Below are 144,179 nucleotides of genomic sequence, written 5' to 3'. Positions count from 1 at the left end.
TCCCCTACATGTTTTGCAGGAGCAGAGAATGTTATTTCATTGGATTGTACTTGTACAATCGGATAATAAAAAACTTGAACTTGGTATTTGCCCCTATCTCTTCAGTGTACATCATGAAGCTTGATCAGGGGCATCTAAGCTGTTAGCAAAATATTTATGATTGACTTTATAATACGTCTGAGATAATTCTGGACATTTGAACTCAAAATAATATCTGAACTTGAGCTTCTTTGTATTCTTTTGAATATTTTAAATTGGAATCACAAATTAATTGATGTCTAGATTATACAAATTACCAAATCTGTAAAGATTTAGTGCACAAGCTCACTGCTGTTTTTCTTTAGAGCAGCAATGTGAAAAAGTTTTTTGGGCTTTATACTTTGGTCTGTTGCCCTACATTATCACAACTATTGAGCGAAGATTGAGACCATTAATAAAACAAAAATTAAGTACATTTATAGAGACCCTGGTGTGGAATTTTAAATTGAAAGAATTGATTTAGTTACTAATGGTTCTCCATGGTATTTCCATGGGGCCTCTCGCATCAAAACCCTGCTGAGGTTGGTAGAGACAGTCAGGATTAATGAAGAGATAAATAAAAGGAATTGAGGAATGGCCATTGAGTTTCCAGATTTCCTGAATGCAACAAAGATGATTTTGTAAGTTTGAGCCATGTTGTCTTGTGAAACACACTATAAAGAATGCAAGCTGAGCTCCACTTCTGCTGATGTGACTTCACTGAACTCTATTGGAATTAAAAATACAAAATACAGGAAACACTCAAAAGCTGAAGCAGCATCTGTGTGCATCACACTTTTAGCATCGAAAACAGAGAATCCATTTCTATCATTAAGGCACTTCATGGGTGTGTAGTCACTAAAATGTAACATATATATGTCAGTGTGTAAAAACAAGTTAAATTAGACAGCACGTTTGGCGTAGCAGTTAGCACAATGCCTTTACAGCGCCAGCAATCTCTCTGTCTCTAAGGAGTTTGTATGTTCTCCCTGTCAGTGTGGGGTTTCCCCCAGGGGCTCCAGTTTCCTCCCACTATTCAAAATGCACAGAGGAATTATAGGTTAATTGGGTGTAAATTAGGTGGCATGGACTCATGGGCCAAAATGGACTATAACCGTGCTGTATGTCTAAATTAATTAATTAAAAAATTGACATAAAAATTTTGTTTTTCTCTTCTAGTGTAAATTAATGATTTGAATACTAAACGTCTATTTCAGCTCACTATATTTAAGATATTTGTTTACATAAAATGCTGGAGAAGCTCAGCATATCACTCAGCGGTCTTTATGTAGTAAAGATACAGAACCAATGTTTTGGGCCTGAGCTCTTTGTTGAGATAAGAGCAAAAAGCAGGGAGGTGTCTGAATAAAATGGCATGAGGGCAGGGGGAGGATCAGAGGATTACAGGCAAGTAGTCAGAGGTGGATATGGGTGGGAGGGCAAAATTGATTTCAGTTGAGCACACACTGTTCAACATCTTGGTGTGCAGAAGTGAGAGAGACATAAATTGAAAGATAAATGAGGAACACGGATGGTAATAGGTGTTGGTGGTCAGTGCAGTGACTATGCCTCACACAAGGGCTATGAGAGAGTTAAAGTCAGCAGGCATGCCTGAGGGAAAAATGCAGAGGAAAATACTGACCGATGAGGGTCAGCTGTTCTTTGCAATTACTGTACTTAATTATCACTTTTCCATGATCCAAAAGCATCTCAACCCCTACTCCTCCAGACAGCTGTTAATACCCTTTATTAAAAATGTAATGAAGTGATTGTGAAGGTAATAAAATCTAATTTAATGCAGTAAGTGCACCATGGCCATTTAACATTTGCTTAACACACAGCCATGTTTAAGTTTTATGAATGCTTTAATCTTCAGTTTTCATTGCTTGCAATACCATCATATTAATGATTATAGTATTTCATGTATCCAGATAAACCAATTAATTTTATTTTCCTTCTGCAAAGAAACAGATTAAATAAATTGTGAAATTTCTACATCCAACCTGATATCATTTGGCCTTTCTCACTGTGTGTTTATTTTGTTTCTGTGATGGGCATGAGCCCTTCTTCAAGGTCTGAGTAAAAAGCAAGCAGGTGCCTGAATTAAAAGGCTGGGGGGAAGGAAAGAAAGGGCAGGGGGAGGAGCATAGGCCAAAAGACATGGATAGTAGAGCAGGAGAGGAAATGTGAGAAATGATCGTGTGGGGGGTGGCTCTATGAATGCAGGTCTGTAGGAGAGACAAAGGGAAATGGAAAGGCAGAGAGACAGAGCAAGTGGAAAGGGGAAGAGGGGATGCTAATGGGAACTGGAAATGTCAGTATGAATGGCTTCTTGAAGAAGAGCTCAGGTCGAAATGTTGGTTATATATATTTACCTCCTATGGATGCTGAGACCTGCTGGGTTCCTCCAGCATTTCTGTGTTTTTACTATAATCATAGCGTCTGCAGACTTTTTTTGTTCCACTGGTCAACATCTAACATAGGAAGTGTTTCATGCTGCCACACAATCACTCAAAGGGGGCTGTCTTTTACTTGCCTGAAATGAGCATGAAGTAAAAAAATTGCAAGGTCTGTCGGGTATCCAAAATGTCTTGGAGAGATATGAGAAAATCAATAGCTTCAGGTCAGATTGTGCACAGCATTTACATAGTAACAGAAATATAACCAGGGCATCACACTGTTGAGAAAAATAATTGAGAAAATTTAACAATTTTTGATAAATTGGCTCAGATGGGAATACCAAGGTGTCAAATTAGTATTGGTGAAAGTAGCCATAAAATTGTTCAGCCAATAATTTTACCTGACAATCTGGTGCAAGGCTGAGTGGGTAACTTCCAATTGAAGAAACTGTCTTTTAAAAATGGTGAAAATCAGGGGTGTCAAACTCAAATTCACGGAAAGCCAAAATTAAAAACTTGGACTAAGTCGAGGGCCGAACTAAATATTTATTAAAAATTTTCAACAACATCTGAATGTTTTCTCTTCTTTCAACATATGTAATGTTAAACTTTTTCTTATTAAAATAAATGTTTAATAATAGTTTTGGATAAACTCTTTCCAGAAGCATTAACAAATGAGAAATAAAATATTCAATAAATAATATTTCTCTATAGAGGATTTGTCAAATGTTGCTAGTGAGCTGTCGAATAGTAAAATCTGAGGGCTATTGAGAATGTGGGAGATTAACATGATTCCTGAAACAATCAAATGGGTGACTGATTGTGGGGATGAACTCTAGCAGGGTTATTTGCCATGCCCTTTTTCCATTGGTACAGATATCCTTTGATTTACACACTTTTCAAGTTTTATGCCTAATGAGCTTGTATCCAGGTGCAGGACCATTTTTAACCAGGAATATATTTATCACTGTGACATAAAACTATTGGAAGATCGTTTTATCCTGAGATTAAAGTTCATAATCCTTACTCAGGCCTGTGTGCGGGAGGGCGGGGTTTGCGGGCGATCGGGTTGGACAACGACAGTGCGGGGGCATCGGCTCTCGCTGCAGGGCGGCATCTTGGCGGATCAGCGGCCTCGTCACCGTGAGTCGCGGGTCGGCCTGCGGCAGGGAGGGGGAGTGGGCAACGGTCCTGGCGAGGTCAGGCCCCCCCGAGTTTCTGCCAGACCCCCCTTGACCTGCTGAGTTTCTCCCGGACCCCCCTTGACCTCCTGAGTTTCTGCCGGACCCCCCTTGACCTGCTGAGTTTCTCCCGGACCTCCCTTGACCTGCTGAGTTTCTCCCAGACCTTCCTTGACCTGCTGAGTTTCTCCCGGACCCCCTCTCCTTGACCTGCTGAGTTTCTCTCGAACCCCCCTTTGACCTGCTGAGTTTCTCCCTTCTGGTGTTTTTAAGAGAACCACAGACTTTCGCTCATACATTGATGAGGGGGATCAAGGGCCAAACATTGTCAGGTACCTCTCGCTGGATAAAGGATACGGTTTAACCCGCTGAGTTTCTGCAGTGTTGGGTTTTCACGAGGTAGAGTCAAAGGGCCGAAGGGCCTTTTTCTGATCTGTAATGTTCTACGGACCCTGCTCTTCTTTCCGTGCCGGTGTTCCAGGACCTTTCCAGGGCAGTCTCCGCGCTCAGGACTGCGCTGGGATCCTGGTCAGCGGTGGAGGAGCAGGTGAGCGCGGCTAATCCCGATCCAGCCCACGCCACTCCCGAGATTGGCGGGGGGTTCCACCCTACATGCCTGACCAGCCTCGCTCTCCATGTGTACTCCAGGCACCCGCCGCTGGTCCAGTGGGAAGGCGCAGGGCGGCCGGCGGCCGGCGCCCCCATCGCCCGGCGGGGAGCCCCAATCTTCCCTCCGGCATCCCGACTCCTTCTGCAGCTCCAAGAAACGCTGTGCCACTGGGGTTCCGGGCGCTGGGAAGCGGCCTTGTCTTCCCCTGACCCCGGCCAGGCCGCTCTACGGTGGGGGGGGGGGTAGGCTGGGCGACACGACAGCGTGTTTATAAAACCACCCACCTCTACTTTTCAAGGACCAGGATTTTTCTCTCTCTCTCTCACCCTGGGACACAGCGGTTACTGTGCATACGCTATACTGACGCGGCGGGCAGCGGGCCACCTCTAATACATTTTTGATATGATCTTGCGGGCCAAATATAATTATATTGCGGGCCAAATTTGGCCCGCGGGCCAGAGTTTGACATGTGTGGTGTAAATGAACTCCCACCTGCCCTCTCGGATGGAAAAGTGTAATGATTGCAGTGTTCATGGAAGAGCTTGACCATTTTCTCAGTAAACCCCGATAAACACTTAGTCTGTCAGATATTATTATTAAATTTGCTTATCTGCTCTGTGCATTATTGCCTTGAGAACCTGCAGCAGCATCACTGGCTGTTGATTTTGCTACAATAACTACATTTCAAGATTCATTATAGAACACTTTGGGGCATTCTGTGTTCCTCAAATACAAATGCTGTTCTTTCTTGCAAACAACCCTGGAGATTCTGGAAATCTGAAACACAAGAGAATGCTAAAATTGCTCAGCAGGTCAGGCAGCATCTGTGGAGGGAGAAAAATGAAATTGGTGTCACTGGTGGATATAAGATCATCCACCAGATCTAGGAGCAGACTCAGGCCATTTGGCTCTACCATTCAAATAATGGCTGATGTACTTTTTTCTCTCAAGCCCATTCTCCTGCCGTCTCCCCATAGCCTTGGATACCCTTACTAATCAAGAAGCTATCAACCTCTGCTTTACATTTACCTAATCAGGGCATCCACAGCCTTCTGTGGCAATGAATTCCACATATTAACCACTTTCTAGATGAAGACTTCTCATCTCAGTTCTAAATTGACATCCTTTTATTCTGAGTCTGTGTCCTCTGGTCTGAGACACTCCCACCACTGAAACATCTTCTTCATCTCCACTCCATCTAGCCCTTTCAATATTTTGAAAGGTTAGTTATCTAAATTTGGTGTTGAGACCCTAGAGTTGCAACTTGTCCAGATCAGGTGCTCTCCTTGAGCTTACAGAATGAGAATGAGAGTTTATAATAATGAATAATATCCAGATAAACTGAAATTTCTGCTTCCTGCAGTTACATAGGTACATACAATGCAATCAAACACTATTTATGATTTGAGAAAAATAAATAAATATAAAAGGTTGATCGAGTGGAGTTAGTGTAAACATATGATATTGCAATAGTGCAGATAGATCTTTGGTGGTTCTGGAATGGTATTTTGTTTAGGGTAGTTTGGGGAGGTTCAAGAGCCTGATTGTTGTTGGGGAATGAAACTGTGCTTCAACCTAGATATGCTGGACCTCAGACTTCTGTCTCTTCTGCATGAAGGTAGCACTGTGAGGAGCTAGGGTGATAGGATGCTTTATGATGTTTGCTACCATCTTGAGGCAGTGCCTCATCTTGAAGTCTTCACTGAACAGGAGGTCTGTGGTTGTGAAGGGCTTGGTCAGGTTTGCCACTTTCAGCAGTTGAGTTTCCAAACTAAGATATGATGCAAGCAGTCAGAATACCTTCAACAGTAAACCTGTAGAAGTTTGACAGATTGTACAAAGACATGCTGAATCTCCTTGGGTTCCTTAGAAAGTAGAGGCATTGGTGTGCTTTCTTCATGGTTACCTTGAAGTGCTCCCTCCAGGAGAGGTCCTCTGATATGTGGATGGCCTCACCACTGCCATCCCGTCAATGAAGAAAGGTGAATGATCACTCGGCATCCCCATTCTTCAAGTCCGCAATGAGCTCCTAGGACCTCCAATGTTGAGATCAAGATTGTTATTCTGACACCTCAAAACTCCATCGTACACTCTGGACATTATCAATTACTTAACTATTAGTGTGTAATTAGTGAAATTATAGATTGAGTTGGAGCCGAACTAGGCTGCATAGTTGTAGGCGTAAAGGGAATAGAGTAGAGGAATAAGTACACAACCTGAAGGTTCCCCTGTGTTTCTGTGAGGAGGAAATGACATTGACAATCTGCACTGATTGGGGTCTGCCAATGAGGAAGTTGAGTATCCAGTGGCAAAGGGAGGCATTCTTTGGCAATAGTATGAGTTGAAGCAGGACCTGAGACTGTAGCAGCGAGAGGTTGAAAATGACTGCAAACTCACCAACTAGCTAGTCCATTCAGGTCTTAAGGACCTAGCAGGTACATTGTCCAGGCCAGATGCTTTGCGAGGGTTCACCCTCTTGAATGTTTTTTCCATGTCAGCCTCAGTGACTTGAAGAACTATTATGGTCTTCGTTAAAACAACATGGAAGTCCAAAGACTGAATAGGGAGAATAGGAGTGAAATGGAGAATTAATGTGACAGAGAATTGTGATGAACTAAATGGAGAATTAACTCTCTTTTTATTTGTCCACAGATGCTTCCTAACCTCTGGATTACTACAACAGTCTCTTTTACTCCATATTTCCATGAATTGCTGGGACTGCATCATCTAGCACCTTTTCTTCTCATTCATCTCTCTCTATTCACATTCCACCTGGCAGATCAATTGTGATGTACAAACATTCATCATCTTTGCTAAGACAGCATAGATTGGACGATTTTGTTCTCCTCTTTATCACAGATATTCTTTTTATTTTCTCCATCCTGAGGGCTTTCTCAAACTTAAAAACACAATTTTTTTCTCATTGGCAGGTGCTGATGAAAAACTGTTGGCCTGAAACATTAACTGTATTTCTCTCACCATAGATGTCTTCTGACCTGTTGAGTAGTACAATTGTAGTTTTTTTTGTTTAAGACAGGAATTCATCGATGCTCAAACATGGAAAATTACCATACGTGAGGCATTCCCATACCTTTCTGCTCTTGCCTTTCAGTGGGTGAGGTAATAGTTGGGGGAGCTGACAAATTACTGGTGTATTTTGCAGATGGTAGACTGGTGGTGGGAAGTATAATTGCTGTAAATACATAAAAAATATTTTAATATTAATGTTCCTGTAATAGCAAGCACTACACTTGTCAGGCTCTATTATCACAAATGTAATATTTTTCAGATCGCCTTGTCTTGGATGAGGTGGATGTTTTGAGTATTATTGGAGATGTATTCATCCAGGAAACAAGGAAAACACCATCACACTTTTGGCTTGCTCCTTGCAGTTGACTTTGCAACATGAGCCATTTGCTACAGAAACCTCCACATCAAACCTCATAGCTACAGTATGCATATGCCATTACAGTGTATGGTCAATTATGACCCTCAGGATGTCTTTCTTTCTTTGGCTTGGCTTCGCGGATGAAGATTTATGGAGGGGTATGTCCACGTCTGCTGCAGGCTCGTTGGTGACTGACAAGTCCGATGCGGGACAGGCAGGCACGGTTGCTGCAGTTGCAAGGGAAAATTGGTGGGTTGGGGTTGGTTGTTGGGTTTTTCCTCCTTTGTCTTTTGTCAGTGAGGTGGGCTCTGCGGTCTTCTTCAAAGGAAGTTGCTGCCCGCCAAACTGTGAGGCACCAAGATGCACGGTTGGAGGCGATATCAGCCCACTGGCGGTGGTCAATGTGGCAGGCACCAAGAGATTTCTTTAAGCAGTCCTTGTACCTCTTCTTTGGTGCACTTCTGTCTCGGTGGCCAGTGGAGAGCTCGCCATACAACACGATCTTGGGAAGGCGATGGTCCTCCATTCTGGAGACGTAACCCACCCAGCGCAGTTGGGTCTTCAGCAGCTTGCGGCCTCTGCCAGCTCGAGTACTTCGATGTTGGTGATGAAGTCACTCGAATGAATGTTGAGGATGGAGCAGAGACAGCGCTGATGGAAGTGTTCTAGGAGCCATAGGTGTAGCTGTAGGAGCCCTCAGGATGTAATTTGATGTTAAAACCATCAACTGCTAAAGATAGGTGGTTTAATGTGGGGAAGGTCTTCACCTTGCATTTGTGCGCCTCAGATATTATTATGCATCAGCCTGGATACAAATCAATGAATATTTAATGTCTGAGCAATTGTGAAAGGAATGAAATACTTAGTAATCGTTAGCAAACTTCACATTGCTGACCTTAAGATGAAATTCACCAGTGAGGAGATGTAGAGAAGGATATAATGCTGAAAAAGTTACCAGTCTCATAATTTTAGATGAGTTGAGGCTTTTGAGGGTGGAATTGGGAAGATGGCAAACAACATTCTCTGTTCAGCCTCTTGCGATTTTTAATATTTTAATTTAATTTAATTTTTAAAAATTTAGACATGCAGCTCAGTAACAAATCCTTCCTGCTTATAACTTTGTGCTGCCCAAATACCCCAATCAACCTACAAAGGCTGGGAAGATACCAGAGCACCCCAAGGAAACCCGCGCAGACACAGGGAGAATGCACAAACTCCTTGCAGGCAGTGCCGGATTCTAGTAGCATTGTGCTAACCATGTCACCTGTTTACAAAATGTAAAACCTATCTGCAAGGTCGTTAGAATGAAGTGCTTTCTGCTTCTCATTTCTTGTGAGGTTTGGAGCATTATTAACCACATTAAGTTATCAAAATCAGAAGGAGATATATAAATCCAAGGCTCAGAGGATAACATATGGCTTTGCAGAGGTCAATGAATATGTCTGAAAGGAAAGGTGAATGTATATCCCAAGATTTATTTCCAATGTTCATTTAATTAATAATATTTATGTGTAAATGAATCAATTGCTTTTCCAACACAAAATAGAAAATGGAACCAAAAAAAGGGTTTTATTAGTTATTTATAGCCAGACTGGAAAAATAATGGATTTGTGATACAGGGCCTGACAAATGTGCTTGATGTCACAGGAACATTAATATTAAAATACATTTTTTTGAAAGTTACAGCAAATTATAGGAAATATTTTTCTGATTTCACATTATTTTTTGATATTAAAATATAGCTGGGACCAAGCCAAAAATGTTAGATACACCCCACTGCTTTTTTTGCACACACAAGGAGAGAAATGTCCAGTTGCAATGATATTTTCTGTTTGATTGCACAGTTTTCTATCCTTTATTAAGTGGTTCAACCATACTTAGAGGATAGTGCACAGCTAAGATATTAAAACTTTGTAGAAAGCTCAACAGAGAACTCACTAAAGCGATACCAGAATTGAGATATTCTACCAACCAAGAGGGGTCAAACAGACCAGTGATCTTTGTTCTTCAAAATAAATAGCTGAACTCACAAACAAATATCTATCCTAAGAATCAGGAAAGAGTTTAGAAGGTAGATAAAGAAAAATGTTCTCTCTTTGAACAGTATAAAACTAGAGAATGTAAATACAAGATAATCAGGTCAAGTGAAGTCAAGTCACCTTGATTTATCATTCATACCATGCACACATGGTAAAGACGAGATAGAATTTCTCCAGGACCATGGAGCATATTTACAAAAATATACGTTAGAATAGAAGTTAAACACATTAAGATATTAAAATATTAAGTTGTGTACAGTAAAAGTCCATGGTACATTATCCAAATATGTTCTGGGATTTCAGGAGCCTGATGGCTTGGCCAATCTGGATGTAAGCATCCTAGCACTACAGTACCTCCTACCAGATGGCAGAAGGGAGAACTGTTTACATGAGGGGTGTGTGGAGCCTTTCACAATGTTTATTGCCTTTCACCTGTATTGAATGTTGTAGACGTTCTTCATGGTAGGAAGAGAGCCCCCAGTGATCTTTTCCACTGACTTCACTCTGCAGTATCTTGCCGGCTGAGGTGGTGCAGCTTCCAAACCAGGCGGTGATGCAGTTGGACAGGATGATCTCAATACCTCCTCTGTAGGATGGAGGGTGGGAGATGAACTTTCCTCAACCTTCGCAGGAAGTAGAGGCACTGCTGGGCTTTCTTGGCTATGGAGCTGGTGTTAAGGGGTGTTAAGGGATTTATCAATGATAAATCCACAAGTGAATTTAGGTGAATCATCTTTTTTTCTCCCTTGAGGCTAATTCACTGTCACAAGGAGTGCACATAAATATTTTAAATGAAAGTATTATTTTATGAGGGGAAGCAAACTGAAAGACCAATGGGACCAATGGGACTAGATAAAGTGAGGAAGGAGGAGACCCAGCATAGACTAGTTGGACTGAATTTCATCTTTCAGAGAGTAATTTGTGGATAGTTCCATTTAACCAGGTTTTAAATGTTTCAATCCATTCATGTCTTCCTTCTGTTTGGACCCTGAGGATGATATTAATGATATCACCTGGTAGGTAACTGATGGACATACCCTTCGCCAAAGGAAGGGCAGACTGGTAGATGGTGTATTTACATCTGAATCTATCTTGTTGGTTTTCTGCCCAGAATGTTTTATTAAAGTTATTCCTTATGGGTTTTTATTTAACCCCTCCACCACATTGACCCTCTTATTTCTTTAAATGTCTGTTTATCTATCAAATTGCAACTCTTTCCTCCAACATCAGCTCTCCCCACAGAAATTAACTGAGCCTAGGCATCTTCCTCACACTTTTTTATTTCATAATTCCAGCAGTTATACTTTGGCTCAGGGATCTGAGGCTGGGGTCAAATTAATTACAAAGCACTTGCAATATGTTTTGACTTGATGCTTAACGAATTTAATTTGAAATTACAATGATTTATTGTGTGAATGTGGTGGATCTGAGTGTCAAGATAAAATTTAAACCAGTTTTACTGCATGGATTCTGTAGCATTCCAATGGCAAGTTAGGCTTAAGGGAGTGGATGAAGAATGATCTTCACATTTACCAAAACTTAGGTAGATAAATATAACTGATGTTTTAGGCCTGAGCCCTTCTTCAAGGTATGAATAAAAGGCAGGCAGATGCCTGAATTAAAAGGCTGAGAAGAAAAGAAAGGGCAGGGGAAAAGGCACAGACCAACAGACAAAAGGTTATACAATGTAATTGGTCTTGTGAGGGGTAAACTGGGAGGCCTGGAACCAGAGCTGAAAACATGTGGCACAAGATGGTGGTGGAGACAAGTAGCCAGAAAGGATACATGGCTGTGAAAGCGAGTCTGGGTGAGTATATTGTCGTTGATCATGAGAACAGCAGTAAGAGAGTCTCTCATTGAACTGCCTTGAAGAGACTTTGCAGTGGAGCAACTGAATGGAGTCTGCAGACTCTGTGATTGTAGTAAAAACACAGAAACTCAGCAGGCCTGAGATGTCAGCTCTGTACCTTTACCTCCTGTGGACGCTGCAAGACCTGCTCGGCGCCTCCAGCACGTCTGTGTTTTTACTACAATCACAGGCTCTGCAGAGTTTTGTGTTTCACTCAGGAAAAGTTCAAGGAAAAGTTATTCATCATGAGGGGAAAAGAACAAGGAGTGCTGATGGACTGAAACAAGGATGGATTAGAGGAGACTTGTGTGGAAATCTTTAGATTGACTTGTGTTGGATAAAGGGCCTGATTCTGTGCTGCAACAATTTTGCAGTAAAACAGTTCTAAACCTATGACAGATTTAGGGATGTAAGATGCTTGCCAGTGAGATAAAATTATGAGAGAGATAGGGTGGAAATGTCAAACACTTGAAGGCTTTGGTTTAATATGAGGGGGTGGGGGGGGGGGTGGGAAAGCTTAAGGAAGATTCATGAGGCAATTTTTTTTAATTGAGAGTGGTAGTTACCTGGAACACGCTGCCAGTGGAAAAGATAGCATCAGATATGAGAGCAACATTTAAGAGACATTTAGACAGAAACATGAACAGGCAGGAAATGGAGGGATTGCAGGCACGCACGCAGTTTAATTTGGCATCATAATTAGCACAGACCTTATGGGACGAAGAACCTCCTCCGATGCTGGACTCTTTCATATTTTTAATGATATGGAATTTTTGCTATTGATCAAAATTGGTTGTCACCAATGGGTAGTGGAACATGGACTTGGGCATTGCCAAACTGAGAACACCAGCAAATATGAGGAATAACACCTCATATTCCATATTGGCACCCTCCAACTGGATGGCATTAACTCTGGTTTCCATTAGCCCCCACACCCCAATCTACCCCATCTCATTTCCTCTGACTCCGTCTGTCTGTTGGTCTCTCTCTCTCTTCGCTTTTCCCCACCTCTGCTTCTACAGAGCCAAAAACAACCCCCTCTCCCCCAGTCCTCTCTCCTGTGTCCCATCCATGACCAATGAACATCTTTTGCCTATTGGTCTTTACTCCTCCCCGACCCATTCATCCCTGCCCAGCCTTTTAATTCAGGCACCTGCTTGCTTTTCACTGATACTTTGAAGAAGGTGCCAGGCCCAAAATGTATATCTTTACCCTATATCGACACTGTGAGACTTGATGAGTTCCTCCAACATTTCTATGTTTTTACTATTATTAACAAGAGACAGTTACTTGGTGTATCTCTGAATGTAGCATTATACCTGGATTTCATAGTTCTGAACTGGTTGCAAAAGAAATAAAAGCTTAGTTTGATGTACAGCAGAGCTTCCAATTAGCTATCGCTGTTTCACTCTGCTTCATAGTCACAATGGCTTCTACTCTTATAAATAAGTAAATAAGTTAAATGCAGAACTTGCAGAGACCATCATGTTTCCTTCATTTTCTGCAACAATGAAACGATGTTAAAGGAAAGAGACTAACTAAAAATGATGTGGACAGAGCTTGTGTCGAAGTGACTCGCACCATCAAATCCACTTGGTAATCCCAGTCGGTGCAGTGTCAGACACAATTTTTCACAAAATGGAGCATTCAAAGAAAAATTATTTATTTGTGGTAACAGGAGTTGGTAGCCAGAAGCTGTGCCAAGTGTCTCACAAGCTTTAGTTCTGTCATTTTTCTTGTACATAAGGTCAACACTGTCCAGGAAGAAACGATGTAATCCACCTCCCTGATCAGCCACCCATCAATGGTGCCCAGTGGTTGCCAATGGATACCATCTACAAAGTACAGTCAGAGGCTTGACAACACCATCCCCAAACATACAGCTTCTTTTGCTTCAGTGGAAAATATGACACATGAGAACATCAGCATCTGATTTAATAGGTTGATTTAACAGATTGACCATCTTGGTTATTTGTAAGTGATCTTGTCTCACAATTCTTTATACGAGTCACAATATTTACAGTGATATCACGTTACCTTTCGCTGAATATTTCCAATGTTCACATAAATAGGAGGGGACTTCATTTGCAGAAAACAGGTCAGGTACAATCTCAGATGCTTGCCTGCCCATGACCACTGTAACTTGTCTCTGAAGCTGGCATGCCTCTGTGTAGGGTGCAGAGTTGAGGAGGGAGATAGGGGTAAATGATTTCCAGGGTACCCCCTCCCCCTTGACCCCACAATACCCCTGTCTGCATCCTGATCAATGAATCTAATCTGAATTTATATCAAAAAGCGTACAAAGCACTTGCCTTGTCTGTACTCTATCCCTTCTATTGAATCTCTTGTAACCTCCACTAAGTTTAATTCTTTCCCTCAAAATTAAGCCTGGAATTCCCACCAGAAAGCAGCACTTTTTTTTTGCAAAATAAAGGAATCAAAAATTGAATTAATTGCAGAATTTGTTTCAATGCTCCTTCATCTGTTTTAGAAACACTGGCCAGCAAATCATAAAAGCTCACATGCAGAATGTTCCACTCGCACTCCAAGGCAATCAAACAACACATGCTCTTAATGTGGCTTTTGTTTAATTAAACTCTGCAGGAGTGTGATTGTAATTGAGCAGGCTGGATGCAGAGAGGCTAAGATTCTACCCAAACTTGTCCTTTTTCCTGTGTCTAGGAATAGATAGAGAAGGAGTTTAATAGAGATTAAGGAAAAGAAAAATCAACCGGGTATAATTATAAAGAGCCATATTAAAGTCTAAGATTGTCATGTTTGAGACTGTTAGCTCGATGGTTTTATTTTCTCAGACTAGCAATTTAGAAACCTGATTTAGAATCCAGACACATGTTCAAATCCTACCATGGAAAATAATTATTTAATGTAATTATGAAATAAATCAGGAACCCCACCCTTAATATGGTTTCTTAAATCTGGGATTAGAGTAAGGTGGAAAAATATTGACCATGGAGAAAACCAATTTATGTTTTAGTAGAAGAAACCTATATGTAGTCTGACCCTTATATGACCCCCCAGCTCCCCCCAAAAATTAGTTCACCCTGAACTGTCATCTAAAATGGCCGAGAAAGGTAATGATGTTGAAAGGTGATATATGGTGGCATTTCGCATGCTGCTTTTACTTTGTAAATTAATGAAGAAATAATAGGCTCCACATATGCACCCGCACAGATGAAGTCTATAGACACATATGTGCACACACGCACACGCAGAGTGCACATACATGCACACACGCACACGCAGAGTGCACATACATGCACACAAACACACACAGAGTACACATACATGCACACACGCACACAAATATACACACAAGCACACATCTATACATTAACATTTTTGCATGTGTCTGAAATTAATTAATTTAAAAAATTTATTTAATTTTTTTAACATTTAATTAAATTTAGACGTACAGTGTGGGAGCAAGCCCTTCCAGCCCAAAACCCCAATTAACCTACAAACCTGGAACATTTTGAAGGGTGGGAGGAAGCTGGAACACATAGAGGAAACAAAGCCACATAGACATGAGGAGAATGTATAAACTTCTTACAGAGGGCCGGATTCAAATTTGGGTAGCTGGTGCTGTAATAATGTTCTGCTAATTGCTATGCTTGGCTGCCCATGACCACTGTAACTTGTCTCTGAAGCTGGCATGCCTCTGTGTAGGGTGCAGAGTAGAGGAGGGAGACAGGGGTAAATGATTTCCAGGGTACCCCCTCCCCCTTGACCCCACAATACCCCACTATGCCTCCCTAGGAAGCCCAATCTGGCCTTTAAAACCCACCCCGCTCAATTGACCTTCTATCACTGTAAGTTTTGGAGAGGTAAGAAAAGAACCTTGGAGCACCTGGGGAAAATTCACACAGGTCATGGGAAGGACAGACAGCTCCAGTTCAGAGTTGTAAAGATCGGACTTCCTCAGTCCATACTGACCAAGCTCGTCTCATTTGCCTGCATTCATCCCATACCCCTTTAACTGTAAATGTTTCCTATCTCCAACAGCTGAAGAAAAGAATTGCAATGGCCAAGGAACATTCTTATGGAGAATTGGAAGGTAGATTGTTTCCAGGTTCCTTAGATGTTCTCAACATTCATTGGAGCGACTTCATCTCCAACATCGAAATACTCGAGATGGCAGAGGCCGACAGCATCGAATCCACGCTGCTGAAGATCAAACTGCGCTGGGTAGGTCACGTCTCCAGAATGGAGGACCATCGCCTTCCCAAGATCGTGTTCTATGGTGAGCTCTCCACTGGCCACCGAGACAGAGGTGCACCAAAGAAGAGGTACAAGGACTGCCTAAAGAAATCTCTTGTTGCCTGCCACACTGACCACCGCCAGTGGGCTAATATCGCCTCAAACCGTGCATCTTGGCGCCTCACAGTTCGGCGGGCAGCAACCTCCTTTGAAGAAGACCGCAGAGCCCACCTCACTGACAAAAGACAAAGGAGGAAAAACCCAACACCCAACCCCAACCAACCAATTTTCCCTTGCAACCGCTGCAACCGTGTCTGCCTGTCCCGCATCAGACTTGTCAGCCACAAACGAGCCTGCAGCTGACGTGGACATTACCCCTCCATAAATCTTCGTCCGCGAAGCCAAGCCAAAGAAAAGAAAAAAAAGAAAAAGATGTTCTCAAGGCAAATTAAATGAGTACTGATTTGTGTAAAAACTGCTTTTTAGCTAGGCATACTGTAATTACATTTGTCTTTTTGAAAATGAGTCCTGATCCACCAATACCTCATCATTATGTAAAGTAAGAACAATTCAAAATAAAACAACTTTAACAGAACGTCTATCCCAACATGTCAATTATTCTGGATTTGTTATGCTTTCAGCTCCCTTCTCAGCTGTGCAATCATGGCACTATATAATGTTACCCTATGCTTGTAACTAATTCTGGATTATATAAAGAACACAGCGTCTAAGACCATGGTCACTTTGATGTGCATTGGTACCAACATTTAAAGATGTCACCTTATTCAAGATCTTTTTCTCTCCTCCCCAACAAAATGCTTGCATATAAAACAGTTGATGATGTAAATGGTTCGAACAAAAAGGACAAATAACATGATTAAAGGGATTTAAGTGCTTTTGATTAAGTAGCAATGCTACCAGCCCATTCATAACGGAAGAGACTGAAGCAGAATGCCTTCCACCTCCTATTCATTTTGTAGCCAAAGAAATCACATTCATTAGGCTCCTTTGTGCATTTCTAATTTAAATGTTAGTTAAAAATTCATTTGCATTTACATAGAGACTTAGAAACTAGAATTTCATTAATTCCAGGTCTCACCTTTCATCTTGTCATGTATTTCTCTTCAGCAAAAAATTGCAACAATTCAACATGCAATCAAAGTATTTGAGCTGGTAATATATCCTTTTCCCAGTGTAGATTTAATTCTTTTGCATAAGTGAGATTAGTAGACATGTCTGAACTACCTCTCAATGTTTTAAAGTAGGTTAACCTGTTCAGGAAAGGATTTAAATGTGATGGAACCTGCACTGATCCACGTTCCTGGGCAATTAAAAAAAAAATCAGATGTACAGTGCAGTAACAGACCCTTCTGACCCATGAGCCCATGCCGCCCAATTACATCCAATTGACCTGCAGCCCCAGTATGTCTTGAAGGGTGGGAAGAAACCAGAGCACCTGAAAGAAACCCTCGCAGACATGTGGAGAAGGTATAAACTCCTTACAGATAGAGCCAGACTGGAATCCCATTTGCTGGCACCGTAACAGCATTGTGCTTACTGCTACACCAACTGTGCTACCCCTACACTAACCGTGCTGCCCCTACACTAACAGTGCCGGTAACTGGGTATGTTCATTCATATTCCACCTTTAATTTCAGAATGACACAAAGTGATTCATGGATGATACACACTTTCATGGTCAAAAGCATCCATGGAGAGAGAACCAGAATTAAAGTTTAAGGGACTGATTCTAATCCACTTGAAATAATATGTTTCTTTCTTCACAGATGCTACCTGTCCTGCTGAGTATTTCCAGCATTTTAGTTTTATTTTGACTTTGGATTTCTTCAGCACAGAATTTAAATGATGGGATCCATACCTAGTATTTGACATCTCCTATCTGGGGCTGAGTATTGAAATCCCAGCATGGCTGCTGGAGAACTTGTTCAATCAATTAAAACATTTTTTTAGAAAAAATCTGCTGTCCTCACCAGCCCTAAATGTAACCCCATCCTCTCTATTGTGGTTGCCTCTCAGTTGAAGTCCATTAGGAAAGATAATACCAACTTCTCACCCACCAATACATTTTTAAAACTATATTAATGTGGAGTTGCTGATGTAATTTAGATTATATGATAGTTCAAAAAAGCAATAACACTTAATATTTTGCTCTATCTTTGATATATTTACCCTGGATAAATATTGTTCCTTCTTTGAAGAGTGCCTCGTGATCTTTAAAGCAAAAAAAGATTAGAACGGAACAGTACGGCATGGGAACACATCATATTCCTCCTGGTCAGATTTATACCCAATGGCTGAGCATCGATTTTTCTAATTTTAGGTTACCTCCACTATGTGATTCCTTTGTTTTCGTCTCTTCTTGTTTACTCCTGTTCTTATTTTCTCATTCTCTGAATGACTGAACCAAAACATAGGTCACAATCTATTCAGCGACAGGTGAAATGAAAGGGAGAGCACATAGTCATTAATTCAGAGACAAAAATAGCTGAATGAAAATCAGAGAAATATAAGGATTTATGAAAGCTTTCCTGTGGACATGTACATGGCTATTAAATAATGGGGATTAGTACCTGTGAACAAGAAGACTCAAATTACTTTTGATGAGCATTTTTCCTTCCAGTCAATTACTGAGGCCCTCAGCCTTCTTCACACAATGGGTTAGGTACACAAGTATTAAAACAGAAACAAACCCTGTTCAACTTGTAATGATCAAACACCATTAAAAGAGAAAATCCACATCCGTTATAGACAATGAAGATTTAAGCTCATGACCATAGATTTTATTGAGGAAATGTGGTTTGAGGAGCAAATTCAAGATTTGGAAATCTTGAGGAAAATATTTTCCTCAAAGCTTGAGGAAAGGGTTCTGCACAGTGGCTCTGAAGGCACTGGTGCAGAATAACCATTCATTGGATGGTTTCTTAGACCTGAAGGTCAAAGATGGGTTGGAGGGTGGGTTTGGGAGCAGAACTGCAGAGGAGGAAATGGGAAAAGGCAACAGAGGAAAATGTGGACTTGGACCATTTCCCATCAAGGTCTTGCCATCATGGGATTTTGAATTGGCAAGTTCTGTTAACTCTTTCCAGAACTGAACTTTGAACTGAAATGTTAATTCTGTTTTTCTTTCCACAGACCTGCTGAGAGTTTATGTTCCTCAAACTCTTATTCATTTCCCAAACATTATTAACCGTTGATCTTTGATTTAATTCCTACTGATTATATTATGTAATGTACTCACTGAACTATAATCAAGTCCTGCATTTTGCTGTCTGTTTAAGTATTACTTTGAGGGGAGTGAAACACGAAAGTCTGCAGATGCTGTGATTGAACTGTCATAGAAACACAATGCTGGAGAAACTCAGTTGGTTAAAATATGCTGTTTTGACCTGCTGAGTTTCTCCAGAATTGTGTTTTTAAGTATTACTGTGGTCCCATAACCCTTTATGTCAGTTAAATGTAGCAATGGTGAAGGTGGATGTTGTTCCTTAACAAAGGAGTATGCAATCTCATGCTTGTGTTACCGTGGAGACAAGAGGAGTGCTCTATATCAATGAATAATCTTCACTGTTAGACTGAGGAGAAGCCTGAGCAACATAAATCAGGCCGCAATACTTACTGCATGGGCAACGTTAAATCACCGCATCAATCACCTTATTTGGGGCCATGTTCATCTCCTATTTTCAAACTGTTATTAATTGCTAATTGAAAAAGGGCAGGGTGGGAAATTGGCCCAGAATTACCAGTGAAGTAATGAGTTTAATTCACTCATTATTATGTGGAAATCTTTCAGCAATTTGTACTAAGGAATTGATGTGCCATAAGTTGTAAACCATCACATGTCACCAGGTGGTTAGTGCTGCTGTGACCTTTGCTCTCCTACAGGACTGAATAATAAATGTTGCCTTGTCCTTTATGGCCTACCCTTGTCTGACTTTAATTCTGCATTTTGCATAGAAGGGGTAGCTTCGATGACCTGTTTGAGAATTGATTCACTGCTGTCTACATTCAAAGAACAAATGGATAGAAGAGATACCTGGTTTATGCAGGAGCTGAAATATCATGTATGAGATATTTCATATTCAAGGATAATTCACCCAAACTATATGTCTCTGACATTTTCTGCAGAAATCTGTGTACAATGCTTGAAGCGTGATAGATAATTTACATATAAAATGTTGAATGATATCTATTACATATTTGTTTTAGTTCACTTGCCCATGACTGATTTGGTACTGCAATCATATTGTGTTGAATTCATTTGTTTGTGTTTTCTGAGGGGAATTCAACACAAAAGTCTGCACACTATGATTGTAATAAAAACACACGGCAATGCTGGAGGAACTCAACCGGTATCTCAGTGTCCATAGGAGGTAAAGATATATTACTGATGTTTTGGGCCTGAGTCCTTCTTCAAGGTATAAGCAAAAAGCAGACAGGTGTCTGAATAAAGAATGGGAAGAGATAGGGGGAAGAATGGGAGGGCGTCGAGTCCAGACCAACAGACAAAAGGTGTTAATTGGATATGATAAAAGGAAAGGTGAGAATTGATTTTGGCTCTGTGAAAGAAGACAGAGGGAAGAGAGAGAGAGAGAGAGAAAGCGAGAGAAAAACTAGAGGGATTGAAATGGGGAAGAAGAAGTGAGAGAGGGTTCTTAATGGAAATCAGAGAAGTTAATGTTAATGCCATCCAGATGGAAGATGAAGTATTTTTCCTCCAATTTGCGGGTAGTCTCAGTCTGGCATTGCATGATATGTCAGCTAGGTAGTTGGATGGGAAATTGAAATGGGTGGCTTCTGGGAGATCCACACTATTGTGGCAGTCAGAGGTGCAATTGTTTTCTGAACAATGCTGGTGATAGATATCATGGAATATATTCTGACATGTCTCACTTTTCCAAAATCCTAGAACCATCTATTTCACAGAACCTTGGGATTATTTTCACCACCTTATTTAACCACTTGATTTTCACAACATTCTTACTCCCTCCCAACAGTCTTCTCACATGGCTGGAGATAACCACAACTCAATCATCATTAAAATAAAATACAAATCATCTTTTGAAAATGTACTTAGTAAAACATCAAGAACCCAAAGGTTTCAATGATGCAATGAACTATTGCGGACTCAATGGGTTTTTGACTATCTGGATTATTATTTTACTTTAAAGACCGCACAATGTTGACTGTAATGGATGCACAATTGGGTTGCAAAGTTATAAAGCCCTGGTCCAGGGGTGGAGAAACTTTCAATTTTTTATTTAGACATACAGCATGGTAACAGGCCATTTTGGCTCATGAGTATGTACCGGGGGTGTAGGTTAATTGGGTGCATGGACTCGTGGGCCAAAATGGCCTGTTACCGTGCTGTATGTCTAAATTAAAAATTAAAAATTGAAAGGTTGCCCACTCCTGCCTGGTCCCTGCAGTTGTCAGGACCTTCATCCTGTTCTGTTTCAGGCCCTTTAAATCCTGCTTCCTGTTTCAGGTACATATTCTCAGCAGTTACAATTCACAAGTTGAATAATCCCATGTGTGTCAGGGAAATAGATTTCTGCAACAAGTGGTGATTGGAATGAAGTGTTGAGATTGCTGATTAACTCATCAAATCAGATGCTATTTATTGTCATGTAATAAAACAGAAATATAATATTACATAAAATCACCTTTAGTCTGACATAAGGAACATACAGATTTGCCATGAGCATTTGCATTGCCGATACCCCTTGCAGTTAGAGAAAGAGAAGCAAAAGAGCATCCCCTAAAATCACTGAGTGTCCATGGATTTGCCTCCAGAGCACCTGCAACCTCGGCAGCCACACATGACTCCAGTTCAACCCAGTGGCAACCCGAGCCCAGATCCAATGAGGAAGCCTTCACTGCCCAGGACCTTTCGGGGGCCCTCCTTGTCCTCAGTATCCTCTTGAATCCTGGTCCCGATTCCATGAGCCAGTCTCCAACAGCCTGCAGCCTGGTGTGAGTTCTTTGACCACAAAACACTAGCAGTCCACAGCCTGTGAGGGTTCTTCACCTGCATGTCACCAACAGCTCACAGTCTTTCAGCCACAAAGCCCCTCGCTGGTCCACCAATGTGGTCACTGACCTTGGAATTGTTGCCTCTGCTTCTCCTTCTCAACAAGGGGTGGGGGAGGGGTGTGGTGTTCTCCCCGTTACTGATGCCCTGCACCAGTATGCTAGTCCCTCGGAGTGTGCAACTCCTCGAGGCCGCTGCTGAACCTAGGCGCTGCCATCTTGGGTGCATGGAATGCGGATTTAAATCACAGGATTTAAAATAAAACACTGCCAGATCCTTTAACAGCTTTGGTATTTTTGAACCATTTTTACTGTTATAATGTTCAAAATGCAACAGCAAGCCTTGCAAACATAATAATTAACAAAATGACTAGCTAATCTCTTTTAGATTTTGTGTGGCGATAAATATTTGCCAGAACATGGGGAGAACATTCATGTTCTTTTTCAAAATAATGTTGCAATATCTTTTGCAGCCACCTGAAAGGACAGATAAAAGATTCTAGTTTTGTTCCAATTAAATTAACTATTGTTTCTGCTAAGCCATGATCCAGTTCAATTTTGTAAATATTTCAATGCATTGCAATTCCTTCCTTTAAAGAATAATTAACCATTATATTCAATGGGAGCCTAATCATTACAGACGAGTGCAATTACTAGCCATTACTAAATTAACTGAATGCATCAGATTCAGATTCAGATTATTGGTAGTGCCAAAATCTGTATACAGCATACACATGAAAACAAATAAAGAACTGTAAACAGATTACAATTGTAAACAAACTGACTGTGCAATACAGAGAGAATAAAAAAATCAATAAAGTGCACAGAGTCCTTAAATGAGTCCCAGATTGAGTTTTCCGCTGAGGAGTCTGATGGCGGAGGGGTAGCAGCTGTTCCTGAACCAGATGGTGTGAGTCACGGTGGCACCTATACCTCTTTCCAGATGGAGGCAGTAAGAACAGAGTGTGTGCTGGGTGGTGTGGATCCTTGATGACTGCTGCTGCTTTCTGACCCTGTAAGTGTTCTCAATAGTGGGGAGGGTTTTGATTGTGATGTTCTGGGCTGTGTTCACTACCTTTTGGAGGGCTTTATGCTCAGGGGCATTGGTGTTCCATGTTGATGATGGGGCTGCTAACAATTTGCTTCATTGTACCTTAATTTGAAAGGTAATGGGGTAAGGCTGGTTTGAGGATTTCTTGATAAAAAGACCATTTGATGGCCACACTATAGAGGGAGCCTATTTATTACCCAACACAAATGCAGGATAGCTTGGGTATTGCATTTCATCCTGTGCCCTTGAACTAAACTGAACTATAGATCCTACTCAATGATTTACCCTCAAAATTCTTGTTGAAACAGGTTACATGTACACAATCCTTTATCTGGACATCTAAAATCCGGAAAGCTCCAAAAACCGGCATTTTTTTCCTGGTGCTGGTACAGCAGAGAGAGAGAAAGAGAGAAAAAGAGATGGCAGCATGACTCGGGTGGGCAGGGGGGAGAGAGACGGCAGTGCGAATCGGGCGGGTGGGGAGGAGAGAGAGAGACGGCAGCACGACTTGGGCGGGTGGGGGGGGGAAGAGAGACGGCAGTGCGACTCAGGTGAGTGGAGGGTGAGAGGGATGGCAGCATGACTCAGGCAGGCGGGAGGAGGAGAGAACGATGACAGCGTGACTTGGGGGGAGAGAGATGGTAGCGCATCTCAGGCGGGCGGGGGAGAGAGACAGCAGTGCAACTCAGGTGAGCGGGGGAGAGATGGCAAAGCGACTCAGGTGGGCGAGGGGGAGAGAGACAACAACGTGACTGGATGGGGCTGGATACAGCAACATAAATCTGGGGCAGCTGGCTTTTGTTCTGAATACCGGAAAAATCCAAAATTCGGAAAATACTGTCCCGCAAGGGTTCCGGATAAAGGATTGTGTACCTGTGTTCTGTTGTTACTTACTGCATGCTCCCAATGGCCAGATCATAGATCTTCACCCCGGCCACCTGCCACTCTGAGCTCCTTAGGGTCTGGCCATAGACTCCCTCCTTGGTCCTAGCTGCCTGCCCATCCAAGCTCTCGATGCCCTAACCACTTCCCCACTGGAGCTGCCAATGTCTGACCCGCCCACCCACCCTTGGAGCTCCTGATGCCCCAACCATGGATCATCAACCCAGTCACCTGCCACAAGCGTGGATCCTCCCCATGGCTGCCTGCGTATCTGAGCTCCCGATGCCCTGGCTATAGACTATCCCCTAGGCCCTGGCTTCTGATGCCCTGAACGTGGATTTACTACCCAGTCGCAGCCATCTGAGCTCCCAACACTTTGAACAATGTGTGTACTTACCGCGGACAAAAGTATGACCTGTGTAAAAATTTGATGACCCCCAAAATTCGACTATTACAGGTGCTTATACGGTATGTAACTCATTTCATATTCCAATGTGCTTTCAAATCAGACTGGATACCTTGTTGGATCATTATTAAAAAGCAGATATTAGAGAAGGAAACGTGATTCTTCGAGTTCATGCATAAATCCTCAATCTTGGGACTGTTTCATATGGGCCAAGATAATTCTGCAAATCAGGGTTCAATAAATGGAAATTATAGAATCATTATATAGGACATCACAAAGATGATTGAATATTACAAAATATGATTTCAAAAAGTCCTATTTTCACATTCTGTTCAGGTAATTATTTACAGAGTTTGGTTAACAAACTCTCAGAATAAAATCAGTCTTTAAAAAGTCCTTATGATCATGGGAAATGACCATTTTTATTGTGAATTAAATGCAAGTGCTATGAATTTCTAGTCAGTTCATTTCATGATGAGGTTAGGCCCATCAATCTGATTGGATGGAGCTTCATGAGATGATTGGCTTTATTTTCATCCCATGCTTTCTTGATTCATTTATTTTTTCAGTTGCCAAATCTGAACCTTTTGACCCTTCGAGTATGCTCTGGCAGTTGCAGAGATGCCCCAAGGGACGCAAGTAAAATGTCATCACGCCCTTCCGAGAAAAGATTTAATCGGAACAAAGACTTGAAGAAACAAGAAGGCCAACTGGTAAGCAGTATTTATTAATAACACAATTTCTCTGTGAATTGCATTCCATATTTGTAAGTAACCCCACAGCCAAACATCATTGCATTTTCTAAGAAAATTAAAATTATGTTTTGATTTAATAATGAGATGAGGCTACCTCAGACATTTTTTTTCTTAAAATGGAACAATCTTTCATCAATAGTTAGTTAACATATGTTATCCAATATTGTTCACACCACTAAATATAAACTATTTTGCCATATCGTGATTAACACTAAATTTGCTAGTTCTCCTCCACTTTTGGGCTAGTTCATGTGATCATACTGTAACATTCTTCATTAATTTCACTTTTGAAGTACGCAAATGCTTGTCTTCGATATATTTGGGCATTTGCCTCAAATTCAACTCTTTTTCTAGCTCTATCATTTAAAATGTGACCCTGGCTATTGAAGCTTTAAATGTAGAGATCAATTAAACAAAGTACTTGAATCAAGTTTGTTCCTCACTTTCATTTGACATTTTTACTTAATGAAATTAGGCAGCAAATAGATAATAGGTCAAAAAAAAACTTAGTTGTATGTGCCATTATCCTTTGTCTCACAGGTTCAATTAATGGTGAACAGCCACAAACACCATTAAGCAAATAGCCAGAAGACTGAACACTACTGCATGAGTGACCATGTGGGAGCCCAGAATCTACACAATCCATGAAATAAACAAAGCACAGGCTCTTGGTGCTCCTATATTTGTCATGCTATTAAATGGCCCAATCCCAGTAGTAAAACCTCAAAGGATAGCTGGTAGAAGAGTAAGAAATAAAAGATAGGTTCTTGCTTTAATAAAAATACCATGATTAAGCAGAATTCAGAGACAGTGAAAGTAGGATTTTTTAAAAATATATTTGAATGCTGGAAGATTTCTGGAAAACCAATACCACTGTTCTTTAATCCCTCGAGGGTAAAGGAGAGATGGCAACTTTGCTAATCCAACCATCGATAAAGCTACTTTTTGTTTGAAGGGAGAGCTCCTTCTGCGTGCTATTTTTGGATCCTGTTTGTGTATTTGCATTATCCTCTCTTTTTTTTATTATTGAGTGTGTTGGGGTCTGGTTGAACATAGCAAGGAGTTATAAAGTACTTGAAGACCATGTTTCTTTTAACTTCAGATCCAGATTTTCACAATTGTTTCCAGTTTCAGCATTGCAAATTTTCACTTTTAAAAATGTGAAATAAGCTGCATTATAGGTCACTGTAGAAATAGCATGGACTTTTGACTCAAAATAGTTTAAAATGAGAGCTAAATTGAGCTGTCACTCCCAAATAAGCATTATAATCAACAAAGAAATAAAACAAGTTATCATTAATTTTTGCTGTGGTCCACTCACATTGTTAACTTCCCCTTTAGTAACAAAAATAGCTTGCAATTTTGCATTAATTATCTTGAGTTACTGGTGTTATCAAATAATTATTTGTCAGATATTTTCCAGTAACAATATTTGCAAGTCATTCATTTGCTCATTTTAATTGCGAGTTATTTAAAACAGTTCAAATGCTTTTGTTCTCACGTACAAATGTTCTGTAAACTGCAAGGATGGAGAGAAAGTTTTGTGTTTCCACTATCAGTCATATTGTGAAATAATGGCTAGTTTCTTATTAAACAATTTGAGTACTTTCAAACGGAAACTATTTTTTGTCCAATATTTCAAAATGAAGATTAAAATCCTTTAATGTCATCTCCATGTCTAATTTTGGTGTTTTTAAAGCCCAACTCTTGACATTTTCTAAACAAAGAATTAATCACAATTGTTACCACATCCGAGTTTTATGTTGGCTAAATCCAACTGATTGTAAATAACTCTTACATTTGAAGGAATGAATTAATCACGTAAAACTGCATAGTATTCCTTTCTTTCTCGCACTTCTGCCTAAAAGAAGAAACGGGGCCCTAAAACGGCATTGACTTCATTAATGACTTATTTTTTCTTCCTTGCTTCTAGGTCACTAAGTTTGCACTCAGCAGCTCCTTCAATCACAGGGTTAATCAGGAGTAGGCTTTGAAGGACTATCTGACATCCCTCTCCAATGTGTATTGACGGGCTGCTCTTGCCTTCACGATACAACAATGGCTCCAACCTAGAGTTAGCAGAGCTCTACCATCATTAAAGTGACAGAGTCAAGAACACAGAACGGGAGAAGGAAGGCCCACCAGGCCTTTCAAGTCTCATCTGCCATTCAATATGATCATGGCTGATTGACACTAACCTCAACATCTGTGCTGGTTCTCATTTCCTCAATTGCTCAAATGTTAATCCAACTCATTAAATATTTCTAATGATCTGATCTCCACCAACCTCTGGGGCAGAGATAAATGCACAGCTGGTCTGTTGGTTCTAGCAGTGTCAAAGCACCAATATGCTGGTTGGAGAATGTGTCACAACATTACTGGACTTGGCATAAGCTAAGCATTCACAAGGCTAGTGATTCCTATTTGTTTGACCAAAAGGCAGATTTAATGTGATAGTGGTGGTAAATCAAACTCAATCAACTGATGGTGGATTGATCGGAACATGCATGGCTCTTTTTGCCTTCATGCCAGCTCTGCAGAAATAGCAATTAAATCTGATAGTTGATTTGGCGTGTAATTATAGAGTTTATAATAATGAGAGGGTAGCAACCAAGTTTCCAACCTAAATAATCACTCTTTCCACCATTGGAACTGCAAAATGTACTTTTTAAATATCACAACTGTCCTTGTCTACCATTTCTTGTGGCAGTTTCTTCCATATATCCACCACACTCTATATGAGGAAGGTGTCCCACAGGTCCCTTTTAACTCTTCCCCTCTCGCCTTAAATAGATGCCCTCTAGTTTTAGACTCCCCTACCTCTGGGGAAAAAAGATCGTGACCATTCAACTTATCTATGTCCCACACTTTATTTTTCTCAATTAGGTGTCCACATAACTTCCCGTCAGAGGAAAAAACCCTAGCCTATCAAGTCGCTTTTTACATCAAGCCTTCCATTCTTTGTTAGATCATCGTGAACTTTTTCTGCATGCTTTCCATCTTAAAGACAACCTTTCTGATAGCCATGTGACCAAAACTGCACTCAATAGTGTAGTCTTACCAATGTCTTGTGAAGTTGTAACATGAAGTCCTAACTTCTGTACTCAGTACCCTAATGAAGACATGTGTGCTGAATACCTTCTTCGAGTCAAGATTTCTTCAACAGCATCTGCCAGACCTACAGCAACTACATCAAACATCAAACAAGACAGACAGCAACCAGTTGCAAATGCCATTACTTACAGTTTCCTCTCCAATCATCCTGACTTGGAAACATGCCGCAAAAGTATGTAAATATGGGAATTAATTCTGAGAGCACCTGCACTGGCTTTTCAAATGCCACCAAGGATACCACAGCAACCACATCTTGCAAATGAATAAAACCAAAATTGTGCTCATCTAAATCATTAAATTTATGTATCATGAAGCCTAGAGGGAAGCTTATGTCATTCTCAAAACAGCAGTGCGCCATGTTTCACTCCACTTAGTTTTACCCGCAGTTGTTCATTCAATTCCTTTTGCTGATGACTGAATACATCTTCATCACCTTTTCAATGCTCTTCCATAGTCTTGCTACCAGAATATGCCACCTCATCATTTTTGGTGTTGAATTTCATCTCATACATTTCTCCCATTTCACAAAACAACTTGACCATCTTCCTCAATCCAAATTTTGTGATCACTAAGTTATTAACATGTATCAGAAGTACCGGTTGAAGTGTAAGAAATTTCAATCCCCTCTCTCTCTGTTAAAATAGCTGCAGTCTGCTTTCTATTAATCAATTTGTAACATTGTTCATACTATCATAGGCTTTAATTCTGTCACAAGCCTAAGACAGCTCATCTCAGATCATATTTATTGTCATGTAATAAAACAGAAAAGTAATGATAAATTGGATAGGTGAAGAGTCATCTTTCCATTTCAATGAAATTGCTCATCTGGCTATCAGCGTGGTAAAAGCTAAAAATTTTCCTGAGTTGCGGACAGAAGTATATCTGGCTCACGTGCAAAAACAAAGTTCCATATTGATCTTAAAAATCATTGATAAAGTTTGAACAGTGTCTTTCCAAAATCTCTCTAAATTTGGGCATTCCCAAAATCTATGGATCAGTGAAGCTTCAAAAATGTTACACTTTTCACATAGTGGATCAATATCTGCATTAAAAACAAGATCATTTACGTTTGGACATACGTATTCTATGTACCTCCTTAAATTGTAATAAGCAATGCCTTGCACAAAATGAAGAATCATTAATTAAGCTGAGAATCGAGTACCAATCTTCATCTGAAAATGTAAGTTCAAATCTCATTCCCAATCGTTCTTAATCTCAACCATTGAGGATGATCTTAAATTCAATAAATCATTATAAATACATGATATTAATCCACTGTGAAAAAAATGAATCAAGAATATTAGTATTTGAGATTCAAGGAAAATTAGAAAGCTTGGACTGAACAAAATGTCTAATTTATAAATATCTAAAAAAATGTCTGTAGAAAAATTAAATTTGGCTGATAATTGTTCAAAAGAGGCAAAGATCTCAAATAAAAAGATCCTTATAACTTTGGATACCCAATCTATACCATTCCTTGAAATCTACATCCAGCAGTGACAGCTGAAAAATATGATTATCTATAATGGGACGAGCCAGAGAAAAACTATTATAACCAAAAAATGTTCTAAATTAAGCCTATACTCTTAACCTATTTCTCTTTAATGGATTATAAGTCAACTAACTCTTCACCTACCCATACACAGATGTTATATGATGTAATGTCCTATTTAAGCTTGGACAAAATTAGATACAAAACTAAAGATAGAAAGTTTCAATTTGACCATAAACAATAGACAATAGGTGCTGGAGTAGGCCAATTGCCCCTTCGAGCCAGCACCACCATTTATGGATCATGGCTGATCTTTCCCTTTCAATAACCAATCCCAGCCTTATCCCCATAACCCTTAACTCCCCTGCCCACAAGAGCCATATCCAATTCTCTCTTAAATCTATCCAACGAATACGCCCCCACTACCCTCTGAGGCAATGCATTCCACAGACCCACAACTCTCTGGGTAAAAAAAAATCTCCTAATTTCTGTGTTAAATAGCCTTCCCTGTATTCTTAAACTATGCCCTCTAGTCCTAGTCTCACCCATCATTGGGAACATGTGCTCTGATTTCACCCTGTCAAGCCCTTTGATAATCCTAAATACCTCAATCATGTTTCCCCTCATCCTTCTAAACTCCATCGCATATAATCCAAGTCTTTCTAACCTATCTACGTATGACAGTCGTGCCATCCCAAGAACTAACCTTGTAAACCTGCTCTGCACTCCCTCTATACCAAGTATGTCCTTTCTTAAACATAGGGACCAGAACTGGATGCAAAACTCCAGGTGAGGTCTCACCAGGGCTTCCCAGCTCCTATACTCCAGTCACCACTTTATGAAAGCCAACATACCGTTCGCTTTCTTCACCGCTTGCTGAACCTGCATGCTAGTTTTAAATGACTGGTGAACACCCAGATCCCTTTGCATTACCCCACTCCCTAGCTTAACTCCATTTAAATAATATTCTGCTCTCTTGTTTCTGGATCCAAAATGGACATTTACTCACATTAAACTTCATCTGCCATCTTTCCGCCCACTGCCCTAAACTGTCCAAGTCCCCCTGCAATTTCCTGGCATCCTCCTCACACTTCACACTACCACCCAGTTTAGTGTCATCTGCGAATTTGCATATGTAGTTATTAATCCCCTCATCCAATGATAAACAAATGAGGGCCCAACACCGTCCCCTGTGGGACCCCACTCGTCACATCTTGCCATCCAGAAAATGACCTGTTTATCCCAACCCTTTGTTTCCTATTTCTCAACCAATTATCTATCCATAACAACACTCTTCCCCGATACCATGCTCTTTGGAAAATGTCGACTAGTGGTTCCACAATTTCCAGAACAACCTCTCTAAGCACCCTGGGATGCAGCCCATCAGGCCCAGGGAACTTATCAGGCCTCAGTTCTAACAATTTGCTCAAAACCTCCTGCTTCTGGATCTGAATATCTATCAAATTCTCTGTTTCCTTTGGTAATTTCACCAAGTCCTTAGATACCGCTTGACCCCTACCCCTATTCTGATCATAAACTATATCCTCCTTGGTGAAAACAAATGCAAAGTAATTGTTAATTGTTAAATTCCTCAGCCATCTCCATGTCCCCATTGATAATTTGTAAAGATGTGGGGCCTTTTCATTGAATACTATTCATGATTGAAAGAATTCAGAAATTTGAATGTTCCAGAGATTCTCTGTCTGATGTATGGAGGTCGCTATCCAATCCACAATTTCCCTTTTCTTTTACCAAGGTGACCTTGATTAGAGGGAGATTAGATTTGGTTTTTAGTTTTTTAAAAAAATGTTTGTTTTTTTTAGCAATTTTTAATTGGATTAACTAGACAAATATGGGGTTTAACATGGTTTTCATAGATTAATTCAATAACGATTCTCATGTGGATAAAAAAAACATCTAATGTAATTCCATCCTTTTTTTTTGTACTTGTATGTATGAGATGACTTGTTATGTGTTTTCCTTAAAATTTTGTATGTAAGTTTATATGTTGAACTCAATATAAATATTTTTTAAAAGAAAGAAAATAAATAATAAATTAAAATACCTTCAGTCTGCCATTAGGGCAAACAAAGATTCATGGTACCCCTTACAGATAGAGAAAGATAAGCAAAATAGAATCCCCTCAGAGTCACTGAGGGTCCTTGGACTCGCCTCCAGCACTCTGCAGCTTCAGAAGATATGGCAATTAATCAAATGCCTTTTGAAATTCATTACAGAATGTCAACTGCACTGATCCGATGACAGCCATTGAGTTGTCCTTACCAAATGTATGTTGAATCTCCTTTACTGGTCCTTTTAGTTTATTAATTTTTTTTCTGGACTCTTGCTGGATTTACATCTGAATAACTGGCTAGGCCACACTAGGTTGGAGTTCTTTACATTTTTGAACAAGAATTTGCCATCCAGCATTTCCAGTGAGACCATGGAATGATTTGAGGAAACATCGAGACTTTGATCAGCATCTCCTTGACTTTGATCAGTATTTAACAGTTAACTTTTTAGTGTCTCCTCATTATCATTTTAATCTCATCAATTGTCCTCGAAGGCCAAATTTATCTTTGGCAAAGTTTATAAAAAATATTGGTCAATGATAATTTTAGCATGAGGACATTCAGAGGTGATGTCCAAATGATCTTCCTCTTGTGAAGTGTCAGGAGAATATTGAAACCTTTCAGCTAAAATGCTGTTTCGAGAACTCCAAAATTGAGATTGATAGGTTGCTTGCTCGGCATGGTATTAAAAGATAAGTTTGGTGAAGCTCTTCAGAAGAGAGACATTGATTTCCTTCAAGATGATGAATAAATTATCATCATTATTATTAGCTGAGAAACAGCTTCATCCCGAGGGCAGAGAGATTTCTGAATGACTGAATGAACTGCTCATACCAACCCTCCGAGATTCTATCATTTATTAAACAACTTTTAATTATTTTAATGTATGTCTATATGTGCTGCATATGTGCTAGTCATCTTATGTGAGTCATGTCTGATGAGAGTTTGCATATTTTTGCATCGAGGACCCGAGAATGCTGTTTTGTCAGGTTGTTCTTGTACAATCGGATGACAATATACTTGAACTTGAATTGCATGTTGTTGCAATCATTGCCTAAGGGGAACTGTTTGCAAACTTCCAAGGGTATTCTAACTGGATAGTCTTGCAAGAAAAGAATATCATCACAAATAGAGCAGGCATGGGCTGTATGCTGAATATTTATATAGACTGTGGCCAGATTCATGAGAAATCAGGGACAAACGTATCAACTAACAATTAAGCTTAGATACCAATTAAATCAGGGTGCTCTTGTGTAAGAGAGTTTTGCTTTTAGATGTTTAATTTTTAAATTTTTCTTCTTGAACTTTTTCTTACAATCAGACTGGCACTTTCAAAGGCTCATATATTTTATTTGAACTGGTCTCCCTCTGTGCACCTTTATGTGAATGCCCCTGAGAGAAATAGTTCCAAGTTCTGAACATATATTCATGATTGCTACATTATAATTATAGAAAATTCAATTTCCATGTCACCATCTGCAGAGACAGCCACATGAAGAGGAAACCATGGAATCATACAAATTAAAGAGCATTTGAACTTATGAAGTGAAAAGTCACCTTAGCAAAGTCTAATTCTTCCCCAATTTGAAAAGAATGATCAGTGAAAGACTTAAATTAGTAACATTCAATTTCTCATTGTATTCTATGCAAATCTCTGGTCTCATACCATTCCTTCTATTAGTAAATAAGTTATAATGAAAAAAAAACATGCTGGAAATTTGAAATTACTAGAAGCCTTCAGGCAGAATCTAAGGTGAGAGCTTCGCAAATTGTCTTCAACCTGAAATATTAAAACTTTTCTCTTTCTACAGAAGTGTCCCGGTTACTGAAATTTTTCACCACTTTCAGTTTTTCATTCAGTGTTGCCATCTAGCTCTGAAAGAACCTCAATAATAAATCCTGTGATCTAAACAGTGGAACTGCATCCTTTTGCAAACATCTAATCGAAAGTGGTGACTGGGAATCAGGATTCCTACTTTAAAGTAGGTACGGAAAGTGAAATGGTCTTCCACACCCTTTCAGGAGAAAAACTGAAGCTCTTCAACAGGGCTAATGAGTTAGTTTCAGGATATAAGGTTAATGTGGATAAACGTGAAATGATGCCGATGGTTAATGCAGATTATACACCATGTAAAAAGTTAGTAAAATTTAAATGGGAAAGTGAAGGGGTTAAATATTTGGGGATATTAGTAAGTAAGAATTGAATAATTTGTATAAATTGAATTATTTAACAATTTTAAAAAGATTGGAGGAAGATTTTAAAAGATGGAAGGAATTACCTGTAATGTTATAGGGCATATGAATTGTGTTAAAATGAATATTTTTCCTAGAATTCAATACTAATTTCAAACATTACCAATTCAGGTGTCTGAAATGTTTTTTTTTAGATGCTTAAATAAGAATATTAGGGAGTTTTATGGAGAGAAAAATTGGCAAGGATAAGTATGGAAAAGTTGACATGGAAAAAAGATCAAGGAGGTTTGAGATTACCAAATTTTAAAAGTTATTATAAAGCTGCTCAATTGAGATTTTTGTCTTCTTGGTATCAAAGGGAAGAAAAGAATCTTGGGTAGATATTGAGATGAATAATATAGGTGAAGAAAGTCCAGACCAAATATTGTATAAATGGATCTATGAAATTTTTAAAGGTAGAAAAGAAATACCATTTTTAAGACATTTGTATTGAATATGGAATGGGATACATGCAGAAAGAGGTACAAACAATTATCAGCTGGCTCAATTGAATTTAATACAAAATCAACTTCTTCTGTTTACAATAAATAATTCTTTATTTGACAATTGGTATGAAAAAGGTATACAGAAAATATTAGATTGTTTTAGATGTTCAATTTTTATGACATTTGATCAATTAAATGAGAAATATGGGATATTACAAAATACAATATTTGTATATTATCAATTACGATCATATTTGAAGAAGAAAATTGGAATGGACTGAGACTTCCGGAGCAGTCAATTTGAATATATTATAACAGGTACCTTTATTATTTGACGATTTGTAACTACTATGCATAACAAATGACAAGAAATAAAGGAAAAGATTTATATAAAACTAAATTGAAGTAGGAACAGGATTTAAATATACAAATTCAAGAAGAAATATGGATGAAATTGTGTAGATATCAATGTTAGATATCAAATGATTCAATGTAATTTTTTACATCAAATGTATTATACACCCTATAAGTTGAAAAAAGTTAACCTTTCTGCTCAATGTTTTAGATGTAAAAAAGAGGTTGGTAATTTTTTGTATTCAGTATAGTTGTGTGAAGAGATAAAAAATTTCTGGAAAGAATTATGTGTTATATTAGAGAAGATATTAAAAGTGAAGGTTAAATTAGATCCAAGAATTTTTTTGTTGGGTAATATATATGAAGACATTAAATTGGAACTAGATAAATATAGAAAGAGATGTTTAAATCCAGTAACAGCAATAGTAGCTAAAATGTGGAAACTGGGAAAAAAAGAATGGTTCAATGAAATTAAATATAGTCTCCCATTAGAAAAAAATTACTTATAATATGAAAGATGATTATGATTAAATTTGGGAGCCATATATGATATTTATGAATATAGACTAATCCAGACCTTCTAATCCAATTCCCCCCCCCCCCGAAAATTTGGTACTTTCATCAATAAAAGTTTTATGATATTATTAATGTGATTATAATTACTTCGATGAATGTGTTATTTCTTTTTCTTTTTTTCTATCTTTTTCTTCTATCTGCAGGGGTTAGTGATGGTGGGAGTTGGGGGGGTGAAAATTGGCAATTATTTAGTATCTATTATGTAATGATATTGCAAGTTAATCTGAAATGTATAAAAGATACTAATAAATAAAATTTTCAAAAAACAGGGCTAATGAGCCCCTTCCAACATTGTCCCATCCCCTTTTGGACCAACTCACTTGCTGGTAGACTTGTATTCATCTTCTCCTCAAGATATCCTCAGGGCAAGTGGATCACCTCCCTTTCAAGACATTCCAAAGCATTTTATGGCCAATCAAGCACTTTTGAAATCTGTTTTCTTTTGTAATGGAGGAAATGGGAAGTTGAGCCATTGAATGATAGAATGAGGTTCTTTTGGTCGGTCCACTATTGTTTTTGCTATTTTGTGATGAAATATGCAAGCACTCACATAGAACTGTATGATAGTGAGCAGGTAATCACTCTAATGCTTAAGGCTTGATGAAAGCATTTGGCATAAGTTGCCAGTTCCAATCCAAAAATCACTCCTGAAAACCTGTGCAGTGAACTGGAATTCACTGTCTATGTATTGTTCAGACTGATGGTTCCTCCCCGGCTCTGTCCTCATCTACCTCAGTATAAACCCTGGTTTTCCTGCCTTATCTCATATTCATCTGAGGACTATTGTACCTTCCGGCCATTGATTGTAAGCTATTAAAAGTGTGTTTGTCCTCCTCCCTTGTCTCTGAGTGATTTAGTCGCGTTACAACCTGTTAGTTCAACTTGTAACATGTCTTTGTTATGTCAATAATCTACGATTTTTTTTCATGTTTAAGGATTCTTAGAAACCCCATTTCCCAAGGTTTTATTATATTCTGAGAGCATGTTCTGCACAGTGCAATATGTGCAACAAATCTGTCAGTCATCAATCTATCAATACATTTTGTTGAATGCTTTGATACAGCAAACTAATTTACATGGCGAAAGTCGATTTCAGTTCCTTCTGGTAAATGTCTGCATTACATTAGTGGTGCTTGAAGTTGCAGGGTAAAGAGCAGCAAAACAGGGCAAAGCATTTTGGAAACAAGCAAGCAGCACTCTAAAGGTTTTGAATGTACACATGAAATTGGTTTTCTATAAATCGGAACAAGGCAATGATTTAAAATGGAAGAATAAATCTAATTTGGATTGAATTGTTACATGAACTTTGCCTATTTTCACACTAACTGTCAGAGGAATTGTCTTCCAAGCACATGTAATACCCAGCAATTTGTCATGCTAATCTAGCTTCATTCAGTACATAATTTGCTGTTATTTGTTCTTTTAAATAAAAACATATTGTTTGGTTTTCCTTGGCATTGCACAATGTATTCGCTGTCAAACTTTGGGAGAATATTCCATTCCATAGGTCCTCCAAGGAATAGTTCTCTGGATTAGATCACCTCAGGACATCAGACAATGCAGAAATCAAGTCCTCCAGTGGAATACATCCTGCAGCCCAATGCAGATTTTACATCACAGAAGATGATAAATTGACTGAAGAATCTATCTGCTATAGGACTAACAATGGTACATTTTTCCAATATGTTGATTGCTTAAAACTGTACCAGTCTGAGGAATAACCAGTGACCAATTAAACACCTTCATGCTTTTTCCGAAATATTCTGCATTCCGGTATTATGTGATGGATTTGGTGACTAACATTGTTTCTCCTCGATGAGAGTCTACACCATCTCTGTGTGACGTACAATGGTTTTATTGTTTGGCAACCGCTCAGTGTTGCATTCAGTAAATTGACGCAAGGATTTGCATCTGCAGAGAAGGAGACTGATGTAGATGGCAGTCAGCTACAGGGTTTATGGTTAATATAGAGCGGAGCATTTTCATGAGCCTTCATGGCTTTGGAAATGTGTTAATCATTGGATTTTAACCAGACAGGTATTCAATTGATAAACTTCTATTCAAAGAGGGGGGATTTGTGGCAATTGTTTTCCTTGTATGTAAAAGTGAAATGTTTGATAATCAAGCAGCTCAACTTTGTTTTATTTTTTTTGCTACCTCATGATGTTATTTGTTTTGATTAATGTATTCAAACCTGTCATATGAGCAGCCCTCACAAAGTCCAGCATTTACGGTCTAATGCACCATCAATTATTCAAAGACTGGGGTTGAGAAACCAATAGGCTTTTATTCTCTAAAGAACAAAGGCACATCTTTACTGCTCACTGTACTGGACCGAGAAGGGGGCTGTGAAATGGTCACCTTTATACAGGAGCCTGTGGGAGGGGCCACAGGTACAGCAGGCCAATGCGTGTGTTCGACCAGACAAATACATACAACAGTGGTTTATCACATTCACCCCTTGTTTTTAAGAAGAGTCCAGCAGACTGAAGTGGTGCTTACAAATTCACAAATTAAGACCCTTAGGTGGTCTGATCATTCATTGGGACCATCGTAGAACTGATTGTGACTGTGGTCCTGGATGGTCTCGAGCCCCTGCATGTGCTCATCAGTGCTGAACTGGTGGGCAAGCGAAGATGAGTCTGGTGTATACTCTATTGGGGAAGAGGCCGGATACCATGGTTCAGGTGCATCATGTGTGGTCAGGGGTGAAAGGGGTGTGGGGAGGTCAGTGGAGGTCTCCAGGGCCCTGAAGTACTTATATCCCTAATGGAGACAGTGTCCATGTCTATCAGGATATGTAACATAGACATATTGGAGTTGGCATGGAGGAGATGGACCTTTTCGACTAGAGGGTCAGACATGTCTTCTCACATGCTTGCAGAGTCGGACTGGCCCTGGGCATGTCAGCTATGCCGGCGGCATGGTCATGTAGTGTGGCATTCATGGCAGTGCATAGAAGGGACCTGATGGAGTGGAGCCCCTCTGGGAGGACCTCTTGCCAGCAGGAGACTGGAAGGCCCCTAGCTACCGGTCCTGCTTGCGGGAATGTCCCCAGCCAACAAGTACAGGTGCAGCTCAATACTTATAAAAGAGGACCCCCAGTTACTATGGGTATTGCTGAGGAAGTCAAACAGAGTGAAGAGACTGCGTAGGGCCTTGATGATTTTGGCAGCTGTCATGTCAGAGGAGGGGATGGCAAACAGGAAATGAGAATATTTGTCAATGACATTGAGGAAATACACGTTGCAGTCTGTGGAGGGCAGGGGTCCTTTAAAGTTAACATTGAGCTGCTCAAAGGGGTGGGTGGGTTTTATTAACTGTACCCTGTCTGGCTCGTAGAAATGTGGTTTGTACTCAGTGCAGACCTGGCAGTTCTTGGTTGTGGATCTAATCTCTTAGATGGAGTACGGCAGGTTGTGGGCTTTGATGAAGTGGAAGAACCTGTGAACATCGGGGTGGCAGAGATCATTACGGAAGGTTTGTAAACAGCCAATCCGTACACAAGCCTAAGTTCTGTGGACAAGGCATCCAGTGGCTCATTAAGTTTCTCCAGCTGGTATAAGATATTGCAATTGTTGGTGGACAGTTCAATTCTCCATCTCAGTACCGTCTTTTTAAATTTTGCTGGTTGTTAAACATGAATGCAACTACACATTGGTCAGTTAGCAGGGTAAATCATTTACTATCCAGGTAATGGTGCCAGTGCTGCTCTGCCTCGACAATTGCTTAGGCCTCTTTCTCAATCAAGGAATGTCGAATTTTGGGGCCCTGTCAGGTTCGGGAAAAGAAAGGAACTGGTGTGCCAGCCTGGGTTAAGTCTGACGCATGGCTTTCCACCTGGAATGGGATGGATTTATCCACTGCATGCATTGTGGCCTTGGCAATGTCTGCACTGATGCGGTTGAAAGCTGCACAGGCCTTTGCCATCAGAGGAAAGGATGTGGATTTGATGAGGGGGCCAGGCTTTGTCTGCAGAAGAACCTAAGACACTCTTTCAGGGCTTTAAGGCTATGGGGAAGTGGAAGTTCCAGGAGTGGCCGCATGCAGTCAGGGTCTGGGCCAATGACTTCATTCCTCAACAACATTGCCAAGGATGGCAAAGTGGGTTGTGCATAATACGGACTTGGCCTTATTATACATAAGGTTGACGAGCTTGGCAGTTTGGAGGAATTTCTGGAGGAGGCTGGCATCATGGTCCTGCAGGTCATGGCCGCAGATGGTGACGTTGTCAAGGTTCAGGAAAGTGGCCCATAGCTTGTACTGGTCCACCATATAGTCCATCTCCCATTGGAAGACCGACATGCCATTCGTAACGCCGAAGGGGACCCGTAGGAAATGGTAGAAGTAGCCATCCACCTCGGCCCCAGTGTAATGGCAGTCCTCTGGGTGGATAGGGAGCTGGTGATATGCTGACTTCAGGTCGATGGTTGAAAAGACCCAATACTGTGTAATTTGGTTCACTATGTCAACTATGCAGGGGACAGGGTATGCATTTAATTGTGTGTACCTGTTGATAGTCTGACTGTAGTCAATGACCATCCTGTTCTTCTCCCCATTCCTCACTACCATCACCTGCATTCTCCAAGGGCTAGTGCTGGTTTCGATGATCCCCTCCTTACGTAAATTCTGTACCTCTGCCTGAATGAAGGCCCTGTCCCCAGCATGGTACCATCTACTTTTAGTGGCATCGGGTTTATAGTTGGGGGTGAGGTTGGTGATTTTAAGTGTGGAGCGAGCCCGCAAGCTGTGCGCAGTGGGTGACTGAGTCGGTGACTGTGTACGATGAGTGGGGGAGGGGGGGAGTTGGGGGATGCAGCAGTTGGTTTGAAAATTGCTTGTTGGAGTCAGTGAGAGGTGGATGGGTCCAGTCGAAATCCATAGCTGCAGCATTACCAAAAGATTAAAGTCTTTATAATCTGTACCCTGCACAGTCAGAGTCACTACACAGTAGGCCCTGGATATCTGCCATATGTGATGTGGAGGCCAAGGAGACCTTCTGTTTCACCGGCATTACTGCAAGGGAGAAGCATTGCACCATGCTGGAGTGTATGAGGCTCTCTAGCCTCCTACTGTCAAATAGGCAACTCATCACGTGGCCATTTAATTTATTGTCCATCATTGACCTGGTGAGCTGATGCGGGCTATCTTGGTTGAGTGTGATGGAGACCAGGGTCGGGTCGCTACTTGTTGCTGTTACGGAGGATGTCAATTTCCAAGATGGCACCCCCAGGGGCCGTATGCGGCATTGCTGGATCCCAAAGATGGCTCCCAAGATGGTGGCCTCCACGGCTTACACTCAGCATTCTTGGATCCCAAAGATGGTTCACACATGATGCTGGTGATGGTGGTATCCAGGATGGTGCCCGCCCCCCCCCCCCATGATCCGCATGCAGCACTGCTAGGAAGGGGTTCAGACCTAGACACTTTGGTGTAATGTCCCTCCTTCCCGCAGTTGAAGCAGATAGGATCTTTCATTGGGCAACATTTCCTCTGGTGCTTTCCCCAACCACAGAAGCAGCACTTCAGGTGCTCCCACAGTACCATGGCTGTGGTTGGGTCACCATGGAACTGGGTGAAAGCAGTGGGAGGCGTTCGTGGAGCACTAGTGGTCAACTTGCTAGTGGAGTCAAGGTGTGGCGGCACGTGCCAAGATGGCAGCACCTGGGGTAACCACAAGGTGGCTGCGTTATCTGTCGAGTAGGTCTCCATGTTCTGGGGGCTCAACAGCTCTCTGCAGACTGAGCTCCCCTCGTTCCAAAAGTCTCTGGCAGTTGTAGTTCAACCTGATCCTGGTGACGTAGGCATCCCTGGTCAGTGTACTCAGCAGCAGTCATAGCCTTACATTCACTGACCCTTCCAAAGGTTCGCAGCTCCTGAAGGTACTCAGTGTTCAACTCAGTGGGTCGCTGTTTGCAGTCACTAGAAGGTTCCTGGCATAGACAATGTTGATCTTCAGCAGGTACTGGCCTTTAAGAATGTCCATGCCTCCTGGTATGATGCAGCATCCCTGATCATAGAGTGCTGTCTCGGGAATGCTTCAAAACAGTGTAGCCAGAGTTAAAAGTTGCTAGATGCCTCAGGTGATTGAGGTGATTTCCAGCTTTTATGGCTTCAGGATCTCCTCCACTGCAAAAGCTATGAGTAATTGATGCTGCATCAATTTTATTCACTAAAGACTAAGGTTAAGAAACCAATAGACTTTTATTCACTAAAGAACAAAGGCACATTCATACTGCTCGACTGTCCTGCACTGAGGAGGGGGCTTTGGAACAGTCACCTTTATACAGGAGTCTGGAAGGGGCCACAGGTACAGCCGGCCAATGGGTGTGACCGACCAGACAAATACTTTCAACAGTGATTTACAACACTGTCCATCCCTAATTTTCTTTGCAAAAGTGTGATGAGTTGCCTTCTTGAAGAACACACCGGACCCTGGACACATTCTCTTCTCCCTCCTCCTAACATGAAGAAGGATCAAGTGTGAAATTTCACACTCACAGGCTTAAATACAGTTTCTTCTCTGCAGGCGTCAGGTTCCCGAATAGCCTGCTCAGCAATGCTCTTGCTATGTTTGAATGGATCTTTCTCTTTGTAGCCCTATGCCCTGCAACTAGGCTCTGGATCTGCTACTTTGCATGGATATACTAATGTTAGAGTTGATTTGCTAGACTGCTCATGGGAGGACCCTTCTCACTGCACAAGATATAAATGTGTTAAACTTGAAACTTGAACTTAAGTCGAACTGCTTTAATCTATAAAATGGTTATTGACCAATTCTATTAATTGAGTGATGGGAAATTATCCATGAAAGATAAAGAAATGGTACTAAATATTTGTGAGAGGATGATGTGTGGTTTGGAGGAATTGGTGCACCCTTTGTCCTTCAAAGTGTTTAAATCCATATGTTAGGGAGATGTCAAGCAAGGCTTGGCAAGATGACACGGTGCACTTTTAAATAGAGAACACATTTCATCATGATGGAAGGAATAAGAGCCAAAATGATGGAATGAACATGTTTGACGTGATGGTGATGAGATTATGGAGTGCTGTAAGGCAAGTGGAGAGCATTCCATCATATTCTGGGTGAGGCTTGAAGATGGTGGGAAGGTACTGGGGTATTGAGAAGAGCTCACAACATAACACATACCATTGATATATTCATAGCAATACATGCATAGATTGGATTTGATGAATTATCATTTTCTAATGCTTGTCCCGTCAGTGGGAACATAAACATGTAATTTACGTGGCACTCATATTTTGGGAATCTGTACCTGTTAGTTCTCCGATACAACTGGAGGCCCAAGAAATTCAAACAAGTTAAACAAGAAAAAAAACTAAAAGCACAAATAAAACTCTTTCTGGTTTGCAAACTGGTTCCAGTTCTATGGTTGACACTCCTCTGAACTAATGTCTTATAATTTAAAGGTTTGAAAATGAACTCCTTAACTCCTATTGTAAAGCTGATCTTGGAGATTGAACCCTTAATTTTAAAGTCATAACTTGAACACTGAAAAATAATGAATGCTTTGAGAAAATGCTTTGGATTGTGGATGGTGCCCTTGATAATCTTCCATGTTGGAACTATTAACAGGAAGTGATGACAAATGTTCTTGCAGCCAATGAGGATTTCAATAATGCCCTTTTACTGAAACCTGGAAACAACATGGCCCTTTGCTGGCACAGCCTCAAGCATTGAGAAAGTGCTACAAAAAAGTCAAAAAATGCCTGAAGTACAATACAACACAATTTCCTTCAACCCAATGAAATGATAGGCAGAATATGATTTCTGGGAATTAAGTCAGAATATATCTTAGTACTAGTGTTGTTTTAACACAGCTCGATATTTAGTATTGGTATTTTCAGACCTCTAAATAGTCTTTCATTCCACTGCAGTGAATCTTCTCCGTGTATGATTTTTGGACACAAATACAGTAAAATACACTGGTATCCGGTATCTATGGGGATTGGTAGATGCCAAATAAGTGTATTTGCTGGTTGCTTGCGATTGCATGTTGCATGGATTGGTGAACTGATTGCTAGGGATGTCAATTTTAAACCTTCAGACTTTTACCTATTTATTTTCTGTGATTTTGAATTCTGGATGATGGGATTTTGCTGTACGATAATATATCTTCCCAAGATTTTTAAAAAATTCAATTGTCAGATTTGAGCTTCATTGGAAAAGCCAGCATTTGTTGCCTATCCCTAGCTGACCTTGAGAGGTGAAGGGGCAATGAAGCACTGAATCTCCGCAAGCTTTCTGATCCCAGACAGCATTGTAGGCTTCTCCAAATTTCCCAGGAGGAAGCCTTGGATCAGGAGCCAGAATTGTACCTTCCTTTGCAAACAGGGAGATGTTAAGAAAATGGCAGATCAATCTCTGATATCAAACTATTGCTTTGTATAACATACCAGCCTTTATTTATCCCATGTGTGTGAAAAGGGATGTGTTGAGATTAGATATTTCACTGAATAGCTGGAGTTTGATTTAAGTTTAGTTTGACCTTGCACAATGTGCTCATGAGCTGTGTATCTTTAATCTGTCAATTTTCTATTAGATATAAACAAATACTGATTAGTCTTACAACTTTTGAAATTGATCTAGCACAGCTGATTTTTAATGGATCATATTACAAAGGTTCCTTATTTCCATCCTGGTGCACTGCAGTGATATTCCACCATATACTGTTGCCATGTTATTGAGCAGAGCTTCTTGTTGCACACTCTTGTATTCTGAAGAAGACATGTGGAGGGTGAGACGAGATTTCTTTTTGGTCTTTACAGCCATAAAATTCCACTGGCTCAGCTATAAACAAAATTCAAGGACCCACTGATCAACTTTACATTGTCATGGAGTAATAATTACATGGGAATTTTGGCCATGCAAGTGGACATTTTCACTTTACAATGTTGACAATCAGTGTTGAAATTTCGGATGGATCACATATAAAGGGGCACAAATCCCCATCAGGTCCTTGATGAATGAATTCCTTTCTTCTTTCTTCCATTCCTCAATTTATCCATAATGACACAAGATGGATTCAGTTCATGTTTAAAGTGTGTCATTCTCAAGCAAAGTTATCTTTGTACACTTTCAAGGTAAAGGGCAAATGGCACATTATTTCCTCTGGGTAAATTCTTTAGCAGTGGAGGATTTTGATGAAAGCTTTTCTGAACTCTATATTGAAGGTGGTGTAAATTATTGGATTCACAGCACTATTGACATAACCCAGCCATGTGAAGGCACTGTACAAGGCTTGAGGGATGTTGCATTTTTTACAGTGCTTGTTAAGGATATGGGTAATGAAGAATGGCAACCAGCAGATAATGAAGACCCCTAGAAACAAGATAAGCAAAGATTAATATCCAGCATTCAAAGGTCACTTGAAGTCTGAGGAAGTTGGTTAGATTTGGATCTTCTGCCCATTTCCCCCTCTGCCTAGGCTGAAATGTCTTCAAATCTCTGCTGCTTCTATTATAATATTCACCACACCCCTTTCACCCATTCACCCTAAGCATTGCCCTACCTCTCTTGTGTCCTTTGACTCTAAGTTGAGGTGATGTGGTCATAAATGATCAATATTGTCAAGACTGAAAATTGTATCATAGAGATACAACCCTCAATCCTTGCAACAGCGGTGGGTTTGTGGGGTGGGAGGTGGGCATTAAAGTGGGGTTTGGTGTTGATGCTCCATGAAAGTAAATTGGTTTCTTTCTATGCTATTGTATCTATTAATTTCTAGATAAACACAAATTCTTTATTTACTTGACCTGATATAAAATTTTAGGATGGCAGCCTTTTGTTTTGGATTCCTCGTGTCGCTTCCTGATCTCCCTGTTAATTTTTTGGATTCTTTTGCCACCAATTTTTTGGATTCTTAGCAATCACCAGACAAACAACTTCCACCCATACCAAGAGAATCATTAAAAGTTAGAGTTGAAACCCAGTGCTTGATTGGTTTTCGTAGACCCATGTTATAATTTGTAGGAAAATTCTTCAGCAAGAGAAAAAACAGGATCCCTGATTCCTTCAATTCCTGGATCCAGCTGTTAATTTAAGATCTTTTTCCGTGCCATTGCAACATTGGTTAATAAACGAGATACAAGCAAATGCATGGCCCCATGACCCAATGGCACAGTTTAATTTTATATACTTCTTGCAATGGTTGAGATTGTGAAGGTTCTGTTTGAGATCTGCAAAAACACATTGGGATAATTCTACAGCAATCAGCTGGAACTTTCCAACCTCATTTCATTTTGGACACTTGGAGTAAGGAGGAAGAGACTATCTCTGTGGCACTGATGTCGGAAGAACATATATATATAGATATATATATCTATATATATAGATATATATATATCTATATATATAGATAGATATCTATCTATATATCTATATATATATATATATATAGATATATATATATATATATATCTATATATATATATATATATATATGATATATATAGATATATCTATATATATATATATATATATAGATATATATAGATATATCTATATATATATCTATATATATATATATAGATATATATATATATGTAAAACCAAATAACAATTACAGCACAGAAACAGGCCAAATTGGCCCTTCTGCACTGATCCAAGTACCCTCCTCTAATCCCACTTACCAGCACTCTGCCCATATCCCTCCATCCCCTTCCCATCCATATACTTATTCAACTCTTTCCTAAATGACAAAATTGACCCTGCCTCCACCACCTATCCTAGAAGCCCATTCCACACAGTAACCACTCTCTGAGTAAAGAAGTTCCCCCTCATGTTACTCCTAAACCTTTGCCCGTCAACTCTCAACCCATGATCTCTTGTATCCATCTCTCCTACTCTCAATGGGAAAAGCCTTTCCACATCAATTCTATCTATCCCTCTCATTATCTTAAACACTTCTATCAAATCCCCTCTCAGCCTCTACGTTCCAAGGAATAAAGACCTAATTCGCTCAATCTTTCCTTGTATTCCAGATGCTGAAACCCAGGCAACATTTTTGTAAATCTTCTCTGCACTCTCTCTATCTTGTTAATATCCTTTCTATAAGTTGGTGACCAGAACTGCATACAGTACTCTAAATTTGGCCTCACCAGTGCCTTGTATAGTTTCATCATTATGTTCCATCTCCTATATTCTATGCACTGATTTATATAGCCAAGCACCACCCTATCCACACGCACTCCTACCTTCAGGGAACAATGCACCATTATTCCTAGATCTTTCTGTTCCACTGCATTCTTCAGTGCCCTCATTTACCACATATGTCTTGCTTTGATTATTCTTTCCAAAATGAAGCACCTCACACTTATCAACATTAAACTCCATCTGCCATCTTCCTGCCCACTCCTCTAAGCAATTTAAATCCCTCTGCAATCTTTGAAAACCCTCTCATCATCCACAATTCCCCCTATTTTAGTATCATCTGCATATTTACTAATCCAATTTACTGCCCCATCCTCCAGATCATTAATATATATGACAAACAACAACGGTCTCAATACCGAACCCTGAGGTACACCGCTTGTCACCAGCCTCCATCCTGACAACCAATTATCTACTATTACTCTCTGGCACCTTTCTTCCAGCCACTGTTGAATCCATTTGACTATCTCCAAATTAATTCCCAAGAACTTAGCCTTCCTAACTAACCTCCCATGTGGAACCTTATCGAAGGCCTTACTGAAGTCCATATAGACAACATCCACTGCTCTACTCTCATCAACATTCCTAGTCACCTCTTCAAAAAATTCAGCAAGATTGGTCAAACATGACCTTCTACGCAGAAATCCATGTTGAGTGTCCCTGATCAGACCCTGTCCCTCCATATACTTATATATACTATCTCTAAGAAAGCTTTCCATCAATTTACCTACCACAGATGTCAAACTTACAGGCCGATAATTGTTAGGCTTGTTCCTCAAACCTTTTTTAAACAAAGGAACCACATGCGCAACACGCCAATCCTCTAGCACTATACCCGTCTCTAATAACATTTGAAAAATCACTGCCAGAGCCTCTGCTATTTCCTTACTAACTTCTCTCAAGGTCCTGGGGAAAATCCTGTCTGGACCTGGAGACTTATCCACCTTTGTATGTTTCAAAAGCTCCAGTACTACCTCTTTCTTAATCACTATAGTCTCTATATATACCCCCTTTGCTTCCTTTACCCTGCACAGTTCAATATCCTTCTCCTCAGTAAATACTGAGGAAAAGAAATTGTTCAAGACCTCCCCCATCTCTTTTGGCTCCACACACATTTGTCCTTTCTGATTCTCTATTGGACCAATTTTATCTCTCACTTTCCTTTTGCTATTTACATATTTGTAGAAACCCTTTTGGTTTATTTTCACCCTGCTTGCTATAGCCACTTTATACCTTCTTTTAGCTTTTCTAATTTCTTTCTTAAGATTCTTTTTACATTCAATATAGTACCCAAGCATCTTTTTTCCATGTTACTTATATTTATTGCAGTACTCCCTCTTTTTTCGAACCAAATTTCCAATATCCCTTCAGAACCATGGCTCTCTCAAACTTTTGACCTTACCTTTCAACCTAACAGGTATATAAAGATTTATACTCTTAAAATCTCTCCTTTAAAAGAGATTTCTCTATTACATCCTTCCCAGAAAACAACTTGTCCCAATCCACCCCTTGTAAATCCTTTCACATCTCCTCAAACCTAGCTTTTCCCCACTTAAAAACCTCAACTCTGAGCCCAGACCTATCCTTTTTCATAATTACCTTGAAGCTAATGGCACCATGATCACTGGACCCGAAATGCTCCCCCACACATACCTCTGTCACTTGACCCATTTCATTCCCCAACAGAAAATCCAACACAGCTCCCTCTCTAGTTGGTACCTCCATGTATTGATGTCAAAAGCTATCCTGCGCAAATTTTACAAACTCCAACCCATCCAGCCCTTTCACGGAATGGGTTTCCCAAACAATATTCGGAAAATTAAAATCCACCACTATCACTGTGCTTATTACAAGTATCTGCTATCTCCCTACTAATTTGTTCCTCTAATTCGCATTCCCCATTCGGTGGTCTATAATACACCCCTATAATTGTAACTTTCCCATTCCTCAATTCCACCCAAATAGCTTCCCTAGACGAGCCTTCTATTATATCGCACATAAGCACCGCTGTAATATTTTCTCTAACGAGTAGTGCAACCCCACCCCCTCTTGCCCCACCCCCACCCCCCCGGTTCTAAGCAACCAAAGCAACTAAATCTAGGAATATTTAGCTATCAGTCACATCCCTCCTGTAACCATGTTTCACTAATCACTACCACATCATACTTCCAAGTGTCAATCCATACCTTCAGCTCATCCACCTTCCTTACAATGCTCTTAGCTTTAAAATATATGCATTTTAGAGATTTCCCACTTTTTACTTCCTGTATGCCCCTATCTTTGTGAAGTGCTATGGATTCATCCCTCTCCTGGGTCAGCCATCCCAATTTAGACCATCTATATTACAGAGTTTGAAACAAGTATGAATGAATGAATGAAGTTAAATGAACTAACCCAGGACAATGGCCAACATCTGAGTGGCCTTCTTTTCCTTTTGCTGGGAGAGTTTCCTCCTGCTTATGGTCTTGAGAGATGTTCTTGTCTTACCATTTGGCATCGATTGGATTTCAAAAGCTTTGGCGGCTTTGATGTTTTTGGGGTGCCCGTTCTTCTCACCTTTCACCGGGCTGCCTGCAGGTGATAGTATACTGGAGCTAGCACCCTGGTTGGAAAGAGTAGGTGCAGTAAGCTGGTGGCTGGTGGCTGTCATTTTGAGCTTGGTCTTCTCTTGTGGTGGACTGGCAGATGACATCATCTCCATCTCTAACTCATCTTGGTGGTTGGCTGCCTCCTGCACCAAGATCAGATATTCCAAAACAAAACCAAGTAAGTATCTAATGTGTATGCCAGGCTAATGAAAAGTAATGACAATTAAAATAGACCCTATAAGCTATAATTTTACCACTTGTTTCAGCAACATTAAACAGGAAAGGCTATTCATCACTTGGAGCCTCTTGACATTAGACCAGTTATCTCAGTTTCATTGCTTATTATGGCTAAATGTTCATATATTTCTTTGACTATCAAATGGCCTCTATCTGAGAACCAATTTTCCTAGCAAGGACAGCCAACAGAAAGAATATTCAAGATATATTTTATTAAAAAGGTGATCCTCAATATCCTTCCAACATGCTCAAGTTCCAATTTTAAGTTTATGTTCCCCTTTTCTTAATTTCTCCATCAAGGGCTATTGTTTCACAATGTCTACTCTATCAAACATTTTTATCATTTAAAATTCCACAATTTTATCACTTCTAGGACATCTATACAAGGTCAGGTTAAGTGACCTATTCTGAGAATATAAACATGGTTCCAATTTAATCATCCCCCAGAGTGTTTCCAAGGCTGATGTCAGAAATAAAACTTACATGGTTATTTGGATGGACTCGAACTAAGTCCGGCTGTCTTAAAGGGACAGGCACTTTCGAGTGTGGAGTGGAACTTTTCATTGGAACAGTACGCTGGTGTATGCAAAACCAGAGTCCATCAGGGCATGGTGGGCTTGAGTCACCTTTCCAACCGTTAAGAGGGAAAGGAGTGGTATTAGGAATCTGTATATAATGACCCATATTATTTCCTTCTTTTTCCACACAAGGGGTATATGGATGTTGGGTGGTATTTTCTGCCCAGCATTTCTCAGGAACTGAGGTATGGGAAATGAAATTACCTTCCTTTCTTCCCCAAATGTGGTCCTGAAACAGGACCACTGTGTCTCTGCATTTCTTACATTTCACACCTGATAAAGACATAGGCAAACTAAGAAAAATCAAAGAACATAACAATAACATTGTGAATTAAGTCTTTTTGCGAAATCGTAAGGTAAGAGGTTTTTCTCCAGGAATACAAGTCCAATCTGAGTTCGTATCAGGGACCTGTAGAGGCGCCACAGGACCCTGATACGAACTCAGATTGGACTTGTATTCCTGGAGAAAAACCTCTTACCTTACGATTTCGCAAAAAGACTTAATTCACAATGTTATTGTTATGTTCTTTGATTTTTCTTAGTTTGCCTATGTCTTTATCAGGTGTGAAATGTAAGAAATGCAGAGACACAGTGGTCCTGTTTCAGGACCACATTTGGGGAAGAAAGGAAGGTAATTTCATTTCCCATACCTCAGTTCCTGAGAAATGCTGGGCAGAAAATACCACCCAACATCCATATACCCCTTGTGTGGAAAAAGAAGGAAATAATATGGGTCATTATATACAGATTCCTAATACCACTCCTTTCCCTCTTAACGGTTGGAAAGGTGACTCAAGCCCACCATGCCCTGATGGACTCTGGTTTTGCATACACCAGCGTACTGTTCCAATGAAAAGTTCCACTCCACACTCGAAAGTGCCTGTCCCTTTAAGACAGCCGGACTTAGTTCGAGTCCATCCAAATAACCATGTAAGTTTTATTTCTGACAAATGGGGGCTCGTCCAGGATCTACACTCCGGCCGTGAGGGGAGGCGAGAAGAGGGACATCGGAGGTGGTGCACCCCGCTGAGTTCAGCGGCTCCTAGTCCCTTGCTCGTCGCTTCGGGCGGCTTGAGCGAGTGGTATCCGGACAGGGTGACACGACAAGACGGAGAGGGAAAGGGTGACGGTTCAATCCCCGGGAAGACACCGGTAAGTGACGACTTACGATTGTGGTGTGGGGATTGGGTAACAGGTGTAACGGGATACACCTGTTTGGATAAAAACCTAACGGAATAGATTAAGTATAGATCTTTTGTCGTTGTGTGAGGACCCTGTCGCGGGACTCTAGGATAGACCCCAGGGAAACCTCGGCGGTAACCGAAGGAGGGACAGCACCTCCGACGAAGTGCCGAGAAGAGAGGGGTCAACCCCAGGGAAACCTCAGCGGTAACCGAAGGAGGGACAGTACCTCCGACGAGGCGTCTGAGAAGAAGGGAGTAGGGTCCAGAACGAGAGGGTCCTCAGCAACGATAAACAGATCTAGGTGGGAAAATGGGAGGATCAAAATCTAAGGGTTCGTCTGAAAATTCAGGACAATTCCTGGGAGTACCCCTTGACAGCCCTTTGGGGAGAATGTTTGAAAATTGGGATAGTAATAGATATCGGGACAAAAACAAGAAAAAGATGGTCCAATATTGTCTCCTTTGGTCAAAACAACCTATTAAAGGTTCCTCGGTCTGGTGGCCGAAATTTGGATCTGATGAGGATTGGGTTAGACAAGCATTAAACATATATGTAAATTCGAGACCAAAGGTGAATCAAGAAGAGTCAGCATATGCATTTTGTTGGGTTCCCTGGCCAGGATCCTTAACAGAATGTTTTAAATTGAGAGTGGCAGGAGAAAAGAAATGGGAACCTCTGGACAACCTTCCCCCTCCTTATATTCCCCCGGTGCCTACTGCGCCCGAGGAAAGCTTATTACCGGAGGGGAAAGGTGATGAATCTGATTGCCCCGAAGGGGGCCGGGATAAAAAGGATGAATTAAGGGAGTCGGACCCTAAACTTCCACCGGTAAACCGACCCTGGACAAGATCCCAGACTGGTCCAGGACCATCAAAGTTTTCAATAAACCTAAATCCCCTGAGAGAAGTTCCTATGGGAGGACCGGGAGGGGGAACGGGATATGTGAATGTTCCCCTAACTAGTACAGAGGTGCGGGGATTTAAGAAAGAAATGAAAAAGTTATTGGAAGATCCTATAGGACTGGCTGAACAGCTCGACCAATTCCTGGGACCAAACACATATACGTGGGAAGAGATGCAGGCAATAATGGGAACATTATTCTCACCCCAGGAGAGGCAGATGATTCAACGGGCTGCCCTCCTCATGTGGGAATATGAACAACCTGGGGACCCTAGACCCCATGAACAAAAATATCCCTTAAATGAACCCAGGTGGGACAAACGAACACCCGAGGGATTGGCAAGTATGAGACAATATAGAGAGTGGACAATTAAAGGGATACGGGAGGCTGTGCCAAAGGGTCACAATTTTACCAAGGCATTTGGGAACCACCAGGGGAAAGACGAGTCCCCTACTGATTTTTTGGAGAGGGTGAGAAAGAATGTCCAACAGTATGCTGGTGTGGACCCTAGTACACCAATGGGTGAACAGCTTATTCGAATTGAATTTGTTTCCAAATCATGGCAGGACATTAGAAAGAAACTAGAAAAGGAGGAGGACTGGAGTGAAAAACCCCTAAGTGAACTGTTAAAAAAGGCACAAAAAGTATATGTGCAGAGAGAAGAAGAAGATCAAAAGAAGGCGACAAAGGTTATGGTACAGACTATCCGACAGATGAATGCTGAATCCAGAGGGGAAAGAAAACAAAACCTTCCTCTAAACAATCCAAAATATCCAAGAGAGGGAAGACCCCGGAGATTCGTTAAGTGCTATTACTCCAATGAGGAAGGACACTTTAAGAGGGAATGCCCCCGATACAAGAGGGAATTGCGTGCCCTCGAACTTATGGAAGAAGATTAGGGGTGTCAGGGGTTCCAAATGTTAGGGACCAAATATAAGAGGGAACCCCTGGTAAAACTAAAAATTGGTCCCAAGGGAGAAGAGGTGGTGTTTATGGTGGACACAGGAGCGGAACGAAGTAGTGTAATAACTGTGCCAATCGGAACTGAGCCTATAAAAAGTAATTTGACAATTTCTGGGATAGAAGGGGCTCCCAGAATGGTATCAATAATTCCCCAAGTAACAGTGAAACTGGAAGAAAGAGAAGGGGTACAAGACCTCTTGTTGTTACCGTCGGCTGGATTTAACCTCCTAGGAAGGGACTTACAGGCTCTCCTAGGTTTGGGTGCTCTCCCTATGGACGGAGAAGTGCGAGTCCACCTCTGTGCTCTAAAGGAAGAGGATGAACGGCAGATTGACGAGAGAGTCTGGTATAAGGAGGGAAATCGAGGAGGTCTGGACATCCCACCTTTACATGTCACATTAATACCAGGTCATCAGCCGGTAAGGAAACGTCAGTATCCTATTTCTTTGGAAGGGAGAAAAGGAGACTCTAATACGAGACGGACTATTAGAAGAATGCATGTCACCTTATAACACCCCTATACTCCCAGTGAAAAAGTCAGATGGATCCTATCGCCTAGTTCAGGATCTAAGAAGTTTGAATGCTATTGTTCAGACCCGCCACCCAGTGTTGCCTAATCCCTATACTATTATGAGTCGGATTCCCCCAGACCATGAGTGGTTTAGTGTTATCGACTTGAAGGATGCCTTCTGGACTTGTCCGTTAGAAGAGGAAAGTAGAGATATGTTTGCGTTTGAATGGGAAAATCCATGGACAGGTAGACGGAGACAGCTTCGGTGGACTGTATTGCCCCAAGGGTTCACTGAATCTCCGAACCTGTTTGGACAAATGCTAGAACAAATCCTGGTGGACTATCCACAATCTGATGATTCCCAACTAATGCAGTATGTGGACGATTTACTATTATCAGGACCCAAGGATTGATAAGAAGGGTGAGAAACAGAATTTAGTGTATGTAGAGTTCACAGCGTACGTAACGAACGTGATAATTAAAAATGCAGTTATACTTAGAATGCTTTTGTAATACTAACCAATTAAAACAGTATTAATAAGAAGGGGAAGGGCAAACAATAAGGGTATAAAAATCAATGCACTGTATGTATCGGGGCTTAACTGGTGAGAAACCAGTTGAGTCCAACTCTGCAGACTTGTAAATAAAGCTTGTCGTGTCATCAGTTTTAAAGAGACTCATGTGTGAGAAGTTTTATTTCTGACAGCTGACATCATTTTTGCAGAGTTACTCCAGGGTTGTCCAGGATAGTTTTACTGATCTCCTGCTAGAAACCCAGGAGATCTGCCAAAGCACGTCTTTCATTTTTTAGTTCCATCCGGTATCAGGAACTCGTGTTTCTAAACTATTCTGGTAAAGGGTCATCAATGTGAAATATTACATTGATTGGTCTCCCTACAGGTAGTGTCTGTCTGCTGAGTGTTTCCAACATTTTCTGTTTTTAATCCATATTTTCACCATTAGTTTTATTTAGTTTCTCAATTAAAATATAAGTTGGAGTAATTCACATATAAATAAACCCACTTAACTTCCAATTTCACTACTATTTTTAGAATTGGTGTCTCTTTGGGGGAAATAAAATTATTTTACTTTGTAACGTCATCAGCAGAATCGCAGACGGCACTAAGGAAGTGTACAGGAGGGAGATAGATCAGCTAGTTGAGTGATGCCATAAGAACAACCTTGCACTCAACATTGGCAAAACCAAGCAGCTGATTGTAGACTTCAGGAATGGGAAATCTGGAGAACATGAACCAATCTTCATTGAGGAGTCAGTGTAGAACGAGTTAAGTGCTTCAAGTTCCTGAGTGCCAATATCTCTGAGGCCCATATCCTGGGCCTTCCATGTCAATGCAATCATGAAGAAGGCTCAGCAGTGGTTATATTTTGAGAGGAATTTGAGGAGATTTGGCACGTCACCAAAAATTCTCACAAATTTCTACAGGTATAGCACGGAGATCATTCTGACTGGTTGCATCACTTCCTGGTATGGAAATGTTGATGCACAGCGCTATCACTCCATTGAGGCAGTGTCTTAAGACACCATCACCATGCCCTCAAGTACCCTCACCATGCCCTCTTCACACTGCTACAATTGGGAAGGAGGTACAGGAGCCTGAAGATGAACACCCAGTGGCATAAAGACTTCCTGTCTGCCTCACTTTCACTTACTTTTCCACTCATTTTTTAATGTAATTTTATAGCAATATGTGCACTGCAATCTTGCCACAAAACAATGAATTTCGTGACCTGTTCATGATAGTAAATTCTGATCCAATGAGTTGAGCACTAAATTAATGTTCCAGACATGGAAGCAAAGCAGTTTTTTTCAGGCAGACAAGAACAAGATGAACCTGTTTCTAATTAGAGAAGAGAGGATAGAGGAATGATCATGTGTTCAACAGAATGAGGATTTTGACTCAGATAAAACAATTTCCCTTTGGTGGTAAATTAAAATTAAAATAGTTTTCCGAAAAGCTAACAGTGAGATAAGATTTTATTTTTAAACCAGCATGCTATTGTGATCTGATTTAATGGCTGAATACAGTGGAATTAGGTTCAGTGTAATAGTGCAAAGGGAATTCAATAATCTCTTACAAAAGTAGGATTTTCCAGGCCACAAGGAAGGAGGAGAGTCATAGACTAAATCAATGGCTTGTTCAGAGAGACTCCACAAAACAACAAGGCAAGGAGGCTCTTACGCTACCGATTAGAACTTTTATAGAATTATGTTTAACAAAGGAATTGTATACAGGAAGAGGATATTGGTTCAGCTCATGCTTACCCTATTGTGGATCATAAAATCCAAGATGAGCAGACTTTTAATTTAGACACACAGCATGGTAACAGGCCCTTTTGGCCCACAAGACTGTGCTGCCCAATTACTCCAATTAACCTACAACGCCTGTACCTTTTGAAGGGTGGGAGGAAACCAGAGCACGCAGAGGAAACCCACACAGACACAGGGAAAACATACAAACTCTTTACAGACAGTGCCAGATTTAAACCTGGGTCACTGGTGCTCTACTAGCATTGCACTAACCGTTACATTAATCAGTCTCAGAAGTTAGTCTCTAGGTGATTCATATTGATGTCCAATTACCAATATAATTACCAGCAGTTTACTACTCTGGTCACTCAGTTTGACCACAATGAGTCAAGAGGATGATCCTATTATAGACACTCACCACTTTCTTTTTATTGGTGGGGAAGCTCCCATTTGACTTCACAATTACTGTGCACAGTTTCACATCTTCAGGGTGAGTGCATTTATCCTAAATGCAAAAAATAAATGATTATTCCACCATTGGGTAATCTCCCCATTTGAAGTTATTTTCTAAATAGCCCACCATTTAAATTGTAAGTTAGGTAGAGGCTTAACGTGTTAAAATACAAAATACTTTCCAAAAATGTAGGAAGTTAGATAAATTTTCTTGAGTGGAAAATATGCCCTCAAAATGAATTGCTTTATAGTATAGATGAGACACAGAGGCAAACGAAAAGCTAATTTTGTGAAAATAAATATCTTAGAAGTAGAAAAAAATAAATAAATGGCCAGATAATAATGTTTTTTGGTTGTGGGAAGAATGCTGCCGTGGACTTATAGAGTTCTCTCCTCTTACAATTTGCAAATGTACCATTGGAAAATGGAAGTAGCTTTCACCTTAAATATGTTACCTCCAGCAACACAGCACTTCCTCAATATACTGTTATGTGGAAGAGTAGTGCAACTCATGGGGCTGCTTGCTCCCACTCCATCAACAGGGGTTTATCCTAATCTGCAGTGCTGTCTGTGTGGAGTTTGCATGTTTACCCCCAGCCTAAGCGGATTTCCTCTGAGTGCTCCAGTTTCCTGCCACATTTCAAAAATTTGGGGATTGGTAGGTTAATTGGCTGCTGTAAAGTTCCTCGGGTGTGCTAATGAGTGGATAATGGGGCAGGGGGCGGGGAGCGAGGGAAAGGATGGCGAGGAATTGATGAAAAGGTGGGGAGAATAAAATTAAATCCTTGTAAAAATGTGTGCATGATATTCAGCATGATCAAAAGGCCTGTTTCCAGCCTGGATCTCTATGTAATTCTAAAAGTCTCATTTCAGGACTTGAAATTAAAACAGACACTCCTATACCTAATGTACAACAAATAACTGGACAGATGTGTAGAAAATGTCTTGCCTCCAACAATTTACCTTTAATGGTGCCTGCATTTCTGACTCAAACCTGCTGCTTCTCTTGGTATTCACTCGCTTTCTCCTTTTCCGTAGCACGACGTAAATCTGCACGTACACCAACAGTGTGACAATGAAGGGAATAAAGAACGAGAAAATGGACGAGTAGACAACAAATTCAGGATGGTGAATAAGGCAGGTGGCATCATTCCTGGTGTCTGCAATTTAGACAGGGTTCAAAGATTACTCCCACGTTCACTGAATGAATTTTGACCTACATGAATCAGATAATATTAGCATACTATTTGGATCCTTAATTTGGGAAGAATATTCTTTCTAAGCTAGGAATGCCATTGCCTTGAAAGTTATGATTGTTTTCCTTGTTGTAAATTTTAGAGTAAAAACACATTTTTCATTTAAATAATCCATCATTTTTAAAATTACATCCATTTGTCCTCAGCCATTATATCTAATGCTCTTTACAAATAATTAAGTCACTGTTGTTATGCAGCAAAGCCAGCATTGCATTTCTGCAGAGCAAGATCTCAGAAAGAGAAATGCGATAATTATTTTGGTTTTTTTTTTGAGAATTAAACATTGGCCAGGACACCAGACCTGCTCTTCCTTGAAATAGTAACCATGCATCTTCAACATTCACCTGTGAGAGCACACTGGACATTCGCCAGCTATTCAATTTAGGTTTCACATGTTGACCTAGAAGTGGCACTTTTGATGGTGTATTTTCTCAGATACTAATGCCTGCTAAGATTATACATTCATGATTGTCGGGTTGGGCTTGATTGCGTGACTGACTCATGAGGCAAGGATGCCATCATTGAGCCACAATTATTGCATTGAATGGAAAGATTGTCACACTGCCTTGCAGTGTGCTTAACTAGTGCATCAGCACCTTGCATTTCTGGATTGGATCTCAGGGTCTCTTCATTAGTGATGGAAGAAAAGGGCATAGAGAAAAGCCATCAGGTCTGTACCATTCAAGGAAGAGCAACTTAAGCTTATCCTTCTTGGGTCTGAATCCAAGTCTCACCTGCAGCCTTGCAGTTTAAACACCAAGTATATCTCAAAAACAGCCCAAGTGAAAACATCTGAATGAAAACAATGAATTGTTGGGACTATAACTCTTTACTGTTTTTTAAGAAGACCTCATCCATTATTTACCAAATGAGCAGTGCAATGATGTTGCAAGTTATTTTTAATTTATTATTGGGATATGGATACCATTCCAGCATTGATTCCCACTGGCCTTCACTACTTGCCCTTGGCAAAGCAGATGTAGGCAAGAATAGAAAACATTTTTGTCTGCTAGCCAATATTAAAACATGGATACAGTGCTAATGCTATTACTTGAAGATGAATATCTTATTTTTACTATTGCAGGATAGACTAATATCTCAAATAAAGACATTTTCTTGTCAACCGAAAGCCCCTCTGATCTTTTCCAAGACATGTGGTTGTCATTGTCACACCAAGACCAGCTAATTTACATACAAGTTGCTGCCATCACCATATGGAGAGAGGAAATAAAGCATATTATTGCTACCTGTCTCATTCAGTCCAAATAATAGTGGACAGGATATGGCAAAGGACAAGACCCAGACAACGGAGATCATAATGGTGACCCTACGCTTTGAGCTGTACCGGGTATTATAAAGCATCGGCATGGCCACAGCTGTGTACCTGCAAAATAAAATAGCAAATGGGAAAGAAAAGGACAAAAAATTTTCAATTATAATTTTTTATCCAACACTGTTCTGTTTTACTTTGCACTTTTATTGTAATTTTTAAAAAAATGTTTAAATGTTTGAAGGCATCTTATTTAAACATTTCCTTGCTTTCCAATTGTATACTATTTATTGAAGGCAAGTAATTGAAAGGAATAGTAATTTGAAATATTGGAATTGAAAATAAAAGTAGAAAATTATCAAGAGATTCAGCAGGGACTGCAAGGTTCTGATACAAGGACACAGATCTGAAATAGTGACCCTTTCTTTCTCTCCAGTTACTGCCTGACCTGCCTCAGCATTTTCTGCTTTGTTTCAATTGCAAGTAAAATTGGAAGAAAATTTCACCCTCACTCATTCAACCATCAGAACAGGTCACCCATCATTTTTGGAAATGGTCAAATATCATCACAACAAAGAATGAACCTGTTTTAGATCACAGCCAACGTGTTTTTTTAAGTCAATTTACCCAGACTGGTTTGATAACTTTAGTGGCCTTGACTGCTTTGAAATTCCCTGCTCACAAAAGCTTTCTGAGGAAGAATCTTCCAGCTGTGTATCTGCTTTGTGTGAATAGATTCTTCCTGATATTACTCTGAATACCTAACTTCTGGTTTAATGTGCAATTTCTTGCTTTGAACTCCCATCTCTCTCTCTGAGAAAAATCATTTTCTTTAGCTCGACCTTATCAATATTTCTAATTAACTTAAACACTTTAATCTATGGAATCATTATCAGATTCCATCCTATTGAGGTGAAGAAAGGAAACTTTATCTTATTTATCCTTACATTTACCTGTCATGGATGATCTTATGGAATGAAAAATTGCAAGAGTCTCATAAACCATTGTCCTGAGTCACTGATTCAGTTTCTGGTCCAACAAGTGCTCTAAAGGATTTATTTAAACATAATTAGTAATGACCTAATGCAGATAGTCTCTAGGTTTAGCTCAGATCTTCTCATCTCCCTCAGTTTCTGTGAGACTTTGTGTTAGACAGGCCTTGAAACATATGGCTAGTGATGGGTCTGACGTGCTTCACTGGGCATTCACTCCATTCCAGTTCACCAAGAAAGGCACTGGATTGATCTATCTGCTCCAACTACCTGGCTGTTAATTTATACAGATAAAATGGGAAAATCTGGATCTCATTAAATTAACAATCCTTAGAATTTGAGAAATATTGAAAAACTTGGAAATTAAATAATGAATAATTAGATTTGGCAGCAGTGTCATTTTTAATTGGTTAAACAAGTGAAACTAGGGCTTGCTCACTCTGTGAATCCAGTTCCTCTCCAGTACAGTTTAAGATAAATGGCCTTTTGAAGTGACACATGAAGCCACACCAATTGAGCAACAACTGTCAGTAGTTAAGGAATATTTAATGTCCAAGATCAATTAGGAATGAGTGATAAATACTGGTCCTGCCTTTGATGTCTGCATCTTAAGAATTGATTAAAAATATGAATCCTGGTGCCAGAATGGCAGCAAAAATACTAAATAAATGCTGGAGGAACTCAGCCAGTCTCACAGCATCCATATGAGGTAAAGATATATTACCGACACTCTGGGCTTGAGCCCTTCTTCAAGGTATAACCAAAAAGCAGGCAAGTGTCAGTATGAAGACTGGGGAGAGAAAGGGGGAAAGAATGGGTGGGGAGGAGTCCAGATCAATAAGCAAAAGGTGTTAATTGGATATGATATGAGGAAAGGTGAGAATTGATTTTGACTCTGTAAAAGGAGATAGATGAAAAAAGGGAAGAGAGAGAGAGAGAGAGAGAGAGAGAGAGAGAGAGAGAGAGAGAGAGAGAGAACTAGAGGAAAAGAGACAGGGGGATGAAGATGTGGGTGGGGGGGCATGGTTTAATGGAAACCAGAGAAATCGATGTTAATGCCGTCCATTTGGAGGGTTCCCAGAAGGAGTTGAAGGTGTTGTTCCTCCAATTGGTGGGTGATCTCATTCTGGTCGTACATTAGACCATGGACAGACATGTCAGCAAAGGAATGAGACAGGGAATTGAATGGAAAAAAACATTGGAAATATACCTTTATCTCCTGTGGATGCAGCAAGATCGACTGAGTTCCTTCAGCATTTCTGTGCTTTTACTAAAATCACAGCATTTGCAAACTTCTGTTACACTCCAGAACTGTAGCTGTAGATTTCTACCACTAGATGGACCTGATATGTTGCTGGAAACTTCAGCTGCCACTCCATATCCTTGAGCGATAGAGATATACAATAAATATATACATTACCTGTCAATGCTGATGGCACAAAGGTTAAGGATACTCGCTGTGCACATCATAACATCAAGCGTCACAAAAATGTTACAGTGGATCCTGCTGAACCTCCATTCTCCCACCACCTTTGCAAACAGAGATCTCAGTGTGAATGGGACAGTTGTAATTTAAATAGAAATAATTCACATCATGGTGTGCAGTTTTGGTGGTTATGTAAGTAAACAGTATAATCTTTTCTACCCCAACAACCATGTTAAAATCCTCATGAGGCAAATGTTGGTCTCAGGTTTGCTACTGCTACTCAGCAAGAGCTTGGGTAAAGCAGGGACTTTTCTCCGGAACAATGCAAATGAGTGGAGGATAGTTACATATAAATGATCAGATCCAGTTTACCATTTACAAAGCTGTGATTACCAAGCTTGTTTAACAAAGAAATCAACCTGTTCATTGTAACGAGCACTAAATATAGCATGAAAAAACACACTGTTCTTGGTTCTTGGTCCTCCAAAATATTCCATATGGGATTTAAACTGGAGGTGGGGGAAGCTGTGCTTAAGGAGGAGATGTTTGAAGAAGGGCTGTCTGAAATGTAATTGGGTCTGGTTGTGTGAGGATGGTCGGGCGAAGATTATTCCATGCTTTAATTGTACAAGGGGAGAACGAATGGCTCCACACATCTGTCTTGGAAGATGGCACTACAAATTGGGTTGCGTGCCCTCGTCTGCTCCTAGCAGGCTCGGATTTGGTGTATATCGAGCTGGCAGTTCAACATTTTGTAAAAAACAGGTCAGGCAGTGCGCTTCACGTCTGTCTTGGAGAGAGCTCCACTTTAATGAATCCAAGAGCTTTGTAACACTCAATTCTCTTCCATATGTATTTGTGACAAATCGAGCTGCCTGTCTCTGGACTTGTTTGGTGTCATGACACCATGGGATCTATCAGCTACCTGAACTAGAGGCAAAGATCTTGAGTTTAATCTCCATGATGAAAGACTTCACCAGTGATGCAGAACCCCTCTAAAAAGACTTTTATTGATGTAATACCTTTGATGACAATGCCTCAGCCAATGAAGTACCTTATGAACAAAGGCATGATAAGAATGTCATATTTGCAGCAACTAATTAGAATACAGTTAGGTCTCACCAGTGATGATAAAATAGCAATCACCTAACTTGCTTTAGGGAAAATTATTGGCCAGAGCAACAGAAATAACCTTGACTTCAAAATGGTGCCATAGGACCCACTGTATCCAGCATGGAGTACAAAAAGGAGCTTGAGTTTAATGTTTAATCTAGGAAACAGAACTTCTGATAGCAAGGTCTCCCAGAAGAATATGTTGAAGGACAAGCTCTGGACTGAATTTTGAACTCACAACCTTCTGCCCAAGTGATGTGAGTGCTGCCACTGACTCTTGGCCGAGAGCCTGAATTATGAACTCAGTCTCTGGCACTGGATAAAGGCAGCTTTGAGACTATAATCTGCTGGTCCATAGCAGACCCAAATGGTACGACACAGTCGAGCAGAGATGTCATTAAATTGTGAGGTGAAAAACTGTCCAAGACTCAGATATCCTTTAGTGACAAGAACTTGATAACAAATTATGTCTGAATTGTCTGTTCAGCCTTGAGTCTTAGTGGTTACCAAGATACCTCACATGAAACCCAATGCATTAATCATTCTTCTAAGTTCTATCTCCTTTAGGCTCGTGGCTGTCAGTTAAAGTAGGTTTATGATGAAGGCATCTGCAATCTTAGGTTGTAGTTTAATTACCACAGTGGATAACTTTCGGAGTAATTGTTAGACTGACAGCAGAGGATTAGCTGCCTATTACACCTATCTTCAGAGTTACATCTGATTTTAACCCCTGATCTGATGCCAATTGTGAGTGAATTGGTCCAAGATAGTTTTTTTTTAATGGTGGTTGTTTCACTTTGTCTTAGTAAAAAAATAACTTGTAATTAGAGTTACATTCATAATGTCACACTTTTACTTGAAACCACTTTCTCGATATCATGAATCCCTGCTGGGAATATGAGCTCTGGATAATTCCTGTAAATTCTGCTCTCACTGATGTGATCTCATACTTCTTTTTAAAATACTTTTATTGAGTTTAATAAAACAAACCTAAACACCTATTAAGCTAGTGAATGGCCTCAACCATATCAAATGTATAACATACTTAAATTTTAAATCGAAAACATAGCCATAATTTGTTTCTTAATCTTATTCAAAACATTAAATCTAGGATTAGATTGAATTAACAGTTGACACATTTCTTGTATATATCAAAGATAATATTGAAAAGAAAAAGAAAAGTAGAAGAAAAGAAGGGATAAACCCCCAGTAAAGAGGAAATTAAAAAAAACCCAAAAAGTAAACTGGAGACAGAAATATAATTTTGTTTAAAATAAGTTACGTTATAAATAAAATTCCCTTATAAAAAGAAGGGAATTTATATTTCTCAGATATTAACTTTGTCTTCTGTAATATAATCAATGTTTACAATTTTCAATTGAACTCACATTTATCTAATATATCTCAAAGGAAAAGAAAGAAAAATAGGAAAAAAAAACATATAATCAAACCCTTTCCTCTAAAAAAGGTTAAATTATATAAATAATATAACAATGAATCAAATGACAACTTCCAGAAACCAGACAACGCATCTCAGGAGCATCCAAACATTTTAATTCTTCAAATTCTGAGAGGGATCCATGAACGGGCCCCACGTCTTATGAAATTAAATTTAAATTTTTAATATTATATCTGATTTTTTTTTCTAAACTTAGGAAAGACATGATATCATATAACCATTGAATTTGAATAGGTAATGTGTTGTCTTTCCATTTCTTCAAAATTGCCTGTCCAGCTATTAGAGAAGTAAAAGCTAAAATTTACTTTTGAGATGAAGCCAATCATATGTCCTCTTCTTGCAAGAAAACCAAATAAAGCAATTAAGGGGCATTTCCAATTTGATCTTAAAAATCACAGATAAAGTTTGAAAAAATGTTCTTCCAACATTTTTCTAAATTAGGGCAAGCCCAGAACATATGGATCAATGAAGCCTCAAAAAATTTACACTTATCACATAATGGATCAATATCAGGATAGAAATTAGATAATTTATCTTTAGAAATTTGTACTTTGTGCACCACTTTAAATGGCAACAAACAATGTCATGCACTGAAAGAGGATTTGTTAATCAAATTTAGAATAGTGTCCCAGACTGACCTCATCTGCAAGTGATAAATTCAAATTTGTTTATATCTTCGTACATATGGCAAGGAAATCAACCTTTTTTAAATAAAAGGTCAAGGTAACAGTTCCATTATTGTCATGTAATATACGTGAAATTCTTTAACTTTGTCTACCGTAATGACTTGGAAGTTGGATACTGATTTGGGAATGGATGCATGCAGAAGTTCAGAGTTGTATTCCACTTGAGAAAATTACTTATAATTTAAGACATAAATATCATATATTTTGGAAAATATGCAGCCCATATTTACAAACTGTTGGTATTAAAATTTAAATGAATCTTGAACATTCCCTTTCTCTTATAGATCTCTATAAACATTTATATATTTAAAGGTATCGGGAAGTGAAGTTCTCCTGTTGTGGTTTTCCTGTTCCTTTTCTTTATCTCTTTTTGAGTTCATAGGGGGTTGGAAGGAGGGGGTGGGGGATTAATAGGAGGGTTTTCTTCTTTTATAATTTATTTTTACTTTCTTTTCTTCTTTTTATATAAATGCCACATGTATTCAGATTAAGTGTGAAATATTGTAATATGTTTGCTTCGTGGTTTTATTTTAAATGAAGTATAAAAAAATCCAATAATGAAGCACAGACTGAGAATATGGGCAAAAGGTAGAATTTTTTTTGGATTTAATAGGTTTTCCCTTCCCAGACCTATCGTTTCTAACCACCTTTTTTTAAAATTTTCTTCATCATATACAGGCTTCAAGAATTGGTATTAAAAGTTTTAAAGATCTTTTTATTTGAAATAATTTTGATTCTTTTAAAAAAGGTTAAACTACCTAATAGTCGAACATTTTGTTCCGCTGAAGCTCTCAGATTTTCCATGAATCTCTGAAGCAAAGATGGAGCCCAATATTCATTATTTATAATAATTTGATGGATTTAAGAATAGTTTTACTAGTTAAGATCAAGTATGATTGGAAACAAGATCTCATATTTGTTTTACAGATTTCACTTTTCTTAACTGTAGCAGTGATGCTGTTCCGTTTTGTTTTTCATGTTAATGAAAGTGTGCTGGTGATCAAGTCGTGAACACTGATTTATCTTTGAAAGGTTCTTTTATCGTAGACTCATAGAATATAGGTGCAGGAGAAGGCCATTCAGCCCTTTGAGCCTGCACCATGATTGAATAAGATCATGGCTGATCATGTGACATCAGTACCCCATTCCTGCTTTATCTTCCTTTACCTTGATCCCTTTACCCATAAGGGCCAGATCCAAATCCATTTTGAACATATCGAATGAAGTAGCCTCAACAACTTTCTGTGGTAGGGATTTCCGCAAGTTTGCACCTCTCTGATTGAAGATATTTCTCCTCATCTTGGACCTAAATGGCTTCCACATAATCCTTAAACTGTGATTCTTTGTTTGGACTTCCTCAACATCAGGAGCATTCTTCCTCCATCTAATTTGTCCATTCTTGTCAGAATTTTATGTCTTAATGAGATATACTGTCATTCTTTGAAATTCTAATGAGTATAATGCATGGTTTATCCAGTCATTCTTCATTTTTTCAGTCCTGCCATCCCAAGTATTAATTTGTTTCACTCCCTCAATAGCAAACACTGCTTGAAAAAGTAAGATTTTTTGCCGATCTCTGCTGAAGGTAAATTACATCATCTGTTGTTTTCATTTATCACTTGCTTGATTTCTCTCTTTTTTTTCTCTCTGACTCTCTCACTCTCTCTCAATGATTTGTGTGTTCACACAGATGTGCTCTCATTTCTCTCCACATCCCAAAGACATTCAGGTTGGTATGTTAATTGGCCTCTCATCATGTGTAGGTGTGTGGGAAAATATGAGGTTAATTCATGGGAATGTGGGAAGGGCAATATTAACGTGGCTGGGCCTGCTTTTTGAACTTTGCAAAACTTAATTATTTTAGGGTGACTGCTTTTCAAATATGTATGTTCCTTACTTCGATGACAATTAAGTGTGGAGGTAATAGGGATAATGGCATGACAGGTTTTCATTTTGATTATGCATTAGATTATCTGATATTACACCAGTTGCATGTAAATCAACAATTTTCAAAGCAGTTTTGATGGATGGAATGGAAAAAGCTTGCCTGTGCTGGTCTAATTTCATTCTGCATCATTTGTAATGCAAGAGCTGAATTTATTCCATCCAGTCAGAATATTTTCACCGATTGTGTCACAGGATTTTCAGATCCTGAAAGATCCTCTCAGCAAATGGCTCTGTATGTCTGTTGAACCATTTGACTCCGACATTACACAGCTCTGCCACATACTAAAGTTTGGAATTCTACACTGGTTACTGGATTTACATGCTATCAACTGAGAGGTGAGAGGGTGTGTTTGATTTACTACAAGCAGAGATTTCTAGAGTTGACCTGACTTTTTCTTATTTTTCTTATTCTGGGGAAGGGTTTTTCTGGCCTAAATCTCTTCCTTTCCAGTTCTTCTCTCTTTCCTTCATTTCTTTGTAATGGAAAGCATTCTTTTGTCTCTCTTTTCCCAATTCAGTTGAATGGTCTTTGCCGTGAAATATTGATTCCAGTTCTCTTTGTTAAGATGCTCTCTGATGCACTGGTTATTTCAAGTTTTCATAGGTTCTCCCACTCTCTCTCTTTGCTTCTGCATTCTGCCCTTGGATAACCTTGCACAATGTTATTCTGAACACTCTGAATAGGTAATTGGTTATTTCCTTGGGATCTTTTGTCCAAATGTAGGAATCCAAAGGGATTAGCTAATTCAATGCAAACCTAGGATTGTGCTTATGGCTCTGGCCAGCATTACCCATGCCACTGTCCCATCCATGTATGTTTATACCTAGTTAGGCCATACGTGGTGAAAAGCATTCAGTTTGATTACCACAGGGCAGGAAGATTAGGATAGCATAAGAGAAAGTGCAGAGAAGTTTCTCTGTAAGCAATTTTGAATTTTATTCATGATGGAAGACTGGACAAGCACAGGTTGTTTTCTTTGGAATAAAGAGACACAAAACCACAATGGGTTAGATCGTATGCACGGGGAAGACAGAAGGTCATTGGCTACAGGATTGAGGGAGGGCAGGTGTGGAGAAATTTCAGCTGCTAGGGAGACTGGAGTCTTGAATGCAAGGCTGAGAAGTAGAGATACAAACCCACAAGATATTTTGATGACTACTTGAAGTGTTATAACAACACCACAGAACAATAGCTGGAAATTGGGATTAGACAGGACAGTTTTGTTTGGCCAGCTTAAACAGAATGAAGTGAATTGCTTTGCCCGTGCCATATATTTTCATTACTCTATCAGATGTATGAGAGGTTATTAAACATTAATGTTGTCATTTTTTAAAGGCAACATTAATATTTGAATGCTCTAACATGAATGCTCTAACATGAAACATGCCCTCTAATAGCTTATGATTGAATGAAACTGCTAAAGTAGCATTTGGAATAGATGGCATGTCTATATAACACTCTTGCCGTATTTTTCCATGAACTTTACTATTTGTCTTCCCTTTATTGTCCAACTGCTTCATTTTGAATCAGTTGTTTGTTTTGCATCTATGCTCCTGACATTGGTCTTTAGAAGTGAAGAAATGGCTATTAATTTTTAAAAATACAGAAACCATTGATAATGATAATGAAGATGAATGTATTGTCATGCCTTGAGGTGCAATGAAATTCTTGAATGCTGGAGCCTAACAGGTACTTTTGGCTAAAACATCTATCCTCAAGGAGTTGTAGACTCTGGGAGAGCAGTAGATTGGTGCAAGGCACCAGTAATGGGGAGAACACCCCTAGTTGAAACGGACAAGTAGAGGAGATGACCCTGCAGGATGGTGACCGTAGCAAGTGACCAGCGAGGGGCTGAAGGACCCACACATACTGATGTGGGCTGATGACGAGTTGCATTTGGGGGACTCATGGGAAGAAGGTATCACAGCAGAGATTTGAGAGGGTGATAAGGGCAAAAAGGGTTCCCAAAGGGCCTTGGGGACTGAAGGCTTCATGATCACATTGGAGGTCGAGTTCCGGAACTCAGGATGCCAATGAATCGAACAGGGATCTGACTACAGGCTACAGAAGCTGTGGGAGCACTTCAGGCAAATCCACGGATGCTCAGTGTCTTTGAAAGGACTCTCTTTTCCTTCTGTTTCTCTTTCTATAATGGGCGATTCTTTGTCTGCCTTATGACAGGCAGAAGGCAATTTCATGCAATATGACATGTTCTGTACTATTACATTATAATAAAGGAATCTTGAAGCTAGTGCAAAAAGAGATAACAAATATTTAAAAAAGGTAGTTAATAAATATTCACAGTGAATGAAGTAGTGCAGACAGATCTTTTAGTGGTCCCAGAGACATTTAAGAGTTAATGCTTGCACAGAGTCACCATCTGGAACGTTCTGTCCCTGTGCCATACTGAAAAAAAAAAATGAGCAAAGCGAATTACTAACCAAAATAGCAAAGAGAAAGGAGGAACAAGAACTTATGAACAAAGTTCAGAGTTGATGATTTTTATGCTCCACCTATTAATCGGGAGATTAATTTTATTGCAGGAATGTATGCAGTGCGAAAACTAAACAGAGTGATTTGTTAAAAAGCAAGGTAACCTTGTCTGAAACTCCTTTTTAGCGAAACACAGTTGAAACCATTAGTGGTTGATTAGGCTGTCAGATGTGAATCTGCCTATTTTCCCTAGAGAGAACACAGAAGAATACATCACTCAGGAAACAGCAAGCTACGACCCACGACTTGATGGGAAAGGTGCAATTCAAGCCAAAATTTTTAACCTTTTCCTTTTGTCATTTGTTTTCTCCTCATCTTAGATTTGAGTTATAATTCAGAAAGTGATTAAGGCAACAAGATTTCTCTCTTGTCTCTGAGGACCATCTGTACCATCTCAGATTTATCAAATGAAAAGCAACCGCTTTGGTTCCCTTGAAGATCCCATCTCACTTTTCTAGCACATTAAATAGATTACATAACTAGGCACAAATTGATTTGCTGAAGCAATTTAGAATGAAAATAAGCCTTTTTTTTTCATTTTCCATGTCTTATTCTAATCCTGCTCCGCGTGTTTATTCGAGCTGTGAATGGAAACGTGCCAGCCCCCTTTTAAGAGGTATCATCATTTTGAGAGGGTGGTGGGCGACAGGTTAGTTAATTTACTCCTCATTTAATCAAATGGTACACCTGAATGGAGGTGGTGAGAATATGGATTAAATTGAAAAAAACTTCCAGACCCTCTTTCCTAGGCATAGTAAAGGCTTCATACAGGACAAGAGCAGAATATCGGTGGTGGTCAGGATTTGTTTGGATAGCCAGGACCTTGTCTACATCCAGTTATATTGGAGAGGGAAGAGTGTGATAAGCCTGAATGAATCTCCCTCGAGTGGGTGCTTCTAAAAGTGCAAACGCAAGGAATACCATCTCCCTTTTAAACCTTTCTAACTCGTACATTTTCTAGGATCGATGCTTTGCTGGCAAGACCTGATACTGAAGGTGACGTCCATTAAATCTATCCAGACTCGCTGGTGATTGCAGATAATGATTTTGCTATTCCCACTTCCAAGGTCAAACTTGATCTACCAGCCTCTTACTAAAGCCATTGACCCATCATCCCACACATCTTTGCAATGTGCACGAATCTGGATCATGTGGAGAAATTCCACATAGCCACAGGAAAGAATTACAAAGTCCACATAATCAGTACCATAAGTTGGGTTTTAACACAGGTCACTGGAGCAGTGAGACAGCAGACTCACTACCATGTCAACGTACCTTTCCTTTTTTTTCCCCTCCTTTTTTATGCTTCTTAAATCTTATTTTGTCCCTATTTTATTCCAGCAACAGATAGCAACCTGAAATATCAACTCATGAATGACTCAATACCACCCACTGTCTCGGAAAAGCACAATTTGTCCATGTCTTTCTTCTTTCTTTGGCTTGGCTTCGCGGACGAAGATTTATGGAGGGGTAATGTCCACATCAGCTGCAGGCTCGTTGGTGGCTGACAAGTCCAATGCGGGACAGGCAGACACGGTTGCAGCAGTTGCAAGGGAAAATTGGTGGGTTGGGGTTGGGTGTTGGGTTTTTCCTCCTTTGCCTTTCATCAGTGAGGTGGGCCCTGCGGTCTTCTTCAAAGGAGGTTGCTGCCCGCCAAACTGTGAGGTGCCAAGATGCACGGTTTGAGGCAATAACAGCCCACTGGCAGTGGTCAATGGGGCAGGCACCAAGAGATTTCTTTAGGCAGTCCTTGTACCTCTTCTTTGGTGCACCTCTGTCATGGTGGCCAGTGGAGAGCTTGCCATAGAACACGATCTTGGGAAGGCGATGGTCCTCCATTCTGGAGACGTGACCTACCCAGCGCAGTTGGATCTTCAGCAGCGTGGATTCGATGCAGTCGGCCTCTGCCATCTCGAGTACTTCGATGTTAGGGATGAAGTCGCTCCAATGAATGTTGAGGATGGAACGGAGATAACGCTGGTGGAAGCGTTCTAGGAGCCTCTCAACCTTTCCTAACCATGTGCTTGTCTAAAAGTCCTTTAAATGGTGCAATTGCACCCACCTCTTCCACTTCCTCTGGCAGCTCATTCCTCACACCTACCACTCTCCGTGTGAAGGCCCCTTGCAAATCATTCCCCTCTCACTTGAAATCTACAAGCCTTACTGACAAATAAAGTCGGTTGAACCAGACAATTTAGCGGGTCTGTAGTGGGTAATATGGCAGTGTGAAAGGTCCCAAGCGGGCAGGACAGGTAAAAGTCAACCGGGCTTTGACTTTTGATTTGTGGGGGGGGGGGGGGGGTGGTATGACAGAACCCAGCTGAGATATCTTGGATTAGACTTGGTACCTGGTAGTCAGCAGTGAGAACCGGCAACCAGCTCTGCCAGGCATCACTACTGGAGGTTAGCCCCCCCCCTTAGATTCAAGATAACCAAATGAACCAGGATATTCATGGTCCAATGTGAATGGCTTACCAGGTACTGCAACCTGGGTCATTTACTTGCCTTTTTAGAGGGTTGGCAGCGCGAAAGAGGCTTTTAGACACCCCTATCCTTGAAGGAAAGTTTTTACCTTTCCTACTTTCTTGAAAACACCACAAGATATAGGAGCAGAAGTAGGCCATTCAGCCTGTCAAGATATAGAAGTAGGCCATTCAGCCTGTCAAGTCTGCTCTGCCTTAGAAATGATGACTCTATTTATCCCTCCCACTGTCTTGGAAATGCTGCAAAATATTAAAGGAGTCATCCCACCCTTGTCACACACTCTCCCCACACCCCCCCCCCCACAACCCCCACCAGGCAGAAGACACCTGTGCCAGACAATATGAACCTCCTGATTCAAGGATAGTTGCTTTCCTGCTATTATCAATAAGGATCACTCAGTGGTAAAGCTGTTGCTCTTGCGCTGTTTTTAAACTATATTTTTAACTTTCCTCTGCATTATTCTTTATGCACTTTTGTCCATATCCTACACAATTGGATAAATTGTCATAGTCACACAGCATGGAAACAGGCTCTTCAGCTCAATTTGCCCATCCTAACCAAAATGTTCCAGCCCCACCAATCCTACCTGTTCACAATTGGCCTATGTCCCTCAAAACCCATCCTCTCTATGTATCCATCATAATACATCTTGAACTGCAATGGTACCTGCCTCAGCTACCTCCTCCAGCAACTCATTCCATACATCCACCACTCTCTGTGTAAAAAAAAGTTATTGTAACACTACTCCCCGCTTTGCTGTTCATTTACTTGTTTATTATTTTACTATCTGCTAGATGAATTGATTTCCCTCGATAGCATGCAAAAAAAAGCTTTGTACTCTACCTCATTACAATAAACAATCCAACACTTCCATGAATTTTCATTTTGTTATCTGCAAATTATGGCATGTGTCTGAGACACATGCTATAATTTTCCTTTTTGTTTTATTTTGGTTCTGCACCATTCCATTGTGAAACAAAATTTTACACTATAGGACCAGATATAGAAGAAAGGAGACCACAGTTGTTGTAGGTCCAACCATTCTTTCCCATTGACCTCAGTGCTGAAAATTACATAAGACCCACCCAAAAGTTATCCTCAGGGTTGAGAATTACATCTTTTGTTCTTGATACTACTATAGCTCTCTTTTAGTGAGAGCAACCTGAGGGAAAAGCAGACTCTAAGAAGAAATTATACATACGTTTTATTTTCATACCATCCCTCCCACTGTTTCAGAAATCATCCTACATTCTCCAAACTCTGGTGGACTCCAGGAAAGAACTCAGGGTCCAGATTGGCAATGCAGACTTACTTAGTAATCTATCCTCAATGCCCAGGGAACCCAACTCTGCTATTCCCTCTGAGGCTGGAGACTTGCCTGCTTGTCTCTGAATGCCCTCTTCCATTTTTCATTGAAACTCTGCACCATGTGACATGAGCTGGTAGTTTATAAAGAAACTGAAGTGGACTTTGGCTCATGGGTGGCACGGTTAGCATAGCAGTTAGTGCAATGCTATTAGTGACCTGGGTTCGAATCCAGCACTGGCTGTAAGGAGTCTATATGTTCTCCCCATGTCTGCATGCGTTTCCTCCGGGTGTTTTAGTTTCCTCCCTCCTTTCAAGACATACAGCAGTTGTAGGTTAGTTGGGCAGCACGGGCTTGTGGGCTGGAAAGGCCTGTTACCCTGCTGTATGACTAAACTTTAAATTTAATTTTGATATTCCATAAATTAGATTACTGATGTCAGATGTCTCTTTGCTTTAAGACATGACAGTAAATCATGGAACCTAGTCATGAAACTAATGGGTTGATTCAGTTTACGACAGACATTTAGTAATTTTCTTTTTCTTTTTTTTGTTTGCATGATCAAGAGATGTATCAAGATTAAAATGAGCTTTCTATGGTTTTGATAATGGACTCATGTCCAAGAGCCCTGGGCTTATCTTATAGAGAATACAAATGGTAATCCTACCATGTGAACTTCAGCAGAAGAAGAAAAGGATTAAAGAACTTATACCATCCAGCGGGAAACTTTGCCCTGCACCCTCTCTTCCTCCCATTTTATCTTACCACTGCTTCATTATGTTTTAAAATTCTCAACCTTGTTTTCAAATATTTTCACGATCTTAGCCTTTCCTGTGGGTGTCATGGTCCTGAACGCTACAAAGAACAGAAATCCTCCAATCTGGCCCGATTTTCCATTTCTTATTTATTTATTTTATATTTTTAAGTCACTCCTTAAAGTCCACGTCTCTGAACAAGTTTTTGGCCTTCTCTTGTAATTGCTCTTCAAATACCTGTCAAATTTATTTTGGATATTTTGTTCCAATTAAATGCTTGAGGCCCTTCACTTTCAGAATACATTCCTTCCAATACTACACTCTGCTTTCTTCCTACAAGCCAATTTTGTATCCACACAGCTAAGGATCCACTGATCCCTATGCCTCATGACTTTATGGTTGAGTCTCTCGTGGGGACCTTGTCAAATTCCTTAGTAAAATCAATGTAGACCATATCTACTGGCCTACCTTCATAAATATCTTTTGTTACCTCCTCAAAATACTTAATTAGGGTTGTGAGGTATGACTTTCCCTTCACAAAGCCATGCTGACTATTCTTGAGTACTTCTCCAAATATTCATAGATCCTTTCATTAAGAATTCTCTCCAATAGTTTGCACACCATTGACGTGAGACTCCCAGGATTCTCCCTATTTTTTAAACAAGGGGACTACATTTACCATTCTCCAATCCTCTAGCACCTCCTCTATGGCCAAAGAGGATTCAAAGATTATATCCTAGCTACCTCTTCTCTCACTTCACAAAGCAGTCTAACCCCGAGGACATCAATTTTGATGTTTTTAAGAAGATCCAACACTTCAGCTTCTTAATCTCCACATTATCCAGCACACAGCCCTGCTCAATTTCAACCTCATCATGATCAAGGTCCTTTTCTCTTGTGAATACTGACACAAAGTGTTAATTTAGGACCAACGCCGCCCCCCCCCCCCAACCTCCTTCACCTCCAGGCACATGTTGCCTCCTTTATTCTTTAGCGGCCTCACCTTCATTCTTGTCACCCTTCTGTTCTTCCCATATGCATAAAACGCTTGGGGTTCTCCTTAATCTTATATGCCAAGGCCTTCTCATGTCTCCTTCGAGCTCTTCTGTCTTAAGCTTCTTCCTGGCTACCATATATTTCTCATGAACCCTTCCTGTTTCCTGCTTCCGAAATCTAACATATGCTTTCTTCTTTCTCTTGACTAGTTGCCTCATCTTTCTTTTTTCGGCCACAATTCCCTTTTCCTACCATCTTTTCCTTGTCCCAGTGGGACAAACCTATCCTGAACCCAGCACAAATGGTCCCTAAACTTTCTCCATGTTACTTTTTTCACCTTTAAACATTTGTTTCCAGTTTAATCTTGCTAGTTCCTGCCTCAGTTAAGCACTTTTCCATTTTGTCTGTTTTTATCCTTTTCCATAGCTATGCTGTTGTAGTCACTCTCACCAAAATGCTACCCTACTGAGAGTTCCACCACCTGACCAGGTTCATTACCCTCTTCAGTCAGTCCACATACTGTGTCAGGAATCCTTCTTGAACACACCTGACAAATTCCTCTTGCATTCAGTAGGTGCCAGTCAATATTAGGGACATTGAAATCACCCATAACTACAACCATGTATTTCCTTCACTATTCCAAAGTCTGCCCGTTTATCTGCTCTTGGTTGTCCTGAAGGCTATTTGGAGGCCTATAGACTACTCCCAGTATAAGGGTAGCTCCCTTCCTATTTCTGACCTCCACCAACACCAACTACCGCTGCAGTATCCTCCTTTTCTATAACCATGTTACTATCTCTGACCAGTAATGCTACTCTGCTCCCATCCTTTTCTACCTCCCATTCTATTCTTTTTAAAAACATCTAAATCCCGGTTCATGCATCAGCCAATCTTGCCTTTCCTCCAGCCAAGTTTCAGTAATGGCTGCAACATCGTAGTTCGAAGCACTGATCCATGCTCTGAGTTCATCCCCTTTATTCCTAATGCTCCTAGCATTGAAATAGACACATTTCACATTTCCAACTGGCTACATTTATGTTTTGTTCCCTGCCTGTCCTTCCTCAGCAACTCAGAACCCATAGCATCATGCTTTTGTCCTTCTACCCTAATCTCTGAACTCTCATTCTGTCTCCCACCACCCCCCCCCCCGCACCCCCGCCAACTAGTTTAATTTAGTTTAATTGTCATGGCTATGTCTTGAGGTCGAGGATGATGGACTTCACTCTGTTGATCTAAAATCCAATCTTGGCTTTGAAAGTTCTTCCACATTCAGGACAGGTGGTTCCAGATGGAAGATCAGGCTTTGGTTGTGGCTGCCTATCTTTTCATTTACTTCTCTTTTCTTCTAGTTCTGCACATCTGTTGGCTTCAAAAGTTGCTGTTCCTTCTTGGATGATGGATTGCCAGAGTTTCCTGTCCTTGGCATTTGATTTGCAATTATTGATGCTGATGTTACATTTCTTCATGTTGGATTTTAAGTTTTTGAATCTCTTCTGTTGTCCACCTCTTTTACATTTGCCTTCTTTAAGGTGGGAGTAGAAGATTCGTTTCGGTAGACGTTCGTCTTCCATCCGAACAACATGACCGCTTCAAACTAGTTTAAACCCTCCCCATCAACTCTAGCAAACCTGCCTGCCGGTATATTGGTCCCACTCCATTTCAGGTGCAGCTGTCCTTTTTGTACAGGTCAGACCTTCCCCAGAAGAGATCCCAATGATCCAGAAATCTGTACTCCTGCTCTCTGCACCAACTCTTCAGCCACACGCATTCATGTGCCATAACTTACTGTTCCTACTCTCTCTAGCACGAGGCACAGGCAGCAATCCTGAGATTACCACCCTTGAGGTTCTGCTTTTTAACTTCTTTCCTAACTCCCTAAATTCCTTCTTCAAGACCTCATCCCTACTCCTATCTATATAATTGGTCCCCACATGGACCACAACATCTGGCTGCTTGCCCTTCCTATCCAGAATGCTATGAAATCAATCAGAGACATCCCTGACCCTGGCATCTGGGAGGCAACATATCATCAGGGAGCCTCAATCTCATTCACCAAACCTCCTATTTGCTCTCCTCACCAAAGTGTCCCTTATTTCCATAGCTCTTCTCTTCTCCCCCCCCTTCCCTTCTGAGCCAAGGGACCAGCCTCTGTGCCAGAGACATGACCACCAGTACTTGTGCCTGGTAGATAATTTCCCCCAGCAGTATCCAAAACAGTATGCTTATTGTTGAGGGAAATGGGCACAGTGGTGCATTGCACTGTCTATCTCTTCCCCTTCCCTCTCCTAACAGTCATTCATTTACCTGCTGTGATAGTACAGATTCTATCACCAATGTATATATGTACAGATTGTAGTGTAGGAGGACTGTGATTGGCTGAGAGCATAGCCACACCTACTGGCAGGTCTTAAAGGATTGCTCCTAGCCAGACCAGGTCATTCTGGACTGGTCGACCTACTTGTGATATGCTCCAGTCTTTTAGTTAATAAAAGCCTTGGTTTGGATCAACAAGTCTTTGGTTCTTTTGACGTGCTCTACACCTGCTTCCTGCCTTTTATGGGTGACTGTCTCCCTGAAGTTACTCTCTATTACTACCTCTGCCTTCTGAATGATCCAGAGTTCATCCGGCTCCAGTTCCTTAACATGGTCTCTGAGGAGCTGCAGCTGGATGCATCTCTTGCAGGTGTAGATAATAAGAACAATTGTGCTGTCCCAGATTTTTCACATGCTGCAATCTGAGCATCCCATTGCCCTAACTTCAATCTCTATTAATCCTTCCTACCTTAAAATCAAAGAGCTTGGAATAAAGCTAGTCTTCAGCCTTTGTCAAAGCCTCTTGAGCTAAAGCCCCTTAGTCCCACTCCTACCCTGTGCCACTCACACACTGGGCACTTTTGAAAAGGACTTTCTTCTAATCGACCCAAGATGTCACAACCAATGGAGCACAGATGTTACTAATTACCATGGAATCTTGGTTACATTTGAACTGTGAGCAGGCTCGAAGGGTCGAATGACCTACTCCTGCTCCTATCTTCTTCTATGAGAGGTATTTGCATTTTGGGCTTCAGCTAACTCATAGATATTTCTTTCCTATTTGGACCATTTGTAGTTTTTTTTTGACTGTAACTTTATAAATCCCTTGTTTATGATTGAGAATTCACCCAGCACTATTTCAGAGAACTCCAGAACACAACAAACCTCTGATGACATTAACACTGCAACTGTGGCCAAACAGAATTGAAGGAAATTACAACTTGTCCTTCACTGACTTTTTGCAACTCACTAGGAAAGAATGTAATGTTATTCTTAGATCTGTACCAGACTAGGTATCTTTCTGTTTTGAGGATTTATTCTCTTGTGTCAACAACAATCACTAAAATGTGCTCTCTTTCTATCAGTGTGCTTTTCAGATGCTACCAGTCAGATCCCATCCTCAGTCGTTATTAAATTGGAAAAAGGACTTGTCATTGTGTTCCACCTGGGAGATTTGGACACAATTACTGTGGAAACATGAAGCTCTCAACTAAATTTTCAATAAACATATCTCACAAACTGCTCCCTATATCAAAGTTTACAGCCTGCAAAAAATACCAGCAGACGTGGAACACAGATTGCAAAATGTCTACAAAAATGTAAAGTTCTCTTCCTAACTTTCCTGTTAGCATCTATGGAATTAGTCATCTTTCCAAGTCGATTTTGATCAGGCTTTTGAATTTTTTTAAATATCTGGAAGTGGACCATACCTGAAGGACAGGCCAGTCAACGCATCTTATTTGTGCTGGTGTTCATGCAAATATTGCATTATATTATAAAGGAAATTGAGGTCATAATCTTTCCAAGGGTTGAAAAATTTAAATTCCTGCAATGTGAAGAATATCCCAGTGACGAAATAAATTGTAACTTGATTCAGTCTCTTTCCTCCACGGCCTTGCTCTGAATATTCCTCAACAATCTGTTGTCATCGGCAAAGAATGCTCCCTCCTCATTGCCTTCGCAGTGGGTCATTTACATCCCTGACTCAAAAGGGAAAAATCAATAGCCCTGGGCTCTTGATGTAGATTTTTCTGCCTGTTCAATGACCAGATCAGTGCCTTAACATTCTATAAGCAGTGGTCCACATCAGGATTGCACCATGACTGAACTTACCATTAAGCTTGAGGTGACATCCAGCAACTTTTTTTTTCGAAATTTATTTATAGTATCTCCATACATTCATTTCAAATTGACTTAGTATAATATTACATAATAGATACTAAATAATTTTCACATTTTCACCCCCCCCCCACCTTCCCTAACCCCTTAGGAAACCACCTTATGCTGGTTAATTCCCAAAAACCCAAATGGGTGTGGTATAAACCACAAGTGGCATATGACTTTCAGGAGCAGAAGTACCACTCCCTCCCCCCCCCCCCAGGCAGACAAAATACACGTATAAACCAAAAAATCATAATTTCTTATATCCATAAAACCCCGGTCCATCAATTTAACCAATCTTATTCATAAACTCTTTTTTTTGAAAATCCAAACTTGATATTAAATTTTGCACCCTTTCCACCCTCCCAACACTGAGTTAAACATTGTTTACAATCAGTAAAAGGTTTTTTTTTTTTTTAAGTCTTCCTGAATTTCATCCATTGAATTAAAACACCTCTGAACATCCCAGTTCAACACCGAATCTTCCATTCTTCTCAGTCTCAAGTTGAATTTGTAGCTTACTTTCAAAAAAAGTTTTTTTCAAATCTTTTAAAATTTTCTTGAACATAATTCCTTCGGTCTTGATCTTCTAAAGCATCAATGTTATTCATAAGTTCTTTCTTCTGTGTTTCCCAATTTAATACCAAATTTTCCACTTTGTCAATCTTCTCAATGTTAAGTTGAAATTATTGTTTATTTTCAAGAAAAACTTATTCAAAATTTTGAACTCTTCTTGGACATTGCTCCTTCGACTTTAATTTTATAAATCATCAATCTTGTTCATAGTTTCTTTCTACTGAATTTCCAAATTTAATAAAGTTTCCGTTTTTTCCAATTTTCTCAACATTAAACAGATCTTGTTGTTTAGTTTAAAAAAAAACCTTTTCAAAACTATTAAAATCTGTTTGCAATGTATGCATACTCACAGATAATAAATTCACTCTTCCAATATTCCATCCAAAAAAAATCACTGATAAACCTTATTGCAGGTCAAGGAGTTCCATATATATGTTAATCTTCAGAAAATATTTCAAATATTTCAAATCAACATTCGTCGCCATCTTTCAAAAAGGAGACCGAAATCAACTTTAATAAGTTCTGTTCTTGAGAAAATTCCAGCACCAACTCCAGCTCTGTCTGGGCAAATAGGTCAAATTTCTTCCAAAATCAAAGAATGTAATTTTGTTCTGTATTTATAGATAATAAATTCATCCTTCCGATATTCCATCCAAAAAAAATCACTAATAAACTTTAATGTTATCTGGATTTTTAAAACTCACGGGCAACCAATGCCAATTACCGCAATTTATCTTCATAAAACATTTCAAATCAATATTCATCACCATCTTTCAGAGGGGTGTCCAAGACCAGCTTATCCGACAGTCCAATTAATGAGCTCCATTCTTAAGAAAATTCCAGCCTTGACTCAGTGGTTCTGTCTGGGCAAGTAGGCCGAGTTTCTTCCAAAGTCGGAGAGTGTAGTTTTGTTCTGTATTTGAACTCTATTTTCCTTAATCTTTGTTGCCATTTTAAACTAAAAACAATTGATAAACAAAACAAAGATTTTAACAGAAAAGAAATATTCTTAAAACAGGTATTTATATAACTGCCTGGGGGAGACCGGGAATGCACGTCCGCTCCCTACGCCATCTTGCCACGCCCCCGACATCCAGCAACTTAAGAGTCTTTTAATCAAAACATCAGGGTTCCACTTAACAATAATGAATAGGGAGTTCGCACAAGGGTTGCAAATAGATATTACCTGCCATTCTTCTGATCCAATAAATATATTCATTGATTGCAACTTGCCAAAATACCTTGTGCGCTAGATAAAAATGATTCAATTTAGGGTAAAAGTGTGCCTTACCTCCAAGTAAACTACCCATGGCATAACCAAAGTGGCTACAAGAAGATCTGCCACTGCTAAGCTGACTATGAGATAGTTGGTCGTTGTCTGTAGGGCTTTCTCCCTGGATACAGCAATACAGACCAGCACATTGCCAAATACAATGACAAAGATGAGGAGGGTCAGGAGCATTGCATAATAGTTGTACTGGTACTTCTTCTCTGTCTTTGTACCATTGATCATTTCCGTCCAGTTTCCATCATAAGTTTCATTGAGCACAACCACGTCAAAGGGATCCATGGGTGATGATTAAATCAACCCTGAGGCCTGTAATGAACACTGGAGAATCAGTTCCATGCAGCATGAACAATGAATACAAGACAATCAATTAATAGGGTCATGCACTTTCACAGTACAGAATTGGATTCTTCAGCCCAACTTGTCCATGTCTACCATTGCCTAATTTCCCTCTTAGCTTTTCCTAACCATGTGCTTGTCTAAAGGTCCTTTAAATGGTGCAATTGCACCCACCTCTATCACTTCCTCTGGCAGCTCATTCCTCACACCTACCACCCTCTGTGTGATGGCCCCTTGCAAATCATACCCCTCTCACTTGAAATCTACAAGCCTTAGTGTGAGACTCCTCTTCTTCACTCCTATTTTCTTCATAAGAGCAAAAGTACGCCATTCAGCCCATCATGTCTGCTCTGTCATTCCATCATGAGCTGATGCATTCTCCCACACAGCCCTACTCCCCTCCTTTTTTCCCATAACCTTTGATATCCTGACTATTCAGATAGCTACCAATTTCTGTCTTAAATACACCCAATGACTTGACCTCCACAGCTGCCCTTGACAGCAAATTTCAGACATCCACCACTCTTTGGCTGATTTTATATCCCTCTATTGGGTCACCTTTCAGCCTCGTACGCTGCAGGGAAAGAAAGTCCCAGGCTATCCAGCCTCTCCTTGTTTCTGAAGCACTCCTGCCCCTCTGTAATATTTTTGTGGATCTTTTCTGCCATGATATTTCTTTTCAGGATGACAGATTTTAAAGGTGAGTGACTAGAACTGAACACAATACTAAAGATGAAGCAAAGTCATAAAGTGAAAATTCCACCAATATTCAGGAAGAAATGGTCTAATTTCTGAAATGCAGTGCATGTGTCCTCAATCACACCAGCTGAAAAAATTATCAGTTTGCACATCAAGAGAATTGATTTATTTTTCTCCTTCTCTTTTCGTTCAATAGATCTAGAATGATAAATGTACAATGGAGCTGTTATTGGCACCTGTGGTGAATAACAATTGTACACATACAGCAGGCACTGAAATTCTTGCTTAATTCAGCATGTCTATATAGTCATGAGACATTAGACTAGTCCTATAGTAGCATTCTGGAAATAGTGGAGTAATTAGCATGAGTAAAAGATGGTATGAGAGAAATTAATGGGATTGAAAGGTAGTAAATCAGCAGAATTTGATGATCTGCATAGTAAGTTTTGAAACAGATAACTATAAAGACAGTGGATGAATAGCTGTCATCTGATCTTTAAAGATTCTAGAATGGGATTCACTGGTTGGAAAGCAACAAATCTAAACCACTGTGAAACTGGTGGAATTGTAGAACATTTAGTCTGGTATCAGAATATATTGATGATAGAGCACATTAAAAACAATAAAATGATTTGTGCAAAATCACCATGGATTTCAAATTCAAGTTTATTAGCATCTGATTATGCATACTGTTCTGCGTTGTATATTGGCCTATGTGTTGTGTGGTTTTATGTTAAAAAGTGACAGTTTGCCTTAGAGAGCCAAGGTGAAGGTGGACTGCTGAGAGAGTAGGAGTCGGACTGAGCATGTGCAGAAAATTATTTAAAAATTTCTGGACTTGGACGATAAACCACCACTGGGTGGTGCTGTGGAGTGGAAGAAGGGCCAGAGCATGAGTCATGGTCTTGAGGACAGTTTAGAATGTTGGGATTTCAAAAAGGATGAACATTCTGAGGGCAGACGGAAGGATCCGGACCAAGCCAGTGGTTCCTCTCTCTGCATGCAACACAAGGCAACTTTGAATTTTGTGCTCTCTCTCAAAGATCTTTTGGCTTCAGTTTACCAAACAAACTGAAATTTTTTTATGATCTTTGCTTCAGTTGAGATCAAAGTTTTGTGAGTCTTGTGTATGTTTTGTGTTTAAGTTTTTCTGTGGGCTGGTTGGAAATATAACTTAGACTTTAATTACGTATGTTATATTTAGGCTGGGGAATTTATTAGTTTTACACTGTGATAGAAATTTGCATAGTAACCAATGGGCATTGTTATAAAAGAATTAAAGTTTGAAGGTGAATTTTTTGTTAATAAAGTAATTGTTCATCTTTACCACTGTGTGATATGCCTTCTTTGTGGTTGCTGGTTTGATCTTGTAACAATACACAACCCGACGAAACAGCTTCTCTCTGGACCATAGTGCGCGCGCGCACACACACACACACACACACACACACACTCTTAAGCAATGAAAACAAACCTATTTTTGGTGTTCCTTGTATTTAGCAGTGTTTTCTGATCATATACAGGATTAACAGAATGAGAAATTGCTCCATTTTAATCATGAATCTATTAGATTTGTTTTCACGTTGTATGCTGTACAATAAATAAGCATGAAGTAGTTGATGTGGCATACTTAGAAGGCTTTTGATAATATGAGATGATGAAACAAAATTATAGTGGGTCATACTTTGGGGAGGGGTGGGTGTATATTACACTGGTGTGGACTCAGTGGGCAGAGTAGAAAAAAATGATTTTTTTTGTTGGGTAATGATTAGTCAGGTGCAGCAGGGTTTAGTTCCAGCTGTTCATAATCTATACCAATGATTTGGATGAGTGCAAGTCTGGACTGTGAAGAGAAAACAAAGAGGTTTCAGGGGGATGAAGACAGATTAAATGAATGGCAAAGGGCACAGTAAATAGAATATAATGGGAAAACTCTATAGTTACCCACTTTGGTAGAATGAAAAGATAATCATCTTTTATGGTGAGAGATTGAAAGACATTTGCATTTAGAGGGACCTGGATGTCTCTGTACATGATTCACTGAAAATTATGATGTTCATCAACCGATTTGGAAAGCAAATGGTATGTGGTTCTTTATTGCAAAAGGATTTAAGCAAAAGAATGAAGGTGTCTAGCTTGGAGCACAACGAATCTGTGAAGACTTTCATCTGGAATATTGTACACAGGTTTAAGGAACTACAGTACACACACAGTAGAGGGAATGCAGCAAAATGTTTGTAATTTGGAGGGAAGATGAAATAGGCAGAGCCTATATTCTGGAAGAAAAAAACGATGTTCATGTTGAAATTTACAAAGTTCTATAGGGTTTGATAGGGTAGATGTCGAGAGCCAGTGGCCACAGGTGCAAAATAAGAAATGGGAATTCAGGATTGGCAGAAGAAATTTTACCCATAATGAATAATACACTCATGAGAGCTGTGCATGCTCATTGGCTGAATATATGCATCACAGAGATTCAGTCTTTTAAATATCAAGCGACAAGGGATACGGGATTAGTGCTTGAAATGACTGCAGTGTAAAAGATGTCATTGTCTTACTGAATGGTGGAACAGGAACAAAGAGCTGAATCTTCTTGCTCCTATTTTCACATCAGAATTTATTGTCACGAACAAGTCAAGCAGTTCATAGTGCAGACATTCATATTATAAACCATCTTACAACAATAAATATAAAAATAATAGTGCACTGAAAAGTAAGGCAGTGTCTTTGGTTCATTGATTATTCAGGAATCTGATGACAGTGGGGGAAGAAGCTGTCCTTGTGCCACTGAGTGCTCATCTTTAGGCTTCACTATCTTTTTCCCAATGGTAGCAAGGTGAAGAGGGCATGGCCTGGGTGGTGAAGGTCTTTTTGAGGATAGAAACTGCTTTTTTTTGACACCATTACATGTAGATATCCGTGATAGAGTGAAGTCTGAGTTAACAACCGTCTGGAGATTTTTCTTGCCCCGAGATTTGGCACCTCCATACCAGGCAATGATGCTACCAGCCAGAATAAACTCCATGGTACACCTGTAGAACTTCTCAAGAGTCTCTGGTGACATAAAAATGAATCTTGTCAGACACCTCACAAAATATAACTGCTGGTGAGCCTTCTTTGTGCTTGTATCAACATGGAGGCTCCAGGACAGATCTTCGGAGATGTTGACACCCAGGAATTTGAAGTTCTTGACCCTCTCCATTACTGAGCCCTTAAAGAGGACTGGATCAAATTCCCCTGACATCCTCCTGAAGTCCACAATCATCTTTTTTTATTTTTCTAATGTTGAACGCAAGGTTGTTGGTGTGACACCACTCAAAGAGCTGATCTATCTCTTTCCTCTAAGTTTCTTCATTGCCTTTTGTAATCCTGCTGACAACTGTGGTGTCATCAATGAATTTGAAGATAGCATTGGATTTGTGCCTGGCCATGCTGTCATGGGTGCATAATGAGCAGAACAGTGGGCTAAGCACGCATCCTTGGGGTGCACCTGTGTTGATGACAGTAAGGAGGAGACGTCATTTCCAATTCATTCTGACTGTGGTCTTCCGATGAGAAGGTCAAGGGTCCAGTTGCAGATGTGGGTACGGAAGCCGAGTTTGTACCTCCTTGACCAGCACTGAGGGAATAATGGTATTGAAAGCTGACCATATATGGAGGGCTCAAGCCTACTCCATCATTAATAAGATCACGGCTGATCAAGGTATGAACATTAATAGTTGCGATTTCTCCAAAATCAAACATACATGGGAGCACATCTATCACAAAGAGATCTGTTTCAGCAGTAAAATACATTCAGATTCCATTTGTGGAATGCTCTAAGTGATGTATGCTGTGCACTACACGTTAATCCTATTGAGTATTTTCCCACATCAGCTTCCTTTTCTTCTTCAATAAAATATACATATTTGTAATGTGATATTAACCTGAGCATGGTCCCAAGCTTGGATCAATGCCATAATTATGTCAACAGCACTGCAGATTATTCTTCTGTATGAATGTCTTGTTAAAAATATAAACAAATGATATTTCAAACTTAATTTCAATGTCCCACACCATTCTTACACAGTATTCCTACTGATCCATTATCAAGATGGATCAACATATCATATTCCTCTTGGACAACCCTTAAAGCTCATAGCATGAACAATGATTTAAAAGAAAAATATTTATCCCATTTAGTTCCATTTCTCTTTTACCTAATCCTGTACTTTTCTCTAACTTCTCCCCCCTTTTCTAGTGGACTCTTCCCTACCCATCTCTCTCCACGGCACTCAATTTCAGACCAATAGCCTCTCCCCAAGTTCTTTCCCTCTTCTGAGTGGAATATCACGCTTTTACTTTAGTCTCAAAAAAGGGTCCAACACAAAAAGTTGATCAATTATTCCTACCCATGGATGCTGCCTGACCCACTGAGTTCCCCTCCAGCATTTGATGGCTTGCTCAAGATTCCAACATCTGCAGCTTTTCTATTTCCATCTATTTCTTTTCTAAGGATGCATTGATGGATATTTCAAGAAACTGCAGAGTTATGAACATAGCTCAGCATCCCCTTCCCCTCCAATGACCACCATCTATAACCCACTACATTGGAAAAGCAATTAATATATGAAAAGATTCACCCCACTCCAGCCATAGTCCCTTCACTCCACCCCCATCAGGATCCATGAGTGTGGGATCACACGCCACCAGATTCAATGTCAGTTTCTTTCCTACCATTATCAGACCCCTGAATGACCCTCCAAATAGTAATGTTACTGTTACTCCATATCAATCAATCTCTCTCTGTAATTCTGCGCTTTGTGCTCTTGTACTGTGTCTTCCTAGCAGATAAAAGTAAAAACACAACGCTGGAAGAACTCTGCAGGTCAAACAGGGTACTTTATATAGCAAAGATAATGATACATAACCAATGTTTCAGGCTTGAACCCTTCATCAAGGTATGAGTAAAATGAAGGGAGGTTTCCAAACTCAGAGTTCATCAAGCATCATGTTTTTACTTCAATCACCGGGTCTGCAGACTTCCATTTTTTACTATGTACAAGATGTTTACTGGTCTGCTTGAAAAATAACTCAGTCACTGCATTTTTGATACCATAACCTTGAACTTGAATTTGATTTCCATTGGTATTTATTTTACTTTTATCTATATTCTCAAAGTCCACCCGTTGTGTCTAGATGAGAGTCGCATGTAGACATCTCCGGCATGTATCGGGCCAAACCCCAACCCCACCTTGGATACTCAGATCACATCTCTGTAATGGTGATCCCAACATGCAGACTGCTGGCTAGATGCTCCAGACCAGTCCTGAACCAGGTTAAAACCTGGCCAGCATTTTTAGACTGCTTTGAGCACACTGATTGAAACATGTTCAAGGAAGCAGCAACAGTTGGCAACTGCATAAATCTGGAGGAGTATAAGGCAACAATGACCAGCTACGTTAGTTAATGTACTAGCAATGTTACCGTGGCCAAGTCCATCACTACTCACTCTAATCAGAAGCCATGAATGATTACAGAGGCGCATGTGCTGCTCAAGAACCTAGACATAGCCTTCAGAGCAGGCAACAAGGCAGCCCTAGCGATGGCAAGAGCCAAGCTGCACAAGACCATCAGGGAAGTTAAGAGTGCGCAGGCCCAACACATTCACAGTCACTTCCTGGACAGCAAGGACACGTGACATATGTGGATGGGGATCCAAGATATCACTAACCACAAGACTACTCCATCTGCATGTGCTGGTGATGCCTCCCTCCCAGATAAACTGAACAATTTCTATACACAATTTGAGGTGAAAAATAATGTGGCAGAGGAGAAGACCACCCCTCCTCCAAACGATCAGGAGCTGTGTCTTACAGTAGCTGATGTTAAGAGAGAACTAGGCAAAGTTAACCCAAGGAAAGCTGCTAGACTAGATAACATACCCAGGAGAGTGCTTTGGGGATGTGTGCTTCAGGGGGCAGATGTTCTCACCGACATCTTTAACATCTCCTTGAGTAGCGCTGTGGTCTCCACGTGCTTCAAAGCTGCCACCATTGTTCTTGTGCCAAAGAAGTTGTCTGTGTCCTGCCTCAACAATTACCGTCCTGCTGCACTCACGTCTATCATCATGAAGTGGTTCGGGAGCCTCTTCATGGGGCACATCAAGCACCTGCTGCCACCCTCAATGGACCCCCCACAGTTAGTATATAGATCCAACAGCTCCATGGACGATGACATTGCCACAACCTTACATCTAGCCATCACCCAAAACTGGAAAATAAAAACTTGCATGTTCAAATGCTGTTTATTGACTTCAGTTCGCATTCAACATAATCATACCCCAGTACCCGATTGGGATTTTGGGCCTGCTGGGACTAAATGCCTCCCACTTAAATTGGATTTTCGACTTCCTGAAGGGGAGAGCTCAAGCAGTCCGGATCGGTAATACCACTTCCAAGACCATCATACTAAACATGGGGGCCCCTCAGGGCTGTGTGGTTCGTCCACTGCTGTTCACTTTGCTGACCCACAAATGTCCAGCTAAACACAGCTCAAACCACATCATCAAGTTGGCTGATGACACGACCATGATGGGCTTTATTAGTAAGAATGAAGAGTCAGCGTACAGAGATGAGGAGCAGAGCCAACAACCTGCATCTGAACGTTAATAAAACAGAAGAGACTGTTGACAACTTCAGGAGGGCCCGGGGAGATCACGCTCCACTGACCATTGATGGCTCGATTGTTGAGGAGGTAAAGAGTATCAACTTCCTTGGAGGGCACTTGGCGGAGAACCTCACATGGTCCCTTAACACAACCTCCATAGCCAAGAAAGCCCAGCAGTGCCTCTACTTCCTGCCAAGGCTGAGGAAAGTCCATCTCTTTCCCTCCATCCTCACTACATTCTACAGAGGATGTGCAACTGCATCACCACCTGGTTTGGAAACTGTACCACCTCAGACTGTAAGACCCTGCAGAGGATAGTGAAGTCAGTGGAAAATATCATTGGGGAACCTCTTCCTAGCATGGAGGACATCTACTACACTCAATGCAGATGGAAAGCAATAAATATTGTGAAAGACTCCAAGCACCCCGCATGGACATTGTTCTCCCTCTGCAATCTGGCAGGAGGTACTGAAGCACTTGGGCCCTTAAGTCCACAGTGGGAAACATCTTTTTCCATGAAGCCGTTGGGCTCCTGAATTCCCAGTCCAGATGTGCATAGTGGGCCATGGACTTTTAGTGATTACATCTTAATAACTTAATATTTTAATGTGTTACTGCTTTCCTAACTTCTATCTATGTTAAAATGCTCCATGGTACTGGAGAAATCCTATCTTGTCGTACCGTGCGAACATGGTATGAACGATAAATAAAGTTGATGACTAGACGTGGCCATGCTACTTTTTTTAAAAGAGAGGTGATGCAATGGTGAATAAAATTTGAATTCTTGGAGGAACTGCCACAAAAGGTGCAAGTAATACAACTCCGTTTGGAGATAGCAAGCTCAAAGTTTCTGCATCGGCCATTGATTATTCCCTTGCATTTCTGTCCCTATGATACATACTACAGAGCAAACAAGACAAGTGCTGTAGGAGCAGAGTCTCAGCTGTTGAGAAAGTGGATTGATTGGTTGTCAAGATCAGCAGGTTCACAACATGGAAGCTCCTCTGTTCTGGTCATTAATTGTAGCGAGCAGAAATCTGGGAATGCTGCCTTCTGGCATGCTGACATCTGTACCCAACTCTCCAAGGACAACAGCTCATGGAGCAAAACTTTGCAACAGGAATCGAGGCTCAGAACATTCAAGCAGTAACTGCTTGGTTGTAGGATTTGTGTTTTATATCCACTATTGGAATGTTTAGCCATTCAAATACTTGATCCAAGAATGTCTGTAAAAAGTACAATGTTCATTTTTGAGTCTTCTTCACCTTTATTTAACATCATTAAATTGTGTGTGTTCCATTCTTCTCTCTCTCTCTCTCTCTCTCGGGAGATTGGGAGTGAAGACACAGCACTCCCCCATGGGGTCCTACCACCCAGTCTTATTGCTGGTGATGCTGTACAGGTTTTAAGCCCTCCGTTAAAGGAGCTGACACATTTTATTAAACTCCTGCGCCCGATCTATTCCATCTTTTCTTGAGGAAACCAATATCCGATGACGTCCCTTCAATATATTAATTCAACTAATCACTGCCTTGAACTTAGTCAATGACTGAGCCATCAAAACCTTCAGGCATTTTTACCAATCTTAATGCTTTCCATTTTTATTATTATCATAGAATACTTTGAGAATCACAAAATAAAAATTAGAAGCCAAGAACCCTGTTAGGTTTGAAGGAAATTATTTTGAATATTCTCGACCTCTGCTAACAGGCTCCAGGTACTGTGAGCAATGGTTACACTGAGTCGTATTTATAGGGAGATAAAGCACATGTTTGAGATTGCCATGCCAACCTCAAACATCCATTTATGCTAGTCCTGCATTGATCCATTCCCTTGCATTCATTTTATTTTCTCTCCACATTTTCAACAATTTCCCCAAGATTCTATTTCTCTGCTATTCACTCGTGGAACTTACAGTGGCCAATTAACCAACCAATTCACGTCTTTGGGATTTTGGAGGAAACCAGAGCCCCTGCGGCCACAGCAAGAACAGCAGCCAATGTCAGGATTGAACCCAGGTCTCTCGTGCAATGAGGCAGTGGCTCAACTAAGTGTACCTTTGCTCCAAAAACTAAAACACTTTCAGGAAGAAAATTTGTCACTGAATCCCCTCATTCAAATCTTTTTATTAATTTTAAGGAATAGAAAAAAGGAACATAATATAGAGAATATGAGGTTACAGATTATAAATCAAATTAATATAGATCATAAACAAACAATAATTGATTCCCCACAGCTTTATTATTCAAATAATAAAAACAGTAGAAAGGATATTTAACTTAAACTAGCCCTAAACTAAATAAAGTAACCTAATAGTGATTAGAAGTTGGGAGGCTTTAAAACATTAAGATTCAATAGTAAACAAGTAAATGTTCTGTAACATAAATGAAAATAATTGACATGAAGGGAACAGCAATAATAAAACATATCATATTAAAGCAGGTTTATCAATCATGAAAAAAATTCATAAACAGATGCCATATTCTATCAAACTTAATATCGGTATCAGTTAGAGCACATCTGATCTTCTCTAAGACTAAACAAGCTAAAGTTTGGCACATCCACTGGACGTAGAGAGGCGGAATCGATTCTTTCTTCCAAAGCAAAATAAATCTTGCCATAAGCGTCATGAGTACAACAACATGATGATGAATGGTGACAGACGAATATCTTCTATCACCACTCCAAATAACGCCGTAATTGGATTCAGTAGTAAACTAACAGCTAAAATTGTAGACAAAGTGTTAAAAATTTCTTTCCAATAAGATTCCAATGACAGGCAAAGCAAAAGCAAGTGAATGAATGATGCCACCTCATTGTTACACCTGTCACAATGGGGGTTAACATCTGGAAAAAGATTTGTCATCGAATTCCAGACTGCTCTCTATGACTCCGGGCTCACAGTTCCCAGATTGGCCTATGTGACTCCAGATCCACATGACCCTGTCCAGCATAGATGCAACTCTCCTGTGGAGGAACGGACTGCTGCAGGGCACCAGAAGCAGGGAGAACACCCTCAGTTGAGAAGTATGTGAGTCAACCATACAGGACGGACAGTGATCATGGCAGTAGACCAGCAAGGGGCTCAGCTCCAGAAAGAATTATACAGGCTGCAGGTGGTTGGTGACTTGTGAATGAAAGATCTATACAGACTGTGGGCTGTTGGTGACTTGCAGTTGAAGGACCTACACAGGCTATAGGCTGCTGGAGTCAGGCTTCAGGTACCAGGATTCACAAGAGTGCTGAGGCCAAGAATTGGCTCCCAAAGGGCCTTGGACATTGAAGGCTTCTTGATTGTATAGGAGGTTTGGACCTGGAACTCAGGTTGTCAATGGTTTGAACAGAAGTTTGACGCTATGGGAATGCTGGAGGCAAATCCATGGATGGTCAGTGACTCTGAAGTGAGGTATCTATACAGCAATGGCTGCTGTTCTCTCCACTTCTCCTGACTTACCTGCTCTGAATGGACTCTCTTTCACTTCCCTTTCTCTTATTGTTAGGGAGACTGGGAAGATTCTTTGTCTTATGGCAGACAAAAGTTGAAGTATATAATTCATATATATTACAACTTTATGCATTATTACATAACAATAAAAGGAACCTTGAATCATATGTTAAATGAAGGCCTCACAGGGAAATTGAGCCACCTGCTAATTTGGGGGAAACACACTCTAACATTGCACGTTATTCTGCTTTTACACATTCTATCTTCTTGTACATATCAGACAACCTGCATTAGTTTTAAAATGTTTTTTTTTCCATATTTGGCCTTGCCTACTGAAGCATGTATTGGAAATTACTTAATATGGCTCTGGTGAATGTACTTCTCTCTGGGAATGTGAAATTACCTCTATGATTGACATGTTGGGTAATTGCATTCTTCCAAAGTGACTAAAGTGAATGTCTAGTACACCATTCAGTGCTGGCTTCTCTAAACATTGTTATCACTTCCCAAATTATATAAAATGACCAGTAAAGAGCTACCAATTTCTTCCATGAACAGGAACTCTCCCAACCAAGCACACTTTTTCCCCAATGTCCATTAATGGGGTTCATCCAAATTCTCTGTTTCATTCTAACTCCCACCATTTGCCTTCCACTGAGCTCACTGGTTCTCAGACCCCAAAATTAAAATTCTCTTCTTTCCCTTTTAAACAGTTTACTTGGCTTCAGGTGAGCAGATGTGTGAGCCAGGCTTTATTTATATATCTATCTATTCATCCATCCATTCTTTTATGTTAAAGCCACACACAGAGCGGTCAGCACCCGGAACATGCTGCCTGTGCAGACGGAAGAGGAAAGAGATATGATGGTGACATTTAAAAGGCATTTCAATAGGCACAGATGCTGGAAGTCGAAACCCAAATTACAGAATGCTACCAATCTGCAGCAGGTCAGGCAGTGTCTGTGGAGAGGGATCCTTTGTCAGATCAACTGAGTGCTTCTGCCATTTAACCATCTTATTTTATTTTATTTTATTTTCCCTGCTTCTTTCCTGCAGTTTTTTTTGGTCTCTAATTATTTTTAATGCATTCAGAGAGGGATGGGTTGAGCCATGCTCCTCTGTCACATGGGATTGTGAGCACATCTGCATTGTATGCACACCGCCCGCCCCCCACCACCACCACTTAAGTGACTGAAGGCACTTCAGGTCCTGGGGTTTCAGGTGTAATTCCTATACCCAGTAGCTCTACTTGTCCATCTCCAACACTTGACACTAATTGCACCAATGCCAGAGAGGAAGGCAAGATGAATGATTTTATAATCCCACTTTGATGCTGGAGACTAGAGCAAGCTTGTGCTGGTACTGAGGGAGTACTTACTGCAGACAGTGCATCATGTAAAAAAATATAGTTTTCCTCATAGTCCATTCCTTTGCGGCCTTGTCCTGTTGCACTGAGTCAGTGGCACAACACTCAGGTCCTGGTGCGATAACGGAGCTGAATTAATTGACTTAAATCAAAATACCTTTGCAATTGTTTTCCTGTCCTGTATGTTGGAACAGGACAGGACAAGACTATGGAGAAATGTGAATTCAGTGCCATCATGGGCTTGGTCTTCGGTCCATTAAGGAGATGGCGTCTCAAGAAAGCAGTCTCTATTCTCAAGAACCCCCACCACCAAGGCTATGCCCTCTTCACATTGCTACCATTAGGAAGGAGATACAGAAGCCTGAAGATGAACACCCAATGGTTCAGAAACCACTTATTCCTCTCTGCCATCAGGTTTCTGGGTGGACAATGAATCACGGACCTGCCCCACATTTCTCTTCTTTTGCACTAATTTATTTATTTGAAATAAATTGCAATTTGAGGCAATTTTTCACCTGTAATGCAACCACAAAACAACAAATTTCATGGCATGTTCATGACAATAAATTCTGATTCAGATTCTCCAACTGGACAGGCAAAACTAAATCTCAGTTGTGACTTATCTCTGTTCTTATTTATGTCCTTGATGCTTTTTTGCATGATGACATTTTGCCTTCCACCTGTGGTGTCATATCCACATATTAAAATATAAGAATATTTTCTATCTTCAGTTTAATCCACCAACAAATAACTCAGATGCCAGGACCCTTAGGGCTAATGTTCGAATCCATACTTCATCCCATTGAGTGGAAATTAATTATTCTTATTTACCTTCCGGAATTTTAGTTCCCCTTTGTTGCGCATCACTGGTTCTGAATCTTGGTAAAACTCAAACTGAAATTAATAGGCAGTAAAGTCTCTCAGATCAGTATCACCCCAGGTACTGTTCCAATCTTGATGGTGCCATTTCTAAACAATGCTCACACCAAAACCAGCAATGAGCTATTTGATGCACTGATGTTTCTCTTGACAGGAAGAGCTGACAACTAACTGATGCACAAAAATTATTTTGCCTTAAGGGAAGGTCTAGTTTGCCGACATTGGCCTTTTGCTCACAGTTCAAATATGACATTTTAAATATTAATACTGATGGCTATCCAAAACAGCCCCATTTAAAGTTCACCATGTTTTCTTTAATTAAAACAATTGCATTATATTTAATTGAAGAGGAGTCAATATCAGAACAAACCATGAATATTAAATGCAAAAAATTCCACAAATGGAAAGGTAATCTGTGCTAAATGTAATCTCCAGCCTTAATTTCTCTTTAAGGTCCTATAAGGACCTGCTGCAGGAAACTTCAGAAAAATGGCCAATCATTGTACATTAGCTCTGACAATTAACCAAAATAAAACCTTCCATCAATGTTGCAGGTTTCAAAATGTTAGGGCACTTCAAACACTTCATGGTCAATTAAGTCATATTGAACAGGGATCTGCAAAGGATTTAAAAAATAACTGCTTTTGGAGGGGTCTTTTAATACATATGAGCCAAGAAACTGGCTTGTGAAGTGTTTTTTTTAAGGCATGCTGTGATCCAATTTAAGTTTTATATGGACGAGATTACACTGAAAATCATTTCCAGGTGAAATCATTACCAGATGTGAAAATGGACTGGACATTTCTGCACGATGAATTTCTGGTGGTAACCACATAACATGTTACAGCAGGAAATATGCAACAGATGTATCTGCCTTTATCAAAATAAAAATTGAAGCTCAGACCAGGCTACCAATGTGTGCAACGGTCATTGTAGAACAAAACCCATTTCTTCCCATTTGAAGAGACACTCTGCTAACATCTAAAGAACTGGTTGGGTTCTTCGTATGTGACTGCAGGCTGCTCTTTCAAAGTCTATAGAGTGGGCTACAGATACTGCAATGAGCATAGGGCTGGAGCGTTACTCATTCCACAGGCACCTCAGTAGTGTCACTGCTGGTAGCATTTCTTTAATTAAAACATCAATATGGTCATGGAGGGTAGGGTTTCACAAGCAGGGGAAAAAGGCATAGACTATGAAAAGACTAATCCCAGACAACCTTCAGATTAGCACATGCTCTCTCAACCTGTGATAATCAATGTATTTTCAGGCTCAGGTTTTCCAAGGTTGACATTGGTAAGATCTGAGGAAAGGCCTTTGGGATATTCCATGCATGCACTGTTCTCTCCATTGGAGAGGTCACAATGACATCCCTGACATGGAACCATTTCATAAATGCTACATTGTGGCGGCTCACCACTAGGCAGGCCCCACTTGTAAGCCACGCGGCGGGGCAGCCGGCCAAAATGGCACCGTCGGTTTTCCCATCTTCTCAGCACGGGGCTCAGAAGCCCACGCTGGGGGACCACGTGACACCCGGGTGATGTCAGCGCCCTCCAGTGCGGTTCTCAGCCAGGTCCGGGGTGGGAGTGTAAGTACAGCCCAGCAGCCTGCAATAAACTAGTCTGCTCACTGAGCTCAACCCGTCTGGGTGTGTGTTATTGCAGGAGCAGTGTAGCTGCTGCTACAATTGGTGACCCCGACTGGTTCAAACGTCTTTGAACACATCTTGAGCGAGCCTGGGATCAGCGCTATAGCCGTGAAACTGCCTAAATTCTGAGTTCAGGAGACAGAGACCTGGTTCAGCCACACGGAGGCTCAGTTTCACCTCCACCAGATTTTGTCCGACATGACCATATTCTACCATGTGGTCACTGCCCTGGACCAGGCCATGGCCAGACGTGTGATGCACTTCGTTTAGCACCCACCTGCCGAAAACAAATACCAGACCATCAAGCGAGTGCTTACCGGATCCCTCGGATTATCCAGACATCGATGTGCCACTCGGATGATGCACCTCGACGCCCTGGACCTGATGGATGAGATGCTCACGCTCATGGGTGAGCACACCAACTGCCCAATCTTGGAGCGCATTTTCCTTGACCATATCCCCAGGGACATCCTGCCGCTGCTGGTCTAGGAGAGCTTCACTGTCCCAAGGAAGGTCACCCAGAAGGCCCAAGAGCTATGGCTTGTACGATTCCCGGAGGGCTCAGTGGTCCAGCAGGTCACGAGGCATGGGCACGACCACACCAAGCCCGCCCCTAGTGCTGCGGTAGAGCATCTGGCCCCTGCAGGGCCCCCCAAGAGCATAACCAAGGCCACAGCATCCGCTCCAGGCCTCTGCTTCTACCATCAGCACTGGGGAGCCAAGGCTCGGAAGTGTCGTCAGCCCTGCTCGTTCCAGGGAAACGACCAAACCGGCTGCTGTTAATGGCTGTGGTGGCTGGTCAAGGACACAGCCTCCTCTACGTGCAGGACTCAGTCAGCGGCCAGCGGTTCCTCGTTGACACAGGAGCCCAGATCAGCATCATCCTGGCCATGGCCGTTGAGTCCAGGAACCGACCTCATGGACTTCCCCTCCGTGTGGCCAATGCAACAGAAGTTCAGGCGTATTGAGACATGACAGTCCACTTCCAGATTGGCCAACAAAACTTCATGAGGAGGTTCACCGTCCCATCCCTTCTGACCGCCATCTTGGATGCAGACTTCCTCTTCGCACACAGGCTTCTGGTGGACATTCGAAGTAGGCACCTTGTGGATGCCCGTACCTTCCAGGCCATTTGCCTCGAAGCCTCCCGCTCGGACCAACCGTAGATGGCCACAATCAGCATGCCCAGAGACGAGTTCCAGCAATCCTCGATGAGTTCCCGAAACTCCTCAAGCCACAGCTCTCCACTGCATCACCACATCACGGGGTGTTCCATCACATCCCCACCCAGGGCCCATCGGTTCACACCAAGACACGCCAGCTCCCACCTGTCAAGCTCCAGGTGGCAAAGGAGGAGTTTTCGCACCTGTTGGAACTGGGGATCATTCAGCGGTCTGCCAGCCCGTGGACCTCGCTGCTCCACCTGGTTCCGAAAGCCTCTGGTGGCTGGTGTCCCTGCAGAGACTATCAATGGCTCAATGAGGCAACAGTTCCTGACCATTACGCCATCCCTCACATCCAAGACTTTACAGCCAACCTGCACAGTGTGAGGGTTTTCACCAAGGTTGACCTGGTGCATGGATATCACCAGATCCAAGTGCACCCTGAGGATATACCCAAGACGGCCATCATCACCCCCCTTTGTTCGAATTCCTGTACATGCCGTTCAGGCTCAAGAACGCCGCTCAGACCTTCCAGTGCCTCATGGACTATGGGCATGGACTTGGATTTCATCTTTATTTATTTGGATGACATCCTCGTTGCCAGCAAGGACCGGGCACAACACAAGGCGCACCTACGCACCCTTTTCTCCCAGCTGGCTGATTTCAGCCTTACCATCAACCCGGCCAAGTGCCAGTTAGGGAAAGAGTCCATGCAGTTCCTGGGCCATATCATCACGGTCGAAGGAGCCACGCCCGCTGTTGCAAAGGTCACCACTATCAGGGAGTTCCCATGCCTGGTCAGCCTCAAGGGGCTGCAGAAGTTCACGGGTATGGTCAACTTTTATAACCGCTTCATCCTGGGAGTTGTGCGCATCATGCAGACGCTATTCGTCCTCATTACAGCCAAGCACAAAACACTCGCTTGGAACCCAGAACCCTGCATCGCATTCGAGGCCACCAAGGATGCCCTCACGAAGGCACCATGATGACCCACCCGCACACCGACCTGCATATGGCACTCTCAGTCGATGCCTCTGCCACAGCTGTCGGTGCCATCCTGGAGCAGCAGGTGAATGGACATTGGAAGCTGCGGACATTGGAAGCTGCTGGCATTCTTCAGCCGCCTGCTCCGCCCACTGGAACACAAGTATAGTGCCTTTGACAGTGTGTTACTGGGCATGTAGCTGGTGGTGCGCCATTTCCGTTATTTTTTGGAGGGGAGGACTTTTACCATCTTCACCAACCACAAACTCCTCACCCAGGCACTCTTGATGGCAAAGGATCCCTGGTCAGCCCACCAGCAGCATCACCTCTCCTTTGTGTCAGAGTTTACCGCCAACATTCGGCACAAAGCGGGGAAGGACATTGTGGTTGCCAATGCACTTTCACGACCAGCCACCTGCGCGTTGATGCCCAGCCTCGACTTCAGCCAGCTTGCTCGGGACCAGAAGTCTGATGAGGAGATGAGGGCCTTCAAGACCGCCATCACGGGCCTGCGGTTCTGATACCTCCCAACTCCGAGTGGCGAAGGCACCATTCTTTGTGATATCTCCATGGGCACCCTGTGACCAGTGGTTCCCCAGCAGTGGTGCAGGCAGGTCTTCCATCACATCCACGACCTTTCACATCTGTCCATCAGGTCGACGGTCCAGATGGTGGCAGAACAGTTTGTATGGCATGGACTGCAGAAGCAGATTGTGATCTGGGCCAGAACATGCACCCATTGCCAGACGTTCAAGGTGCACAGGCACACCAGGGCACCCGTACAGGAGTTTGAGCACATCTGGAAATGGTTCAGCCACATTCACGTGGACATCACCGGGCCCTTTACCAGTTTCCCAGTGCAACCGTTACCTGTTTATGATGGTGGACCGCACCATTTGCTGGCCCGAGGCAATCCTGATGCCAGACACCTCCACCGACTCCTGCTCCCGAGCACTGTAGTATGGTTGGGTTGCCCGGTTCGGTGTGCCAGGTCACCTCACCAGCGATCGGGGTGCCCAGTTCACATCTGCCCTCTGGGCACAGCTCACCAACAGGTTGAGGATCCAGCCTACTACCCGCAAGCCAATGGACTGGTTGAACGTCTGCCCCGCCACCTTAAGTCAGCACTCATGGCCCGCCTCACCAGTCCTGACTGGGCAGACAAACTGCCTTGGGTGCTCCTGGGCATCTGCTCCACTCCCAAGGAAGATCTGCAGGCGTCATCTGCTGAGCTGGTCTATGGTGCGCCGCTAGAACTACCTGGTGAGTTCGTCAATGCACCTCACAATCCCCAATGGTCGCCGCATGAACTACTTCCTCACCTCAGGGCACGCTTGGACTCGTTTGAACCCCCCACCGCTGCCCGGGCAAGGCACCCGCCTGCCTCACGTTTCCGGCGAACTGCTTTCCGCGGAGTACATTTTCGTTCGGCAGGGCCCGACCGCGGCACCTCTGCAGCGTCCGTACGAGGGGCCGTACAGGGTTGTACAGCATTCTGGCTCCACATTCACGCTGGACATTGGCAGCAGGCAGCAGGCTGAAGCCAGCGCCCCTCGATCCCACCAAGCCCGTGGTCGTAGCCCAGCTGAAGAAGCGAGGCTGTCCGGTGAAAAAGGACATCGGTGCCGGTTCTGGGGGGGTGGCTATGTGGTGGCTCACCACTAGGCAGGCGAACCGGACCCACTTGCAAGCCACACGGCGGGGCAGCCGGCCAAAATGGCGCTGTCGGGGGTTTTCCCTTCCTCCCAGCTTGGGGCTCAGAAGCCCGCGCTGGGGGACCACATGATGCCCGGGTGACATCAGCGCCGTCCAGTGTGGTTCTCAGCCAGGTCCGGGCTGGGAGTGCAAGTACAGCCCAGCAGCCTGCAATAAACTAGTCTGGTTGTGTGTGTTATTGCAGGAGCAGTGAAGCTGCCGCTACAACATCAACATTTTCTTCTCTCCCCCATACACATTGGTGTGGTTGGGAAACCAATCAATGTGTTCGGATGAGTGTGAGGCATCGCCAGAAAGGATCAATGGTCTGACACAAATGGCTACAGTTACAATATTTTGCTTTAAGTAGCATCCTGAACACAAGTAGTTGCCAGCATTGTTGATTTCCCATGAATATGGGCAGGCATGGAGGACGCCCATGTCCACTTAATATCCTGAACATTTCTAGGAACGTGAAAGCTCTCCTTATCCTTTTATCTCCAAATTCAGAAAATAAAATCCTTAATAAGTAATCATTGTGGGTTGGAGTGATTGCCATGGTTCCTTCATCCAGAGGAGCTCAACACCATTGGGCATTTTTAGCAACCAGAAACCACAGTCCTACTGTTGGATAAAAAAAGCACTAAAATTCTTGTTTAACACCATAATTCAAGCCAAACCACATGGTGGATGCTCAGCTGTGATAGCACCAATTGCTCTTTCATCAACTCCCTAATTTGCATTGATCTGCTTCATGATGAGTTAGATTATCACTGAATTCTTGGTTTAATGATAAATCACAGTTAAACCTAGTGTATAATGAATTGATATCCCTTGAACCCATTCAATAACATTTTTCATACATCAGTAAACTCCAGTCTATGAAAAATTGATATTTGTCCGGAGGTTCTTGGGAGTCACTATCCTGGAGGCATCTTGAAAAAAGCACGTCAGAGCCTCTACTTCCTCAGGAATTTGCGGAGGTTGACCCTGAGTAGAAAGTCCTGCAAAAGATAATGGACACAACCCAGGGCACCACAGGCAAAACCCTCCCCACCATTGAGAACAACCAAGGGAAAAGATGTCGTCAAAAAGCAGCAGCAATTATCAAGGATCCACACCACCTTGCACAGGTTCTGTCCTCACTATTACCATCAGGAAAGAGATATAGGCTCCACAAGGCCTGCACCACCAAGTTCAGGAACAGTTGCTACCCTGACACTATCAGACTCCTCAACAACAAACTCAGACTCATTTAAGAACTCTTACTTTATACTTCATTGATTTTTTTTCTCTTTGCATTGCACATTGTTTACATTTTAAAATTTGTTTACATATGTATGTTGAGTGAAGGTTTTTGCATTCATAATAAATGGTAATTTTTTGCCTCGCCTGCATAAAAAAGAATCTCAGTGTTATATGTGATGTCATGTATGACAATAAGTCTGAATGTTGAACTTTGGATATTTTCAAGTCCTTAAGCTATTCTCAAACTGCTTCAAGGAGCAGTTGACCTTTGAAAGGACTAGGGTTGGATAAATTTCAAATTGCATTTGTATGTCTCGTGCTGTCTGTAGCACGAAAATGTGTAGCTAGTACTTGGAAAGATAATGTGGAGGTTAACAACACGCTGGCATAATGAATTGAGAATGTATTATTATGGAAAACATTACATGTAATTTACATGATAATTATTCATTTTTTGTTAAAATGTGGTCTCCTTATTTGGAGTATATGAATTTGGAAATACTTTGAAATATTCTTTATATTAACTGCATTGTTTTTATATTTGGCTCCCCTTAGGGGAGCTGGCTGAAGGGGTGGGAGGGTGGGTGGGGTTTTTTTTTATATATAAAAATTTGTTCTTTGCTTTTCTTTGTTATGTTTAACTGTATTTTGATTAAAGTCTTGAAATAAAATTTTCAAAAAAGGTTAGCGCAATGCCTCTACAGTGCCAGCAATCGGGACTGGACATGAGTTCGAGTCCAGCATAGTCTGTAATGAGTGTGTACGTTCTACCTGTGTCTGCGTGGGTTTTCCCTGGGGATTCTGGTTTCCTCTCACCCTTCAAAAGCGTCCTGTGGTGTAGGTTAATGGGGTGTAAATTGGGTGGCACTGAGTTGCTGGCATGTCACAGTGCTGTATGTCTGAATGTAAAATATAAAAAAATAAAAAAAATATTAACTTGGGACATTGGAAATGCTGAAAATGTGCACAAACACAAAATAGTTCCTTTAGGTTATGGTCAAGGGATAATATTATTGAGGTGATGGAGAAAAAGCAGGCAGATTAATCTTTGAAATTGTGTCATGTGACCTTTTGCATCTACCCTGTAGTGCAGATGCAAGGCCAGAAATGCTGATGTTCAATTTTAAATCTCTCAGGAGTGGGAGCCTTGTAGCTTTTCTAAACCCTACTGAATTTTGGCTGAGTCCATTTCAAAGAGAAGAATCAGCTACATATATTCAGCCTAGATAAGAACAGCTGATTTCCTTCACCAAAGGACAAAGGTGAATCAAGTGTGTTTTCAATGATCATTCAGTCATTTTGCAATCACCATTATTGACATTTGGAGACTGGGACAAGTTCCCAGTTAAACCTGTGGATGGGAGATCAAGTGGGGCACTCCTCACTGTCTACGGAAACAAATGTTCCATCATTAGAAAGAATAAGGATAGAATTAACAGATTTAAATTACGAGCTGCTCTAGTGGCATTTAAATTCATGCTTCCACACTGCTAGTTCAGGTTTCTGAATTACATCCCCCAAACCATGGAAAACTGACAATGCATCCAAAAGACATTGTGTAATATTAGAAAACAATCATTTGCAGAATAATTATCCCCTGTACCTGCTCCAACCCGTGACTATGGTCGCCATTGTTTACCACGGTCTAATTATTAGGAGTAGGAATCTGACATCATTAACTTCTCTCTTGGTCCAACAATGAGAGAAGGGAAACCATGGATGTTTCCTTGGTTACATTATTTAACAACAATTTATTTAGTCACAAGGAATAATTAGTTCTTTAGTTTAGACACATTTTGATCCATTTGAAATATCATTCATGAAACCTTAGGTTTAAGGCAAGGGGGAAAAATTTAAAAAGGGACTTGAGGGCTACCTTTCTGGGTACATGAAGCAAGCTGCTGGAGGGTAAGAGCTTGAAAAGACAGGTACACAAATAGGAAAGGTTGAGAGGGATATGGGCTGAACACAAGGATATTGGACTAGCCTAGCTGAGTGTGTACATTTGGCCAAAGGGCCTGCATCAAACTCAAAGACATTCTCACAAATGAGTTTTTATTTTTAGGAAATCTGAAAGCTTAAAATTTTTCATTGCGGTGAAATTGTAAAAATGTCTTTGTCATATTTTTAAAAATAAGACACAAAAGAAGATTAAAAGCCATTTTGTTCACTGAACTAATTATATTTTAAATTTATTTTATGACCTCGATGGATTTCTAAAATGAATTGCTTTGACAAGTTCTAGAGACTAGCCTTTGAAATAGAGTCCCAGAGCCCACTGTTCACGATTGCTAATTAACTCAATTAAAAGAGACTTAAATTAACAATGGGTTTGGAAACTATGAAGTTCAAGGTTGTTTGTCAGGGCAGAAACCTTGGTCAAGACAGACAGTGATTACATCCCTATAAAGAACTCTGAGTGACTTGCTGAGTTTCTCCAGTGCCTTTATGCACTAGATTATGTTCAGAGCAGCTTTAATGAAAGATCAACAACTTAAAATGTTAATAGTTTTTTTTACAGCCTTGTTAAACATTTAATTTAGATTTACAGAATCTGCAGTGTTTTGACTGCATGAAAGGAATAAAGATTTTTATTGTCTGTGTGGCTAAGATGTATTAAAAATTCAGAAATGCTTCAAGTTCCTTGAACAAGGGCTCAGGCCAGAAACGTCAGTAGTATATCTTTAACTCCTATGGACACTGCAAGATCTCCAATGTTCCTCCATTATTTCTGTGTTTTTACCATAGCACAGTGCCTGGCTAAGATGTATGTCAGACTGTAAAGTAAATTAAAAGGTATCTGTGCACACCGTATCGGATAACTTGCGTACACTGACAGAAAGGCATCCTTTAGCATGAACATTTTGTGCAAGTAATGGTTATTTAGTAATACTCCTTATTTGAGTAAGGAATAAGTCTACAATAACTCACCTTCAATTATGTTAATTATTCTTTCTTTCATGAAAACCTCAAACAAATCCCACACAAGAAAAATGTTTTGCTCTTCAAAACTTGAGCAATTACATATTATTCCAGCCATTTCTCTAAGTTTAGAATATTCCAAAGAGATTCACAATCAGCAAATTGTTGAAATAAAAGTGAAACTTTTTCAGTTTGTGGCCAGCAAGGTTACAAGACGCGATGAAAGAAAAGGCATGTTTTTTTGGGTCTGAGCTCATAACAGTATACTCTATAGCCAGGGGAATTTGTTCTAGTCTCATCTGCATGCATTGTTCAATGGAAGGGATAACAGGGTTATCAGCTGTGTCTTATCCAGAAGGAAGAACTTACAGTGCTGACTGGACAGCTGTTCAACATCTGTACTTATTTTTTTTTTATTGTGGTTACTTAGTGGCAGAGCTAGTTTATACCACACCTCATGTTCTCCCTGTGCCTTACTCAGTGCTCCCACATCCCCTCCAAAAAATGCAGGGAAAGGAAAGTAAGTCAAACAGAATTTTCTCTTTCCATATTAGGTGTGCACTTTGTGAAATAATTTGCATAGAAACTGTGTGAACAGTTATGAATGGACCCAAAAGGTATAGATATTGGGGGCTAAATTTGAAGGTGGATGGCAAGTTTTCAAAAGGTGATGGGACTCTAACCTTGTAGTATATTACAATTTTTGTTCAGCTGTGCAGTTATTCTCCTGGCAGAAAAAGCACAGACTTAAAATGTAAATGTTTCATTATGCAAGGCTGAGTGCTTAGGATTGGATAGATATTCACTCTCTCCCTTCTTTCCTCAGACAAATTATTCCTCCATCTATAGTCACAATAGGTGTTTTAAAACTATTGTCTTGGTCTTCAGATCTTTCCTCTGTTTCATATTCATGAGAGAGAAGGACTTGCAACACACAAAGATTTCAATATTTCCCCTTGAACTCATGGGCATCTCTTTACCTGGATATTGTCTACATCTTACTTCTGTAGACATTGATCATTTCATTTTCCAAGGAGTGAAAGTCATTAAACATTGTGCAATAATCAGTAAACCTCCACACTCCTGATGTTATGATCTTCATCTGAAGATTTCACTTGCCAGAGGAGGTATCCTGGGCATGGCTGATTGATTCCCAATAATTGCAATCATCTTTATGTTTACAAGACAGAACCCCCAACAGCACTTGGCCGTGAATCTTCATTGTACTGAAGTTGCCAGTGGCATCTAATGCTAGGTAATATGCTGCTATTTTCAACAAAGAGCCAAAGGGCCCTCTGACATCATTTCCACACATTGATAATTTCAGAGATACTCCCAATGATCCTAAAATTGCACTCAGCATTTCACACTATTCTTCCAAAACCGAGAACAGCCCGAGGTCTCAACAATACTTTCCCAATAAAAAAAAACTTCATGTGCTTGAAATCTGAAAATTAAAAAAGAAAAAGAAAACAAATTCTGGAAACACCCAAAAGATCAGGCAGCATCTGTGCACAGAGGAATGGCTAATGTTTTGGGTTTGAGATCCTGTGTCAGAAATAGGAAAAGGAATATCTCTGATAGGGTGAGACCAAATAAAAGCATATTATGTTTATTAGATGGGGTGATGTGCTGTTAATAGCTAGGCTGTGGGATTTTCTTAAGCAGGTCAGTCTGCACTTATAGAAAGAGAAAAGCAAAGTGAAAATGATGACAGAGAGAAGCAGCCAGTTCTGCAGAATGAAAGAGTAAGCCACTAAAAGTGGGAGAATCTCTTTCCAATAAGAGACCAAAAATCTATTGGAGAATACGAGTGTTAGAGATGTGCAAAGGGGGTTGGAGGGGCGAGGATGTTACAGAGATCAAAAGTGGGTAGATAGAGGAGAAATTTGAGATCCAATTTTAAAAAAAAACTGAAGCAGATGAGCCAAGTATTGAAGATGGACAATAATCAGAGGAAAGATATTTTTCTTAATCATACAAGAACAGATGGACTGCACATCGAAAGATGATTTTCTGCCGCCTAATTTTTTTCTTATCTAAAGTGTGCTGAAGTGATCATGTGCAGGACTGGAGGAATTGAGGGCTGTAAAATGGGAGAAGGTCGCAATGATAAACAAGTACAGAATTTCAATCACTATGAATTGACAGATTGAAGAAAGGAACAATCTTTTGAGGATGCACTTCCAGCTAATCTTTCTTTTCAAACAATATAATACTTCTTGCTATATAAATGCAATAACGATCAGCTAAACTGCAATAATTACACTCCACAAAATTCACCTTCCATTCTATCCATCACAGCTCTCAGAACAATTCCACTCATTCTCTTATCTTTCAGCAACTTATTCCTTCACACATACACATTAGCAGACCACTGACTGCCTAACTAACTAGCATCTTACAAATTGAGATGTGGAGGAAACATGGAGAACATACACTCATTATAATATAATTTAATTATAATATATTTATTTATCCATTAATTCTGTCTTCCTGAATAGATGCCTTATTTGGTCTCTCATTAATCTTAACTTCCTTATACAACCCCGGCCCTATCTACTTGCCAAAGATTCTTATATCTGCTACCCACATTTTCTCGCAAGTTTTAAACAGAGGAATTAACAACTCATTGCTGTGTGAAGACTGGTACATCACACCAACATTTCATGATTGCAAAACTTTGGGATATTCTTGGGGGGGGGGGGGGGAGATTGTTGAAGCTTGAGAATGGAACTGAAGCCAATGGAGTTGGTCTTCTCAATAGTCTAGTTGTGGTGAAAGCTTGCTCATTCACTACTCTGCCTGTCTGATTCCTCTAAAATCCTGAATCTAAACTCACTCAAGAACATCACCATCTTCATTCCAGGATTTGATCTAGTTGTCATTAAAAAAGTGAGCTCGTGCTGCCCTCATTAGATATTTAGATTGTAAGTGAAGCTACATCTTTGTTGACCTCACCAAAGCCTTTGACACCGTGAGCAGGAAAGGGCTTTGGCAAATACTAGAGCGCATCGGATGTCCCCCAAAGTTCCTCAACATGATTATCCAACTGCACGAAAACCAACAAGGTCGGGTCAGATACAGCAATGAGCTCTCTGAACCCTTCTCCATTAACAATGGCGTGAAGCAAGGCTGTGTTCTGGCACCAACCCTCTTTTCAATCTTCTTCAGCATGATGCTGAACCAAGCCATGAAAGACCCCAACAATGAAGACGCTGTTTACATCCGGTACCGCACGGATAGCAGTCTCTTCAATCTAAGGCGCCTGGAAGCTCACACCAAGACACAAGAGAAACTTGTCCGTGAACTACTCTTTGCAGACGATGCCGCTTTAGTTGCCCATTCAGAGCCAGCTCTTCAGGGCTTGACGTCCTGCTTTGCGGAAACTGCCAAAATGTTTGGCCTGGAAGTCAGTCTGAAGAAAACTGAGGTCCTCCATTACCCAGCTCCACACCATGACTACCAGCCCCCCCCACATCTCCATCGGGCACACAAAACTCAAAACGGTCAACCAGTTTACCTATCTCGGCTGCACCATTTCATCAGATGCAAGGATCGACAATGAGATAGACAACAGACTCGCCAAGGCAAATAGCGCCTTTGGAAGACTACACAAAAGAGTCTGGAAAAACAACCAACTGAAAAACCTCACAAAGATAAGCGTATACAGAGCCGTTGTCATACCCACACTCCTGTTCGGCTCTGAATCGTGGGTCCTCTACCGGCATCACCTACGGCTCCTAGAACGCTTCCACCAGCGTTGTCTCCGCTCCATCCTCAACATCCATTGGAGCGCTTTCATCCCTAACGTCGAAGTACTCGAGATGGCAGCGGTCAACAGCATCGAGTCCACGCTGCTGAAGATCCAGCTGCGCTGGGTGGGTCACGTCTCCAGAATGGAGGACCATCGCCTTCCCAAGATCGTGTTATATGGCGAGCTCTCCACTGGCCACCGTGACAGAGGTGCACCAAAGAAAAGGTACAAGAACTGCCTAAAGAAATCTCTTGGTGCCTGCCACATTGACCACCGCCAGTGGGCCTCAAACCGTGCATCTTGGCGCCTCACAGTTTGGCGGGCAGCAACCTCCTTTGAAGAAGACCGCAGAGCCCACCTCACTGACAAAAGGCAAAGGAGGAAAAACCCAACACCCAACCCCAACCAACCAATTTTCCCCTGCAGCCGCTGCAAACGTGTCTGCCTGTCCCGCATCGGACTTGTCAGCCACAAACGAGCCTGCAGCTGACGTGGACTTTTACCCCCTCCATAAATCTTCGTCCGCGAAGCCAAGCCAAAGAAAAAAAGAAGTGAAGCTATAACTCTGCATAAACCAACTGGAAGGAACAGTTCCATTGTCCTTGCAGAGACTCAAAGGCAGAAACAATGGAGGTTGCCAGGTCAATGTATCCATTCTCAAGTTCATTATCATCCGACTGTACAACCAGACAAAAGAGTGGTTCTCTGGATTGTGGAATTATAGAGTACGTCATCACATAGATATACAAAGAGATAATTTTGAATAAATATTTAGGGATGATTTTTTTGGTTGCAGCATGTTGTTCATCAGTCTCATAGTCTGGTGGAAGAAGGTATTTCCCAGACTGACAGTCCTGATTTTGATGCTTCTGAACTTCCTTCTAGATGATAGTGAATCAAAGATTCTATGTGTGAATTGTATTCTACAATTCTTTGACCTCTATTTAAGCAACATTCTTGATAAATGTCATCCAATAAATCATTTTCTCCACTGCATTCCACAGCCCAGTGATAAGCACTTTAGGGAGGTAAGGGTTATCCTGTGTGATTTTAGAGAATGCAGATGTGGAAAGAGATTATGATGATGTTGAGAGGAGATGCCAACCCCTGGGTGAACAAACCAGAAACACACTGTTGCACACCTGTGGAACCAATGCATGTGTTCTCAGAGGAAGAGAGGAGACCAAACAGATTTCCTCATTCAATGCAGATGATTTCTTTCCAGAGCTGAGCAGACTTGAGAACCTTCAACAGTGAAGCATTTCTAAATCTTTTCTGTATTACCTGACTGCATAAATACCTCAAGGCACAAGACTGCATGATGTTCCCAGCTGCATACTATTTAACAAACAGCTGCATGGAGAATCCTGTGTTCAGACCCTCTCCTCTAAAATTCTTAAAACTGTGATTGTGCAGCAAAATTCAATGCTATGATTTCCAAGACATCCCTCATCACATTATATTTAGATTTCTTGTCAACAAAAGTAAACAAGTTTAAAGAGATTGCAATTTTTCACTGCTTTTATTATTTTTTAATATTCTCGTGGCAAGGACTGTCACTTTAACTCCTGAAGCCTCCAGAACAGTCTGGGAAGATTTGTATCCCTGGATTCACAGGACATTAAGAATATGTTCCCATTCGTAAACATTAGCTGTGTATTTCACATCTAAAGCATCTAATGGCTTTGCTTGGCATCATGGGGAATTCAGTAATGATAGGGAAGCAGCTTTACAAACCCCTACTGAAAATGTTGCCATCACAATGTAAAAATAATTTTAACAGATGTCCCTCAAAAGCAAATAAAATGTCCTTGGACAGATGAATTATTCATTGGAAGTACAAAGTCTGGTATGCATTTATTTTGTTTCAGTTTTTTCCCATCTATTATATGTTCTGGTCCACATTGAATTTCTCAAATGCTGAGACATTTTGTTACTTCACACGTTTAGATGATCAGTGGTGAAATATAGAACAATCAGCGACAAAATTGACTTTTTCCATTATCTGTTTGGATGAATTCCTTATGGCTGGGACCCATGAAAGTTTTATATTGGACATCAAGTGATATGGTTGTAAAAGAGTTTATAAGTGCTGCAATGATTTGATTGATAGAATGGATCACAAGGGCCAATTTGCCTACATCTGCTACCACAGACATAAATGGTTCCCTGGAAATCAATTGAACTGATTTGTAGAATCATCAAGACTGAGAGCTCGATTCTTTGCTCCATGGCAATGGGCCCTTCAGCCCAACTCATCCATGCTGGCCAAGTAGTCTATCCAAGCTAATATCTCGATTTGGCCCATATCCTTCCAATCCTTTCCTATCCACATACCTGACTAAATGCCTTCCTGTGGTAGCTCATATCCCCACAACCCTCTGTGTGAAAATGTTGCCCCTTAGACCCCTTTTAAGTCTTCCACGCTTTGATTTAAACTTGTGACCCCTTGTTTTGGATTCCTCCTACTCTAGAAGAAAGGCTCCGACCATTTGCCTTAAATCTATTCCTAAAGATTTTTTTGTTTCTCATAATTATTGGTACTAAACATATTTTTTTCCAATCAGCCTCTTACAGTCCTCAGGGAAAAAAAGACACAGTCTCTTTAGCCTTTCCTTTCCTTGTGACACAAGTCCTCCAGTTCCAGTAACATCCTGGTCATAAAAATTTGCAAAGATGTCTCATTGTGCCCACAGCAGCTAAAATACAATAATTGTTAAAATAAAATAATTGCTCATTCTGCAAACATCTGGAGGTATCAAATCTGCAAATCATAATTTTGCACGAGTTTTCCAAGGAAGAACACAGGTGCCTTTTAAAGTTACAGTAATGCCCAGGGACCTTTTAAAGTTAGAATAATGGACATTGTAAAAGTCTTTTTATCACTGTGACAGGTAATTATTGGTTCTAAATCTAACATTATCTCAGCTTGAAATACAAACTATATTGCATTAATTCCTTGATGGAAGAATGTCAAGCTGACATCCCATAAACAGGTGCTAAAGGTTAGAGACAGCATGAAGCAAGTTACCATTTTCAATTGAAGACTTATTCTGACTTAAGTGGTCAGACAAATTACCATTGAATACAAATGGCTCACCTGTGGCATTGCTCAACATTAGTCAAGAAACTATTGACCAATTTAAACTAAATATATAGAGGCTGTTTCAGTTACAAGGCCTTTATACATTCATGATTTTCTTTTTTTATTATTTGTGGGTTTCCAACTATATTGATGATAATGGGACATGATTACATAGATCATATATCAAGATGGGACACTCACTTCATAAACGGGAGGAATATGCTACTAATAGGTATGGTTGGTAAAGTGGTTAGTGCGACGCTGTTACTGAGCCAGCGATCTGAACGGGGTTTGAATCCTGTGCTGTCTGTAAAGAATGTGAATGTTCTCCCTATGCCTGTGTGGATTTTCCCTGGGGGTTTCGGTTTCCTCTCACCATTCAAAACATACCTGCGATATAGGTTAATTGAGTGGCACATATTCGTGGGCCGAAATGGTTAGTTTCCGTGGTGTATGTCTAATTAAATAAAAAAAATTAGCTCATACCTGCCTTAGATCGATGTCCCATAAACTGTTTTTTAATGAAAATAGTCAATCAGCCACTTCCCAGAACTCTCCCATCCTTTAACATGCCTTCCATTTTCAATGAAATACGTAGCTCCTCCATTTCTTGGTCTCTTGAACACTCTCCTTAGTCTTCCTTGCCTCTTCATCTCTTTACCCAAAAAGTCTTTCTGCCATACATCCCATTTTCTCCCTTTCTGGCTCAGCATTCAAGTTGCTCATAAGAAATTAAAGCCTTTGGGAATCAGGTGGAGAACAGAAAATTGGATTCAAAATTAGTTTTGTGGTAAAGAATAAATATTCATGGATGTTTATTGTTATGGCTGCAAGACTACTACCAATGAAGATTCCGGTGTTCATTATTTTTTGTAATAAATATTAATAATTTAGATGAATGTAGGAGTGTGAGGACAAAGTGTGAGGAGGAATATTTTAATTCCATACAGATACAAAATGGTGATTTCAGCAGAGAGTTGGAAACTGCAACTTAATCCAAAGAAATAAGAGTTAATGTATTGGGAACTGAAACAAAGAAATGGAATACTCTACAAACAACAGGATATGAATGATTGGGAAGAATAAAGAGGCTGTGCAAGTCCATGGATTCTTAATGATAGGAAGACAGGTCAATAACAAGGTAAAAATGACAATAAAGTCATCTTTATTTATCATTTTATACCATACTCGCATGGTAAAGATGAGATGGGATTTTTCCAGGACCATGAGCATATTTACATAAATACAAGTTAGAATAGAAGTTAAACTCATTGAAATATTAAAATATTAAGATGTATACAGTAAAAGTGCACGGTACTATCCACATATGTTCTGGGAATTCAGGAGTCTGATGGCTGGCGGGGGGGGGGGGGGGAAACTGTTGTCCAATCTGGATATGTTATAACCATGCAGATACTTGAAAATAGATATTAAAATTAAAAAATGGTAGAAATATTACCTGGATGAAGAAGTGGAGGGATGGATCAAAATGAAGGTTGGAGGTGCTGTGGATAGTCTAGAAGGTTGCCATACGTTACAGCAGGATTATAGACAGGATGCAGAGTTGGGTTGAAAAGTGGTGGATAGAGTTCAATCTGGATAAGAGTGAGGTGATGCATTTTGGAAGGAGTCATGAGGCAATGTTACTGTTCTATAAATCCCTGGTGAGACCACACTTATTATATTGTGTTCAGTTCTAGTCACCTCATTATAGGAAGGTCGTGGAAGCTATGGAGAAGGTGCAAATGAGATTTACCAGGATGTTGCCTGGATTGGAGGCAAGGTTAGCAGAGCTAGGGCTTTTCTTTTTGGGATGAAGAAGGGTGAGAGGTGACAATGGAGGTCTACAAGGTTGAGAGACATAGATAAGGCAGACAGCCAGTACCTTTTACCAGGGCAGGAGTAGTAATAAATACTAGAGGCCATCTTTTCAAAGTGAAGAGAGGAAAGTTTGGGTGGGGGGGGGAAGGAAAGGGACAACTTTAAAAAAATACAGAGTTGTGGGTGCCTGGAATGCATTGCCGGGGTGGTAGTGAATGTTGGAACAATAGGGGAATTTAAGAGACTCTTGAAAAATAGCAGATTATAAGGTAGTTTCTTTTGGTAGGTGTGTATATATACCCACACCCACACCCACACCCACACAGTTTGGTACGACACCATGGACCAAAGGCCCTGCACTGTGCTATAATGTCCTATTTGTCAGGTTAGGTATCATCTGTGGAGTCATCAGCAAAGTTACCTGCTCAGGTGTGTGACACTTCTATAGACCTATTCCATACTCTTCTTGTGTTATTATCAATTGTAGGTCAATTTTAACATTGAACCATTCCTCTCTGCTGACCCAGACTTAATCACTGTTTCACCTTTTTGCTTCCTCTTGGAAGAAGTTTTTGAGCATCCTGTTCCAATTTCTTTTTATGTGACATGAAAATGCTTTGATAATAGTCCTATATTTTTACTACATTAAAGATACTACAGTGACAGATTATTACTTCTTCTGAATTTCCTTTGAGTAGACTTCATTCCAACTTTGAACCTGGGTGGAGCGGCATGTCTAGTGAGTGAACTCTGTGTTGCCCAGACCGACTTGCAAGCCAATGATCATCGGAGACACACTTACAGTTAAAAACTGTCTGAATCTAGCTGTTGTTGGCAATCTCTAAAACAATGATTAGCACATACTTCCTCTGACCTTGGACCATCTGAGCTACCTTTGGCTACCAGAAATAGGAAATAATCACCTGCCCACATATCTGAAAGGTCCTTGCAAGTCCAGCTCCCAAGTTATTTCATAAAGCTCACAACATCACCTCCCCATCCATCTCCACCCCACTAACTTCAGGGTGAACACACCACATTTAAAGTCGGCCATACCTTATCGAAGGGCTCACTACCAAAACATTGGTTATGTACCTTTGTCTTAAAGAACACTGCATAACCTACTAATGCCATTTTATTCTCCATGCATTCCATCCAGTAGGATTATGTCTCAACACAATAAAAGTACTGACAACATCGGCATTAATTTGAAGTACATTGTCAACACTACTCATCTTCAGGAAATTAGGAATAACTCCCACATCTTAATATTTGCCCAATAGTCTAAGCCTGGAGCTGGACGGTCTTCTACGTCATCGTACATAGAAAATGTTGGTTTGTTGCTGAGAAAGAAAGAAATTCATTTTCCCATTCTTCTTAAGATATTTTTATTGAAGTTTGCAATAATACAAAAATTAAATACAATTATATATGGAAATACAAATTACAAGAAAATGGGGAAAACCCCCACCCCCATTAATTCAACCACTATACAAGGTTGGGGGGAAAAAAATGAACGTGGGTATCAAGAGGCAACAATCTGGAAATGGACAGCACAGCATCAAAGCTTACAACAACCCTCAAATTTTAGATTGTGGTCATGGTCCATAAAAGGCTCCATGTTTTTAGGAAATTAGTATTTGAATCTTTAATGGCATAACTAATTTTTTTTCTAAATTTAAACAAGACATAATATCACTTAACCATTGTTTATGGCTGGGTGGAATGCTATCTTTTCACTTAATCAAATTTGCATGTCTGGCTATCAATAAAGTTAAAGATAAAATTTGGTTTTGAGTTGCACTCAGGAAAAGTGAATTTCAATTGTTCACTACTTTTAACAGAATTATTGCTGCTTCATCATGGAGGCCATTTCCTGATTGCCATCATTTTTGAGGTCCACCTGACTGGAGACTTTGAACACAATAATTGATTTCAATAGAATGTCCAGGGACATCCAGGGAAAATATTGTTTATTCATCTTTTTCACCTAAATTTCATGAGTGAATTTAATTCATTTTTACTGGATGGTAATTTATGAATTCTGTATGGGCAATCATCCATTACCTGAACAGCTATAATACCAGGGTCACCTGTACTAGTTTATTGCTCATTTTCCACATTAAGAATCATGTAAAAACATTTTTATGTCATATTAGGCCAAAAATTAACACTAAGGACGAAAAGCATATAAAGCATTTACATTGTGCTTTGAAAGCTGAACTGTATATTATAACTGAAGATCTAAAACGATGCGTGGACAAAGGCTTGGATTTTGTTGGGTTATCCAGCTGGAATTCCATTGAAAATTCAAGCAGGAGAACAGAGGGAGAGAAAAAAAAAGTTTAATTGACATTCTGCCAAACCCAAGTATATCCCTACGGGGAGAGAATAGGAATGGGAATATGCATTTGATGGAGGAGCTTTTCTGTCAAGAATTCAGGGCTGGGATGCAGCTGTGCCCTGCTCAGCTTGGGAATGCAATGTCTGCAGGAGAGAGGAACCAGCATGTGGTGACTAGTTTAAAAAAAAATTGAAATAACTTCGAAATATTTTTGCTGCACAACAAAATTAAAAGAATCCAGAAATTTACCATTTGGGTCATTGATTTAAATTATACGGGGCAAATTTAAATAAAAAGTAATCCATAAAACACAAAGGGGAGCAGATAGCACACCAGAGTATTCAGGTTGTGTAACAGTTTACAACCTGTTCTTCTAGAACGAAGGTGCTCGATTCCCAATTTTTTGGGGGCAGAAACAGCAAAGAGGAATGCTGAGTTGAATCAGAAGAGAACTGGTTTAGTGCCCTTATCATGGTGAGAGGCTGATCATCTCCCATTGGTAGCTGATAATGCAACATGTGAAGGCATGTGCCATGGAATAATCAAGCACTTCTTTATTCACTTGATTCTGATCCACTTTCCCCTTCTTTCTCTCACACATGTGCACGTGCACAGACTCCCATTCTTTTTACCAATGTTATCATCAGTAATGTATTCATTCATTTTTTTTATTTAAATCTCCTCTTACTCTCCAAATAACAGTCTTTTCATTTTATATATTCTTGCTCATTCTTCCCAATTTCCAAACTGTATTCTTTTCTTTACTTGCAGTGTACAAACTTGACATCACAAAACTGTGCCTTTTTTAATTACCCTAATTTATGTCCTACTTTAAGTAAAAAATGATCCTATGGGTCATGTTAATTTAAAACAGTCTCACCCCTAAATGGAACATAGTCATTGACATTAATGAAGACATCATATTTCAAATCGGTAACAATGGAAAAAAGCAATTTTTGATTATTTTTCATGCACCAGTTTGTGCAAGCATTCACATGACATTTGCAATGGTGAACTCATACAGACACAAACACTCATATACATTGTAAAGTCAGACCTAGAAACACCATGTACAACAATACACAATCCAAATGTTTGGATGTGCTCTGCCAATCTTGGCAATAATTAATAATCAGTACTTCAGCTCTATTTTTTTCTCCCACTTTTGCTTGGAATCTATCGACCCCTTATCAAACAAAATAATCTAACTTAATCCAAGAAGCTTCAATTGTCCAAGCTTTCAAAGATGGTCTTCTGCAAATTTTTCATATGAAAATTTAATTCCTCTTCACAAGGCATTACCCTTGATGCTTAATTCAGGAAAAATAGTTTCACCCTGATTACTTATTCTCTGCTTATAACATCTTAAGCAAATCGCATGGATTCATGGAAATATCAACCGGTCCTCAATTTAACAATCCAAACCTCTGCATTTAATTTAGCTGAGTTACTTCAAGACTTTCACCATTCAAAAAATAATGACAAAAATCACTAATGCTATTGGTCAGTTTCATTGGCGCTTTGGTAACCAGATGTTTTGGACTGTATGGCAATCAAAGCTTAAGTGGCACAATTCGAATGGCAATATTTCACGTTCTGTGTGAGGATTCTAATAACCATTCCATGCTTCCGCACGCACGCAATAGTATTACAGGTTCAGCCTTATTGCACCCATCAGCCTAATATTCCATTGCACGGCTGTAAAATACCCCAAGGCATTTCATAAGCATAATTGAATATAATGGTTCCAAGTCATGGGGGGAGGGGGGATTATTAAGTATATTAAAACCAGGAAAGTTTAAAAAGTCACAATTGAAGGAGAATTAAAATCCTGGGACTTGAGTATATTGGAAATAATAAAGAGGGGGAATTTGAAAGCAAAAAAGGGAATTCCAAAATTGAAGTGTTGCTCAAATTGGGATCAATGGAAGTGCAGGGATGATGGGTCAATGAGTTTGGGGAATGGTTCATAGGACTTGGGCAGTTGAATTAAATTAAATTAGACATACAGATTGTTGGATGATGTGGAGTTAATGGAAGGAATAAACAAGAGGTGAGAGTACTTCATTAGAGGGCTGAATAGTGGGAACATCATTGAAGTGAATGTAGGCGCTCTTAGCAATGACAGACAATACCATCCGAGTTCAGCTCATGATCAAAACAGCAAAGATCAATGAAGACAGAGACTACAGGTTCTGGAAAATGCAGCAAAAACAAAGTTTTTAGAGGAATTGAATGGGTCGAGCAGAAATTCTAGAGGTAAAGGAATATACTTGTCAAGATCCAGCCTCAGGATTGCAGAGCAAAGCGAGAACAATTGCTTCAGTCTTCCCAATATTGAGACAGAAAAATTCTGGTCATGCTGCCATGCCTGCTGGCAAACAGTCTTATAGTTCAGAAGCAGTGTAGAGGTGAGAGAGCTAAAAGTGACTGTCTGCTTTTATATCAGTCATTGTATAGATGATAACTCTAAGAAAAGGCACTCCTGAAATACTGAATTTCCTTTGAATGAGATATTAAACAAAAGTGCTATTTTCTCCCTTAAATGGATATACATTTTATCTTGTAATATTTTAATTATATTGGGAATACTGACCAGTATTGTGACAAATACTAATCTCTCATCCAGCCACACTACTTGGTCATTGCTCTTAGTATTTTCTCCTTTGGTTCACATCTGACAAGACAAAGTCCCAACCAGTACACCCTCCCAAAACATACAACTGTTGTTAATATTAATTAGTTAATAAATTAGTTAATACTAATATAATCCAAATCCCATCTCAAAATAAATTAATCTTGGAATTGTTTTTGACAAAGAATGATGTGACTTGTCAAGCAACTCAGTAAAACTAAAATCTTAAGACAATATTATTTGAAATATTTCTATAACTTGCTGGTTCCTTCACTTATTCATTATTTTTTGGGACTTTGAACATGTTCCCATTCACTACAAATTCAAAACAGCTTGAAATTAAATACTGTACATTTCCATAGCTCATATTCTTCTTCCAAGTGGTCATCCATTAACTTTTTTGAATTTCTCTCCTGTGTGACAACACCTTCAAATCAATTCATTTTTGGATCCATCTGATCTTCAATAAAAATAAAACCCTGATTGGAATATGGGAAATTCTCATCTCATTCCAAACCCAGAGGGATTTTGAATCTTGTAATATAATACAGCATACTGCTCCTGGCTCCAGACTTAAAATACTGATCTATGTACTCTGCAGGGAATCAAAATATTTCCTACTGAATCACTTAATACGATGTGAATGCAACATTTAACGTCAGTGATATTCCACAATGTTCAATGACCTTAGAAGCTGTGCCAAGTTGCTTAATTACACCCATCTACCCAATCCATTAAGTTCATGGGTATCATTTCAGGGTCTTTAAACCATTGGTACACTTAGATAGTAATTTGTGTCTGTTCAATTGCTGCTTTTGCAAATTTCTCACATTTTTCAGCCTGAAGATCAAACAGATAAAGTCAGGCCTTGCTTTTACCTTAATTACCCAAGACATAAAACAGAAGAGAAGATTGGCATAGACCAACGCCTTTACAGTGCCAGCGATCAGGACCAGTGTTCGAATCCCTCGCTGTCTGTAAGGAGTTTTTACATTCTCTCCATGTCTGTGTCGGTTTTCCCTAGGGGCTCTGGTTTCATCACACCATTCAAAAAGTAGCTGGGGTGTAGGTTAATTGGATGTAAATTGGGCAACACAGACTCTTGGGCCAAAATGACCTGTTACCATGCTGTATGTCTAAAAAAGTAACAGGCTTTCAGATGGTGGAAATGACTCTCAATACCACATGAAAGACAATAACAGCTTCATTAGTGCAAGATACAACAAAAAGGAAATCCTCAAGATCAAAATATGTTCCCTTTAATCCCACCCTCCCAAAACTTCTAAATTCACTTTTTTCCCAGTCCAACGTTCAATTTATTTTGTTTTATTTATAATTAAAGAAATAAAACATTCATCTGATATATACCGAATAGAGTTAATGAGTAACTAGAAATACAAATCAATAAATTGTACATCATTAATTGCACCGTCTTGAAAGAGCTGAACTGATCTTCTTGCTAATGCCTTGATAGATTGAATTTGTTACAAATGCCTCCATTCTTATTTTGATTTGAATCCCATTTTTTCAAGCGCTCCCTCACACCATCTTACCCAATGATATTCTTTGATATTGTTGATATCTGAAGGGGAGGGTTAAGGCTGGAACCAGAAATTCACAAGTCCATGTTTGCTGTAACTGCATGTGCAAGAATTGGTCTTCAAGTCCAGGCTGCAAGAGAAACTGGGGCAAAGCAGCTTGTAGGAAAATAAATCAGGAACAAGAACATCACTCACTGCCAGTTATTACAGGGAACAAAAAAATCTGACAGGTTTATTTTGGCTTTTGTGGTCGTCATTGCTGTTGACGGAGTTTTCCCAAATTAGGCATAATTATCTACATTAAAATGCTACAGCTACTTGATAAGATTTGAATCTCTGGATTGTTAATTTAGGCCTCATAAATTGGCCAGTCAGGAAATCTCCCATCATCTTTAATCCTAGCCAGATACCAAGAATCAGTGAGATTTTCAAATTACCAAAATCAACAAACATGGCAGATCAACTCTTCTTGAGAGAGGTTAGGCAAACAATTAGGTTTTTACAAGTTATTTTTTCCATGGTTATTCCTCTACATTTTTAACTAGATGTACTGAGAGTTAACTTCCTAAAGGGTATGACATGAAGTCACTACCTCAAAATTATTGAAGCAGTAACATAATCATAACAGTGCAATAAAGTGTTTAAGGTGTGGTGTGGCGTAGTGGTTAAATTATTGGATGAGTAATCATGAAGTCTTAACTAACAATCCAGAAATTCAAATCTTATCAAGTAGCCGTGGCATTTTAATGTAGTTAATCATGCTTAAATTTGGAAAACTATCAATGGCAATGATGACCACAAAAGCCGAAATAAACCTGTCAGATTCTTTGTTTTTTGCTCATAGCAGGAAATATATCATCTTTCTTCAGTCCAACCTGTATGTGATTTCAAACCCATGTTTTGTGGTCACCTCTTAAATGGTCTTTCAAACAGCCTAAAAAGCCATAGAATTGTATCAACAACAGTCAGGAATGCCCATAAATGCTGGCCTTGCCACTGTACTCTCATTCCCATAAAATGAATACAAGCAAGTGCATCTGCAGAATCTTGCTGTGAGCAAGATGATGCTTTGCTTGTATGTGGCATTCAGCTTAAAAATATAATTCATTATTCAGGGTGATGAATTTTCTGATTCTACTCAGAGGTGTCAGTCATAAAGCCACATTCTCTGTTTGAACAGAAAATCTCAGAATTACTAGAGCATCTTTAGATTATAAATGTTCCTAAAAAACTGACAAGGCCATCAGCCCAGCCCAGCATAAGGTTTTCAATAAGCATGGGGCATTATCATTGTTTGTCCAAATGAAACAGTCAATCACTGTTAAAAATTTTATTTTTAAAAATAAAAACAGAAATGCTGGAGGAACTCAGCATAGGGAGGTAAAGATTTAACCAACATTTCAGGTCATTTCAAAGTATGAGTAAAAAGCAGACAGGTGCCTGATCTAAAAAGCTGGTTATATATCTTATGGATGCTGCGAGACCTGCTGAGCTCCTCCAACATTTCTGTGTTTTTACTACAATCACAGTGTCTGCAGACTTTCATGTTTTACTCCATTTGGTTGATCCACTGCAAAGTCTCTTCAAAGGAAGCTCTGCAAGAGTCTCTCACTGCACTCCTTGCTGCTCTCAAGCTCTAGGACCATGTACTCACCCAGACTTGCTTCCACAATTACATGTCCTTCCTGGCTATTTGTCTCCACCACCAGCTCTGGTTCCAGGCCTCCCAATTTGGCTCCCATAAGAATCATTTTGTTATGATCATGTGATAAGTCACCATGCTTGTTATTGGGATTTATCCCATTAAATGTGCTCCCTGGGGCATATCCTTCCTTCTGTTGCGTATTGAAGCAACAGGAAAATACATTTTAACAAATTACATTCTAAGTGCTCCACTCAAATAAAATACTCTATGAGAGAGGAGTTCAGCCTCTCTAGATGGTATCAAATGCTGTCCTTTTTTTAAAAGATCACACATACACAATTGTATGATGGACAGTGTTATTTGTATCTTGAGAGTTAAAGGGCAACAGAGATAAGAAAGGAATTAAATAAACACTATTTTCTTACATCCCAATGTTAGCATACTGCTAATATTTATTGAAGATCTTTGTTAAAGATTATTTGTGATCAAAACAGTGTTTCATTAGAATGAAGAAAATTTATGTAGTTTAGCCTTGACATCAGCAGAAATGAAATTAAGAAAAAAAAGTTCTAAATATATGAAAGAAAGATACGTGGCAAAATATACAATTGAACCAAACTGATTTTCCCTCATTTAACACTGAATAAAAAAAAACAACTGGGTATGCCACGTTACCATTTAGAAGGCATCAAAACCAATACAAGTATACAACTCATACACTGAGTTATATATTCATAGGTTTACCCCTGAAGAAAAATAAGAAAATCAGGTTTAATATCTCAGCCTGTAAACAATGTATCCCAAGCATATACAAGGGAAATCATTATCTTAAAAATATACTACTACATATCCCTAAATTATTAGTTCTCTTTAAAGCATAGAGAATGGAAATGTGACATCTGCATTGGTAATCATAGTAGATTAATTGAGGGATGAAAGATATATGTTTCTTTTGTCCCTTTTATCTTTCGTACTCACTCTCCTCAAGCTGGAATATACTTCTAAGTTTTAAATAGAGAGTTAAAAATTCTCCAAACTGGTTCAAATTACATTGCGGCAAGACACATTAATTGAAAGCCCACATATTACAGAAAGAAAATCTGGACGTGTAATGGTACAATTTCACCAATAGTGAATGAAAAACAGCAGTGGATCATCAATTCAAGAAATTCATCTTCTAAAACATCTATTCTCAACCATTTCTTGGCTATGGCCCCCTTATAACTCTGCTCAAAATCGATGGACCCCTTTCCCTGTGAAGCACTCGTGTTTAGTTGTGTTTTTCCTGTTCTTCTCTCCTATCTACTACCTAAAAAGCAAGAAAAAAATCATCAATGCCTGGTGCCCCTTAAATATGCTATGGCCTCCATTGAGAATGGCTGGTCTAAATGACAAAAACGTACAAAATAATGCATATTCCTTCTTGTAGCCAAACACAACTTCTGAAGAATTCAGAAACTTTTAGCAATTTTTGTGTAATGCTCAAAAGTTCTGGAGAGACTCTGCAGGTCATGCAGCACCTATAGGAAGTAAAGGGTAGCCAACATTTCTGGCCCGAGCTCTTCCTTAAGATATAAGCACACAAAAAAAAACAGACAGGTGCCTGAATAAAATGGTGAGAGGTTAGGGGTAAGCTAAGAGAAAATGGAGGAAGGAACCTGGGGAAGAGTACAGACTAACTAGGTGGTAAATTAGAAGAGGAAAAATCTGAGATGGTGATAGGGGAAGGAGCAGCTTCTCTTCAGTACCTCTCTGAGAGAAACGCCAGAGTTGAAGGTGGAAAACAGACTCTGACACTGAGACAAAAACATCCAACCAATAATATTCTCATCCACTTGCCGTGAAATAAACTCCCAGTTGCCACTAAAGGAGCAGGTGCAGATGAAATCGACATGCTTTTGGCAGTATTGATGATTTTCGTGCTGCAGTTCGAGTGATGAATACACCAGAGCCAACTATTATCATTCATAACACAGAATATATTGATGCAAATAATGCTTCCCCTGAATGGTAAACTGTTCAACGTAGGATTCCATTGAATTTATTAAGAGTAGATAGCTGAGATTTTGGAATAATGCAGCACAATGAAGATTAGGAAAAGATATGGGATGCAGGTCATATGCAGGCTAAAGAGTTTGAGTTTCATTTGGGTATTAGGTTTAGTGCAGACATCATGGACTGAAGAGCCTTTTTATGTACTATTCTATGTTCTAATCAACCAATAATTTTAACAATTCTAACATCACTAGAATCTTTAAACCTGTATACCATGTGACTATGATAATCCCCTTCATATCACTGAATATTTTAATTGAATAAGAATTAATTCTCATGAAAATACTGGAGAAGATTTTTCATTGTGCGAAGACTTTCCTACAATGAGTTTTACGTGTTTTCAGAAACACTGGGGATCTGAAACACATGGAGAGAATATGAATACTGGCCAGCCAAGTATAAACTCACTCACATCACAAGGTCTGATCCGTCAAGCTACCCTGTATCCAAACAACAGAATCCAGTCCCGAATTAATGATGTGCCTTTCGCAGCTGTCGTGGTACCTGTGCTACGACTAGAGCATTTTCAAATGTTCAGGACAAATCAAATCTTTCATCTTAAAAACACAAACAACGAATCTTAAAAGTCAAACAGTTCTCAACCATTGCCTGATCATCTGCTTTGTAAAAGACCTTTAGCTATATTTACTAGAAACTATCAATACACAACACTCCAGAGCTAGGTGAAAGAGGTAGAGACATTCTTCTCAAGGTGAGAACTGCCTATCTTGGCATGTGTGTGTCTGAGGCTAAACCTTCAGGGATCGATGCTGGAATTTATGTGACTCGCATTTCATCTCATTTCGCATCCTCTCAGCCCATCCAACTGCATTTGTTAGAACGATTGTCTGCACAGTGGGACAAAGTGAGCATATTTCTGTCAGCGGAAGGCAACGACAGTGCATGAAGGAAGTGGATATCCTTGGCAAGTTTGCTGAAAAAAAGTGTGTAACTGCGAGTATTATGGAGAATTATAGGAAACCAGAATCGAATTGTTCGGCCTATCACCTTTTACAATTAATTTAATCTTATTCCGCTATATATATATATATAATGTGTGGAACCAACAAGTTCAGCACGTGAGAACAAAGGGTTTAAAGACACCTTGAACTATAAGTGACTGTCTTCGGGCAGTGAAAGGAAGCTGGAAACAATGGGAAGAGGAAGTAACTAACTGCCTGGACTCTATGGGTCATTTTATTTTCATGAAAGTTTCCCTGATGTGACCCATCATTTTGCTTTTCCCATCGCCCTCACAAGTAAAATGGAACATTAACCCTTGTACGCCGAGAAGAATCGCCACCAAGTAGCACCACTGAAAGTGTATGAACACCTCTGAATGACTCCATCTGTAAGCAGGATAACACGCATCAGCGCTGCGATCTCACCAGATCTTTGAGAAAGTGGCCCGGACACTGAGCCGCTTTCACATCTCCCCTTCCCCTTTTTTTGATGTGCAAGGAACCTTCTTCTTAAAGTTAAACCACAGAAAAAAACTTTCAGGAATTCCAATTAGACCCGAGTTTGACACGTCCCAAATTTAATAGCAACTTGCCCTACTTGCTCACTTTTCACATCAAAGAAAATCTCGTCCACATTGAAATCAGTTTCGTTTGAATTTGTATCTTACCTCGCCTTGTCCAATCCTCGACTACGCTGTGCAAATCCAACCACAAATTTCAGCTAAATTAAAGAGAAGGAAGAAAAGAGAGAAAACAAACCCCCCCAAAAAAGCCCTGTTCTGCTTCAATCAAGGTGTGAATTGCGGGCAAAGCGAGGGAGCCACCTTGCCATGGTTGGATCACATCGGAGCACACGGCAACCGGCACAGGCGACAGTGCCGTCCGCCCCGCGTTGGGAGCGTGGAAGAGTGGGGGAGATCAGCAGTACCACTGTTGGACAGCTCCGAGTGTCTGGCGTCCGTGCGCGGGCGGGGGCCGCCGTCACACGCACCAACGCATCCCGGCAGAGATCGAGGGATGGAGGCGAGGAGGAACGCATCTTGAACATGGACCCCCACCCCGGGGGCGCCGCCGCCCACTCCTCTTCCATCAACGCCAAAGCAAAGTTTGGCCAGATGTAGAGAATGTGAACTGCCTAACGATTCCTAACAAATGCCGCTGTCAGTTCAAGCGAACTAATACATCTCATAGTTTCACAATTGTTTGCAGTGTTTTTTTAAAATATGTTACACTGAGTTGCTTAAGAGTCTCAATGGCACAACAGAGCCTAAACATATTCTATTTCAGCCAAATTTTTGTCACTCACCTCGTTAAATAGTTACCATTGATGCTGCCTTTCAGCACATTCCCACTGAAGATACCGTCAGTCTCTCAAAGACGACAAAAACTCTGGTAGAACAAATAACCCCGATACACGGCCTTTTATTTATTTTTTGTTCAATCATCCAATTAGATTAAGCAAGGGATGATAACAGAATTATTGAAGGAGCTGGTTTGCCCTTTGGGGGGTTAAAGAACTGAATTAGCAAGACCTAGGGGTAAGGCTTTGCTCAGCAGGCTTTAGCAGAACAGGTACGAAGGGAGGGATAGTAGATGTTGAAATAAGAAAGCCACCCTATTCAAGGAACAAAAAGATTCAGCAAGAGGGAAAGGTTAGGGCAGGTTTTAGATATCACATTGGTTTTCGTCTTGTCATAAACATTAGGGATGGGAGCCAAGGCAGGGGAATGGTCCTCTTGCTGCAGAATGGGGGTCATCAGGGAAGTGCATCAAACTTCAGCTCCTGACAAACAGAGTTGAGGAATTAGAGCCGGAGTTGGATGAACTCCAGAATATTTGGGAGGCAGACAGAACTATAGACAGGAGTTACAGGGACACTATCACATCTAGGAGGCAGGAGGAGGGTAGATGGGTGGCAGTCAAGAGAGGAAAAGGGAGCAGGCAGGCAGTACAGGGCACCCCTGTGGCTGTTGCCCTCAATAACATTTTGGATACTGTTGGGGGTGATGACCAACCAGAACAAGTCTGGTCCTGTGGCTAAGAAGGGAAGGGAGGGGAAGAGGGGAGCTGTAGTGATAGGGCATTCCTTAGTTAGGGGGACAGATAAGAGGTTCTGTGGAAGAGATCAAGTGACCCAGATGCTATGTTGTCTCCCTGGTGCCAGGGTCTGAGATACCTCAGATCAAGTTCATGGCATTCTCAGGAGGGAGGGTGAGCAGCCAGATGCTGTTGTCTATGTAGGGACCAATGGCATGGATAGGAAGAGTGAGGAAGGAGTGAGGTGCTAAGTTGAAAGACAGTACGTCCAGGGTTTTGATCTCAGGATTGCTCTCCATGCCAGTGAGGTTAGAAAGAGGAGGATAATGCAGCTTAACATGTGGCTCAAGATGGTGCAGGAGGGGAGAGCTTCAGGTTTCTGGACTATTGGGCTCTCTTCCAGGGAAGGTGGGACCTGTTCCAATGGGATGGTTTGCATCTGAACTGGAGGAGGATTAATAAACTTGCAGGAAGTTTTGTTAGTGCTGCCCTGGTGGGTTTAAACTAGATTTTCAGGGGAATGGGAACCAGAATGAATGAGCAGATAGAGGAGTGGAGGAGGGAAAAGATGATGTGAAAATTACATGCACTGTTAAAAGTCAGCAGGTTGTATGTTGTGGAAATGTTCTCAGGTGCATCTATTTCAATGCAAGGAGTATTGTAGAAAGGCCAACAGAGCATGATTTGCACATGGAATTATGACATTGTGGCCATTAGTGAAACTTGGTTGCAGGAGGGGCAGGACTGGCAGCTCAATGTTCCGGGCTTCCATTGCTTTAGAATGTGATGGAACAGGGAAATGAATGGGGGAAGAGTAGCATTTCTCATCAGGGAAAATCTCACAGCTGTGCTCAGACAAGAGAGACCAGAGGGCTTGTATACTGAGGCTATATGGGTGGAGCTGAGGAATGATAAATGCATGACCACATAGCCTGCCCAATAGTCAATGAGAAAATTGGAGGAGCAAATCTTTAGAGAGATAGCAGACAGCTGCAGGAAACACACTGTAGAAGATTTAAATTTTCTTCATATTGACACTCCCATACTTTGAAAGGGCTGGATGGCTTGGAGTTCATGAAATATGTTCAGGAAAGTTTTCTAAATTAATATATTGAGGTACCAACTAGAGAGAATGCAATACTAGATCTTTTAGGGAATGACAAAGGACAGGTGACAGAAATATGCACAGGGGAACATTTTGGGTCCTGTGATGATAATATCATTTGTTTTAAGTTAAATATGGAGAAGGATAAGTCTGGTCCTCGGATTGAGATTCTAAATTGGAGAAAGGCTAATTTTGAAGAATTGCGAAAGGATCTAGAATTAGGATAAGTTGGTTTCAGGCAAGGATGTGCGAGGTAAGTGGAGAACCTTCAAAGGTGAAAATTTGAGAGTACAGTGTTTGTATGTTTCTGTCAGGATGAAAGACAAAGTTAGTAACCATAGGGAACCTTGGTTTTGAGTGATATTGGGGATGTGGTTCGGAAGAGGAGAGAGGTGTTTAGCAGGCATAGGCAGTGTAGAGCAAAGAGGTACTTGAGGAGTATAACAAAATTCAAGAAAAACCTTGGAAGAAATTGGGGAAACTAAAAGAAGACATGAGGTTGCTTTGGCAGACAATATGAAGGAAAATCCTGAGTTTTTAACAGGTATATTACAAGCAAAAGGATAGTAAGGGACCAAATTGGTCCCCTTGAAGATCAAAGTGGTCGGCTTTATATGGCGCCAAAAGAGATAGAGAAGATATTCTTTTTTTTTAAAGTCAGTATTCACTCAAGAAATGGGCACAGTCATGGGAAGTAAGGAAAATAAGCAGTGATGTCATGAACCCTATACATGTTAAAGAGGAGGAAGTATTTGTTGTCTTAAAACAAATATGGGTGGATAAATCCTCATGGCCTGACAAGATATTTCATAGGTCCTTGAGGGAGACTAGTGTAGAAATTGCAGGGGCTCTGGCAGAGATATTTAAAATGTCCTTAGCCATGAATGTGGTGCCAGAGGAGTGGAAGGTAGCTCAAGTTGCTTCATTGTTAAAAAAGGTTCCAAAATTAACCTTGGAAATTATAGGCCAGTGAGTCTGATATCAGTAGTAGGCAAATTATTGGAAGGTGTTCTAAGAGATCAGATATGCAATTATTTGGATAGCCAAATACCGATTAGGGATATTCAACATGGCTTTGTGCATGGTAGGTTGTGTTTAATTAATCTTGTAGAGTTTTTCAAGAAGGTTTCCAGGAAAGTTGATGAAGGAAAGGCTAAGGATGTTGTCTACGTGGACTTCAGTAAGGCTTTTCACAAGGTCCCACATGGTGAAGTAGTGAACTAGATTCGACAATGGCTGGATGGGAGAAGCCAGAGAGTAGTGGTGGATGATTGCTTCTCAGACTGGAGGCCTGTGACTACTGGTCTGCCTGAGATTGGTACTGGGATCATTGTTGTTTATCATCTATATCAATGATCTGGATGATAATGTGGTAAATTGAATCAACAAGTTTGCAGATGACACTACGATTGGAGGTGGTGTGGACAGAAAAGAAGGTTTTCAAAGCTTGCTGGGGGATCAGGAAAAATGGCAGATGGAATTTAATGCAGACAAGTGTGAGGTGTTGCGTTTTGGAAGGACAAACCAAGAAAGAACATACACGGTAAATGATAGGGCACTGAGGAGCACGGTAGAACAGAGGGATCTGGGAATATAATTTCCTGAAAGTGATGACACAGGTGGATAAGATTGTTAATAGAGCCTTTGGCATATTGGCCTTCATAAATCAAGGTATTGAGTATAGGAGTTGGATGTTGTGGTAAAGTTGTATAAGAGAGGCTAAATTTAGAGTATTGTGTGCAGTTTTGGGTCACCCATCTACAGGAAAGATATCAATGTGATTGAAAGAGTGCAGAGATTTACTGGGATGTTGATGGACCTTAGCAACTAAGTTACAAGGAAAGGTTAAGACTTTATTCCCTGGATCGTAGAAAAGTGAGGGGAGATTTGATAGAGGTATTTCAAATTATGGGGGTGATAGAGTAAATATAAATAGGCTTTTTCCACTGAGGTAGGTGAAATGCAAATTGGAGGATATGGGTTAAGAATGAAAGGGGAAAAGTTTAGGGGGAGCATGAGAAAGAACTTCACACAGTGTGGAACAAGTTGCCAGCTGAGGTGGTGAATGCGGGCTCAAATTTAAAATTTAAGAAGAATTTGGACAGGTGCATGGATGGGGGAGGTACAAAGGGCTATGGACTGGGTGCAGGTCAGTGGGACTATGCCAAAGGGGCCTGTTTCTTTGCTGTAGTGTTCTAGTTCTAGGCCATTATGATCTTGCAGACTGATTTAATCACCACCATCTCTGACACTGATAGTCATTTTTATTCTGACCTTAATCGTTTCTGTGAGCACTTTCTGCCCATGTATCGTAACCAGCTTTGATTCCTTGAATGTGTTCATAACAGTGAAAAGAAAAATCAACTTAGTTTTAGAGCAATTAACTCCATTTCTCTTTCCACAGGTTCTGTCTAACCTGCTGAGTGTTTCCAGTATTTTGCTTTTGACTTTCAAAGTGTTTAATACTATATAGATTTTGAACCATTTTATTTAAAAATAATTTGATTGAAACCCTCTGTTTGAAATTAAGATCTGAACAGATGTTTTGTTTTTGGAGCTTGATATGATAATTGGAATTAGTTAGCTGAACACTTTAAAATAATTTATAATGAAATAAGATTGAAATAATTGTATTATTACAATTCAGATTTAAGTCACACTTCCCATGAAGATCACGTGAGAGACAGATTAAAAGATGTAGTGTCAACTATTATGTATTTAGCTACTCAGAGTAATTACCACTCTTTGATATTTGCATATTTTTATTCCTTTTGTACTCTTTTCCATTATATTTATGTCAAATTCCACCAACGCAAGCAAAGACACCCAAGTGTTGGTTTTCACATACATATACGAAAGGCTACACTGCATTAAAATCTTCTCTTCTGGACATTAGGGTGCAAATCAACTAGAACAATGCACAATGTGAATATTAAATTTTTTAAATCCATTTATATTTTATTTATATTTTGCTGCTCCAAACTAGGAGAGGTTCACTCTATTCACTAATGAAGTAACAATTTTGAATGGATTGGTATCTCCAATTCTAATTAAACACAAACTTATTTTCTCTATCCATGCACATTGCCTGGCCTGGAATGTTTCAAAATATTTCCCAAATGCTCAGAAGGAAAATGGTGGACTTTTACCCACCATTTAAATTTCAATGTCAAATGCAAGGAAATTAAACTGAATTTATATGCCTTAGAGTAGGGGTGACACCGGGTATCTATATGGACAAATACCTTTCCATTCCAATTGGGACCATGAGGTCAACAGCTTATAAGATGAATTCTAAGAATATCTTCTCAGAAGAGTGATCAGAAAAGGAGCAGACATGAGCAAAAGTTCAGAAAACCAGAGATAACAATAACAATCTTTTTTAAAGAATGCAGATGATTGCCTCCTTTAAGATGGAGGTTCATTTCTGAGACCATTTTTCTATTCAGTCACTGGTAATGGTTTCTTTCAGTGGAGTGAACTTTCATGATAATTTGTGTCCAAGTAATGCTCAGATCAAATTTTATATTTATTGTCAGAGTACATACATGACATCACTTACAACCCAAAGATTCTTTTTCCTGCAGGTGAGTTAGAATTACCACTTATTGGCAGGTAAAAAAAAGACTGTACTCAATGTGCATTTATAAACAAATAAGGAAATGTAAACAAACTGGCTGTGCAAGCAATACGGAGAGAGAGAAAAATAATTAAGTGCAAAAGTGAGAGTCCTTAAATGAATCCCTGATTGAGTTTGTTGCTGAGGAGTCTGATGGTGGAGGGGGAGCAGTTGTTGCTGAACCATGCGGTGCGAGTCTTGTGGCACCTAGACCTTTTGCTTGATGGTAGCAGTGAGAACAGAGCCTGTTGTGGGTAATGTGGATCCTTGAAGATTGTTGCTGCTCTCTGATGGTTGCATTCCCCATAGATGTTCTTAATGGTGTGGAGGGCTTTGCCTGCCATGTCCTAGGCTGTGTCCATTACATTTTGCAGGAGTTTCCACTCAGGGTTTTTGGTGTCCCCATACCAGGCCATGATGCAGCCAGCCAGCACACCTTCCACCACACAACTGCAGAAACTTTCCAGGGTTTCCAGTGTCATACCTAACCTCCTCAAACTCCTGAGGAAGTAGAGGCACTGATGTGCTTTCTTCACGATGCTATTAGAGTGTTGGCTCCAGGAAGGATCCTCAAAGATAGTAACTCCCAAGACCATAAATTTTCTCACCCTCTTTTCCCTGATCCCCCAGTGATCACTCAACCGTACACCTCTGATTTTCCCTTCCTGAAGTCAACAATCCACTCCTTGATTTTGGTGACATTGAGTGCAAGGTTGTTGCTGGTGCACCATTCAGCCAAGTTTTCAATCTCCCTCCTGTACTCATCGGCCCTTTTTATATACCTGATACTATGGTAGTGTCAGCAAATTTGTAGATGGTGTTGTTGTCATACTGTGCTACACTGTCACTGAGGTATCACAAGTAGAGCATTGGGTTAAAACTCAGTCCTGTGGTGCTCCAGTACTGATGGTGATAGTGGAGGAGATGTTCTTACCAGTCTTTACTGGTTGTGGTCGGGATATGAAGAAATCCAGGCCACAATTACACAGTGGGGTGTTGAGTCCCAGGTCTTGAAGTTGCTGGTCAATTTTGAGGGGATGATGGTGTTAAATGCCAAACTGTAGTCGATAAAGAGCATCCTGATGACTACATCTTTGCTGTCCAGGTCTTCCAGGACTTTGTGCATGTACTGTTTTAATTATTGAATAGTGTTGGTTAATGAAGGTTAGGGACTGTATTGCAGGGCACCTATTTGCTAATTCAGATGAAAAAAAGAAAAATGGGAGAAGGTGAAATGAGAGTTGTGTTAAATATCATATTCATATTTCCACATAGGAGCACTCCACCCACAGTTTACGTTGGCTCTTTAATAAATCCAATCAATTCCATTTCCTGCTTATTTTCCCATTATCTATCTACTCGTATATACCTAACCACCATAAGGGTAATTAGCTACTGTAAATTACCCCAACATCCAACACATCTTTGAGATGTGGGGGGTGGGGGGAGAGAGGGGAAACCAGAGAACTGGGGGAATCCCATGCTGTCAAAGGAGGAAAGTGAAAATTCAGCAGCCGAGATCAGGATCAACTCCAGATGTCTGGGCCTGTGAGGCAACTGCCCCACCTGCAGCTTCTCTGAGCTGCCAGTCATGAGCATTGGTGATAACATTCAGATTCTCGAAGAAAAGCAGACCTGGGAAGATGGCTACCATCTTGAAAGAGAAAGATTGAGGCCTCTTTAATCACATCTACTGACCTAATATTGAAAAAGTTTCTCTTTTAAAAGTAACTCGATGATAAATAACAATGTATCATATTGTAATTTATACTCTTTATCGTGAGTTGAATGTTTTAGTTCATTTCCTTTGTGCTTGTCAAATATTGAATCTGTAGAATTATAAAACAATAATACATATTGATGACAGCTTGTCATTTCTTTTTCCTCCTTCTTCAGAAACACAAACTTTCACTAACACATTTCATGCATTATATATAAATGTGGTGCTATCATTCATTATGATTGAGAAGCTTTGCTCATAGATTAATTTGAAAATGCTTTGAGTTTTGTAGGATCTGTGGTAAAATGAACACGAAATATACCATAAAGATTGTTCATCTTTGGATACTGGCATTAAATACTTCCAAGGGTATCAGCCATTAATTTCTATTGACTTCAACAGAAAGTAATAGATGGATACATATTCAATCAGTGGCTTGTATTTAGTGCAATCTTTTTTTTCCCAAGTTTCACTCTCAGGCATCAGATTCAAGTTTCCATCTGCAGCATTTTAACTTGCTCAACATTAATCAACTCAGAGATCCTCATGTGGGATGATGGCAGGACTACTTAGCTCCAGAAACCCTTCTAACTTTGGTCCAAACTTGGATGTAAGAGCTGAGTTCCAGTGATGAGGAGAAAGTGACTGCTCTTTAAATACATTTGGCTGAATGTGAAATCAAGGATCACTGTGAAGCTGAAGTCAATTAGAGGAGTGAAAGGCTACTGGTCACCACCCTAACAACATTCTATAACAGCATAATAGTGAGTGCCCTGGCTGGCTGGTATGGTAGCTGCAAAGCATCAGACTGGAGGTCAGTTTGGAGCATGATTAAAACTGCTGAGAAGATCTCTGGGATATCACTCCCCTCTACTGAAAACACTACAGGGACTAGTGCTTAAAGAGGGCTCAGAGAATCATCGAAGACCTTACCATTCAGCCTGTAGTATTTTTGAGACACTATCTTCTATAAAAAGGTACAGGAACTTAAAAACCAGGACTGCTAGGCTGGAAACATCTTCTCTCCTACAGGTGGTGAGACTGTTGAAAAATTCTAGTTTTTATATACACTGTATTTATTTTGGATCACTCTGTTTAGATGTCATTTTGTAGGGTGTACTGTACATCTTTGTTTGTGCACTATGCTCCAGAGATATGCTGTTCCATATATGTACATTTAGATGACAATGAACTTGAACTTAATCTCTCCACAAGCTGGAGTTGTATGCCACACAAGGAAGACCCATTGTGGTTGTTGGTGGTTGCTCATCCCAGTTCCAAAATGTTGTGCCTTACACCGACACTTTCAGATGCTTCCTGCTGACAGTCAAAAGTTCAGGAGTGGACAAGTTTGCATAATCAGCTATATCTTCATTTCCTCTTAAAAAGTAAAAATCAATTACCTAATGAGGCAAGAACTGCCCAACATTGAACCATGGATCAATATACCATATTAAGTTTCTGCATACAACTGTGAGGCAATCTTCAAGAATCCTTCATTGTCATGTAATACCTCAGAACATGCAATAGTACCCAAAATTGCCTTCTGCCTGCCATAAGGTAGACAAAGTCACCATTAGTGTTGTCTGGCATCCCTTACAGTAAAAGAGAAAGAGAAGCAAAAGAGAGACCCTTCAGGGTCAGTGACTGTCCATGGATTTGCCTTCAGAGCTCTCGCGATCTAGCAATCATATAAATAATCAAACTAAATAAATATGTAAATATTTGGGATAACTTTCATGGTTGAAGGATACTGTTCATCAGTCTCACGGCCTGGGGAAAGCCTGATTTTTATACTCCTGCACCTTCTTGATGGTATTGGGATGAAAAGGGTCTTCTATAATTCCTGAAGCCTTATTTAGACAATGCTCTGCTTCAGTGAGTAAGAATCAAACTATATTCCATAAATATTCAATCAAATTATAACATCCAAAGGGGCAAGACCATCTTGTAACACCAAAAACTAGTCAGTCAAAAGTGTTGACAAAATCATATCAGAGATTAGGTCCTTGCAGGTAATGACTCCACTCTTAACTCTTCAAAGGCTTTCTACAAGGTACAGATCAAAAATATTTGCTACTCAATTTGATGAGTGGAGTCCCAACAATATTATTGAGCTCGAGTGGCATAGCGGTTAGCACAACACCTTTACAGCGCCAATCATCTGGACCGTACCTGGGTTCAAATCCCGTGCTATCTTTAAAGAATATACGTTCTCCATGTATCTGCATTGGTTTTGTCCAGAGGCTCCGGTTTCCTCCCACCCTTCAAAAACGTACCGGGATGTAGGTTAATGGGGGATCATTTGGGCGGCATGGACTCATAGGGCCGAATTACCCTGTTGCAGTGTTTATGACTAATTTTAAAAAAACCCCTCAGCTGCCACATTACCAATTGGCCTCCCCGTTCCCAATTCATATTCATTCTACTTTGGAAATACAAGACTACAAATATTGTGAGACTTCAAGAAGACGGCTCACTTCCACCTTCTAACTTTAAACTTTACCTCTCAAGGGCAATAAATGCTGTCCTAACCAATTATTTTCACATCCTTCCAGAAAATATTAACAGCACTCAAATCATTTGATTCAAGATTCCTTTATTGTCATGTAATAAAACTGGTGTAATATTACGTGAAATTGACTTTAGTCTGCCATAAGGCAGCAGCTCCAGCAGTATCACCTTTTTTTTTGGACAGGTAGCAGGTTCCGCTCCAAGTCAGTGTTTAAAAAAAAATGATGTGATCCCTCACTAGAATGTAGAAGTTGAGCAAGGTTCTTGTTCCTTCAGTTGAGAAGCACACTGAGAGAAGTCCTTGTTACCATCGAGATCATGCTAACAGCGGAGAAGGGAAGAAAGGAATGGGAGGAATGAAATGTGTCATTGTGAGGAAGAGAATAATGTAGCAAACATTATTATTATCCAGGATCAAAATTAATTAATTATCTTTCTAGTCTGGAGTCTAATTGTAGCTTTCCTTCAGTTATCGCCACTGACTGTCCACTTACTGGCTGATGAATTTAATAGAATCTTGAATCTTAATCTTGAGGTCTGATTATAATCTATTTAAAGCTATTCTGTTCCAAAAAATGTTGTCCTGACTCTCTGTAATTGCTGATTTTTTGGGTTATTTTCATGTTTTTTGTTATCTCTCAGAGACCTTATAGCTTTACTTTGTGTTGTCCATGTTGCCATGATGTCAGGATATTGAGATTCAAGGTTTAAATTACAGTTCATCCTGAAATACTTGTCTTCACCTACTGACTTTCTGGTAATGCTGTGCTCGTTCTCTTAACCTAGTGGTGCCAATGTTACAATCTGTTCCTTTTATCATTCATAAAATTGAGATACTTTTCGGTTCATTTGAGCTGCTTTATTTAATACAATGAAGTTGTCAAGGTCCTGCACACCATCAAAGTGTACAATATGCAGCTCAGTGGGTAACGGCCTGGTTTTAGGATTTATTTCAAATTATTAAAATTTTGTAACTGTTGATTGAAGTGGATTGCTGTGTGATTTCTCTCTAATGATAACGCAGGTGCTGTCAAAGAGATAACAACATTTCCATTTCCCACTCTGTGGCATGAATTTTTAACCTGTAAGTGAGACGAACGTTGAAATATTTTTGAACATTATAACCTATATTAATGGCCTTGTCATTCAAAATGAAGAATATACTGCAGTATTCTGAGTCAAATGCTTTAATCTTAGTCATTTTCTGATTTGATACTGGAGAGCATAAAATTTGTAAACACATGTTAAATGAGTCAGTTCAGACGAGCATCTGATATTTTCATCATGAATTGAAAGGGCCAGGGAGACAGTCTTTGGAAAAAAGTCCATGAAAATGGAAGATATTTGATCATCTCATTTCTCCCCAAAACCAAAATACTACAGAGCCAGAGGATCAGAAATAAAGCAAAAAAAAACCAAATTGGAAATACTCAGCAAGTTATACTGTATACGCAGAGAGAGAAATTGGGAGAGAACCAAGAAAAGTAAGAGGTAAAGAAAGTTTTAGAATGCAGAGAAATTGTGGTCAGCAAGCTACATTTCTGGTCAGAAAGGGTGGTCAAAGTGGATGGTAATGCTATTTGTAAATCAGGAAAGAGCAGGGAAGAGAAGCATTTGGAATTTCGTGAAACAAAAAAAAATGCCAAAAATGTAGGTGTTGATTATTTGTAATTGTTGAAGGCTGAGGATCGTGAGATGGAAGATGATGGAAAATCAATCAAGTTTGCTTTGAGCTTTGACAGAAGGAAAAGCTGGAATGGGAATGGGTTGGTGCATTCAAGGAACAAACAACTGGATGGTCAAGGCCTGTGCTTGACTCCCCTGATGTACAAGAGACTACGTCCTGAGCAAGTGAATGTCGTATATCAAATTAATCTCCTGTGTTATTCTTAGTTTCAATTTTTAATGTGTGGTTTTAAAAATACCCCTTGATTGGTGTTTTCTGGATCCACATTAAGTGTTAAATTGTCTGTGAAATTTTGCACTCAGTCTGATATATTTGTACGCAATAGTTTATCCTTTCCTTCTCTTCTCCATGTTCCAAATTATTTCAGCTTTGTTTCATCGGGTTGGTGGTATCCAGCACCCCAACAGAGTAACAATTAGTCTGCCTGAGTTGGAGCACTGAGAGCTGTGACCTTTTCAGTCGAGTTTGTCATCTTTAAACACCTGCTCAATGATATATAATATATGAATATCCAAGTAGATAAATTTACTTGAGACTAAGATTAAGCAATAGATCTAACAAATAGACAAGGTTTTACTGAGCAATTTTGGACTATTTTTATAAATTAAAAGTAATGAATAAAGACAAAGAAGCTTTTCATTACCAAATGAATTACCAACCAAATAAGTGCTATCTTTAAATGTCATTCTAAGCTCCAATGTAATAAAACACAAACATTCTGCTTCCTTGGCATTAGTTAAATCATACATATTTAATGAAAATACTCGAGCAACCTTGCTGATCCTTAGGCCAGTGTCTTGGAGCTTTTAGTGCACACATACGGGTAACAGAGACTCAACTTAATGACACATTTCATAGCTCCTGGAATGAGATTTGATCTATTTGCATTCTCATTGCAAGGCAAGAGGGGCTGCCCAGTGAAGTCATGAGTGACAAAATATCAACTGCTCCTGAAGCTTATTTTCTAATAAATCCTCAGGCTCCTGTAGCTCTAAAGGTATTTGGGATGCAACCAGGTTTTTATGAGACCTATTTATGAAAAAGGCTTATCTATTGTCTACGATAAAGGTTGTGCCAGTTGACAGTGAGTGTGAGGATATATCTTTTGGATCTGCAGTCAGGAGGTCGGAGCTAGAAGACCAGCAACTAATAGGAAAAAGAGCCAAGGATATTGCTAAGGGGTGAGACTCTCACCTCAGGACAGGTAGCGCAATGGCTCGCAGCTCCAGGTTTGATCCTGACCTTGGGTGCTGTCTCTGTGGAGTTGCGTGTTCTACCTCCATGAACTTGGGGTTTCCCTGGGAGTTTCGGTGTCCTCCATCATCCTAAAGACAGGTTTATTGGTTACTGATTTAAAGGTTCTTACTTTGCACATTATTTATTATTGAATATTTATATTCTGCATTGCACAGTCAGTTTATTGACATTTCTCTCTTTTGTATCCATATCTTTTATTGGGTACAGTTATTTTTTCTGCATTGCCTACAAGTAGAAATTCTGCCTGGCCCACAGGAAAAAAGAATCTCAGGGTTGTATGTGATGTTACGCATGTCCTCTGACAATAAATCTGAAGTTTTAACTTTGAAAATGGGCCTTGCTGCAGGTAGCTGGCAGGGAGGAAGGACAGGGGATTGGAAGAAAAAACAGAGTATGGGTGAAGATTTTGTGCAGATTGGCACCTGATTGTCATGGACATGGTGTGCTAAAGAGCTTGCGTTGTGTGTGATCCCATGCTTAAAAACATTAAAAACCCAGAGTACTTTTGGACATTTCAAATAATTTTTTTTCTTAATTTAAGGATGAGGAAACATCCTGAGGGATAGAAACAGAAAAGATCAAGATGGACTCATAGAGACATAAATCACAAGATTATAATTTCATCTATTCTGATGTTGATATGAAGGATGTCAGATTTAATAAAAGGTCTTTTTGGTCCAGTTTGCCTATGCCGAACAAGTTGCCCATTTGAGCTAGTCTCGTTTGTTCTGTGTTTGACCCATAGCCTTCCAAACTTTCCATCCAAGTACCTGTCTAAATGTATTTCAAACATCACAATCAGACTTCCTTCTACACCTTCTAGCAGTCTGTTCCATATACCCACCACCCTTCATGTGATGTTGTCCCTCAGATCCATTTTAGATCTTTCCACTCACTTCAAAATATTCCCATTGGCTTTAGACTCCCCTCTCCTAAAATATAAGTCTATAACCATTATCTGTGCCACTCATGATTTTGCAAACCTCTATAAAACCTCTGTTTTTATAATTATCCTATGTTCCAGAGAAAATATTTCCCAGCATATTTAGTTTTTACTTATTATTTTATCCAACTAGCCTCGGTTATATTCTTGTGAGTCTTTTCTGAACCCTTTCTAGCCTAAGATATCCTTCCAAAGGCTGGGCACACAATGTACTGCAAACATTTCCACCCCAATAGCTTGTACAGCTGTAACGTGATGCCCCAAGTCCTGTTCTTAATGTCCTCACTGATGAAGGCAGCATGCTAAATGTCTTCTTCACCACCCTGTCTCTCTGCTTTGCCATCTATGGAGTCTATCTGTGTAAACAGGAGCTCCTCAGTCTCACCTGAATAATCTCTCTTCAGATGCAACGGGGCTATTCTCAGAACTGGCTGCACAAATATCTGTGAAACCTGGGTCAATTAGTTTCTGTGTTTAGATAAAGCTCAATAAGTAATGGAAATCAGTGAGATACATTGACATTGCTCTTATACCTGTAGTTATCCTGGCCTGCTTCCAATAACCCACTGGGCAAGGATCCTGCAATTCTTAATTAGACATAAGAGCCTGCAGATGCTGGAATCATGAGAACAAAATAAACGACTGGATGAACTCAATGGGTCGAGCAACATCTGCGGGAAGGGGGGAGGGGAGAAGGAACTGCTGACATTTTGAGTTGAGATCCTGCATCAGGAGTCCTTATCCCCCACAGATCGACCTGCTGAGTTTCTTCAGCAGTTTTTTTTTTGTAAAAGTTTTCATCTGTGCACTTGGCTTTACACCAGAAGATACCCTTACTATCCAGACCATTCGGGAAATAATAGTTGTTTCTTGAACTCACTTACCTCATCTGTTCAGCAATGTCACAGGGTCTTTGTACTTTACCCATTGAATGATTATTATTCATTCTATTACAATGAAGCAATGCAAATAGACTATGTTTTATTTTAATAGATATACAGCACAGTAACAGGCCCTTCTGGCTCTACCCCAATAAACCTACAACCCTTATACATATACCAGGAGCTTCTCAGTCTCACCTGAATAATCTCTCCTCAGATCCATCAGGACCATTCTCAGACTTGGCCACAAAAATATCTGTGAAGGGTGTGAGGAAACCGGAGCACCCTGAGGAAACCCACGCAGACTCGGGGAGAATGTACAAACTCTTGACAAACAGTGCCAGATTTAAACCCAGGCCGTTGGTGCTGTAATTAGTGCTGCACCAACCACTACACTAACCATGGTGCTACAACGCCCAAAGAATGAACGTATCTTTCCATAATTCCGTTCCACGTCGCTTGTGACAAATGGCCGAGAATTAAATGCTAATGCCAGGGCTTACTGATCATTTGGAACAGTCTCCAGTCCCACTTGTTGGAAATTGTGGGGTCTTAACACAAATGATTTCCATGAATGCCTCTGGAATTTTATAGACCGGTCCTCCAACTAAGGTGTATTTGACACATTCTTGCTATGAAGCTGTTTGCAACCTTCACATGGAATCCAAAGTAAGATTCTCACTTTGAAAACATTCCTTACTAATCATTACTCTTTTTCTGATCCCAGATTTTTGAGGCAATTTACCTGCCTGTTAGTAATTTTGTATTTTTCTGTTACTTCTTGCAAATATTAACAGGGACAGTGTCTGGTAACTTGCCATATTGACATTCCTCAGGATTGAGCTGAGGGAGTGAGAGTTGATGGGCTAAGTGACCACAGAGATAGAACCTCATTCTGTTCCCAGACACACTGTCATCAGTGTGTTACAAAATAACGAAGTGTAACAAGTTCATGGGCCAATTTTCTTACCCATAGCCAGTAATCAATTGGATATACCTATATTACATTGAATGACAGAGAATGGAATCTGGGCATAATTTTAGCTTGCTCTTCAAGGTTCATAGACAATATACTAAGCTACTTATGAAGTAGCAGTTAATGGGTCACCTTCACCAAATGCAGACCTAAGGTTAGAGAGATACAAAAACTGCAGATTCTGAGCAAAAATGAGATGCTGGAGATGTTAAAGGCTGCCTCATAGCATAGTATGTTTGCTATAGATCATTAGATCAGAGCTCAATCCACAGGGCCATAAAAGTGGTCTCCCTCCATGTCCCACCCCTCCCCCCATCCATGTTATTTACCAGAATTACTGTTTAAAGAGTGCTTTCAAAATCAGGGAGGACCCCTATCACTCCACACACAGCATCTTCCAGCTACTCATGGTTACTCCCAATTGGGAAAAAGATACAGAAGAGGATCAGAGGCTGAACCACCAGGCTGAGGAACAGCTTCTTCCTGCAGGGCAGTGAGACTCTGAATTACTGTTAAAACCACTCTCTGTGACTGTACTATTTATGAATAATCTTTTAATATATGTATCATTTGTCTGCATGTGTGTTAGCACTGTTCGGCACTGTGGGCCTGAGAATGATGTTTCTTCGGGTTGTATTGGTAAATCAGATGACAAATAAACTTGAACTTGAAACTCAGAAGGCCAAGGGTAGAAATGGTCAATGTTTTGGGTTGGGACCATTTTTATAAACTGGAGTGGGGATGAAGCTGGGGAGGGTAAAGGTGATAGGGTATTGGACAGAAGAATGAAGGCAGGTCGAGAGAAACAAAAAGTGGCTGTGATAGCAAATCTTGATGAGAATGGGGTCATAGGGCCGAAGTTAGAGGGGAGTGTAGGTGGTGAGCCGTGTAAGAGAACTTTACAGAACTCCCTGCACAGAGAGGAAGAAAATGCCTTCAAAGGTGGGAAATTGCAGTGGAGTAGAAACACAAAAGTTGCAGATGCTGGAATCTTGGGCACTTAGAAGAAAATTCCCAAGGCTGCTGGAATTAGATTTCTCAAGAGATTTCAAAAGACCATTAGACAGGTAGTTGAAGAAAACTAACATAAGATTTGAGTGGGAAAGGGTTGAAATCTGTGTGGGTTTGGAGGTGAGGGTTGCTGGGATGGAGGAATAAATTTGTCAACTGTTACATGGGGCCATCACAGACAGAATGGGCTGAATATTCTCCTAGCCCAACCCCAGAATAATCCATAAATAGCATGTTCAACTTTCACCTGTTTAATTTTCCTTTATTATTCAACAGGATTTGCTTGTCCTCTGATAACATGAGCGAACAGATGCAATTCCTGCCTGAACCCTGATGATGAGCAATAGCAGGGTGCAGGCTGTGGCAGTCTGCAGTGTTCGTATTGGCTACCATGTGTTGTTGCATTATCACAATAACTACATGATAAAAGTTGTTCCCTGCTGTTCAATTCTGATCAATGCCAATTAAATAATGTTTACCTACTTTAGTAATAGTAGGTTAGTGCAAAATATCACCCGGGACCCTGAGATAAATTCTTCATTGCTTATCATTGATGCACATCTCTAAAACTTAAACACCAGGCTCCAACAAGTACTCCAATTTTGAGTACCAAATATTCCAGGATAAATATGTTTGTTAACTGCTAAATGATCTTTTAGAATTTTCCATAGAAGACAGGAAAGGTTAAGTGTAACATGCCTTGGGTATTTAGAGAAGTACATCATGGAAACAGACCCAACAGCCCAACTCATCTATACCTACCAAGTTGTCTGGGATAGTCCTATTTGCCTGAGTTTTCCCCATATTCCTTTAAACATTCCCTGTCTATGTACTTGTTTATGTGTTTTTTTAAGTGTTATAATTGGACCAATGCCATAATCTGTCTCAACTATGTGCTCAAGTCTTCAGAGTGTGGCATGAACCCATTATTATTAGAGTTGAGGACTGTAGTAACTAAGGCAGTCATCTCTTTAATAATGAGTTAACTCTGCACCTTACTGTCTGCTTCCAGATTGACGTAGTCACAATCAGTTACAATGTTGCTGGCCATCAGAGTTCAGGGGGGCAAGTCAAATAGTTGCTTCAGATGAATTAATAGTGGAAAGATTTGTGAATCTCTGGCGAGATGGGTCATAGTTTTCCTCCATATCCGTCTTTTTGTTCACAACACTTCTGATGTCTGTGCGGGCAGCAGAAGGCTGGTACTGGTGAGGGAGGTGCATGGATCATTTCAGTGGCCTCCTTGGCCACATTCCCAGTGATATCCAAGGCAACGTAGCCTTCACTTCAGATGTGATATTTAATCCCTGCTATTAATTCAGCATGGCTGGATGAACAATCATCCATCTGGCAACCAACAAATGCCTGAGAATTAGTAGATTTCTCTTATGACGGTCATTCCAATTCATTGGGATTCAAACTCATTTGTATCTCAACAATGGGTGCTTTTGTTTTTGGTGATGAGAATCCGTTATTTTTGTTTTCCTCTGGGGGAGGGAGGGGACAAGTGGAACATACAGGTACCATTTGTAGGCCAGTTAACCTCTCAAATCGAGCACACTGCTCTGCGAGATCATGGATTGATGTGTAGCCCAAGTCTGTGTCACTCAAGTTTTAATATCTGTGGTTGGCAAAAATGCAGGAATCTCCACTTTCATTACCTTGGAAATGTTTAAAAAATGAGGGGCGTGGATAAAATGAACACTGACAGCCTTTTGTTTTTGCAATGGTAGACAATTCCAGGTCAGGACAGCATAGGTTTAAGGTAACAGTGGAAAGGTTTAAGAGGGACTTGAGGGGCAAGGTTTTCACTCAGAGAGTTGCCCATAACTGGAAGGAGCTGCCAGAGGAATCTGTAGGAATGGGAACTATTATGATGTTCAAAAGACACTTGGACAGAGAAGTAGATAGGAAGGGTTTAGAAGAACCAATTGCAAGCAAGTGGGACCAAACTAGAACAGATGCATGATGAATTGGACCAAATTACTTGTTCTGTGCTTTACACCTCAAACATTGCAAAAGAGTAATAAATGTCTACTCTCCTGTACTGTGACTCTGGGTCTCAATTTTAGTGCATGGTCCAATCCTCAACTCCCAAGTCAGGGGAAGGGTTTCCTTTCTATTAATTTCCTACAATAGCTTGTATATTTTATCACACAGTCTCTTAATCTTAAATTCCATAGAGTGGATCCCCAGTTTATTTACTGGGAAGGAATAAGTAATCTACATAAGGAGCAAAGTCTTTGAACTCCCAAAGTCCCCTGAATCTGGAAAGTGAGTCCACAGCTACTACTGGTGAACAACATAATATTTGAAATTAAAATTGTACTGTTAGGATTGAAGCCTCAAACCACCCTAACCCATGGCACCATTTCAATGGCTTGTTCCACCTTGGAGATAGCAAGAAGGGATGTTTGTAATGAAATCTCCCATTTTCTTAACTGAAGTCCCTGTGTGCTTACTTTTCAAGCCAAATGCACAGACTGGCACTGGAGAAGTGCCTTCTGCAACTCAGAAACGATGAAGCTACCACTGAATCCCGACCAACAATGATTCTGGCCAGCTCAGAGAGACATCACAGTTGATAGTTTACTGATATACTTGTGTTGTGAAATATAGAGATTTCCATGAAATATTCCTAATTTCGTGAAGGCATTAATCAACCATTCTGGTAGAATTGAACTCATAGATACAAATTAATGATAAATTAATGGTAAATTTACAGTAAATTCCTTTATTATTTCTGAAATCGTAAACAACTGATTTTGTTTGAATACATTAGCATATTTGTTACTGATATATAATATATTTTTGACCCAAATATAACTGTCAGATGTTTTCATTGTCATGAAGATAACTTTCCTCTAAACAGTGATGTGAATGCTGGATAGGATGAAATTCTGAGTATATATCAATGCAGCCAGTTGGAGATCTCCAAGCTTTACCGTGGGATAAAGGCATCAGTCAAAGCTGCAGAGAGGTGACTGGTTTAGAGGCAGCTGGCATTGTGCAGCACAGTAGTGAAGCTTGTAGAACTGCTGTCTTGCAGCTGCAGTGGCCTGGGTTCAATCCTTACTTCCGATGCTATGTATGTGGACTGTATATTCTCCCTATGGGTTTCCCTCAATGCTTTGGTTTCCTTCTTCATCATAAAGAAATGAAAGTTGGTAGATTAATCAATCACTATAAATTGCCCTTAGTGCATAGCTAAGCAGTAACATCTGAGGGGAATTGATGGGAACATTGGTTACTCAAAAGGAATATTGAATGGGGAATAATATTCAATCATACATATCTGATACTGAACTTTCA

The 144,179-nt window shown here is 40.4% G+C and overlaps 1 protein-coding gene across 2 annotated transcripts; it reads right to left on the bottom strand.

Annotated features, from left to right (window-relative positions):
• Positions 1-43,727: 43,727 nt before the first annotated feature.
• Positions 43,728-124,006, bottom strand: LOC138741173 (D(2) dopamine receptor B-like). Of its 2 annotated transcripts, none has more exons than XM_069894853.1 (8): positions 123,786-124,006; positions 80,237-80,542; positions 60,930-61,039; positions 58,495-58,631; positions 56,955-57,151; positions 55,957-56,043; positions 48,701-49,037; positions 43,728-44,476 (listed from the first exon to the last, which is right to left on the bottom strand). In XM_069894853.1, the coding sequence occupies exons 2-8, from the start codon at positions 80,513-80,515 to the stop codon at positions 44,280-44,282; spliced, it is 1,344 nt and encodes a 447-aa protein (XP_069750954.1). In that variant the 5' UTR covers positions 80,516-80,542; positions 123,786-124,006; the 3' UTR covers positions 43,728-44,279. The 2 variants fall into 2 exon arrangements, with proteins under 2 accessions (XP_069750954.1, XP_069750953.1); XM_069894852.1 differs by lacking the exon at positions 123,786-124,006 and adding an exon at positions 101,954-102,017.
• Between the last annotated feature and the right edge of the window lie 20,173 nt (positions 124,007-144,179).

The sequence above is a fragment of the Narcine bancroftii genome, chromosome 8 (assembly GCF_036971445.1).
Source record: "Narcine bancroftii isolate sNarBan1 chromosome 8, sNarBan1.hap1, whole genome shotgun sequence".
Classification (NCBI taxonomy): Eukaryota; Metazoa; Chordata; class Chondrichthyes; order Torpediniformes; family Narcinidae; genus Narcine; species Narcine bancroftii.
The sequence above is the reverse complement of the archived record's forward strand: the minus strand, read 5'-3'. Positions and strand labels throughout refer to the sequence as shown.

Coding starts and splice junctions, on each gene's coding strand:
- LOC138741173 (XM_069894853.1), bottom strand. CDS start 80,515: ATGGATCCCTTTGACGTGGTTGTGCTCAATGAAACTTATGATGGAAAC. Junction 57,152..58,494: donor ATTTGGACTGAATGAGACAG/GTAGCAATAATA, acceptor TCTAAATTGCAG/ACACCAGGAATGATGCCACC. Junction 56,044..56,954: donor AAATGCAGGCACCATTAAAG/GTAAATTGTTGG, acceptor TTTTGCATTTAG/GATAAATGCACTCACCCTGA.